Genomic DNA, 144179 nt, shown 5'->3' with positions numbered 1-144179 from the left:
GTGCCATCAATTCAATCCGCTATTTAATGGTTCCAATTTAGTCTGTAAATGCTCACTAAACTAATTTCACTGGGTGCAGCAATCTGAAAAGCTATCATATCTCTAATCTCCTCCTATATATTCATAAGGAAAAGGGAATTTAGTCAATTCCAAGGTGTGGAGATGATCTGTTAGTGCAGTGTAAATGTTTAGAACGTGGCAATTGAGTTCATTTATAAGGATATGAAAAGTTTTATTGGCAGGGTCAGTGGAGTGGAACTGTTGGATAATAGGCAGTTACCGAGAAGTGTTTGAAGGCTATGAAGCATAGAGATGTAGGGAATAAAATGCCGGGACATACCGTAATCGGAAGCTAAACTGAAATTCTGAAACGGCACGGCTGTTAGATTCCCACTGATAAAAGGTTCAGTGGCAGAGGCCATTGCTATTCAACCATCTATTTATTTTCCTCTGTGCAAGCTCTTCAATTTTGGCCAAAAGTGGGAAGCAGTGAGCCGCATATGCCAATGTGGTGTGAGATGGTGATGTGGATGCAATGGGCTCTATTTTTCCATCAGAGCGTTTCCCAAACCCAATCATCATCGGATATGGCTCCGCTTCGCAAAGAGAACAGGATGTTAATATGACTATTCTCTCAATAAAGGGAAAATACACAGTATAGTCTTTTAAAGATGAGTTCATTCAATTCACAACATCAGTGTGACCCCAATACTTCCTTCCCTTCTTCTGTCATTTCCCTTCTTTTTAGCCCCCATCTCCCCATTTATTCTCCCTCTTGGCCTTACATGGACAAATACACACAAGCATATATTTATCCCTATACCTCTTCCTCTCTCCAACCTCTGCCTCCTTTTCTCCAAGGCCTTTTGCTACATCTTTGCCAGAATTGCTTTTTTTTCTTTGTTTTTGCAGGGTACATGCATTTAAGGTCAACAGCCACACAGTTTTTTTAAAAATTCAGACTCCTTTGCTGCATGTAACCTGGATAGATTTCAGCAGGGACGTCTCTGATCACATCTCGTCACTATGGAGAGATCCCATCCGCAACCCCCCAGAGTGTCACGCTTTGCGCTGTAGCAAAGACCATTCCCTCCCCGCTGCTGTTTGTTTACGAGCTGCCGTTTAGACGTCCATTTGGGCTATTTTAGCCGTAATGTGTGTTAGCCTAAATAGATGGAATCAGGGTCACAGAATTTGTCTGTTATCCAAATCAAGGCCTGAGATGAGATGTTTGACTTCGCCAAAAAAAAAGAGATGATGATTCTTTTTTTTCTATCATAAATGTTTATAAAGTGGTGAAGACATGTTGAGTGATGTCTCAGTGGACGTGCACAGCACAGCTAACGTTGGCAATTAGTCCAGAGGAGAGTATTCCACTTTGGGATACACCGACGTGAGAGATGCTGGTGTCAGAGCGTCATGATTAGTTTACTGTGATATTCCTTTTGGGGATGGGAGCCCTACATGCATGCGTGTTCCCACGAGGACGAAATGTAAATATACTAGATATATTGTTAGAGACAACACTTCAACCTATAGCTACAGCAAGGCCGTACATGAAATATTGATGAAAAGCTTCATCGTCTCACTTCATAATTCATTCCTTTCTTGCGTAACAGCAGCAGCAGATGATGGGTCAACAAATATTCTTTTTAAGATAAATACATTTACAAAGTAGAGTATTTTTTAAGTTTAATCCTGCACAACATCTTGCAGCATGCCTTTGGTAATTTCACTGAGGTGCAAAAATCATTTCTTTATTCATAAATTAAAATTGGAATTTAATAGGCTCTTCTTTCTTTTTTGGAGGGACTTGATTAAAATATCCATTATGAGATCAGCTCTTTAGTTTCTGTGTTGTGGATTACTTTTATCTCGGCAGACATAAATTATGGAACTCTGCTCTCTGAGGTAATTGCCTAAAATATATTCATTGTCCCATTCTTTTCAGCCATATCCCTGCAACATTCCTCCCATAGCGTTGATCTCAACCCAGATTTTCTTCATTTTCTCATGATTTTAACACACATCAAGACTGAATATCCACCATTAAACTTTTATTTTTAATTTCTATTTCTCTCGCTGGGGCAGTTGGCTGCTCGGATATTTGTCCAGCATGATTTGCACAGGTTTGTGTGAGCCAGTGTAACTTGGAAAGTGGCCTACAGTTTGTTGATGAGAGCGATGGCACCGTGACCTGAATTAGAGGGCAGCCGTTGCCAAATAAGGATGCTGCGACAGAGGCAGGGAAAATACCTTTAATCCCTGACAAACAAGCATCTTTGGCTGCGAGTGGTTTTGCGTGTTTGGCGGTGAAGCCATGTGAGGGCCAGGGTTAAACGGAGGCCTCCGAGTAGCCGGGGGAGCCCAGCTCAACACAGATAAGGGTGATCATGCTGAAAATGACTCATAGGTAAGACCCCTATCTCTGGATACCCAGCTAGAACAAGCATTATCAAGCGTCGTCCTGATCTGGATCTTAAAGACCAAACTGCATGAATTCCCTCAGCAGAGAGGTTATACAGTGCAGCGATGGATGCTTTGCTGCTTTAGAGATGGAGGGCTTATACCTTTAGCCAGATGGACCCTAGAGTTGCCAGGAAAGGTCATCTTCAACTTACAGATCCAACTCAAATATCTATTTATTTTCTCAAAATTCTCCAAAGAGGGATTTGGCACCAAAATTCCCTGGTTGGCCAGGAATTTTGATTTAGCATTTTCACCAATCTGGCACATATGATAAGGTTTTTGCAACATGATAATGCCATGTTTGTTTTTGCCAAAAAGCAAATAGATAAAAAAAAAAAAAAATAGGGAGCAATGTTATTTTTGAGCCCCTTCTCCTGTAATTTCATTTAAAAGATGGAAGGTGCTGATTTGAAGGCTTTTTGCTTTCCATTATATCCTCCTGCTTTACTTCGAAACACATTGTACATCAAAGCAGCCGGCTCAGGTCATCTGAGTGTGCGGTGCTTAAGTGCACAAACCTCATTTTCGAATTTATTTCAATAGTGGAGAGGAGATAACAGTGTTTCGGCGATTCAAGAGTATTCCCTTTCAAATCACATCATCCAAGTCCCAACACACTTGACTCTGGATTAGAAGAACCAGATTAAAAACCTCAATTTAATTAGAGTGAATGGATAGATCTACCACTTGAAAGAGCAATAAGTAAGGTCCCACTTATAGAGAGATATCTGGCTGGCCCACTGAGGTCTATACACCCCAGGTAAAATTGAAGATGTAATCTTTCCAGTGCAAGAATAAACTCCTCTGGCTGCCAGCCGGGGATACACAGAGCCTCATGATGTGCCCCGCTTTCCAATCACAGGCTGAAGCCTTGTAGCCTTAATGTAGATCAATTATAGGGCAGAAGAGTCACTGTCACATATGATTCACAATATCAATTTCATGCTCTTGGAAACTGTTTGGCAAGTGTTCCCTCTTTTTACATCTGCTAACCAATCGGAAGGCAACATGTCAACGTGAAAGTCAATTTAATGGTGTGACAGTTAACCAGTGAGTGCAATGTAGAGGAGATTTTCCCAACAGTCTCTGTCTGTCATGGCCTGATATTTATTTATTTGCTGCATAGCCCCGCACAAATAAAATGTCACATCTCATTTACACATCCCACCCTTTTGTGATGCAAAGATTCGCTTTAAATGCTAACTGTGGGGAGCGCTCGCGCTGATTAAAGACCCCTTGAAGCGTGCTCAAATAATACACTGGGTGTTTAGAGAGGGACAGCGGAGACGTTGCAGCGGTGAACATCCCCAAATCTCCTGTTCTGAATGGATTTCAATAAATAAGTAACCAATCACTCACGGCTCATACTGACTCGATGCTGGTTTTGACGGCTAGAAAATGTAAAGTTCATCGCTTAGAGGAATAGTTCAACTTTCGGGAAATTTGCTTATTTGCTTTCTGGCGGAGAGTAAGATGAGACGATGGATACCGCTCTCATGTCTGTCTGTTAATCATAAGACTATACAGCCAGCAGCCATTTAGCTTAACATAGCTTAGCACAAAGACTGGAAACAGGAGGGAACAGATAACAGGAATCAAAATCACCTGCCAGCACATGAAGCTCACCATTTAACAGGTTATATCTTGTTTTTTTAATCCATACACAAACCAAAAGTGTAAAATCAATATTGCCATTTTATTGGGGGGGGGATGTAGCAGGTTGCTCCCAGAAAATAACTGCTCCCAGTTAAGAAACAGTCCGGCACATAAAACGCCAAAATGCTGTTTACACTTTGGTTTTTGTACAGATTAAACAAACAAGATGGAAGAGTGTTAGTTAGTGAGCTTTACAGGTGCTGGTAGGTAGATTTTTTTATTTATTTTTTTACTTTTGGACAAAGCCAGGCTAGTTTCCAGTATTTATGCTAAACTAAGCTTCATATCTAAAGTTGAGATTAAATGAAAAAGGCCTTTTTTAGATCACAACCCCGGTCATATTGTGATCCTATTTTACAGTATGCAAAAAAACAAACACAAAATCAGTTTCTTTGTATTTTAATATCAAAATCCAATCGTCTTTTCTTCCTGTAAAACAATATGACGCATGCTTACGTAAGCTAGTACTAACCAGTTTCAATCAATATCAATATCATGACATCCATCCATCAATCAATCTGCAACTTTTAGCGACAAGGGCGGTGTGTGGTGTGGAGAATCCGTACATGGATGTATTAAGAGAACTGGATACAGCGTTGGAGGCGGAGCCCCGTTCATTCCTATGAAAGTTGCCCAGTGGCACATGAAGCAAAAATGGCTCGACTTCCGACTGGAAAAGTACCCAGATCTTCCGATCTTCCGCATCCTTTGGGCCCATAGAGCAGGCTCTGTAGCGTCCGCTCGGTCACATGGCTTGGTCACGGGGTCACAGCTGTCACGCTGTCGTTACAGTTTGTTAACTCCGCCTCCCAGCCCTCGCACCAGCCTCGGTCTGGGTCTCATTAACATGAACGGAGGAAGGGAAATAACTCTGGATTCGGCTATTAGTGCATTTTACAACTTTAGGGACCTAATGATTTGAATAAGGGCTATTCAAGTGCTCATACTCATACATAAGTTGATTCACCTAAAAAAAAATTATCCGCAGAGTTACATCACGTGACAGACACAGAAGTTGTAGTACCACCGTTTGGCCACTACAACAATTGGCATCAACGACTAGCGCTCTTCCTGGGGGCTTGGCTCCGTATCACGCTACATTATAAGCCTGCCAACTTTGTCAAATGCGAAGGATTAGATTTAAATCCCTCTCCTAACTGTACACCCCTCAAATATTCTGTTTCACTGGGGAATACGTCACAGTACAGAAGCTAAAGACTTTCTGTGTCACTGAGACTTAACCAGACAGATGTGAGAATGGTAATGTCGAACTATTCCTTTAACTGAGGTTTGAGCATTCTGGGTTTAAAGAACAAAAAGGGGGGAGAAACAGAAATCCGGGTCGTTTTACTTACAAATGTATGAAATGATAACAGTTTGCCTATCAAACATATCATGTATTATCTCAGGAGGCCCGCTGAGCAACAAGAGGATGTAACAGTATTCCTCGGCGTTCACTGTCCTCACAGATTCACATAGACAACAGAGGCCGCTGATTTCTATGTGCTCGTACGAGGCCAAGCGGTGGAGCTCTCAAGAAAAGGACAAGATGCTCTCCTCATCCTTGGAGGCACAGGTTTTTGAAAATAAACATGCAGCGGTGCCAAAGCCATTTCACATTCTGAAAAGGCGACAGTCCACTAATCTATGAATAGGGCGCCTAGGAACCCCGGTGACAAATGTTATCTCGGCGTGGCATAGAGGGTTCAAACCCATTCAGCCCCCGACTCACAGGCCACTGCTAAGATTATGTCACCATAATCCCCAAGCAGGCTTTTTGTTGCCGAGATGGGCAGGTGATTCTATGTGTGAGCAAAACAGCACTGCAAGGGCAGCAAGGAGAAATTATTATTTATTCTTGGCATGACAATAGAGGTTTGGACAGTCAGAGTGTTGTCATATTGTATGTACACATTTGAGGTTTGGGGAGATGTAATTCCAAAGGTATAAAAATACTGTAGAGGATGGATTATGTTTTCATACTTTTACCTTTATCAGTTCCTGGGAAGAGGAAACAATCGTTTTTTGGGGGTTCATTGATAAAGTCTGTGTCTCCTTTTTCCTATCGGTGAGCAAACATTTTAGAGTGTGGTGCACGTTTGGACGTAAACAAGCAAATGGAGACGCGGGGGAGTGGGAAGAGGTCAGCGTAAACCATAAATACTGCTTTTCCGATCCAATGGGAACACAACTTTGTGTAAAAAGCTTGTTTTAATTGATTGCTATAGAACTATTGATAACCTTAAAAGCAGCTGGGTGTTATAATAGCCTCTCTTCTCACCCTCAGGAGACATACAGTAAAGGAAATTCCCCAGTTCACTCGCACCTACTAGATACAGGCGATTTCACCAGCCTTATATGATTTAATTGGGTTTGTATTGCCTTTAATTTAAATGATGATGCAGCCTTGGATGAGGTCACTCACAGGGTTGTGAATCGGTGCAAAGTAATTGAAGTTCCCTCATTTGGAGGAGGTTTGGGGAATTAATCGCTGGACGCTCAAGGACACAGAACCAAGATGTCCAGAAATAAGACAGGATTAATTGAAAATCTTAATTACTTTCTAAGGGCATAAACATCTCAATATCAATTAAAATGTGTTTCCACTGCACTTAGAGGATATGAGGTGCAGCAGTTAATTAGATGTGGAGACTGACGGGTGAGCTCACCGGTTTTCAATATAAGCCCTTCAATTGAACTGCTATGATTTAAGGGCATAAATAATGCATGTGAGGCTTTACTTTCACACTTTTTTTGAGCATTTTCTTTTTTTACCTGTTATGTGAAAATGTTCAGAGTCACTAATTCAAAGTTGAACAAAGTTGAAGGTTAGATAGATAATATAAAGCACGGCGTATTCGGGTTATAATTCGAGTTTCTTAAATTATAGAGTGCATATTAAGCAGAGTTATATGACTGGGGCCAACAGGGAAATAATATCCTCCAGCCGCTTCGCTAGTGCTGTGCGGTTGACTGAGCAGATAAAAGCTTCTGTAGAAATGGCTATTGGATGAGGAAATGTTTTGGAGGTGTAACAGTGATTGTTATTCAAGGGACACCCTTCCACCACAGCCGGCAGTGTGGCCTTGAGGCCTGTCTGTCATCTCACTGAATTTCACACTTCCTATTTTTTCCTCGTATTTATTCATTTATCTATCATTCTTCTTAATTCCAGTTTATCTTTTGGGAATTGTTCAAGGCCCTTTGTTTCACTGGATGTTATTCCCCCCCTCCTCTTCCTCCTCCTCCTCCTCCTCCTCCTCCAGTAGCCACTGCTTTTCTGCTTCAGCTGAGAAAAGGGACCAGTCATGAGCCATTTAACCATGGGAAAGCAGGAGGGCCCCTCTAAACTGGTATTTCTGAACCAATCTAGGTAGTGTATTCGAATTGCAGAGTAACAAATGGACAGTGGAAGGGGTTTGTAATGGTGATTAGAGTCTGAAATTGGTTCAGATTTACAGTGTCAGTCAGAGATGGAGAGAGAGGAATAAGCAGTCTAAGCGGTCTAATGGATCCATCAGCTTGCTTCGGCTGCTCAGTGGGCCGAGTGGGGTCACCAGCCATCCGCAGGCACCACAAAAGCACTTCAATTTTGTTAGGAAATGTATCAATTTAACTGACTCGAGCGGCACACTGAAAACCTAATGAATCTGGACTCAATTTTCCAGCACACTGCCTCTATGAACCGGAGGAAACAATGTTGGTGGTGAAGGGGTGAAGTCGGGCCATCGCGATTGGCTGGCTCTGACTTCCCAGCCCTCGGCGCGACCAGTCAGGAAAACAGGGGCAGGCCTCCGTTTATCTAGCGATAGTGGCAGCGCCGACTGCTGTCACTCATCTAACAATCACGTCATTAAAGGTAAATTGGCTTCTATTTCAGCGGGATGATAATGCTAATTGAGTGGCAAAACATAATACCAGGAACTGTTGTGTGCCGTTAAGGGGAGGAGGGGGACAGATTAAATGGCCATACAATAGTGGGCGTCAGGCATGGCAGATGTTGCTTTGTGCTGAGGACTGCATTGACATATCTCTTGCTTGTCAGGCCTGGGCTTTAGAAGAGACTTACAGGACAGGGGACCAGATGGTCTCATACAGAGGCTGAATAAAGCAGTTAAACAACGGCACAGTTTAAAGACAACTCAGCTACAAGAAATGTGCTAGTTGGTAAATAAAAAAAAGAGCGGGACCCGCCTAATCGATCCAACTACCACGAGCCAGACCTGAGTGCCTGCTAATGAAGGGACTCTGGTCCGTGGTTAGGTGTTTATTTAGCAGCCGGGCCCTGAGTGGAGCTGTCAGACAGCTTTATCCTATTGGCTGCAGAACGACAAAATCAGGGGCCAGCTCATAGCAGAGGTCAAGGAATATCATTAAACGGCTTGTATTCTCTCCACGGGAGTTTATTCCTTTGATAATCTAATGTTGCATAAGTAGATTAACTAATTCAACTGACACTCATTTGGAGGATTACGTCGACACTTTTTTTTTTTTTTTAATGATATGGCACACCTTGGCTGTGTGTCAAGTGCATCTGCAGTTTGTAATGTGTAGAACTGGGCACGTCTATGCGCTAATACTTACAGAGCATAATATAATGCTCGCTGTCAGGGTGTTATGGAGTTGAGAGGCTGCCCCTCCACTTGACCTCACCATTATGGTGAGCACTGATCTCATTTGACAAGGCTGGCTGGAGCAGCCCTCAATGTCTGACAAGTCTTTGGAGAAAATCCTCCTCAATGCAGTATTAATATTAAATGGAATGAGAGTGGAGGTCCAGTTATAATCAGTGAGCATCACATCCACAGTGTGGTGTTGTAGACTATGGCCCTTTCTTTTGCACGCTGAAGGAAGGAAATAAACGTGTTATAATTAGGGCTGTCAAAGTTAACGCGATAATAATAACACATTAACGCAAATTTGTTTTAACGCCACTAGTTTCTTTAATGCATTAACGCAACTTGCGATTTTTAGGTTGTAGTGGGCTCAGTTTTTAAAGCTAGAGTGAAGAAACTGGGATCATATGAAAGTAGAAAACCTAAAGAATCAATTGGTACCAACGTACAAATGTTATACTAATTAGTCGGGAAGGAGGTTAAATTACGCTCCAAACTTGCGCTAAATTTTGGCGAGGAAAAACTGGCACGGCCATTTTCAAAGGGGCCCCTTGACCTCTGACCTCAAGATATGTGAATGAAAATGGGTTCTATGCGTACCCACGAGTCTCCCCTTTACAGACATGCCCACTTTATGATAATCACATGCAGTTTGGGGCAAGTTATAGTCAAGTCAGCACACTGACACACTGACAGCTGTTGTTGCCTGTTGGGCTTCAGTTTGCCATGTTATGATTTGAGCATTATTTTTATGCTAAATGCAGTACCTGTGAGGGTTTCTGGACAATATTTGACATTGTTTAGTTGTTAATTGATTTACAATAATAAATATAAACATACATTTGCTTAAAGCAAGCATATTTGCCCACTCCTATGTTGATAAGAGTATTAAATACTTGACAAATCTCTCTGTAAGGTACATTTTGAACAGATACAAATTGTGCGATGAATTTGCGATTAATCGCGATTAACTATGGACAATCATGCGATTAATCAAGATTAAATATTTTAACCGATTAACAGCCCTAATTAGAATTTTTTACAATCCAACTGAGGGGAAACTGCATGTTCCTGACTCATACGTACAGCAAAGAATGTCTTGATAAATATAATACAACACTGACTATATTGACTAAGATGTCTGCAGCAAAGAAGAAAGATCCTCTATAAATTGTGACACACGCAGAAGCCCCTGTGCAAGTCAAGGTGATTTATCTTTGAATCTTCTATGACAGTATATTATTCAGTCAATGTTTCCCTTGTTGTATTTGACTGACTATTATTTATAAGACTGTTACCTCCCAAATCGAACTGAGATTGCTACAAAAAAAAAATCCTGGTTTGGACTATAGCAATCTGTTTTGATAAAAGGGACAGATAGATTACTCATGATCTTACCAAAGTGTGATGTGGGATTTCTGGATATTTCGCTGTCTTTTCTGTTTTTCCTCAATGAGAGCAGAACCGCAGCTTTGTTTATTTCAGCAGGAACAAACATAAACAAGCAGATAGATTTGTGTTGAAGCCCCACGGAGAAGAGAAGTTAGAGATGCTATTTTACAGGTTCGCGGTGACTATTTTATTTTTTTCTCTCCTGTCCATCCCCTAGGTGTTTGACTGTGAGACATTTAATCGAGGGACTAGCAGTTTCATATCAGTAACAAAAATCAAATAATGCAGGATGATTTACTCCCCCTAGCAACTAGGGAGCATACTCTTAGCAACCAGCCAAGCCCCGGGCTTCGGTGTAATCAGCTTGAAAATATTTCAATTATTGTGTTGATTTTAGTGGATTTGAGAGGCGGCTGGTGTGCGCCTTAGTACATTCAGCCCATAACCTGCAGAGGAAGGCATTGATTTAAACAGGTGTCAGAAAGGAAATGTAGAGGCAATTTAAATGGGAATAGGATAGCAAAGTCATTGAGCATTGTTCAGTGCATGTGTGACATCCACCCGATGCTGCCAAATCAATGCAGCTCAGCTGAACTAAAACATCTACCTGGAGGAATCATCTATCTGCCATGGGCCACTGGAGCAAAAGGATTGCTTCTCTTTTCCTGCGTCGCCTCTTTTGTTTGTACAAAATAAAATGAGACTCTTTAGCACATTCAACTGATTGGAGACTAATTGATTGTGCCACTATAACGGTTCCAATAGACAGAGTGTAAAACCTTGTTATCCCTGTTACTATCATTCAGTACAACCTGTAAGATGAAGGGTAGCAGGCCGTCCACACGTCAGGCTTTTCAATGGGAAAATAATATAAAATTATCATGTAGAGTTAGAATTTACTATTTAGGACACACTTTCCTGGCGGATATAACTTTTTTCTCCCAGGTGCTTCAATGTTGGGCGACTGCCTGCCTAATTTTTAATTACTGTATGTATTGGGTCATTTGATAATAATGATAATCTCTGGGATGTGATGAATTCAATGTGAATAAGCCCTCAAATGTACTTATTAGGACAACTATTACAATATGCATCGGTGGAAAGTAACTAATTATTTCTACTCAAGTACAGTACTGTCCTTCAGTTCACATTTGAGGTGCTTGTGCTTTACTTGAGTATTTCTATTTTATGCTACTTTATACTTCTACTCCACTACATTTCAGAGGCAAATATTGTACTTTTATTATTGCTGCTTATATATGCTTTTGCAGGTCAAGATTTTAGACACAAAACGTTATCACAACGTAACAAATGAATTCAAAATGAAGTACTAAATAATCAAATTCATGTTCAACGTAATGCACTGTGTTCCACTTTTATGTATTACATCCAGTGGGCAACCTCCAATTCTTAAAAGTGAAGCCGATGCTGAAGTGCCTTAAACTTGCATTCTCTCTAACAGCCAGCAGGGGGCGACTCCTCTGGTTGCAAAAAGAAGTCAGATTGTATAGAAGTCTATGAGAAAATGAGCCTACTACTCACTTGATTTATTACCTCAGTAAACATTGTAAACATGAGTTTATGGTCTAAATCTCTAGTTTCCAGTCTTCTTCAATACAGCATGATGTTCATTTAGTAAATTATGGTCCCATTTAGAGTCAAATAGACAATGAAGCAGGGTATGCTTCAGGGCGTGGCTACCTTGTGATTGACAGGTCGCTACCAATACGTTGTCCACGTGTTCGTCCACCTGGGAGTTGTCCACGTGTTCGTCTTACAACTTTAACCCTTTCACAGTGTGTTTTCAGTTCATGGAAGTTAATTGTAACATTTTGGTTGCCTAAAAATGTCTTATTCAGCGTTCGGTTGTACTTAGCTCCACCCTCTACTGTCACTTCTGGTTGCAAAAACCAAGATGGCGAGGGCCAAAAGGCCGAACCTGAGGCAGTCCAGAAACCAATGGGTGACGTCACGGTGACTATATGTCAACTTCTTATAACAGTCTATGATTACATCAGACAAATCTCCACTCATCAAGATCTAAAAAGTTTAAAAACGTCACTAACGAGAACCTAGAGAGATCAAACTGTCTTTTAACTCCAATTGGCTGGATGAATCAAAGGCTAATCATTTCTTTAAAGTGATTTTACTCATATCACAGAGTGAAGAGTTGTTTGGTTTGTATTTATTTTGTGTCAAAGTTAAACACCATTAAGTATTATTATGTCAAGAACTTTATTACTTTTCACGTCCATGTTGCTCTCTGTAGCTGCCGTGATATTTTAATCTTTGAGGGGGCTTTATTTAAATAATAACTTGTTCTGGTTTCTTATAGTGACACCATACCGTACAGCAATTAAATGTGTTGCACTTGTTTTGTGTTGCCACTGAGTTTTACTGCTTGACTCGAGCCTCATGTCGATAACAAAGCACCCACTGTTATAATGTGGGCATGATGTGTAGGTGTTATGTGTTATGTGAGCGTGTGTGCTTTTAGTTCTGCTCATTGGGAAACACAGATTTACTACTGTGGCTCAAGGTTCAACATTTATTGAAAATGCAGAAAATGTAAAAGCACGTTGATGATGTTTCAGTCCACAACATACAAAATTCTCAAATCAAAGGATAATACATTTCGTCTTTGTGGTTGTATTGTTTCAGTAAATCATGATCCAGAATTCAAATCCATGATATCCTCCTACAATTATGTCACACACATTTTTCATTAATTTGGTACTGGTTTTGTAGGTGGAAAAGAGACTTAGCCATTGTCCGTTTGGCTAGTCCTAATCAGAGTTAATGAGAGTGGACAAATATGCTTGCTTTATGCAAATGTATGTATATATTTATTATTGTAAATCAATTAACAACACAAAACAATGACAAATATTGTCCAGAAACCCTCACAGGTACTGCATTTAGCATAACAAATATGCTCAAATCATAACATGGCAAACTGCAGCCCAACAGGCAACAACAGCTGTCAGTGTGTCAGTGTGCTGACTTGACTATGACTTGCCCCAAACTGCATGTGATTATCATAAAGTGGGCATGTCTTTAAAGGGGAGACTCGTGGGTACCCATAGAACCCATTTTCATTCGCATATCTTGAGGTCAGAGGTCAAGGGACCCCTTTGAAAATGGCCATATTAGTTTTTCCTCGCCAAAATTTAGTGTAAGTTTGGAGCATTATTTAGCGTTCTTCCTGACAAGCCAACATGACACCAATATATTCCTGGGTTTTCTAGTTTCCTATAATACCAGTATCTTCACTCTAGCTTTAAAACTGCCATTACAACCTTTAAATCACAAGTTACATTAATGCGTTAAAGAAATTAGCAGTGTTAAAACGAATTTGCGTTAACGCATTATTATTGCGTTAACTTTGACAGCCCTAGTAAAATACCCAGTTTCTTTTATAGATTCAATGTTATGACATGATAGAAATAAAAACAAATGAGGTTCAATTATTCCACAAGTTCTCAGAGCATAGTCTCTGTTTCTCTTTCTGGTGAAATTTAGTCATGTGGTGGGGCCAAAAGCAGTGGGGGGCAGGAAATAGCATGGGTAGTGTGGGTTGTAAACATAAACTATAGGAGGTAACATGGTTAGCATGCTAACAACAGCAGTCGTCCATCAAGTTGTAAATGCCTCTTTCACTGTCGTTGCACTAACTTCAGACAATATTTCCTGAATAAGAGGTCAAAAGTGAATATGTCTCAACCTGCTCAACAAATATTGGCCTGGACTACACAACAAAATTAAATAGTTAAGATTGTATGACTAAATAATGGGCACAAATGTCTTGGTAAAATGAGAATATTTCTCTTTTTTTGAAGTGAAAATAACAGCCTAATGCCAAGAAAGCTATTAAATTATATGCCTAATGATTTTCAGCTTAACTGCAACTGGCAGCTGATAATAAAGCTCAGCTGGTGTAGCCAACTGGCATAGTGTAGTGTAGATATAAGGTATTGGATTGGTTACACATTAAAATATACATGGTCACAACTCTCCTCCATCACTTGATTGAGAGCTCCTTCAGCCTCTCTGTGGGGAGGCTCCGCTCTAGGCGGCTATTTCACTGGTGTTGAAAGTATCTTAATTTGGGGCACAGGTAGTGGGTCTCATGAAAATGCACTGAGTATTCTTAATAGGACCCCGAGGTGGAGGGTGGACATCTTGTCAGAGGAGGGAGAATTTCTAGTAGCACCCCTGCTTGTAAACTCTGTAAGCTTTTTTGCCTTCATTCATCTGAAAAAAAAAATCCATTATCAGCCACAGCATGTCAGAGGAAGAAAAGACTACAATTAGAGGTTATAGTCTATGGCAACCCTGTACAGCTGGCACCATAGGGGGCTACTACTACTAATACTTCCATCCATCCTTCCATGTATCCTCATACAACGGTTCGTATGATACGAAAAGTTATAGAGACAGACGGCTATTTACACTCACAGTTGATTTAGAGTCGCAAGTTAACCTAACCTGCATGGTTTTGTACCGTGGCAGTAAACCGGAGCATCCAGAGAAAACCAGTATGCACACAAAGGGGAATATGCAAACTTAACGAGACGAGAGGGTGGAGCGAAATACAACCGAACGCTGAATAAAACATTTTTAGGCGACCAAAAATGTTATAATTAACTTTCATGAACTGAAAACACACTGTGAAAGGGTTAAAATTCTACGTTGAAAACACAAACAACTCCCAGACCGGAAAATGTTGCGGTAGCGACCTACAAGTTAGCCACGCCCTAAATCATCCCCTGCTTTATGTCTATTTGTCTCTAAATGGGACCATAATTTACTAAATGAACATCATGCTGTATTGAAGAAATCTTGAAACTAGTGATTGAGACCATAAACTCACGTTTACGATGTTTACTGAGGTAATTCATCAAGTGAGAAGTAGGGTCATTTCCTCATTGACTTCTATACAATCAGACTTCTTTTTGCAACCAGAGGAGTCGCCCCCTGCTGGCTGTTAGAAAGAATGCAACTTTAAGGCACTTCAGCATTGGCTTCACTTTTCAGACCCGGAGGTAGCCCACTGGTTCGAACCTTCTTGCTGTGAGGTGACAGTGGTTCTTTTTCACAAAAATCTTTGCAACTAAAAATATAACAGTCAAAGTTGTCTTGTAGAAGGCTGGATTGGTCTTTTCTTTGACTATTGTACAATGTTTGTAACTTCTCTTGCCAACTATGAAGCTCTTTCTCTACTGATTCCATGCAAATTATTATTGTTACAGCAAACATCAGAAGCTTTATTTCCTGTGTGGTTCAGACTGGCCAAATTATAGATTTACATTTGGAAAAAGAATATACCTTTCTCATGAAGAGGTTTTCCGTAAGAGCTTTTGTTTGTTGATTTAAAAACTGACTGCACCACAGAAATAGACATAGACGGAGCTGCTTCTGCCTGTAAGCAATTGGCTACCTGCTGAGTATAATAGATACCACATGGAGACATACCAGTGCCATGTTGTTGATGTTTTTTTTCCAACTATGTAGTTTCTATAGACATTCATCCTGAGGTCTTTACTCAGACCAGAACATAAAACTCAAAAAAATGTCAAGTTAGAAAGGTGCTAATGTGTGTGATCACATTAATCATCTGACAGGATCTCACTTTCAGTGGTTAGTCCATTATGATTCACACTGATGTGAGGTCTAGATGTCAGGTGTCATAATTTAATTGTGTTTTCTATTTCTCAGAGATACTTTAGGGACCGGAAAGAGTAATGTAGCAGAGTCCACCTCTGCTCTCTCTCTTTCCCTCTCTCTTCCTTCCTCTCTCTTCTTAATTGGAGACACTGGGGGTTCACATCACTTTTCACTTTAATCTTGACCTTAGAAGATAAACCACTGATAAAGATGAGAATCATTATCTGCCCAGAGAATTCAAGGAATAATTTCCTCATCTCATGTTCTATTCATTAATGGGAAAGCACTTTTGTAGTGGAGGATATCTTGAATTTGCAGACACGCTGTAGGATCTATGACAGAAGAGTCAATTATAGTTTTTTTAAAAAAGGCTGCTTTTAACGATACTTGGAAATAAGATTGGCCAAGTGATTAATAGTTGTTTAGAAGAGACTCAGCAGGTATGTAGCCTAAAACAATATTGAAAATATCTTGAAACATGAAACACAAGACTTCTTTGAGAACTCAGATGATGAATATGTCAAATTATGAATTATTTCTCAGTAAGGTGACCGACTAACAACAAACAATGACATTTTATCAATAGATTCTGCTAGTTTATGCTCTGAGGAGGAACAAAAGATCAACAATGATCTCAACCTTTAGTTAAAGATGTTCCAATACCATTTTTTCCTTCCCGATACCGATTCCAATACCTGAACTTATAGTATCGGCCGATTTCAAGTACCGATCCAATGCCAGCGTGATAAAAATATATTATTATTATTATTATTATTATTATTATTATTATCATTATTATTATTATTATTATTTAACAGCTGTTTACTGCACTACTACATTTTCCTCACTCTGACGACCGTTACACTCTCCACTAGCACTGCACTGTTGTTGTTCGCTATCGCCACGTGACAGACTACCTGCAATCAGTTCTTCTTCGCTGCTCTAAAACAGTAGTTTCCAGTGGCAACCATGATACATCCAGGGCGACAGCAAGAAGAATTGATTTCTGGTTAAACAAATAGATTTTTTTCTGGGTTAATAAATTATGGTATTGGATCGGTGCATAGACTGGCGTACTTGCCGATACCTGATCCTGAATTTTGGGCAGTATCGGTATAACAACTCTACCTTTAATTGGCCGTATAATAAGCCCTGCCCCCCTTAGTTACTGTTGCTACACCTTTCAGTTTAATAGGTCCTTGATTTCAGACGGAGGAAGACAAAAGCAGGTGTCTCATTTCTAGTCGGATTTGGTCAGCTGAAATGACAACTGTGTGGCTCGCAGACTTTAACAGCTGTAAGTAGCTAATTAGGCCAACGTTGGCTTTATGAGTCAGTTGAAGAAGCTGTCTCCTGGTCACTTTTTAATGCTTCAAGCTGACTTGTTTTAAAACTAGAACCCTGTATTCCAGTCTAATTTTAAAGACCATTCCTAAAAAGCATTTTCAAACTCTACTCGGGCTTAGCATCAATCTGCCTGTCTGAAGGAAAACTAGTGCTGGAGAGGCCACTGACTGCCTTCCATCAAGGACAAAGTCACCTCTCTCCGGAGGAGAAACCAGTCCTCTGAGGCACACTGAGTCTGCTGCCAGAACTAGGTCAACTCACCTCTTTGCTGGAAGTTATACTATTATTTCCTTAATGTCATCGCTCTCCCAGTGTGTGACTTTCCTCGTGATTGACTTGTTTGGTGCATTCTCCAGCCGCTGCTGACGGCGAAACCACCAACACACATTTATTTGTGGCACGGTCAGAAAAGTGATTCAACAGCTGTACTGTTGTGACAGACAGACAGATTAAACTACACGTTCGCTTTTGCACACAAACATTAAGTGTCTGCGTATGTAGTCACTGCTGTTTCACCCAGTGAGGAAAAACATTTAATGTACCCACGAGGATCATATCACACGTTTGTGAATACAGAGAAATGATCAGGCTACATAATTGATGACTGAGCATGTTAGTAGCAACAAAATGATGGCCGCTTATTAGGTCTCACGATAAACTGTCAACATTTCACATGCAACTAATTAAAGGGGTGGTCAGGTCACACTGAAAGAGTTTTTGGTTGCTGTAATCATTCCTCCTGTCCATAGTGGCTGTGAAGTCCTTTTACCAATGCAATTTCAATTTAAGAGATGGAGGATAAAATCCACAGTCGTCTTTCTGTGCATAAATACATTCTAAAATTCAGGTAATATGAGGCTTCTTAGATGTTTAGCACAGAAGTCCCTCTTTATGTTACCATCCCAGAATCAGCATCGTGAGAAAAACAGAGACAGACTTTTACACTGAAAAGACTGCAACTTTGGAAGATACCAACTTGATTTGTCTAACTGAGACTGCTGAAGTCTTTGAGTGGTCGGAAGACTAGAAAAGCGCTATATAAATGCAAGTCCATTTACCATTTACCATTTAATCATCTTGTTTTAGAGGTCAATTTGGCAGATCACTTAACTTTAAAATCACTTTTGTAAGTATTCGCATCACCAGTATTGACAGGAGGAACAATTACAGTGACCAATAATGCTTTCAGTGCACATATCATATAGAACTGGTTTAAGATACTTGAAAAAAATGTGAACCTATCTATCATGAAAAACTCTTTTTCAGTGCTTGTGCTCATACATTTGGGTATCTGCAGTGCCTGCCAGTTTTTTGTTGGCTGTCTAGATCGGAAAATATGTGATTCAACAAGCCATTCAGATTTGGCTCCCCTTCCTATGTCACATGCAGGCTCATTAGAATATATCACTCACAGCTTGAGAACTACCTTTACAAAGGTACACCATATTTTCTCACAAGCCAATCAGAACAGACTGGGTTTTTTTACTGGAGGGGCTCTTAAAGAGACAGGCACTAAAACGGAGCGTTTCAGCCAGAGGGTGAATACAGGTATATTCAGACAGACATTATGAGAAAAGTAATGTGTTTTTTGAACATTAAAGCATTTAAACACGTTGTAGTAGAAACCCAAAATAAAAGTATGAACCTGGAAATGAGCATGAAATGTCCCCTTTAAGTGGTGGCTTTGTTTACAGGTCTTCTCTCTGAACCTCCTTAAACCTCAGAATAAAATTTTGTCACACTTTGCTTTTATTTGAGCCCGTCTAAAATCACATTCACTTTCCTTGTCATGTCAAATACCAGTTGTCAAGAGTCTTCCTTTGTTGTACGTGACATGTGCCAACTCGTGTTGTACAGATTAGAGAACTGTACAAGGCATGTCAATTTCATTGATATCTCCTAAAATCACAAATTTGCCTCAAACAGCTCAACAACCTGTACAGTATACAACACCCTCTATCCTTAGGGTCGACACCCGCTTAGAAAAACTGAATCCATTAATTTCAGTAGATAGAGAACATCTAGACTTACAGTTATTGTCCCTCCATCGAGGAGGATGAAAGTGTGCTGGCTGGGATACAATGAGGTCTCTTAAAGGAACATTTACCCTCTAATGACAGAATGACAGAGTGGACATTTCTTGTTAAGAATTACTAATTACTCACACTTAGCATTGAATGAAATTCATCCTCTGGCTCGTCTCGTTACATTAATATATCCGGAAATATATCACCGGATAGGTGTTGGACTAATGGTGTTGAAGGATGTTTTATTACCATGACTTGTTAATTCCATAAACCGCTCAAACATCACATGTGATGATCATTTCATTGTCAGGAATGTTGTCATTAATAGACACTGTCAATATACAGTTAGGGCTGCACAATTAATGATAATTTGAAGGAAATCGTAATATGGCCTAGCGCAATTTTCAAATCGCAGTATTTGTTAAAAGTGAAATATGCGTCAAAATACCATTTCAAATTAAATATTGTGGTGCTGCAGAAATGTCCTGACCTAAACATCATATTCTACAGACTTCACATAATCATCTTTATATGTTTTTCAATGAAAATGAGAATAATTGTGTAAAAATGATCATTCCCTTTTTTATCGCAAATCATATCGTTATTGCAATATCAGTCAAAATTATTGCAATTAGATATTTTTTTCAAAATCTTTCAGCCTTATATACAGTTACAACTTGTTTTAAAAGCACAGGTCTAATGCTATGTATGTATTCTTGCATGTATGTTTTCATTTTTCCTATATATATTTTTCCTATATGATGTTTGAAGCTCACAGTAAACCTATTTTTGGCCCTTGTTTGTTGTGCATGTAGAGAAGACCAGATACCGTACAGTATAGATACTACTGTATGTCTTTGAAGAGAGGGAGAAGGTGGATGTACTGTACGCATTTCTCTAAACTGCCTATACATCCAGCTTAAGGAGCTGTGGGTGGTGCTTTAATTATATTGTCCCTTTCTTAATCACTTATTTTGAAAGCCCTGTCTCCTCGTCGATAGCAGAGAAATTAATGTTATGTCTTAAAATGTTCTTTCCTCAGGTTCTCCTCAAGCTGTCAATAACGAGTTGGGAAGGAGGGATCCTCGGCCATCCACGGCGCCGCTGATGGATATGCTCACACCTCCGAGAGGTAAACAGCATTGATTCTGTCCCACTATCACCTCTAATTTGCTTCCAGCCTCTGCACAATAAGCTCCTTTATGACTAATCACACCTATTTACAGGACTGATACAAGGTTTTTTTATTTTTTTATTTTCAGAAGTGTGCCTGAAGCTCTCAGACACACTGTGTCAGTATTGAAATGTTTCTGGGCTGTCACATCTCGCCACTTCCTTAGCCCTAATGTGATCGATTGGACTGGCTACAGAGCCATAACATGCTCCTCTACAGAGCACTTTTATAGTAACATTTCAGGCCCAGTTGAACCCTGCTTCCCCTGGGCCATTAAATGAAAAACTGGACCTCAAGTGGATCTCGGAGTCTGGTCCATCCCTGAGCTTACAGGCGCGTTAATGACAGAAATTGTACATGTCAGTACTACCAGAGAGCCCAAGGATTAAATAATGTGCATGTAATAGTGAGATCTGAGGTCTTGGCCTTGATGTGCTAAGAACATTTGCAATACCACTTTAATGACGAAAGGAAGGAGCCGGGTCTGAGACTCTTGCCTTAGAGGACATGTCAGGCCTTTCATGAGAAACGTTTTAATTGCGACCAGAAATGTCTATTAGGGAAGTCTCCCTTAGGCTCACAATGTATCCATTATAGAGGTCATACTGTTGGGTTGAAATACATCATTCCAAAAGATATATGTCGAAATGCATTATCATTAATATATTTATCATTATTATAGTAAGTATTCTTAAGTTGTAAAATGCATCACTTAGTTAAAATGCATGTTATTATTACTGTTAAATCTACTACTTTTTGACATTATTTAGCTGTAAATTAATATATATATTATATTATATATATATTAACACAATCAATTTTGGAGGTTGTAGCAGGCTCTGTTTTAAAGCAAGAGTGAAGATACTGGTATCATATGAAACTAAAGACCTACAGAATCCATTGGTGCCAACCATGTCATACTAGCTTGCAGCGAAGGAGGCTAAATAACGCTCCAAACGTACGCTAAATTTTGGCGAGGAAAAACTGGTATGGCCTTATTCAAAGGGGTCCCTTGACCTCTGACCTCAAGATATGTGAATAAAAATGTCGTTGCCTGTTGGACTTGCGTTTGCCATGTTATGATTTGAGCATATTTGTTATGCTAAATGCAGTACCTGTGAGGATTTCTGGACAATATTTGTCATTGTTTTGTGTTGTTATTTGATTTACAATAATAAATATATACATATGTTTGCATAAAGCAAGCTTATTTGCCCACTACCATGTTGATAAGAATATGAAATACTTGACAAATTCCCCTTAAGGTACATTTTGAACAGATAAAACAATGTGTGAAAAATTTGCGATTAATCATTTTAATTTAATTCGATTGACATCCCTACTACTTACTAATACATTTATTGACTGTTTCTCGTCATTTACACAGCGTCATATCCATTATGCTTATCTGTTAAATGTAGTGTTAAATGTCTTTATCTGACAGTAGTAAGCATGCGACGATATAAAGATTTCATGTCACAATTATCCTGGCGAAAATAACTGCTATTCATGATAAATAGATAAAAATAGCAACAGTGTGTGAGACTGTTCAGGATACAGATACAGGAATTATCATGCAAGACAACATGATGATTCCTGTATTTCTTTTTAAATCAGGCTGTAATTTTTACTTCTCTACCATGATAGCGAGCTAGACAGCTTTTTCAAGCCACTCGTGAGGATATTCACGATTATCCCACGATAAAGGAAATTCACTACAATCAACATATTGTGTGACTTTAATTGCGATCTGCGATAAAATCCCATCCCTATACGGTCACTGACGTTCTCAGTCGCGACAAACTTGTGCTCAAATCCATAAAAATAAAAGACAGATGGTGTTGTTTGTTACCCCTGCATGTGAAATTTCTCAATATATTTAATATTATAAACACTGAACAGTAAAACAAATGTCAGTAAATTCCATGAATTCAATTCGAATTCCCGCTTAGATCTTGTTATTATACCCATTTATGTGGACCGACTGGAACACACGAGATGGCGTTACCCCCCAAAAGTGGGAGCAGATGGCCCATGGGGGCATGTTTGCCAGATTTAAGACTTATAAAGAACTGACACACACAAATAAATTTGGACAGTGTAGCTTTAACATCTGAGAACACTATTTAACTCATCCCATCTCAGGAAGTTTTCACACTTCACACTTCATTAACCTCTAGGGCACCGATTCCCTGGGAAGTCATGGAGAGAAAATGCTTGTCTTTTTCATACAAATCACCAGCAAGCGGTAAGCCCCCAATGACAGCATTTACATGCACACAGTATTCCAGATAATAGATGATATTCCGGTTAAGGTGCGATTCAGTAAATGCCGTTTATATGCACCTTCGCGTCTCGATCACAAATATCCATGTATATGTGCATAAACAGAATATTCCAAACACTATTGTGAAAACCACGCCTGCACTAATCGCAAAAAACAACAATAATTGGGATAAAATGAAGTTTACTTGTCTCAGTATCCCAGATTAAATTGACATATTATGCCAGCTACCAAAGCAAGTGTTTACATACAGAGTAGTCTGCTTGGATCCCAGTTAAATGTATCTTCATTTAAGCCTAGATGTACATACAGAATTTCCAGATTTTTGCAATGTAGACGCAGCTTTTAGACATCAAACAACAACAATGAATGTAGGTGTTGTTACTGTATACAAATATTTAGAGGTTCACATGTTCCAACCTGTGCACAATGCTTGAATATCCCAATTAATGCCATGAATCCTTGTCTAAAAGTATGTCAGTTTTCATAAGTAAAATATATTTACTCAAAACACATTGCACGTCTTCTATGTTTTTCACCATACACGTAAAAAATACTATACCTATACTGATAATATTAATTGTAAGTGGCTTTAGAGTTTGTTGTTTCCCCTGTGCATTGAAAAATAAAGTTGAATAGCTTTTTATGAGGTGATAATTAAAAGGCTCGATGAGAGATGGAGGCGTGGAAGGTTCAGATATTTAATAAAGACAAATAACCAAAGGATATGGTGTTAATTGCAGGGTTAATTTTTGTGATGTTGATTCATTAGCGGTCAAAATAATAAATAAATAATTAAAATGATTAAAAATAACCACATCTAATTGATTTACAAACAAAATTCCAGGCACAATAAACTGTAGGCGTGTAAGAAAATATTGATACACTTGTGTATTGCAATATTATGTTTTACTGTATAGATTCTCAAAAACACTATAGATTTTTAATTAATAGAAGAAGACTTTTTTAACTCAGATTTTATGCATATGGTGATGTGTTCTTTATACTGACAGTTTTTCTAAAATTAGATTTGAAATTAATCGCAATATATTACCCTGCTTACAGTATCGTTATTGAATCATAACCTCTGTATATATATATATATAGGTGAAAGGTGGAGATGTTAGTGAAAATAGCTAATAAGCCTAAAAAATGTATGGCGAGCATTTCTCTTTGTAAAAGGCACACTGTTTCTTGTATTAACACCAAATGGTAGCACTGGACGTTCTGTGGCATCACCCAAAGAATTTAGCAAATTCATTTTCTTAGAGTTTCCCCAAACCCGTAGTCTGTTCACTGGATATAAATTGCAAACTACAGATGAGTCCAATATGAACATATTTCTTTGCGATAGTGGGCTACTCCCTTGTCAAAGGACAACCCTCCAAACATCTCAGCCGGTGAGAGTGTTTCATTTGCTGTTGGACTAAACTCTGTTTTTATCACCATAGAACTAGAAGTGACAAATATGCAAACAAAACAAGCACAACGACGCCTTACGTTCAGTGTTTGTCTGAGGCAGACAAAACAATGAATTCGCTTTTTATATCTATTTGCTGTGGTTACTAACAAGTAACCACAGTCTAGTGTGGTCTAGTCTAGTTTCTAGGTTACTATTGCTGTGCATACACAGAAGAGTTGATTAGCCAACCACAATGGCGTTCTTAACTCTGATGGCAGGCTGAGCTGGTACATTTTGCAATGAGACAGTGTGAGCCGTCACATACACACACACAAGCAAGACAAAACAATCACAATCAAACTGAATGCACTTTTCTGGGTAACAACTTGCTAAACTTTGACCAACTGTGTAGACACTTCAAAGCGCTCCTTTTCTAAACTTTTCTGCCCAACTGTAGTCAATAAGATGGTCTCTGAGACGCCTAATTCAACCATCTGCTGCCAGTCTTCTGAGAAGTCCACATGGGACTTTGCTCTGGAGCTGTGTCCTCTTCTTCCTCGGATCACAGCGATGTCCTGCCTTGGATGATGCTTCTGCAGGCCTCCGGGACGCGGTTATTGAACAAAAAGATAGTTTTGCTCTCCGAAGCTTTCAGGCAACAGCTGAGGATGTTCTCCAGGGTTCCTCTTCTGAGCTACAGTACATACTGTACACCCTGGTGTTGGATTCACATTGATCCGAGCAAGAACGATTCAAAGAAATTACAGGCTTATTGAACTATGAAATCCTATACTGGGACCTCAAGCACCGAGGTTACCTGGCTGCACTAATTTGCTACGAGCAGCAACTAGTTCCTGCTTGGACTGAAGCATGGCCTGAGCAGAAAAGCACTTCTCTCTGCAGGAACCAGGGTATTGCTTGTATATGGTAGATTTACACAAGCTGAATGTGAAAACAGGATTAGTCAGAGTATCCTATAAATACTAAATGCAACTAAAGCAGGTATCTACTTTCCTTGGACGGATACAGTTAAAAACCAAACTGCTGTGCCCAAATAACAAATTCTGAAAGATCAGAGCATTAATCTACAGGCAACTCTAAAATTAGACAACAAATGCTAATTTACCACTTTTCAGCATGAATACAAAGGCTTTGCTTTACATTACACCTTTTTGCAGACCCCTAATCAGCTCAATGGTCTCTGTGCCATCCTTGTGCACTAAAGTTGTATCGTATCGTATCGTATCGTATCGTAAAGAGGAAGTCTGTTCAGCTATACAGACAATATTTTTCCTCATGCAACAGGTCATTGGGATCAGAAGGAAAGGCAGGTTCTTCTCTATCTGCATTATGTGTTATGGAGGTGACCACTAACCCTTTTTGGAGGTTGCAAAGTATTTGGTTCCGCAATGGTTCTTTCATGAACCCAGTGGTGAACTGCAACCCGTTTCCTGGTCTTCTTTCTTACTTACTAACCTCTTGTGATATTCTGCACTCTAAGTGTTGGGAAGGTTCCGTTTCATAGTGAAATTAAGGTCTTCTTATGTTCCCGTGACTTTTTCTCCTGCCTCCTTGAACTGCTGTTTCAAGAGCCTATAAGCTCCGGCCTCAGCTGGTTAATCATCGCCGCTGGTCATCACGTACCAAACTGAACCTTTTAGAAGCAAGGCCAATTGCTGTTATTGCCTAGAGTTTTCTGTCAGTGTCACCCTTCCCTCTTGGATCAATGATGGTCGTCACGTTCTCCTTAAACTAAAGCCACTCTCAACTGACACCAACTCCACCTACATCTTGTACTCTGGGTCTGTTGAGTATGTGCTCACCATGATTTGGTCTTATGTGATTCATCCACTAGCTCTTAAGCATTTCATGCAGGCCTTGTGGCAGTTTATTACCAGCCATGTGGGTTGTTTTCTGTAGATTTGCAATCCTGTCTCTGTTCAGGATCTCTTGTTGGGTCTCTGTGAATTATAGAGTACGCTCTAGACGTGCCTTATAGGAAAAGTGTCTTGAGATAACTTCTGTTATGATTTGACACTATATAGAAATAAATTGAATTGAATGGTCCCATCTCAGCATTTAACCATGACCACATTGTCTAACCTTAACTAAGTGCTTTTAGTTGCTCAAACTCAGAAATACCTTAATCATGTTTTAGCTGCCATGAGCCCATATTGTAGGACAAAGAAAGACAATGAGTGGATATTTTAAGTCACTATTTTAGCATGAATGCTCATTTATAATATGATCAATACGAACATTTGTCTAATTTGTTGATTTAAAGAAAGCATTTTCTTTCCATCTTCAAGCATATTTCGGCAATGCCAAATAGTTGCATGTTAACATTAAAGTCGAGATTAAATAAAAAATGTATTTTTTAACCATTTTAGATGACCTCTACAGTCATATTGTGCACTTATTTAACAATATATGGCAAAAAAATTACAAAAGAAAAAACGATTTCTTCGTATTTTTATATCAAAACCGAATCATCTTTTCTTCCTGTAAAACAAAATATGACAGTAGCAATAAGTAAGATAGTACCAACCAATTTCAACCAATAATATCATGACATCCATCCATCAATAAATCATACATTGCGCTACATTATAAGCCTGACCACTTTTTAGCGGTCCAGTAAAATACGAAGGATTTGATTTAAATCCCTCTTGTAACTGTACACTGCTAAAATCTTGTTTCACTGGGGAATACGTCACAGTACAGAAGCTAAGGATGCTCTAACATCCGTTTCACTGGGACTTCAAGAGAAAGGTTGCTCTAATCATCCACCGGTGGTGTTGTTGAAATAGTTCATACTGTAACATACTTTGGATTGTGTTGCATTTTGACATTCTAATGTAAAAAGAAGCTAGACTATATAGTGTGTGCCATTAAATAAAAAAATGTATTTTGAAGATTCCACATACATACTGTAACATGGCCAACAGTCTGCCAATCAGCCTGCATGTGTTCGAGATTGGAGCCAAATGGAGACCAAGGATTTTATTTTAAATTGTTTAAACCATATTTTTTTCATAAATAGAATCACCAGAGAAGGTGATAATTGGTATTTATAGATATATCGCCCTATTGCCTTACAGCATGTTGTATTTTGGAACAGTATCAATGTGTTTATACATTAATGCAAAACATTATTATTCACATAACTGATGGGTTAACAGTATCATGAAGTGAGTTATCATGTAGACTATAATCTAATTATAAGATAATGCTTATTATGCACTAATCTGTTTGATAAAAATTAGCAGCCTAGTTAGTTAGTGAGAGTTATAGTGTGTAACATTAAGGGGGAACTATTGGCTGAAATGGAATTTAATATTAATACGTATGTATTCTTTAATGTATAATCACCTGATAATAAGAAGTGTTGTGTTTTCGTTACCTTAGAATGAGCCGTTTATATCTACATAGGGAGCGGGTCCTCTTCACGGAGCCGGCCGCCATGTTTCTACAGTAACGGACAAACCAAACGCTGGCTCTAGATAGGGGCATTCGCGTTTTGGCATCGGCCACTGTAGTTCTCCTACACACTTGGCACACAGGACAACTTTCAGTTGGTTGCAATCTGCAACCTAACCACTAGATGCCGCAAATCCTACACACGGCACCTTTAAATACTTGGGTTACCTTGGCCCGTTTGCTGCTTCGTCTTTGTGTGGAGGTTGTCTAGAAGATCTTTGATTTATAGCCTCAGCTAAAGCATACCACCTCATGTAAAAAACAAAAACAAAAACAAAAAACTGATATGAACTAAACTGAACTGAACTATACCGTTAATGTTCTACCTACACTCTACAAGGTATACCAACTGTTTAAAGGCTATACCAGAACAAGGGCGTCTAGACTCACCACACAGAGAAATACATTCAAAACTGAGTTTGTTTGGTTTATTTTAGATATTTGATGTCAAACTCACCTACAGTAGGAGTCGGGTCGGTATACAAGCCTCTTAAATTTCACCAAATTTGCTGGCAACGACAATCTGAGACGTGTGGCGTCAAAGTGTTTCTCAAAAATTTGTGATTACTGAAGTACTTTTATATGGTCTTCCCAGGGTATGTCGTCATTTTGGATGCTGTGGTAGAACGTCAACATTTTGATACATGGCGAGTTAAACGTGGAAGCTGTCAGGTTTATGTATTAAAGACAATGAGGTGTCAGGAAGCAGTTGCTCATTTGATTTGACACGTATGTCCAAGCATGTCTGCCAGTAGCCTTACAAGAAGACCCTCTTATCCTTAAACTACCAAGACACTTTTTAACACATTATTTGCTTTTTCTACGATATATTTTTTTTGTTCTATGAATTGTAAGTTTGTGGCACAATATAGGACACTTTATATAACGAGGCCAGGCAGATGGTAACAGGTGTGACCATTCTGAGAAAGACTCCAGTCACCTCTCACATTATCATACAAGGATGCAAGTGCTCTTATTGTGAAGAGGAGTCTAATATCTAATCCTTCCCTACAGCTATTCCAAGACAATATGGAGCCGGCATAATGCAGAAATACGCAATATTTAATGAGAAATGCATTTCTTTTTAAAAAGGAAGAGGGAAATGGTGCGTTATTGCACTTCAGAAAACTGACTGCACCGTCTCTGTCTTCTGCATTGTGTTACTTTCAAAGTAAAAAGACGATTAGAGTTGGTTGATTGGTCACCGAGGGACATATTAATTGGTATTATTTTCATGTGTTGTTATAGCAGTAGTTCTCAAACTTTTACATTACAGTTTACAGTCTGGGAAACACAAAATATATATATATATATTTATCTAAAAAGGAAAATTGTATGAATAAAAGATGATGAGTGTCAGCCCCTCAAGTGGGTTTAAAAGATAAACGTTTGTCCTTTTGCAAATATTTATCTTTATAACTCATTACCAGGTTTTCTATTTGGTCTTTTAAAGGTCACATTTCTCAAACCACAAGGGAATGCAATGTTCTGTATGGTTTTCTAACAATTCAGCCGTCATGTTGTGGAAATGCACTTGTTTGTGTCATATTTGTTTAGTACTTTTTTGAGGAAGGTAATATTGAATACCTTATTTACCAGAAAGCTAACATCTATATTATCATGACAATTGTCACATCATGTCACTATATCACCATCTCTTCATCCTTAGCTCAATGCAGATCAATATTCTATAATAAATAATGAAAAAGCACATTTTCTTCTGTTCATTTTTTTCCATTTTTGGTTGAATTTTTCAGTGTTCTCGAATTGTTTTCAGAAATCTTGGAGAATTACACAAAGATCATGGAAACTTAAAGCAAAATAAAAACACCACAGGAGTTATGATGTTTTACCATGACATCAACACATCTGCTACAACATAAAGTTGTAATATTTGTATCCTCTTTTTATCCAAATTTTTTTTAGTAAGCTTTCCAGATTGGGTGATAACTTTGGCATAAAATGCACTGGATAAAATTAGTAAAAATATATTTAATACTTTGGGAGTAGTGGGAAAATCATCAACCTCAAAAGGGGCATTTTTTTTTTACAGGAAAAAAAAAAAGTCAAAGTCAAAGTGTAGATGGTCTTCAATTAATCTTATTTAGCAAAGACTGCAATTTTAATGAATCTTTAAATTCACCTAAATTTGAGTTTTTTCGCGTTAACAGCACACAGAAACCTGAGCAGCCAGTGTTCAAGTGTCATTAACTAAATTTTGATTAGAGGGATTTTTCGCAAAAAATACTCCAAGATAATTACAATTATTTTAAGGATCGTCCAGAAATCAATGCAGATGGTAATGTCAGGCTTATCCCAGGTATGCGCAGGAAAGATAAGAGTGATTAAACCCACCGGCGCATTAATGAGTATGTAGATGTAAAATAATCCTTAAAAGGCATGGCGAGGGTTGCTGCAGGAGAAGCCAAATGTCAAGTGGCATTTTATTTTATGGAGGGATCCTTTTTTTTTTTAAAAAGGGACACGGTTCTTTCTTATCCAAACTGAGCCCTCAGAGCCTCCAAGATCTCATACAGAGACACAAAGAGCACAAGAGTAGCCTGAGACACACACACAGAGAGAACACAGGTTGGCCATTTGAGTTGATTTGAGCATGAAACTTGTAAAAATCCTTCCCTGACACAGCTATTTGAAAAATGCATTCATTTGAAATGAATAAAGCAACAACTTAAAATGATACTCAAGGAGAAAACATTATTTCTTCAGAAAACTGACTCTGTCTTCTGCATTGTGTTACTTTCAAAGTAAAAAGACAATTAGAGTTGATTGATTGGTCACTGAGGGACATATTAATTTGTATTATTTCCATGTGTTGTTATAGCAGTATAGTTCGCAAACTTTTACATTACAGTTTACAGTCTGGGAAACACAAAATATATATATATATTTTTTTTTAAATGGAAAATTGTGTGAGAATAAGATGATGAGTGTCAGCCCCTCAAGTGAGTTTAAAAGATAAACATTTGTCCTTTTATTATTATAAAAATGATTTATTATTTTGGGTTGTTTTTTTAAGGTGTTAGGGCTATACATTTTTTTTAAAAGAAAAAAATCTGAAATTCAGATTAATACCATTTCTGCAATGACAGAAAATAGCACAATTTTACATTTATTTCTGTCATCCTGCGCAGTAAAAGGAGAGCTATTTATGTCTAGTTTAGTTGGCTATAATAATATGGGGGGAAATAAACCCAATCTAATGTGTGTGATGGAAAACATTTGGTTAGTCATTTGGCTTTGGAAATGAGAGGCTTATTTCTGAAGACGCTGATGATTTAAAGGCTGCAGCTCGAATGCTGCAAATGAGACCCTTTAATATCATGGCCATAATTAATTGCGCAAATTTGTTTCTATTAAATAAAACTAACACATACTGAGAAAACTCTATTAGCCTTAATTAAGCTTGATATCCTAATTTAGGGGGAAATGTGTGGTTGAAAACAAGCAGGTTTTTGGTTAGATTTTTTTCTCTGTCTTTCTCTGATAGTGGAGGAAAAAGCCTACCAGCTTTTCTGCCTTTGGGCTGCTTTTCCTCTCCTTTGAGAGTTGGAAATGAGAAATGGAAATGGAAATACCAGGAGGTGCTAAATTAGCTGCCTGATCTGCACTTATTGCCGCATATACAGGCCCCTATTACTTTGCCAATCTGTGCACCTCTTTTTAGCATTCCGGGCATGCAGAAAGCTTCGAGATAGCAGATTTATCAAATGGGGAAAATGAATGCATGATGATCAGTTAAATTGAAAATCAGCGTCTGCATGACAGCCCGACCTGACACCTCCGTAATTAGAAAGAAAAATGATGGCGTCCGATGCATAATAGAGCAAAAACAATTTACACTCTCCCACATAATGATCCAGGCGTTCAAATTGAAAATTTCTCCGGGTATAAATTGAATTCATAAAGTATGATTCATGGACGACACATCTCCTGGAGGCTGCCTGGGCATATCGATTGATAGTTTGTCTTGAATCGTGCAGCGTGCAGCTCTCAAGGCAAGAAAAAGCTTAACTACTTAAGCAAATCGCTAATTTCACCTTAAGGCCACCAATGTGCAGCCAGCGATACTCCTATTCAGTGCGCTAATGAATTATGGATGAACTGGGCATACGTCCCAAATAGCCTAAAAGAGTAGCATTGGAAAAATACACACCGAATAAATCTTATAGGGGTTATTTCAAATCGGCCCCATGTTATCCCACAATTTAGTTTAGTTTTTTTTTTTTTACAGAATTAAAAATGGATTTATCAATTTCCAGCTTGAATTGTGTCACAATATTCCTAAATTAATAGTGGAATTATAATAAGATAATATTGCAAAAGTTCAGCTAATATGAGATTTTTAAAAAATATTCTTGTAAACTCAACTGACTGGAATATTATGGAAAAGTTAAAGTGGTGCCATGGAGGATGAAATAAATAAATTAATACACATTTTAAAAACAGCATAAAGCAGCCCCATGTTATCCCACAATTTAGTTTAGTTTCTATGTTTTTTTTACAGAATTAAAAATGGATTTATCAATTTCCAGCTTGAATTGTGTCACAATATTCCTAATTAATAGCGGAATTATAATAAAATGTAAAATAATATTGCAAAAGTTCAGTTAATATGAGATTTTTAAAAAATCATGTAAACCCACTGACTGGAATATTATTTAGTTTAGTTTCTATGTTTTTTTACAGAATTAAAAAGAGCTATGGATTTACCAATTTCCAGCTTGAATTATGTCACAATATTCCTAGTTAATAGTGGAATTATATTAAGATAACATTGCAAAAAAGTTCAGTTAATATGAGATTTTAAAAAAGATGCATGTAAACTCAACTGACTGGAATATTATGGAAAAGTTAGAGTGGTGCCATGGATGGAGGATGAAATAAATAAATAAATGAATAGACATTTTAAAAGCAGTATAAAGCAGCATGCAGACAGAGGATCCACCTCTAACCCTCAGCAGCCTCTGCAGGCCTAATCTCCTGCATGTTTTCTGTGTGTGTGCCATGTTGGCTGTGTCTGCCCCTGCACCCCCCACCACCACCAACCTAATAAGACATTGCTTCCTAGAGCAAACAGCTGCATGGGTTTGAAAATTTATGTAAATATTTTGAAAGGGACACTGGCTCAGAAATTCATTTGCGCCGGCTCAGACGTAAAGCTCACCCCTCTCTGATTATTTTCAATTTATTTGCAAATCAAGACCCAAAGAGAACACTAAAGGGCTTGTGGATTTTTAACAAGGACGCTATAGCTTTTTTTTTATTTTAAGATTTGTTTTATGTTATTACACTGCACACACAGCAGCCTTGACATTTTTTTCCTTTTGGGTCGACGTGATATTGTGGTCAACACAGCTAATATTGCAAAAAGGGAGCAGATGTCCCAGATCCCTGCATGGCTTTCCCCTAGGGACCACCAACCCTATTAGAACAAATGTGTTCTGCTATTGTAAATAGGCACGTTTTGCCTCAGCCCGTCCTATTACAGCCGACGCATGATCAATAGGCTGATAACACAGAAACATCAATGTAAAGCGACAGAACAATGAGGGATATCATCGAACATCTATCTTAATATAGCCCTGCTACAAGGGGGCCCCTGACAAAGTGGAGAGAGAGAGGAGAGAGAGATGGGGGGATGAAGAAGGAAGGAAGAAAAAAAAAAAAAAAAAGCTCATGAAAATGCCTCCCCACGAATCCCCATCTCCTATCCAATATGCACAAACACACACACTCCCAGCTGCCGGGGCTATTATTTTCCTATTTCAATTTGACACCCAGGCCTTTTCATGCTAATTCTATTATTCTTGGAAGTTTATGTGATTTCATATCACTAGAAATCGGTAATGTATTATAACCCCCTTTGAGCTAAAATAAACTGAATCCCCCTTGCAGTAGCCACCGGGAAAATAATTACTTTCATATCAAAACTCTGCAGGAGTCGAGCGGGTCCTTTTTCGCCTCAGGCTCGTAACCTCATTTCAGTGGGGGCTTATAGATGAATAAATTTGTTAAGGCAATATACAAAGTACAACATGAGATTTCTTAAGAAAAGCCCTTCCTTCCTACTGTAGGCTACTGTATAGTCCATGTGCTGCTATTTAAGGTCTCACACGGTTTCGAGGTGCTTGTATACAATAGATTTATTTAAGAAAAAACCTTACATATATAAATAGTATAATACCTTTTTTTTTTACAGCTCTTGAGGATCTTTGTTGGTCTTTTTTTTTTTGACAAGTTATCACACATTAAAGAATATCTAGAGACTTCCTGACTCACACACACACATACATACACACTCGCAGAGAGGGAGAGAGAGAGAGAGAGAAGAAGAAGAGAGAGAGAGATAGAGAACACACCATTGTCAAAATATCAGCAAAAGTGGGTAAAACCTATGATGCAAAGATGTCTGGTTAAGCTTTGGCCTATAATGAAAAGGTGTCGTTTAGAGGCTATATCACTATTTTTTTTTTTTTTCACCCCCAATGATTTTATTCCATGTCGACATCTTCTTTTTTAGAGTCTGTTGTCTTTGTTTGTGCTGGACTGTCACTGAGGACACACTCAGGGTGCTGCTCCTTGATCTCTAAATGCTCTTTTTTTCTGTCTGCATCGACTGCAGGCTTATTATTAATGAGTTGTGGACTGTGTTCGTGCATGGCGAAAGTCGTCGAATCGCTGCAAATAACAGAGGTCTGAGTTTTGCCAGTGGGAAAGGCAGTGGTGTGTGGTGAAAGCGTCTTGTCCTCTGACCCCACCTGTCCTTTATTTAGAGGTGCGTCTGCAGAGTCCGGCGAGCAGCAGCAGCGGACAGTGGTATGGTTTCTCTCTGACGCTGGTGCGTCACTGTCACAGCTCGCTACTGGTGTTGTTGTTGTTGTTGTCGTTTTCAGAGCAGTTTGAGGAACAATGAATCCAAGTGGCTGTGTGATGGGATAGAGCAGGAAGTGTCCTTTACCAATTAAAGGCCGTGAGGACTGTAAGGCCGCCGGGTTGCGTCTCGGTCTGGAGTCAGAAAGGAGGCTTTCGACGCTAAAAGGGTTCAGTTTCTGCACGCTGGACGCACTACTGCTGCTGCTGCTGCTGTTGTTGTTGTTGTTGATGTTGCTGCTGGAGCATAACAGGCTTGAGTCCAGCTCGGATCCAGCACCAGCAGCATCCCGGTCCAAGTGTCTTTGGTTCTGGTGGGTCTGGTGGAGAGGTGTTTGGTCGCAGCTCGATTGGTTGTCATAAGGCGGACCAGTGTGGTCACTGTCGGTCACGTGCGACAAGCCGCTGTCGCTGTCTGATCCCGGGGTGTGAAATAAATCCCCGGCAGCGAGCCTGTTCTGGGACTTGAGCAAGCGTCGCTCCTGCTTCCGTTTCTTCTTCTCCATCCGGTCCAGCTCTCTGCGGGCGATCTCCTCCGGGTCCATGGGCTCCCCGCTGCAGGTGGTCGGGTGGGCGTTGTGAGCAGGTCGACCTGGACCTTTCTTTGTGTTCTCCTTTTTCCTCCATTTGGCTCTGCGGTTCTGAAACCATACCTGCAGAGAAAACACGTGTACAATGTTCTGTCACTGCACAAGGGGACATTATTTAGATAGAAAAAGGGGTCAGTGTTTTAACAATATGGGAATTAAACAAATAGTGAAGTTACACCTGGTTGTTTTATATGCAGGCCTTTAATTATAATGCTCATTATAACAGTCTTTTACTCATGGATTTTATCTTGGTCTCTGTCTGTGGATATGTGTGAGATTTTGTTGTCTGCTCTGTTGACCTGTTTTTATTCTGCCTTTATGTCTGTAAAGCACTTTGATCAGCTCATGTTGTTTTAAATGTGCTATATAAATAAATTTGACTTGACTAATTAGGCCTTTGATTTAATTTTTTTTTTTTAAATATCTGTGAAGAGAAGGTTAAACAAATTGGGATGAAGCTTAACAAACTTTATTTAAAGTATAGGTCAGATTTACAGGTCTTAATTATTGTTTATATATATAAATTCTGCAATTAAACTTTTCAAATTGATATTTTCATCAACAAATATATTCTTCTAAAATAAAAATAAATCATGTCGGTATATTCACTCGTGCAATTAAACTAATTGAGGTCAGTATATACACTGAATATTTTGTTTTTAAATTTTTGTTAAACAAAGATTATCAATATATTTGATAAATATATTAAAAAATAATGTTGTTAATAAAAAAGACAAAATATCAGCCGGCAGTAAAGGCTTCATTATTTTTCAAAATAAAAGCTGTAATTAAAATTGATTTATTGGACTAACATAAGCCATGAAAGGTCAAACAGCACACATCCATCTAGTGGTGTCCCTTTAATTATTTTAAAAAAAAATTATTACAAGGTGTATGCTATGACCCAAAATTAACCTTAATCTGAAGATTATTTTTTTCAGCAGTTTGGACCATGAAATTGAAACACTGAGCCTTTGTCATGAATTAATTAATAAAACAAAGGAATAAAAGACACAAGCTTTAAAATGATATATGACGGAATAAAAATAAATATTTACCTGAACTCTTGATTCTATCAAGTCCAATCGAAGAGCCAGAGCCTCCCTCATGAACACGTCTGGATAGTGGCTCTCATTAAAAGCCTTTTCTAATTCCTCCAGCTGCCAACCAGTGAAATTTGTGCGAGTTCTCCGTCTCTTGCAACCAGGACTATCTTTGTCTGGGTCCCCCGAGTCTGACAGCAAGAATGAGAAGAAACGTAAACAAACAATATAATCCTATAATATATATATATTTTTTAATTACTACATTTCAACACAATTCTAACAAGACTGCTTTCATGCATCTACAAGAAAATTCTGCAAACTTTACAGCTGATGATAGATAGATAGAAAGCTTTATTGTCATCGTATTAAATACAACGAGATTCACAGTTGCCACTTCTGGTCAGTGCTTTAAAACAAATACTTAACGAGACTAAACGAGGCAGATAAAACATATATAACAGTTAAAAACACACACACACACAGTTATAATAAGACAAATGAAATAGGTAAAGTAGATGTAATAAATAAATATAAACAGAAGTGTTACACTAGAAGTATAAAATATAAAAATAGATGTAATGTAAACAGAGGTAATTGCACTTGTAAAATAGGTAGAGTAGATGTAATAAATAAAATGTAAACAAAGAAGGTGATTGCATTTGTGTATAATAAACACATGCAGATCAAAAAATCTGTCGCCTTTTTTTCTGAATGAAGAGGGAAAACCCTTCAGATGTTAACCACATGCATTTCCATGCTCTAGTATTTCCTGACTGACATGGAACATTGTTTTTTGCTTTGCATCTTCAGCTTTTCGGAAATGGAAAATGAAGTGGGAGGATGTGTGTGTGTGTGGCTCAGCTTGTATACACCACCAAGAGGAGAACTTGTATCTCAATATCCCTGTCTTTGTGTATGTTTCTGTCTCAGTGCAAGCAGCCGACCTATAGAGTCGAATATTTTTTTTTAAATTACCACATTTCAACACATTCCTAACAAGACTGCTTTCATGCATTTACAAGAAAATTCTGCAAACTTTACAGCTGGAGAAGGTGATTGCATTTGTGTATAATAAACACATGCAGATCAAAAAATCTGTTTTTCTGAATGAAGAGGAAAAACCCTTCAGATGTTAACACACATGCTTGTCCATGCTCTAGTATTGTTCTAGTGCTGTTCATAATAAAACAGCAATGACTGAAAACCAAATTTCAAAATAAATTTGATAATATTCTCTATTTTTGATTATCAATAAATCCCCCAAATCCCAATAAATCCAGAACATTAATACCAGATAGGTACAAGGAACATTGTTTTTTGGGTGCATCTTCAGCTTTTTGGAGATGGGAATGAAGTGGGAGGATGTGTGTGTGATGCTCGGCTTGTACACCACCAAGAGGAGAACTTGCATTGCAATATCCTGTCTTTGTGTCTGTTTTTGTCTCTGTGCATGCAGCTGACCTATAGAGAAGAGCTTGTTGTGTGTATATAATGATATAATGTGTCTTACCTGACAGTTTGTACTGCTGATTATCTCCATTCATCCCGCAGCCCGAAGACAAGAGGTTGTTGGAGCTGCCCACTGAAGCCGTGCAGGAACCATTGAGTAATCCGTCTATTGAGAAGGGAACAACCGCGGACGCAGATTGAAGTTGATGCCCGGCTAATTCGTAAACGTGATGGTGGCTCAGATGGTACGGGAAGCCCACCATCCCGCCGAGAGAGCCTCCGAACTGGGCGTGAGGTGCATCCAGTATCCTGCTGTCCATCATCCCGCCAGGCAAAAAAAGAGGGAAAAAACGACGTCTGGATGGGGAATTTTTAAAAAGCATGCAGTGAGTGTGGCCAACGAGTAGGGGACATGATGTGAAGGGAGGGATGAGCTGTACTTTATCCACATGAACCCTCCCAATAATTAGCCCATCAGGCTCTGGGAATAAGAGACCCAATGAGAGGCGGTAATGGGCTGTGACGTCAGAGGCGCGCTCTTCTGCAAACGCTCCCCCTGTATCGATTGCTAATTAAAGCTGACATCCACCTCAATAAACAATATCAGAGCTGTCACAACAAGACAGGAGGGCTTTGATAAGAACTACATCGCAACTAACACGGGGGACCCACCACCACCACCGGGAGGAAGAAGGCTCAGAGCATCCCGGGTAGGAGGCGCTACAGGCGGATAGGTTGGGCCAAGAGGAGCCCGGAGCTTTTTGACGCGCGGTGGAGGTGGAGGCGCTGCAAATAGATGAATATTATGACCAGAGTACACACACGCAAAAAAATATAATGTTTTAACAAAGTTAAAGCTGTTTGTTCGCATTATTTTGTATCTTTTTTTTTTTTTTTGTAAATCTTTCTTGGGAAGTATAGCAGAAAAAGTGATTAAAAATGAGGAAAAATATATAATATTTTAACAGAGTTAAAGCCGTTTATTAGCATTATTTTATATCTTTTTTTTTGTATAGGCAAATCTTTTGGAGAGGTAGCAGAAAAAGTGATTAAAATGAGGAAAACTACAATAATAACTCATAATATAGACCAGAGTACACACACAAAAATATCATATTTTAACAAAGTTAAAGCCATAGCTGTTTATTAGCATTATTTTGAATCTTTTTTTTTGTATGGGTAAATCTGAGGAAAATGAGGAAAACTACAATAATAACTCATAATATAATGTATTCAAATATTAATTTCTCCTGTAATTGAACTGTGGCCCCTGAGTTAAGATAACCCCCCCTCTCCCCCATGTTATTTATGGATCATCATTTAAATACATTAAACCTTTACAATCAAGTCCACGTGGTAAAACAAAACAGGGTGATTGTTGAAATATGGGTGTGTTTAAAAGGCACAAAGCGAAAGTGAAACTATAATATTTTACTGTTACAAGGCGAAAGCTTCAGTTACTACCAACAAAATATATGACCAAATAAAGGAACTACTAAAAGAATATAATAACAAAACAGCAACTAAATACTCCTATATATGCATCATCTACAACATTTCCTGTCAGGAAACTAAATTGCAAAGCTCCTCCACTTGTGTGCAACCCCCCTGCACTCAGTATGTGACCAGCCTAAATCCTATATCTGCTCATTAGGTTTTTTCAAATAATTAATTCGACTTTATTTATCCCAAGTCTGGCGCTGTCATAATGTTAATCAGAGTTGAAATTTCGCACCCCACTCATTCCCTGACCCCTTGGCACCCGGATTGGCATGTTGTAATAACCTGAATCTCTCAACAGAAGCTGCGATAATTGTTACCCTATTAGCATGCAAATTGTTTAATTAATATTATTATGAGGAAGTATATAATCCGCTCGTCACTTGACCCCCAAGCCCAAATAACAACCCCTCTGTATTGCAGTGTGTGTAGCCTTACATTTTAATGAACTCCTCAGAAATGATCTCGCCTATTTATCCATCTTGCCTTTCGTCTTCTGAAGCTCTTTTGTATTTTAACTTTAATTTTAACGCACACGGACAAGATCTTATGAATAATTCCTTCCCCATTCATTTCTTTCTTTCTTTTTTTTTGAACATCTAAAAATTCAATAATTGCTTTTCGTTCATTTCCAAGCATATATATGTGCTGTCCCCCAACACACACATACACACGCAGAGAGAGGGGCTCAATGAAAGGCAGCCCTTGACACAGTCTCCAGAGACATTGCATTTAAATCCGTTTTTCTACAACCGGGTGACATTGTCAGATTCTAGCTTTAATTAACCCGATAATAAGGCGAACAAGGCCAGCATTCAGCCGCACTGTTGCTCTGCCTTGTTACCTTTTTTATAACTGGCCCTTTTGGCAGCTGTTCACATGGAAAAATAATAATAAATATGTGGTTTTTTTTTTTTTATCCCCCCTCATTGAGAGTTTTGAGTCGTCTGTTTTCAGCTGGACACATCGTCTTTATTGCATTTATGTATTGTTGATGTGAATCAATAAGAGCACAGGAGGCCTATAGACTAATTGATTCAACTTTCCATCCAAAGAGATGAATTCCAGGAGGGCTGAGAGAGATCATGACAGATAGCATATATACCTCAGCACTGATCAGGGGTTTCACTTAAATATATTATTTTATTTTACAAGGAAAATGGGTGAGCATAGGCTAAAATGTGCATTTATGTGGATTTCTAAAGAATATTGTGGAGAATTTGCCCTTTCTAAGAACAATTGGTAGTACTTACTTTTTAAGATGTCTACCCCAACTGCCCCACAATCCCAATGTTTAGGTTAGATGATTTGACTTCAATTGTTTGCCACCATTTTTGCATTTATAGTCAGTGTTTTTAAATATTGTGTTTTATTTTAGAATAGTCAGAATCAGAATTAGAATCGTGTTTATTGCCAGGTGTAAGAGGTATACACTAGGAATTTGCTTTGGTTTTATTGTGATAATAGTCATAATGTATTTGCCAAACAGTGCTTTTTCAACTACTGAAATACTGTAGCTTCATATTCGTGTTGATTTGTTATCAACATCATTGATTATGCAATGCAATCCTCGTACTTTTGGATATTAATATCCACTATTTATGGGATTTACAGAGAATATTGTAGACAACTTGCCCTTTCTCAAACAACAAAACACTGCTTTTTTCCTGCTATTTGATATTTCACTGCATGTGTCACCTCTATGCCTATAACCCCTTCACCTTAAGCACCTTTTATAAGATAAAACAGCATTGCTGCCATTAGAGATTACACTTTCTCAAGAGTGACTGGAAGATAGTATGACCAGTAACACACCCTGAAGCCTGGAGAGTGTATTATATCTATGATGAGATGATGCTTTTAGCCACTTTACACTCGGAGCCAGACGCACGTTATTGTTTTCTGCTATTGTTGCTTCATGCCAGATGTTTATTTTATCATTTAGGAGTGTTAAATGTTGTTAGAATCACTTAAGGGTTGCTCTTAAATCCACTACTGATGAATGAGGTGAAGAAAAACAGCAGTGGCACTGACGGAGTGCATGGGAAAGTCACACACCAACTCTCCATACTCACTCATTCACTTACTTAGACTCGAATCAAGAGTTCAAAAGTCCAAATGTACAGCCTATAATTCACACACGTTTTCTTTGCACCCCTCAAAGTGTCTTTTTGAGGCTAAACAAATAGAAGTCAACCACCTCTTGTTGCACTTTATCTTTTCCTCCCTAAATACGACTCTTTACTGACAACTTTACATGTTGTTTGAGTCTCCTAAGAGGATTTTGGAGCTCACCTGACTCTAGATAACCAGATAAGTGAAACTCATAGGCGTGCCAACTTAATATAGGTGTTCTAATGATAGCCTACACCCCAACCCCCCCCCCCTTCCAAAAACAGACACAGGTCTTATCAAGACGCCCATCCAACAATGATGCTTACTTTAGCAGCACAGAATCAAATTCATTTTTAATTAGGCAGGCAAATTAATAGGCAGCAGTTTAGGAGTTTAATTACTCAATTAACTTCACGCACGTTAATTTTTAACTATCTAAATTAGGTTGCACATTATTCGATTTGATGATAATTATAGAATTAAATCTAAATTAATTGTTTTGGATGATTTGGATGAACTAGATGCAATTCCAATTAAACAGTAAGGGAGGAAAAAAAGAAGAAGCTGGATGCCATTTTAAGCTCGCAAATCCTTTGATTCGATTTTAAGCAAGAAACTCTGCCTGGAAATTTTTCCTCTGATCCTACAAATTCTCTCTCCCTCTAATCCCACAATTAAAAGTTTCCTCCCATCTAATTATCTGTAATTGTGCCGCTGTCAAAGTAGAATGGAGAAGTGAAAGCGATTGATTTGGACTTTTAATTCAGTTCATTTCTGATAGAAGAGAAAGTAATTCCCTTCAAATTACCTCATTCAATCCTGACACCCTAATGCCCTTCAAAATCTTTTTTTACTCCCCAGCATTTATATATTAAAAATGAAGCTAGAATGACTAGTGCCTCCTAATAATAATAACCAAACTTCCATTAGAATAATAATTTCATTTCAATTAAAACTGACTTATCACCTTTGCTAAAACGTGCTTAATATGCCGAAAATTATCAATGCTTGAAGGAGCCCAAACTGGGGAGTCTAATTGTAATCAGCAAATCAGAGGTGCTTGTCGCTGCCGTGCCTTTGCAGAGAGGCAGTCTCGGAAATAGAACTAATTTACTCAACTCCCCCGGGAAATCCGCTCAACAGATTAACATTTTCAAAATATAGTAATGATATAATTTGAGAAATGGTGACGCCAATTTGTGAGGAGCCTTTGTGCAGGATAATTTGCATTTTTTTCCTCCTTCGCCACCGCCTGCATTTTGCCCCTGTTAATTACAGCTCTGCAGATGAAGGGTGTGCTGTTTGACTCAGTGCTTATTATTCAACTTCAATATAATAATTCAACTCTACAGGAATATAAAAAAGTGTAGCCTATCCCAATTTTAAGCCATCCTCCATATAATCCCAAATGGTTTTGGATGGGTGAAAATGTGTGCATATAGGTATATAGTCTGCCTGTCACTGTGGGTGTCTGTTATTATTACAACTCATATAGCTGCTGTGCATGACTCTGTGTGTGTGTTTATAACAAAAAACACTTGCAAATGATGGGTTTGTTTGATTTTAAGCACCGTGGACAGCATCAAACACCCAAAAACTTACAGTCTCCTGAGAGAGATGTGTAATAAACAAACTTCCCTACATCTACACAATGCATTATGCAGGTGTATTAAACTGTGATGCGTCTGCACTGAGCAAATGCGTTCACAAGACTTACATCGCTAAACTTTGGCGACTAATCCAAGTACAAAAACTGAGGATAAAGTTGAGGCCAGGCCTGAGAAATGAAGCTATTTATTATTATCCTCAAACTAGTTGCTGCAAGGGCTTGTGTAGTTTATTCTGACTGCAGCCAAATTGGAAGTGATGGCAGGATAGCTAGCAGTCCCTCGCCGTTTCCTCACATTACAAAGAGATCTGGTAGAAACTGAGCGGTGACTGTACTCTGCAGCCCGGCCATCTGCTGCTGCACAGAAAATACCAAACACCCCAGAGATATTTACTGTAGAAATACACTGCAGCAAAAACAAGACAACATGTTCTGACACAAAAAGACAGATTGAAGCTTAATGTGAACTTTTGAGACGCGTGCTGAACAAACTTACGAGGCTTATCTTTTACCACTGCTATTGCTGTGCTTTCCCACAGAAGATATGTTGCAGAAAGATGTACATTTTGGACATGGTTGTTGTCAGATCATGTGGTCCACAACATACAGCCACTTTATGGTTACATTCTGCAGGAACACAACTACTCTGATTCATCCGGCATTTTGTTAGGAATCAGTCACTCACACCTTATACATATGGCCGCACTAGTGTACCTACAGACCTTTGGGCCTCCTTGACCTCCTCATCCAACCAGAATCTCAAAAGACCTGCTTCAGTGTGCATAAAAAGACCTGTTGTGCCCTCTAGTGGCTGTTTGCTTTCCATTGTTTATTCTATATGGTGTGCCACAAACATGAGTGTTGACCTACACATATAGACACAAAATATAACAAACAAATGTCTCGAGAGGTTTACATCAGGACCAATAATATGTGGCAAGGTGAGGACAAGCGACACGTTTTTGTGTCTGAAACATCCAGTTTGTCAAAGTGTTTTTTAACAAGAGCTGACCTCTGACCTCTAGATTTCCCCACAGCAATCAATGAAGTGTTATTAGGGCAGTATTTTTTCACTAAACAAGATAGTCAAGATGCATTGTCTAAAAACAAGTCCTTATATCTCACTGAATGTTACTTGTTTGGGGTGTTATATTAAGTGTTAGGAGAGATATTTTGACTGCTGATTAGACAGATATACTTGGTAAGATTATGGTCTGCATTGAAGGTTATTCATTTTTAAATATTTCCTTCCTTGTTTGAGTGACTGGAAACATATTTTAAACGTGTTTTTATCAACAAATTCCTTTCTCAGGTAAAGAACACAAGTTGATGAACAGTTGAAAATGAGCCTTTTGGTTAACACATTTACAGTGATGCTGTTCAATGTGCTTTAATGTACTCTCGACATTATTCAACTGCACTGCTGAGAGATTCCGTAATCCTTTAATATGACTGATAATCTGTAATTGCACATTTAACAGCAACTGCAGAAGAGGTGCGGGTCTGCAGCGTGTGTGGAAGGCCAGGTGTTTTCAGAGCGGTGCCATCTGGACTCGGCGTTAGCAGCTTAGGAGGCAGGTGTTGCGGAACAGGAAAGAAATGTATGCTCTCTGTAACTGCCTCTGTCTGCTGCTGCTGATGCACTCTTACATTAGCCTATATATGTTCTATTAATGTCATTTAAATCAGTTACTTTATTGATCCCTTTGTGATAATTTGGCTCCTGAGGATCTGAAATATGCATGAGAGTAATGGCAACACTGAAACAATCATGACTATGCTCCTTAAATATTCATCCTATATACTAACATATTTGAATTAATGCAATATTCATTCAATCTATAGAGACTTTTTATCAATTATTATGTACCGAAGAACATTTAAATACAATAAATAGACTGTCGTTGAAAAGAGAACTTCCATCTCAGACAAGATTTCCACCATGTGGTGACAATATACAGACAAAAACACACTGTGTCTCTATTCATGGTTCCTCCTCAGCTCAGTGGCTTGTAGAGGAATCCTGCTGCCATCAACTGGTAAAACTTGCAAAGACACCACTCAGCCTGGATGCATTAAACCTAGAAGTCCTCTGCTCTGATAAATTCACACTTTAAGCCATCAGTTTGCAAGAGATTTAACCTGCACGCCATCTAAAACAATGTTGGGGTAGATTTCACTCCATTACACTCACTCATCTGACAGAGCAGCCCAAACTCAAACTCAAAAAGATCCGTTCTCTGTAAATTGTCAAAAGATTGGATGATTGGACTTGACTTTAAAAAAAAATCGATGTCAAAATGTGATACTGGAATTATAAGGCTCTATCTCACTTTTTAATAACGCTGAGTTACACACATTTTCATGAATGCTGAATATGACTTTAGGCTTTTTTCAAAGACTCTTTTTGGGGTTTAATATTTAAAAAGATAGAAAAGCACATTATTATTTTTTTTTTATCTGGCTCGCCAAATCTTCAATGATCAGTTTATCAGAGCTGCTGTCGGCCCGCTGGAGAGAACCTTATATTATGACTCCTATTAAGTCTAAATCAACCCTCAACTGGTGTGCATATTTCAGATATTATATTATTGATGCCCTGAGGGGATATTCACTCGTTACAGCGGTACAAGAAAAAGTCTGAAGAGGAAACAGATATAACTATTTACAAAATTGAATACAGCAAAATAAGAAAATGACAGCCATAGACATTATATTCATTAAAAAGTACAGAGTCAAGTATTGAAACTCTGCAGACCTCATTGAGGGGTAGAATTCATTAAGAGTCATACTGTAATAGTTTTCAAACTTTTTCCTCAGGGAACCCTTTTTTTATCAATGAGTAATCTGAAGACCCCTGATTAAGTGACATATTTTATGGATATTTCACATTATATTCAATACATAACAAGAACGGTACAGAACAACTGATAAATTGTACAATTTACCCAAGTAGTGAACGCAATAACTGCAGGAATTTTGTGTAAAACGAGCAATTTGGATGAATTTTGAGCAGATTATTTCTCGTGAATATTGCATCTGAGATGAATTTCCCTGTTATTTTTAAGAACTTTTAATATAGATCCCTGTATGATGTATTTCTGTAGAAATTTTAACAATCATACACACTTAATAGGTTTCTTTTTTTTTGACAAATTCAATGTTTTCTTCTCCCTGATGCTTGGCCATTGCTCTACTAGCTCTTTGGTTGTTTTAACTGCATACTTTTATTGTTTGGTTTGTATCTTAAATAATTATCCAAAGTTTAAAAATAAAATGTTCTTTTAGTTTTCTTCACAGAAATGAATGAAATGCTGAGATATAGGCTAACTGTTTATAGTTTTTAAAAAGTTGTCTTACACCCCTTAAAATCAAGAAGGCCTCTCGACCCCCCGTTAAACTTTGGCGACCCCTAGTGGCGGTCAGGAACCAGTGCTGTAGTACGTATCATAATATAAGTATAGTTATTGTTAAAGTTATATTGATATGAGTGAATACAAAATATTTGAAATATACAGTATTATGAATATATAGCAGAATATGTAAAACATTGCATACACGACAAAATATAAAATATAGTAGATTAATATGTTTTCTGTAATCCAGGAAATAAGGTGCAGTGATAACTCCCCCATATCTGCTACCTAATGTTGAACTGGGAACCACTCATGCAACTGTATCATGGGAGAGATTCTCGAAAGCTCTGGAGGTGTAAAATAGTTAGAAGATCTCACAAAGTTTAAAATCAAATCTGTTATGCCTGCAAGGCCAAAAAGAGTTCCCACGGCAGCTAACAATGTAGTTATGGAGCACTCCGGACATCTGGTATCTAAACCAGTGGTGTAAAGTAACTACATACATTAACTCAAGTACTGAACTTAAGTTTCATTATCACTTTCTGCTACTTTCTACTTCTACACCACTACATCTCAGAGGGAAACGTTGTACTTTTTACTGCACTACATGTATCTGACAGCTTTAGTTACTTTACAGATTCAGATTATCCATATAATATATAAACTGGAAAAAGAAAGTTCAGAAACTTGTGTTTGGTCAATTATTTCTCTGTTGTTACAATGCTAATGGTCATTGTATTTTACATCGTTGGAAAGCCTGTTTATTTACCTTCACAATGATGTCCAACTTGTAAGGATCATGCATTTGTGGGATGAGCAGCAAAGCTGATTATGTGGGTAGCGCCCAAGAAAAATTTGCCAAAACGCTCTGCCAATGGTAAACAGTGTATTCTCATAAGGCGACCAGGAAGCCTGCAATGTCTGCCCTTCACCGTCAGGCCCGTTTGCGCTGGTGTCGACAACACCGACAATGGAACCTGAACATGTGGGGGAATGTCATGTACAGTGATGAGTCCAGGTTCTGTCTGTGAAAGTTGGATGGCAGGGTCAAAGTATGGAGACGATGCGGAGAACGCTTTGCTGATTGTTGCACCGATGGAGTAACAGCTTTTGGTGGGGGCAGTGTCATGGTGTGGGGCGGTCCAATGATGTAAAATACAATGCCAATTAGCATTGATACAACAGAGAAATAATCCACCAAACACAAGTTTCAGAACTTTCTTTTTCCAGTATAATTAATCAACTAATAAATGATGATGTATTATTGTAGATTAAACTACTCAGCAGTATATAAAGTAATTGAAATGAGCTCCACCTTCAGCTACAACATAAAAGTGATGGACACATTAATGCATCAATAATTCTGATATAATAATATAATAGGCTATGTATTATTCTGCATAATGAGTACTTTTAATTTTGGTAGTATATTTTGATGATAATGCATTTACGTAAGTACGATTTTGAATGCAGGACTTTTACTTGTAACAGTGCATTTCTACACTGTGGTATTGCTATTTTTACTGAAGTAAAAGATGCGAGTACTTCTTTTAACTCTGATCTAAACTGGGCGTTATGGCTTAGGGAGGACATTTTCTGGAAGTCTAATACTTTCCTCAATCTATCACCTTTATGATGATGGACAGCTCATAACAAACAGATTAAAAACAACAATAAAACAAAGTCAAATTCTCGTGTCTCCCACAATGCAACACTCACACACAGAGTCCAGTGAGCAAATTTACTTCCGAAAACATATAAACCAGCAGGAGCCCACTGGCCTTCTATTAAAACAGCCAGCTCAGCAGTTAAACTACCGTCTTGCTGCCCACTTTAGGGAAACGCTCAGGTAAACATGTCTTCACACAAACACCACGTCTCCTGGCCCTCACCTACAGCGCTCATCCCGCTGCAGCACTCACTGACGTCATGAAGGGGTCTGGATTTTCCATCATATTTTTTTGGAAAACCCTAAAGTAGTATGAAATGTGTATTTGGGGAATCTCATAAGTTTCCAAATGGCTCCACTTCACCACCGCAGCTGTGCAGCAGAAATCCCAGCGTGGGTGGGCACCGAAAAAACAAGGTGTAAGAGCCATGTTGTATTATGTACAGTTTTTTTTTGCATTTGATTCTCATAGCAAAATTACATTGTGTTATTCATGTTTGATATGAATTAGAATTAAGGTAATTAGTCACGTTGTAGAATGGGCTTTGATCCATTTTGACCTGCTATTGGACAATTTGGATGTGTCCCTTTAAGTGTGATTAGTGTGAGTTAGGCTTCAATGGAGCAGAATGAGGAGCAACGATTTTTCTGACCACAGATTGTAGTCTGTATTTCAGTTATTTCCAGCGGAATTGGTCCAAGATTGCATATGGATATATTTTTGTTTATTTTTATTTTCGTGGAATGGTAAATGGTAAATGGACTTGCATTTATATAGCGCTTTTCTAGTCTTCCGACCACTCAAAGCTCTTTACACTACATGTCAGCATTCACCCATTCACACACACATTCATACACTTATGGCAGAGGCTTCTAAGGTGCCAACTTTGCCCATCAGGATCTAATGTAAATACTCATTCACACACCGATGACTATGCCTTCGGAAGCAATTTGGGGTTAAATGTCTTGCTCAAGGACACATCGACCTGACCAAGGAGAGTGAGTGGCTGCAGAAGGCAAGTGGAAGTTGGACATGGTAGTCTACGTGAGTCAGAAACGTTTGCATTCTGCTAGAAGTGGCTGGCGAGGATGGTTTATAGCAAGCTACCACTACATCAGTTGAGCCGTCCAACACCAAACATCTACTTAGTAGGTCCTGAAATGCATATGTTAACCAAAATAGGCCATTATACAACTATAGTTGCCTGATTGCACCACAGTGTAATCATACAAGCCTTAAACGTCATCATCAGAGGTAATGTTACAGGCAACTGACATGTATATATGCATACTGTATATATCACCTACGTCGTGTACATAAAGCAACCTGTTACATTAATCATTCAATATTTATTTCAGCATCTTCTTTCTTTCCTCTTGCTGCATTTCTATTTCCATATGTACAATGAGAGCAACATAACCCGAGTCAAATTCCTGTTATGTGTATATAGGTCTACTTACACCTGGCCAATCAAGCTGATTCTGATCCAACAAGACAAACATTAACAGCATGACATAGCCTGGCATGGCGGCCACATATACACACACACACACACACAGCTGGCAGCAGAAACATCAGCATAAAAATCCAATTGTACCCGAACCAAACTAGTGTATAGGGAGACCGGGGTTGGTTGGCACACAGCTATGTTCCAGTCCTTTGAAGGTCACAGAAACAAAAATGGAAAATCAAAATGTTTTCCTACTTGACCTGCACTCATCTACTAAAACATCTGGAAGGCACTAACTTTTTTGGTGAGGGTAACATTTCAGCTTTATATTATCGAAAGTTAAAAAAAAAGTGGTATATTTTATTAAATATTATAAAACTGTGTTAAATAGATATATTGGAAATATGTTACTTCTAGTTAATAGACAAAGGAATCAGCTACATTTTAATACAATATTTTAAAGTCTGTGATGAGTGATGATAGCTGGCTGACATAATTTCATCACAAAAGTCGCATCAAATGTGAGCGGGGCTGTTTGGCACTATTCAATGTAACTGTTAATGTATATTTTGTTGGAGTATTTTGAGAGATTAAAGACTATTTTGAAAGATGAAAAATAATGTTTATATCGTTTGTAGGGCTGTCAATTGATTAAAATATTTAATCCTGATTAATCGCAAATTAATCTTTGTCAACTGTTCATAAATGTACCTTAAAGGGAGATTTGTCAAGTATTTAATACTCTTATCGACATGGGAGTGGACAAATATGCTGCTTTATACAAATGTATGTATATATTTATTATTGGAAATCAATTAACAACAAAACAATGACAAATATTGTCCAGAAACCCTCACAGGTACTGCATTTAGCATAAAAAAATATGCTCAAATCATAACATGGCAAACTCAGCCCAACAGGCAACAACAGCTGTCAGTGTGTCAGTGTGCTGACTTGACTATGACTTGCCCCAAACTACATGTGATTATCATAAAGTGGGCATGTCTGTAAAGGGGAGACTCGTGGGTACCCATAGAACCATTTACATTCACATATCTTGAGGTCAGAGGTCAAGGGACCCCTTTGAAAATGGCCATGACAATTTTTCCTCGCCAACAATTAGTGCAAGTTTGGAGCGTTATTTAGCCTCCTTCGAGACAAGCTAGTTTTAGGTAGATTTCTTAGGTTTTTTTAGCTAATTTTCTTAGTTTTTTTAGTTTCAGATGACTTGCTAAAACCATTGCATTAACGCGTTATTATCGTATTAACTTTGACAGACCTAATCGTTTGTTAATTATTATTATTATTTTGAATGGTCAATGGCAAAATAAATTAGACACTCCTACTGATGAATTGCTTAAAATGTTTTTAAAAATGGGCAGCTATTCTATTAAATGTTCATGTTTTCTGGTTCTAGTTTGAATTAAATGTTCAAGTTGTTTCTATTGGTTGCTTCATTTTCTTTGCAACTACAGCATTTCAACATTGTGCAAACCAACCCTGTGATTTGGGCTGTTTGGCAAAAAATGCACAACACGACTTTAAATCACTAATCATCTCATTTTAGAAAACGTGTAAAACATTTCTATTTGCTGCTGGTAAGAATATTCGAACATAACTTATACCAGAGTAATATTGCAGAAAGTGAAAAGTCTGTTAACAAACCCTGGTCTCCCCTATACCCAACAAACAACGACACAGAAATAGGTAACTAGTCCAAATTGTAAATGAGCTTACTGTTGATGGTGACAGCAGGAGACGACGGGGTTGAACGTCTCTTTCAAAGGAGAGCAGGGACAAAGATGATGCCCTGATGACAGTTTTGATCCGACTTGTAGGTAGGATTACGAGGGGACACATTGTTATTACTTGGCAGTAGTTGAGGAGAAACTGGCACAAGAGTTGGTCTTTGGTGGAAATCATCTCTTCCTCCTGCTCCTCAAGCTTCTGTTCCTCAACGCATAGGTGTTTCGGTTTAACTTGTGACCGTGCTATCTGGTGACTTTCACCCGAGTGCATCCTAGTAACTATTATGTAACTGGTTAATGTGCACAGAGGAATGTTAATTTAAAATGTATGAAGTACAGTTCAAAGCTTTCTGTTCGTGTTCTCACTACGAGACACCTGTATCCACTGAGAGAGGAGGGGCTGCTCGCAATCTGCCATTTGCTAAACGCACTGCCACTCAATAAATCTGACCAATCAGGTAGAACTAAACAAAAGTAGGCCCACCTATAGCTACAGTCCTGCACCTCAGCAATGCTTCACCCAGCCATTGATTTACATCTGCAAAGGTGAATTCATTATTGAATTAATTAATGTAAGTCAAATCTTATTTTAAATTAAATGACTATTCAATGTGAATGTGACCTTTTTTTACTTGATGGTAAAGGATTTATTAAACAATATGTATTTAAAGGTCCCATATTATGCTCATTTTCAGGTTCATACTTATATTTTGTGTTTCTACTAGAACATGTTTACATGCTGTAATTTTTATTTTCCTCATACTGTCGGCCTGAATATGCCTGTATTCATGCTCTGTCTGAAACGCTCCGTTTTAGCGCATTTTGACGAAATTGCAACAGAATTGTGTTGCTAGGCAACAGCTTGGGTCCATGTTTACTTCCTGTCAGCTGATGACATTCACATACACTGCAACCAGGAAATAAACTGGGACACATTTAGAATGTTTACATTTAAAATTGTGTCAAGGGTCTAAATATTGTATATTCGTGACATCACGAATGGGCAAAATCCTGACAGCTTGTTTCAAATGCAGAGTTTCTTAATACTGGCTGTGTGTATTTCCCTGGGGATTGAGTGTTTGGATACTTTCACAGTATTTATATAGGACTTAAGCCTGCTTTATAATAAAAAAAACACGAAAATCTCACTTTTTTTAATAATATGGGACCTTTAAAATATACTTTTCAGGTTCAGGAGTATTTGTAACAGGGTTGTACCAAGCATAGCACGCAACAAATAAAAACATCTCATAAAAAGTATACCTTTGATGCCTGAGCTGGACGAATCAAATTATTTGATGGTTTATTAGCTGTTTTGTAACAGAAAATGATAAATTAAACGTGCACCTTTTCAAAAGTACTGATGCCTAAATTGTCCTCCAGTTCTGGAATGACCCACAAACATTTTGCCAATGAAGGCCTCACCAAAGGGAGATATTAATGAATATTCTACTTCAAAAAATATGTTACAAACACTGATATGTGCAAACCAAAAGATAGAAATGTGAGCCAAACCAATAATACTCTTCTTACTAAAAGACAAGTGTCACCTTAACTAAACCCTTTACACCTCTGTACGTAGATTTATTAGGCTACTTCTCATCATACACCCTAACATTATCCATTTGAAATACTGCCTTCCACAAATTTATATTTACATGAATAATTTTACATTTATGTATGTTAATGATAGTAATGTTATGCCTTTGATTCTCATTTTGCTTTTACTTATGCACTTTTACTTTTTATATATACATTTTTAATGAGCATTGCTGAAGGGAGCCCAATATTTTCATTGCCAATGACTGCTCGCTGTAATTGTTGTGCATCTGATGAATAAAGAAAATTGAGTATTTTGTCTGTAACCAAATAACTTGGGATTGTAGACTCCAACTGTGACCATTGCAGACAATGTAAATATGTTGTCATATTAAGAGGGTCTGTTCATTTTTTGTGATTGCTTCAGTTTGGTCACTTTATTTAGAAAGTATTCCTCGGTATGCCATGATGTGTGCATTGATGCTGCTTTGACTAATTTAATATGTTGCAGTTTCCAACTTCGACCACTGGAGGGCAGCAACACATTATTCTACATACATATCCTGTAGGAGCTTTCAAAATAATAATACAAAAAAAAGCTGTATTTTCCAGTCTGTGATGTAAATGTAACTTTACAACAAAATATAACGAAGACAGAGGAGGGAGGTAATGATAGAGGGTTGTTGGGGGCAAATTTGGCAAATCAGCCACACATTGTTGTTTGTGCTCATCAGAAAATCACAGTAACAAAAGCCGATTGTCCACCAGTGGTGGAAGAAGTACTCACTCAGACACTTTACTTAAGTAAAAATAGAAATCAGTCTAAAAATACTCCATAACAAGTAAAAGTCCCTAATTAAAAATGTTACTTAATTAATATATAAATACTGTTAAACTATCAAAACACTGAATCCATGGAGAAACACACACAGCCCGTGTTCAGAAATTGTGCGTTTGAAACAAGCTGTTAGGATCTATGTCCATTTGTGATGTCACAAATATACAATATTTAGATCATTTCACAGTTTTAAACATAAACATTCTAAATGTGTCCCAGTTTATTTCCTGTTGCAGTGGATGTGAATGACATCAGCTGACAGGAAGTAAACATGGACCCAAGCTGTTGCCTAGCAACGCAATTCCGTTGAAATGCGCTAAAACGGAGCGTTTCGGACAGAGCGTGAAGACAGGTATATTCAGACAGACAGGATGAGGAAAATAATGTGTTTTTTTAACATTAAAGTATGTAAACATGTTCTAGTAGAAACCCAAAATACAAACATGAACCTGAAAATGAGCACAATATGGGACCTTTAAGTAAAAGTACAGAAGTATTATCAGCAAAATGTAGCCCTACTTTATTTATCAAAAGTAAAATATGCAGGATGGATTCTTTCACAGTGTTATATTATTATAGAATATTATATTATTCTGTTTTTATCACTAACAAATACATATGTTGTAGTTCCTCAACTTGGAGACAATTTCCTACTTTGTATTCTATACTGGGTAGATTTGAAGTATAGTACTGCATCATATCATATAAGATTATCATTATGTAAAAAGAAACTACAAGTGTCAATTAAATGTAGTGGAGTAAAAAGTACAATAGTTGCCTCTGAGATGCAGTGGAGTAGAAGTAAGTACCATAAAAATGGAAATATTCAAGTAAAGTACAAGTATGTCAAAATTGTACTGTACAGTATACCTGCGTAAATGTGCTTAGTCACTTTCCACCTCTTACATGAATGTGTAGAGATGGAAAAAAAAGGTCTAGATCTTTCCAGACTTCACCTGTCATTTCTACTGATTTCTACTACTGACCGCACCTGAGGTGACTTAGTGTTTTCCTGACGTCACGATACGTCATTCTTGTGTTGTCATTATATTATTCTGTTTTTTTTATCACTAACAAATACATGAAAGAGCATTTTAATATTATAGTTCCTCAACTTGGAGACAATTTCCTACTTTGTATACTACTGGGTAGATTTGAAGTGTTGTACTGCATCATATCATATAAGATTATCATTATGTAAAAATAAACTATAAGTAAAAAATGGAAATACTCAGGTAAAGTACAAGTATGTCAAAATTGTACTTGTACAGTACTTGAGTAAATGTGCTTAATCACTTTCCACCTCTGAAATGAATGTGTAGAGATGGAAAAGGTCTAGATCTTTCCAGACTTCACATGTCATTTCTACCGACTTCTACTACTGACCACACCTGAGGTGACGTAGTGTTTTCCTGACGTTACGTTACGTCATTCTCGAGGGCGGAGCCTGCATGATATTCCTTTATTAGTCCTGCATTGTGGAAATTTGAAGTGTACAGCAGCAAAGGGGATAGTGCAAAAAACAAGATGCATCAGCTAACACAGTAAAAACGAGCTAAACAAAGTGTAACAAGATATGAACCATTTAAATAGAAGGAAGTATCAAAAATAGGAGCAGTATATACAGGATTGACAATAAACAGACTATTAACAAAATTGCACAAGTGGAAAATTATATTGCACAGTGAGAATGAATGAATGAATGAATGAATGAAATTCCACCTGAAAATATCAGGTTATTGTCAGTTTTTTGGTTTGTAAGTAAACAACAAGTATTTCAAAATTGTACTTGTACAATATACTTGAGTAAATGTGCTTAGTCACTTTCCACCTCTGACATGAATGTGTAGAGGGTCTAGATCTTTCCAGACTTCACCTGTCATTTCTACCAACTTCTACTACTGACCACACCTGAGGTGACGTAGTGTTTTCCTGACGTAACATTACGTCATCCTCGTGGGCGGAGCCTGCATGACACATCAAAACAGACAGCTCAGCGGTAAACAGGCTGTTCGGTGCTCAGGGATCGATGGTTACACGGCTGTCAAAAAGGCACAATAACATCGGAATTAACCAGGATTTATTACAGATAACATCGCTTGCCTCCTGCTGTTAACACAACACACCGAAAACACAACGGGGTTTGGTGAGTTTGGTGAAATCAAACGAGAGTTTAGCTGTCAGATTGAAGGACCGTTAGCTATCTTAGTCAGCTAAAAGTACAGATTGATTATAACGTGTAAAAACATCTGTGTGTTATCTAGATAATGATGTTTACTGTGTTGACTCTGGGGGTTTAGAGAGGGAGAAAGTGAAGCATTGTGTTTGTCTTCATCCACTTCAATACAAGACAACATGATTTACTGCTTAACACTCAAGCTATCTGCTAGCATATGTGGTTAATAAACAAGTATTACTGATGATTACTTATAAACATGTCATGATTTGGTCCCAGTAGTCATTTCTGTTTACCTTTACCCTAGTTAGGATGGAGATATTTTCAGCTTCAGCTGGTTATGTAACCAACCTAATCGTATAAGTTAGTCTGGCCTAGTTAGCTAGGAAGTTAGCAATCCTCTTTGTAATATAATTTCACTGTTTTCTTTCTTTCTGGGCCAAGATAACTTCTGAAAGCAGCAAAACCAGCCTCACTTCTAAAGTCAAATAAAGAAATAGTGTTGCTAACAGTATAAAATAAGCCATCTAGACATTCATGAGTAACTCACGAATGACTAAGCTAATTTCAGCTATCGTTTCCTAGCAGAGCTTTTCAGTACTATACACACACACACACACACACACACTGAGAACTTGATCACTCACAGTTTTGTTTTAACACAGTAAACATGTTTAACCCTTTTCCTCCTCCAGGTTGTTGAGATTTCACCACTGTCTGCTGTCGAGATAACTGTGTGATGGAGTTTCCACATTTGGGGGAGCACTGCTCTGAGAAGACCTGCAAACGTTTAGGTGAGTGCTGTTTGGGAGGAAAGATTACAATGTTTGTTTATTAAAGGTCCCATATTATAAGAAAGTGAGATTTCCATGTTTTTTTATTATTATAAAGCAGGCTAAAGTCCTATATAAATACTGTGAAAGTATCGAAACACTCAATCCACAGGGAAATACACACAGCCCATATTCAGAAACTCTGCATTTGAAACAAGCTGTCAGGATTTCTGCCCATTCGTGATGTCACGAATAAACAATATTTAGACCCTTAATAATAATAATAATAATAATAATAATAGCTTGGATTTATATAGCGCCTTTCATGAAACCCAAGGACGCTTAACAAAGACATAAATAAACAGAACAAATGTAACATAACAGTAGCTAGAGGCCATAGGCCTTGGTGAAGAGGTGGGTTTTGAGGAGTCTTTTGAAGGTGTCCAGAGATGGTGCGTTGCGGAGCTCTATGGGGAGAGAGTTCCAAAGTGTGGGGGCTGTCACACTGAAAGCCCTGTCCCCAAAAGTTCGCATTTTTGTGTAGGGGATGGAGAGCTGACCCGTGCCTGAGGATCTGAGGTTCCGGGGCTGTGTGTATGGGTGGAGGAGGTCAGATAAATACTGAGGAGCCAGGGCATTGAGGGATTTGTAGGTGAGGAGGAGGATTTTGTAGGTGATGACCCTTGACACAATTTTAAAAATAAACATTCTAAATGTGTCCCAGTTTATGGGTAGTACATATGGACAGTACATATGGTCCAAGCTGTTGCCTAGCAACGCAATTCTGTTGCAATTCCGTCAAAATGCGCTAAAACGGAGCGTTTCAGACAGAGGGTAAATACAGGCATATTCAGGCCGACAGTATGAGGAAAATAAAGGTTTTTTTGAACATTGCAGCATGTAAACATGTTCTAGTAGAAACACAAAATACAAGTAGGAACCTGAAAATGAGCATAATATGGGACCTTTAAATCCTGCCAAGTTTGATTTGAACGTGGAATTTAAAAAAAAACCTTACTTCACATTACAGATTTTCTTCCTATGAGATGTGACGCCTGTCAAGAGATTTTCTGCAAGGACCACATATCCTATGCAACTCACAAATGCATGTCGTCCTACAAAAAGGTAACTTTTTTACAATGTTACATTTAAAGGCTACAAAATTAACAGGCCATTTCTTTAGGTTGTTTTTATGAAGGAATATACAGTATGTATGTCCAATTAAAATCACACTTTCATTAAAGCAGCAGTAGGCGAGATTGGAGCAAATATGATTTTAAAAAATGAGACAGGTAATCTGAAAAAAAATCTGCAAGATTTCACAGACCGGAGGAAAACAACCAATCGGAGCCGAGCTGGAGTCTTGCCATGTCTGAGCAGCTGTCAATCACTCGCAAACTCCGATCAAACGGTCAAACTAGGCAGCGCTGATCAAATATGAATCAATATGCTTTTACTGTAATGCCTATTTCTCGCAGAAAATGTGTTTTCAGAAACATCTTGTAGTGCACTGTTTAGCTGTAAAATGAGAGTTTGGCTGCCAGGTCACAGCCATGTTGAGAACAGTTGAGGAAATACCAAGCACCGCCCACCAGCCGGAGCACAGCCAATAGGAACGCACTGTCTCTGAAATTACCTGTGATTGGCCAAAATCTCCTGTTACAGGCTAGATGTTTTAAAGCCTGAAAACAGCCATGAGGAGGTGCAGAAGTCTACAAATATGCTGAAAGGTTATTATGGAGTTTTTGCACAATGATGTCGAACATATACGGCCTTTGTAAAATAAAATGTAACAAATAAATACATGGATATAAATTGACTGAATTGATATTTGTTATTAAAATGATAAATTGTACACCAGCAACTTGGTAAAAACATCTTTAAAATGATCAGGAATTACAATTCAAGTGTAAACGCTTTTAATGCAGCAACAAATTACTCAAAATTTAAAAAGGAATTCAAATTCCAGTATGTAATGTATATCGTATATAAACATGGAATTAAATTGAATAGATTGGCCCCATTGTCACCGATACCCGATCCCACTCTTTGAGTCAGTATCGGCCCTATATCCGATCCGGTATTGGTGCATCCCTACTATCTGGTGATAATATTTGGGTGCATTACACAAATAAATAAACCTACTGCATTCACCAATTTAACCCATTGCACATTTTGATATATCCTGCTTCTCTTTCCTGATTTTGAGTTACTTTAAACTGTGAACAGTCAGAGTTTACAGCAGTAGTGATGGTAATATATTCACCTTTTGAGCATCTGTGAACCTCTGTTTGTTAAATGTATTTAATTTGTTTTCTCTAGGACATCCAGGTCCCAGTATGTCCTTTGTGCAACATCCCCATTCCCATAAAGAGAGGAGAGATGCCCGACATTAAAGTTGGGGAACACATTGATCGGGATTGCAAATCGGACCCTGCGCAGAGAAAGAGAAAGGTTAATATAAAACTGAGGCGTTTCACCTTACAATGAGTTATAATCTAAAAACAATAATAAGACTATTTTCCTTTCAGATTTTCACAAACAAATGTTCTAAAGGAGGCTGCAAGCAGAAGGAAATGATGCGAGTGACCTGTGACCAGTGTCATTTAAATTACTGTCTTAAACACCGGCACCCACTAGACCATGAATGTAAGACTGATGGGAAACCCGTGTCCAAAGCAGGGTGGGTACAGTCACACTACATCTTCAGATCCGTTCATCTGAATATTGCACTAAGAATTGCTGACTTAATTTTTTATTTATTGTCGTAGACATTCTGCTTTAATGAGGACCCAAGGTGCTTCCTCCACCTCCACTTCCACCTCTGGCTCTAGTTCTTCCGGTTCAGGAAACTATAGACCGGCTTCTAATGCTGTCCCTGCAAACAACAGAGGCCACAGCGCTGGGTAAACACTTTCACTTAGTGTTGATTTTTAAATGAGTCAGAAGAAGGTCAGCCTAATCACTTTTGAAATAGATGCCTAAAATAATACTTGACTTTTGTCCTGTTTTTGTTTTTTTCTCAGCCCTGCCCAGCTACCCAGGATTCCTACTTCCGTTTCAGCACAGAATGTAATTCCACCATCAGCATCTTTTCAGGCCGGCATGGTATGAACATTGTTTACATGACATCACCTGATTTCAATAATTCCCAAATGCAAGGAAAATGTGAACATGAGTGTGCTGCTCTGGTGCTGTCATTGCAGACGGAGGAGCAGGCTTTACAAAGAGCTCTGGAGATGTCCCTGGCTGATTCGAGGGAGACGGTTCAGCCGGCCCTCACGTGAGTACACTTTAGACTTTATTGTCCCACAAGAGAGAATTCTTTTCTACAGCACTGTACTTGTCAGATACCAATACGTACAACAGCACACAGTGACAGTGACAGCAACAGCAACAGCAATACAACAATGACACAACAGAAAGTGATGGACAGCAGTACACACTCAGGCCTATTGAGCGACGCCTGTTGTTTAAGGCGGCTATGACTGCCGGTATCAGGCTTCTCCCAAAGCGAGCCCTATTGCACCTCAGTGTTCTGTACCAGTGCCCGGAGCGGGGCATTATGGTAAGGTGGTGAATGAGTGGGTGTGTGATGTCCTGTGCTATTGAGATTGCAATGGCTTTGTTCATCAAAACATAGACGCATCCTATTATCAGCTCGACATCACTCCTAACACGGCGTGCTGCTGTTCAGTGGAATGTGTTTTTCTCACTGACCTTCAGTTTAAAACAGTGGAGCGGTATTACAGATTACAGCAGGAGTGTAACTATTGTTGAATTAATCAGATATAATAAAACAAAAAAATGTAAATCAGATTTTATTGTCACACATTGTGACACAGCACACCACTTTATCTACGTAACATAGATAGTTTCTTAATAAGGTTACAAGGTGTAGCATAAGTAGATAAACATTAAAACATCAACCAAGTAAATACGTAAATAAAACATAAGATAAAATACCAATAAAATCACACAATATGAAAATAAAATATAGCAAGCACATGAAAAGATCAGCTAACGTTTTTGTATTATTATTAAAAAAGTAGGTTTTCAAAAGGGATGTAGAAGAAGTCAGTCTTGCTCTCAAATTCACTGTCAATACAGCAGAAGAGCTTCGTGTCTTTTGTATCTAAACAAAAGTTAAATTGAATTTCTTTTATTTGCACAACAGTAACTCATGAGAACCCTCCACTAACTGTGATTCTCCTTTTGTTTGTGCCTCAGCCCTCAGGAGCAGGAGGATCTGGCTCTGGCTCAGGCTCTCGCTGCCAGTGAAGAAGAATACAGACGTCAGCAGCAGAGACAACAGGTACCCGGAAAGCTTAGGCGTCCGTAGCATGCTTACAGGAACACATGTAGGTACACTGTTGTCATGGCAATCCATCCTCTTTGAACTTCCTGTACTGACAGAAGAAAAACAAATTTTGCCTTTTCATACATTTTTAATTAGTATATGAAATATGTGGGGATAAATTAGTCTGTTTCTAACTGTATTTTCTCTCTTTGTTTAGGGGCGAGAGTCCAAAACCTCCAACTGCAGCCTCTCTTAATCTCGGACCACCACTTAGACTTCAAAAGCTGTGCTAACTATCTACTAGAACCTGCACATCTGGGCTATCAATATCCGGGATCAATGATTGTTAAATGAAGAAAATCCTCTTGGAAGTTGCTGAGATATTACCGCCTTCTACAATATATAAGCACATAACTTTCCCAGCAGGATCTGTCATTTTTACTAATGCTTTGCTCTGTATATATTTTCTATGCTGATCATGATGAAACCATTATATTACCATATATATATGAATATTGAATAAATTATTTCAAAGATGCATGCAGATGTGAAATCGCTCAATTGATTCAGATTTGAAGACGCACTTAACACTGAGACTCCAAAGACAGTTATTAAGGCAAATCAGCAAGTCCATCAGAGTTGTGAAGTGGAACAATCAAATAATGTAATCAGCTCTACAGCAAGGAGGGTTTGTTTACAGCATCGGTGTGGGTGATGACCACATGAAGCTGAAAGTGAGAATACTGAACTGTTATGGTTTCCACATGTTGACCACTTGAGTTTATTTATGCTTTGCCCTCAGGCCGTCATCAGGTAAACCTCATTGTAAATAAAGACCATACAAGTGATCAACATGTACAGGGTTTTACAGGAGTTTTTGATCTTAAATACATTCTACTGTTCAAGAACTTTGTAACAATTGGTTCCCAAACTTCAAATTCAGGTTTCATATCAGAACTGCTGTGGATTAAGACAGTGGTTCACAAACTTTTTCACGTCAAGGACCCCTAAACTTAAACAAATTAAACCATGAACCCCCATTTGATAAGATTTTGTCCCAGGGTCCCCCATCTGATAGGATTTTTGCTTTTTTGATGTTTTATTACAGAAAGTGTATGAAACCCATGACCAAAATTGACATCCATTACAATACATACTTACTAATGGAATTATTGTGAAATTAAACGATTCCCCTTTTTGCTGGGGACCCCCTTGAATCCCTTCAAGGATCCCTGGGGGTCCCCGGACCCCACTTTGGGAACCACTGGATTAAAACACAATACTCTTGACAGTTTAAAACGGATTTCTGTATTTTCACATGAGAGGGAGCAACTTTGACAGTTTTAGGCAGATAAATAGGATTTTCTAATTTAATTTTTATGCTCCAATGTGGATTATTATTTACAAACGACGGTTAGATGAAGTTAGTTCACTACATATTTACAGATTATTAATATTTTTACAAGTTTGCTCTTTCTTGCGACTGAAGCTTAAACAATTTAACCGATTAGTCGGTTAAATTCTGCAACAACTTTGGTAATCAATTTACTCATTTAAGTCATTTATCAACCAACATTGTTTGGTTCAGACTTCTGAAATTTGAAGATCTGCCACTTTTGCTCTGTTTTATAGAATTGTAAATAGAATATTTTTGAGTATTGGACGGACAACACAAGCAATTTGAATATTTATTATGGGAACATTTGTGTATATTTTCTTAATTGAAAATGTACTTGTTTCAGTGTGTGAGTCATTCAGGGTTTGTACAGCAGAGGGCAGCAATACTTCATATTTCATCTTTCATAACAGGCTTGATGTTTTACTTCACAGCTGTTTGTTTGCTGTTATTTTTCCACTTACTGTTCTTACAGAGATTAAACATGTCATGTAAAAATCAGGTGACTGGTCCTTTTTTTACAATATTTTTGCCTTTGCTTCCGTTTACATGATGAGGAGACACATCATCGAGGTCTTTGATGTCACCAACAAAGCCAGCAGTTGAAATGCTGCGTTGGAAAGCAGCCTAAAAACGGTCCCAAGCCATTTACATAATAATATTTAATAAGCACGGCTGAACCGACCTCTTCAACCTGCTGCAGTTTGCATGAGTCACAAAATACCCAATTACCATTATGAGATGCCAGTGATGCAGCTATCTCTGTGATAACTATTATAAACACACTTAGTCAGAATATATCTATAAGTATTCACCGCTGACATTGTGAAGTGACATTTGGTTCTTTAATATTCTGTAAAAGTATTCAAAGCAAGCCTTTATATTGAACAAAATTATGCATGACTTGATCAATTGCAGCATCTTGCTGCATAAATTTGCATTTTCATGAGGAAAGTCATTTTCTTCAAAGTGCTGTGAGTACTAAAAGTTCTACATTGGATTAGGAGCTCTTATTTATATTCGTTATGTACAAAGAAGACACATATTTAAACCCAATCTGCTCATGTTTATCACTGGTTCTGGGAGATGTTGATTAACATTCCCTTTTAGCTGATACTATTTATTTTTTTTTCATATTTCATTACAATTACTTCCAATTTTCACCAGTGGAGGTCAACATACTGCACAGTAATACAAACATCTGAAAACACTACTTAATAATAACTCAGGAGAGGCTCTAAGTATCAGTCACTAAAGAGAAGAGCACCAATTACTTCAAGTTAAATGTAGAAATCGGATGTTTAAACAACACACTGGTGAAGATGCAGCCTTTTTTATCGTCTTTTGTATTGTTTTATTGCTGTTTTCTTTTTATTTGTATTTATTTAATTTATGTTTTTTTATTGTTTTATCTATTGTATTGTTTTATCTGTGTTTAAAAGTTACCTTAGTTTAGTCTTTTGGCTTTCTGTTATCTTGCCTTGTATCCTGTTTTGCTTTACTTTGTCTGTCAAAGCACTTTGTAAACTCTGTTTTTAAAAGCTACAATATATACAAGTTATTATTATTGTTATTTTTTTGTGAAAACAGGTTTCACAATTGTATAAAAAAGGAAGAAATCTGCCTCCTTCAATATTACAAATGTGTTAGAAATGCAGAGAAAGACTGATTCTGCTCAAAGCTGGCTGGTTATTGTGACATTACCAAAGTTATTCCAGTGGATTATTACAATAGTGCGTTATATAAAGCACGCAGAGCTCTCACATTAGTCCAAGTACTTGATATTGAGCCATTATTGCCAGAAAAGCAGACCGATCCAGCTCTGAGACTGAGTGAAACTCTAAGTGAAAAGGGTTTATAGAGACTGAAGATCAAAATAGAGCACAACACTTAAAAATAGAAATCCTTGCTGTGATTGTTGAAAGGTCATTTCTCTGGGTGAAGAAAACATTGTGCCTCAGACACGTTTTAAGACCAGTGCTTTTCGCCCGTGTTGCCTCTTGTCTCTGAGGATTTCAGAGGTGGTGACGATGAAGCTCGGTGAGGCATAAACTTGATGCACCTGATCCCTGCTGGGACACAACAGCATCCACTCAACCAGCCAAACGAGTATCTTGTTAATCTCATCGATGAATGCGTACATGATCTCCTTTGAGTCATTTGGATTTGTTTCAAGGCTTTCTGACTGACTGCTGCTTTGTCAAACCAGGAGGATTTTGTTTCTATTTATGAGCTGCGATGATTCACTTCTGTGGGGACAAAAAGGAACGTGGCCATGGTGAATGTCTTCACAGTAGTTCCACATTATGACCTTGTGTCGGGTGTGTTTTGATAGAAGAGTCGAAATTCTTCTGTCAACAAATAACTGAGTGGTTCTTGTTCTCATAAATATCAGTTTGCAAAAGCAAAGGTTTGTAATTTTATTAAAGTGGAAAGGATTTTATTAGCATATTGAAAATAAGCCAATAAAACACTGAACACTGTATTGTTCAATGTTTTTATTTATTACACACACGTCCTTGCTTTATACTAGAGACATAACAATCTCAGACCAGATTGTGACTCAGAATTTACTTAATTTAAATATATTATAATTAGAGATGCAATGATTATTCAATTAGTTGTCAACCATTAAATTAATCGCCAACTAGTTTGATAATCAATTAATCAGTTTGAGTATTTTCTTTAAGAAAAAAAAAGTCAAAATTCTCTGACTCCAGCTTCTTAAATGTGAATATTTCTGGTTTCTTTACTCCTCTATGTCAGTAAACTGAATATATTTGAGTTGAGGACAAAACAAGACATTTGAGGACATCATCTTGGGCTCTGGGAAACACTGATTGACATTTTTCATAATTTTAGAGACCAAACAACTAATTGATTAATAGAGAAAATACTCAAAAGATTAATCAACAATGAAAATAATCGTTAGTTGCAGCCCTATATCACAAAGTAATATCAGTTTATAAAAGCTCATATTATGTAGAGTTTGAGGTAGGGCTGCATGATTATGGACAAAATGGTAATCACGATTATATTGATAAATATTGAGATCACGATTATTCATTGATTTTAGCTACAAAATATTTTTATTGCATTTTAACATTTAAAAAATCTTCCATGTTGTGCTACATTCCTGCTAATGTACAAATTAGGGCTGCACAATGTTGGAAAGAACTGACAATTTTTTTCTTCTTTGATATATATTACCATATGAAAATATACAGGAATATTCACCCTAAATATTGTAGCTACATTTTAAAGTTAAATGCATCAATCTGGTGCACTTTGAGAGCCAAATTAAGAGGCTAGATCTATGAAGAACTTGGTGCTCTTGTAAACAATTCAATCATAAAGACACATTGGTTGTATAGATATGAATGGTGATGACACGGGAAAAAAGTCACACCGACAAAGGATGGTGAACGAGACAGGCTCTGTGTTTCAAGACGGGTCGGGTGGGTTGCCTACATCGTCGTTGACCTCTGGCACATTTAGGCCAGTTGATATGCAGGAGAGTCTTTCTATGAGCGATGCACGCATTTTAAACATCAATATCGCAGTCGATCATGTTCATTTAATTGTGGGAAGTCAAAATTGAGATTAATATTCGATTAATTGTGCAGCCCTAGTTTAAAGGTTCATTAGTTTTCCACGTTTCTGTAAAAACTGTGATTGTTCAGATGTCTGAGGTGGAGATGTGATAGATAGATAGATAGATAGCTAGATATAGTAACTTTATTGATCCCGAGGGAAATTCACGTTTCCCAGCTGGAGATTTATGACCTGGAGGGCTGTGGAGGAAAAGCACAGAGCTCTAACAGGCTCCAACTTCCTGGTTATCACAAAAGTCATTTCACATCACAGCAGGAGAACAGCAGAGTAGACCAACATCGTGCCCTGGTTGTGTTGCTGCTGATGGAAAAGTTGGATGTGGTCTAACAGCATCAGAAACAACTAAAAGTCACATTTTCACAAGCTGTTTTTTTTTTTTTTTACAGAATTGATTGCTATGGTAACAATGGTGGTCACTTTAGCTGACGTTATGGTGAGTGAATATGGAGAAACTCATCAGCTAAAAACATGTATCATCTTGACTTGACATGTCCAACTGGTTCACCAGCAGCACCAGCATCAGAGCTGGTCTGGCACTAATAGGCCATAAACCCCACACAGCTGACACCATTGGCTCCACCGTACTTATTACTTGGCACTGCTGGTTAGTCATTATTTTCCCACTAAACTCTAGCTGCAGTACAGAAGAAAACACTGCTGTGTTATCAGCAGCACACAGAAAACAATTATTTTATTGTGCATGCAGTTCATACCACATGCTGTACTGTGCATAGTGAATTTAAAATATTTACTGCTCCTATTCTTAGACCAATAGTGTCGTTTATGTCTTTGGATATTATTATGGATGAAAATCTGATAAAATCACAGCGGAAAAAGATATTAATTAGAGCCATTTAAAACACAGGAAGCCAGAGGCTGACAGTAAGAGCTCTTAAAACTCAGTGGGTATGATTTTATTCAAAGTATTAAGTATACTTGACACTCATTGGGGTGTGAAAGTGGGACAGACTGGAGTGTAACGCTGTTTTTTATTCTCAATGTCATTGAACAGATGAGTGGTGTACAAGTACGAAGCGGGTCAGAGTATGGGACACAGTGAAAACTCATTGTACGCTGAAATACATACACACACACACACACTGGAGTACATGGTGCTCAAGTAAATGGGCCATGAGATTGGACTGATTGATGTAATATACATTTTCACAAAGTGAGTAGAGGTGTACAGATGAGTAAAGGGAGCTGAGGTCACTCTCAGAACTCCACAACTCATGCCAGTTTGAACGCAATGAAGATTGATTGATGCAAACTATTGATACATAAAAATGATGCGTTCCCCAAACTGATGTTGGTGGAAATAAATACAGTGAACAGACCAGTCAGCAACCACTTGCATCAAACAACTCACTGCTAACACAGCTCTAACAACTACCAACCATAGACTGTATATAAAAAGTGGACGTAGTCACCGTGATGTCACCCATTGGTTTGAGGACTGCCGTTTTGAAGCCTCGGCATTTTGGCCGTCGACATCTTGGTTATTTGCAACCAGAAATTACACGAAAGGGTGGAGCTAAGTACAACTGAACGCTGAATAACACATTTTTAGGCCACCAAAATATTAATATTACCTTTCATGAACTGAAAACAGAGACAACTCCAAGACCGGACTGGTAGCGACCTGTCAATCACAAGGTAGCCACGCCCTAAAGCATCCCCTGCTTTATGGTCTATTTGACTCTAAATGGGATCATAATTTACTAAATGAACATCATGCTGTATTGAAGAAGACTTGAAACTAGCGATTGAGACCATAAACTCATGTTTACAATGTTCACTGAGGTAATAAATCAAGTGAGAAGTAGGGTCATTTTCTTATTATAGACATGGGCGTCATAGAATGCGTTACCATATTGTGAAATGAGGAAGTCAAAAGGTTTAATTTATAAAAGGAATTGTATTAAAGTGACATACAATATGCAATATACAGCCAAATATGAAGACACAACACCGTTCAAACTATTTTGTCATTCAGGGTTGTATCAGTTAAGATTAAGTTAAGATTCTAATGTTCAAAGTTGAGCTAATTTGTCAAAAGGTAATTTTCTTCTCCAGTTGGGTGATACAACGTTCCTGGTTATGTCAAGCCTGAGGATGTGGATGAACATCAGGAGAAGACTGAAACTCTGTTATGGCATCTCTGAGTGCTGCCTATTTTTCCCCACTTCAGCTTCCATTAATCAAATTGTCATTCTTTAGTACTCTGGCTCCGTGCTGCTGCTTGTAATTATCTCTGCTCCTCATTTCTCACCAGATTCATACTTCAACAAGCCCAAGGACACAGGGGAGCATCTGCACTGCTTGAACTAAATGCTAACATCAGCATGCGCACATGCACACCATGGCAACGCTGACATGTTGATGTTTAGCAGCTATACTGTGCATTCCAATACCCATACTATTTAGTATGCCAGAAAATATATTTAGTATGTCCCAATACATATGTCAAATGCCAAAAATACCAGGTTGTCCATTTTGTAGTATGCCAACTAGCATGCTTTTCTGGCTATTCTGACCCACAATCTTCAACAAAGTAGTTGCCTTAAATCCCAACTGTATGCGTACATGCATGCAACGTATACCTATTTTGTAAGGGCAGCTGCAGTACGTACTAAAAGTAAAAAGAAAAAATATGCGATATGGAACGTAGCCATATTTACCACGATCGTCCTCCTAGTTTACTGTGTAGCATGCTTCCTCATCCTCATCTGCAACCGCTTATCCCGTTAGGGGTCGCGGGGGGGCTGGAGCCGATCCCAGCCGACATTGGGCGAAGGCGGGGTACACCCTGGACAGGTCGCCAGTCCATCACAGGGCTGACACATAGAGACAGACAACCATTCACACTCACATTCACACCTACGGGCAATTTAGAGTCCACAATTAACCTAACCTGCATGTCTTTGGACTGTGGGAGGAAACCGGAGTACCCGGAGAAAACCCACGCTAACACGGGGAGAACATGCAAACTCCACACAGAAGGGTCCCAAGCCGGATTCGAACCTGCAACCCTCTAGCTGTGAGGCGCCAGTGCTAACCACTGCACCACCGTGCAGCCCTGTAGCATGCTTACATTTGCTAATTAGCTCTAAATACAAAGTACGACTGAAGCTGATGGAAATGTCATTAGCTTAGGCCCGAAACCAAAATACATTTTTGACCTGCGCTAGATGAAAAGGGATTAAATCCCGAGGGGAAAATCCATGGTAATCCATCCAATAGTTGTACAGACATTTCACTCAATATCACAAATGTCAACCTCATGTTGGCGCTACAAAAAGTCAGGGGATCACCAAAGGATACATCCTCTGGGAGCCATGAATGTACACATTACAAAATGTCATAGCGATGCATTCAGTAGTGGTTGATATATGGACCTACATCACCCCTAAAACGAGTTTTCTACAAAAACCTTCTACCCATTTTATGCACTAAGTTATATCAAACTAAAGTATTTTTTTTCCTTTCATGATGCGGCATTAGTCTGGCAGTCAGACAAGAAGAACTTACAGGCTGTTATCAAGTGTTTTGCGAAGGTCCATGGAAAAACATCCTGTTAAATTATTCATCAATAAATCATCACAACCATCAAGTAAAGTGAACAAAATGAGCTTTCTAGAAATCTGGAGAAGAGACCGTTTCAGTGAGAGACTTCTGTTCAGGAACTGACTGTTTATAGAATATTTTGGCAGAAAAGTCTGTTTGATGAATCCGGGCAACGACAAGGATTCTGCTGAGAGAGCGAACCCCGACAGACTTATATGATTCATAATAACTTATAAACACAAATACGGACACGCTGACCGGTCACATGACTATTAGAGCAGTAAGATGACCAGCTGCTCCTGGTGCTGTGTGGGTAGGGAGCTGTAGAAAACAAGTCTAATTCCCTCTCATCTCTGGCAGTCCTTCATGCTGTACATTATTAAACACACATACATTATATATACACATTATAAAACTGGTCAGGTATTTGCTCACATGTAGGCGCAAGGTGATCACATACAGCAGAAGTCAATCCACACAATGCAACATATTCCCACTCCTGGTGTGGACAGGAAGTTAAGACAAAATAACACACTTCCTTTATAGACTAGAGCTGCAACTAATGATTATTTACATTGTTGATTAATCTGTCAATTATTTTCTCAATTATTTGATTAGTTGTTTGGTCTATAAAATATTTTAAAAAATGGTGCACCATGCACACCTGAGTGAACGTGATTGGACGTTACCAGCACTGTGAATGAGCCAATCCCCGTGAAGCATTGCAAACAGCTGATGCCACCCAGCCAATAGAAGCGCGACTTCACCATATGCCTTTTCATTGCTGTTCTGTTGCTAGGGCAACCGCTTTGGTCCAAGTTTACTTCCTGTCAGCTACTGTATTAACAGACATTGGAACCGGAAATACAAAGTTATATATACATATATATATATATATCAATTATATATATAATTGACAATGTAGAATATGACAATGAAATATTTCACATACAAATGTTGTACACCTGTTGCATGTATGTATCATTGTATGTTTTGTTCAAATGATTCTTGCTTGCATCCATAATTAATAATAATAGTAATAATAGCAATTACACACATGAACATTTAATTTTAGCAAGCAGCATTTATTCAGTCAGTCTGGTTTTAATAATTAATCAGAATATTGTTTTCAATCATACAGCTGAGGCTGTGGTGTGCTGGGTTGGAGCATTTCCCATTTGTGAATATAGACAGTATCATAAAGCATTATAGGTACATTGTGTTCTTATGTCTGAGTCCAAGGGCAGATTTCAATGGTTTCAGAGCTGTTTGTGGGTTCACGATGTTCTCAGCAGCCGCAGATGTCTGAAAAAGCTACCAGGGAAAGCAGCTCTGAGATGAGAAGTTATGATTTATACAACAAAAAGTAAAATGTTTTCAATATTGTATCCATATAACAGTATTTTAGCACTCACATGGCCTCTTCTCCAATGATGAAGGTGGTTGTCTGCTTTGAATCCAAGCTAATTGTGATTCTCCTTACTTTCCTTATTGTTCTTGTTTCTTCCAGTCATGCTGAAGCAATCATTTTTCCATGGCAATGTGAGTGGTCCATTTTGATGATGTTTTGTTTGAAGTGGTGTTTCTGTGGCTAATGAATGCTTCCTTGATTCACTGAAGGATTCTCCATGAAGCCACGCAGTCTTCGTTCAATATCAGTGTGATATTTTCGATTGGGGTCAAAACAAACACTTTCATACCTGAAGTGACAGCAGGCTTAACCCACGACCGTCTGTTTTCTAATAAAGGCCTTTTGAAAAAGCACTGCTAACAAACCCTAGTCCTGGCTTTATATCACACTAAGTCTGGATCACACATAGAGTGGACTTGAATTTGGAGCTGGATGCTTGAACTAATAACAGTAATCGTGTTTGCAGTATGAAGAAAAACGCTCGTATTGGAAGTGGACAGTGCTGGAAATTACTGTTTTATTGCAGCAAGAGGAGATAATGCTCTGTAATACAGTTTGTACACTCACCAATAATCCTATAATCTAATGGCCAACGCTGTCCGTAGATCAGGTCGATGGTGGATTTTCTCCTGCTTCACTGCTCAGTCTGATCACCATGGAGTGAGGACAATGTCACTAATACCATCTGATACCTCTAAACTGTCAGTTTTCAGAAAAGCGGCACTGCCAAAATTCTGAAAAGTTGAAATATTGTCAACGTCAGGCTCCTTCACAAAAAAGCAAAACACTCTTTGAAGAAGATGTCTGCTCTGCTCAGCCTCACATGCTTCTGTATTTTGTAACTGGCACAGTGAAAAACAACCCCAGTGGAATCACACCCCAAATCTGTCGTCCTCAACATTAAGTGCACACACGACATCATCTGCATTGGTTTCCATGGCAACCAGGGGATAATGATATACAGTATGTAGCTGAGCTCTGGACTGACCCATGGTGGTATTTTGCATTGCAATATTTCTGTCTGCAATCAAAGCTGATTTTGCTGCTGTGATGAGTCTGCTGATGAGGCTAAATTAGTGCTTGCTTTGGATTTCGTTTCTCCTCTGACTCATAGTTCCAGAGCTCACTGCAAAGCTGTCTGTGTTTGTGCACCTGTGCCTACTGATGAGAGATTTGCTCCAATACTATGTTCATTTAACAATATACTGAAAACCATCCATTTTGGTTTAGCTTTCACATAAACAGGTAATCTAATCCATAAACTTTGCGATTATAACAAGACTAAAATATACCAAAGTTGTTACAATTCATCCTTGGGCATGAATGTCTGTACCAATTCTCATGGCAATGCATCCAATAGTTCTTTAAACATCTGACTCTAAACCACAAATATGAAACTCATGGTGGAGGAAAAGTCAAGGCTTCACCGAAGTTATTAGGATTCATCCAACATGGCAACATGAACGTCTCCATCCAGTGGTTGTTGAGATGTTTTACTCTGGACCAAAGCTGTGAACAAACCAAACGTCAGATATGATCTTTCACGAGGCAAAATGAGCCTTACTATTTATGAGACAATCTGTAGCATGTCTATCTGAAACAATATTTCATCCACATCTAATGCATCCACTTCTAGAGGGCTAGTAAAACAATGATCTGTTGTGAACCATTGATATCTGACTGTAGTCAGTCACTGAATATTTCCTTTCACATTCAGCTAGTATGTAAGCATCTTTCTTTCCATTCTCGTATTCCTCCCAAAGTCATCTCTTTTCATGAATAAGTACTTCAGCATCAGCTTGTTCCGTCTTTTCAGTGTAACGTCACCTACTTTGTGTAGGATGAGTAATGATTCAACCAACGCATGCAGCCTTGAAGGCTTCCCACATCATTTGAATGGCGGCGCAAGAATACAGTAAGAGCTTCAACTTTTCATTGAAAGTGACGCATTTGCTGAAATGATAAAGTTTGGAATCATGCAGCAGGACTAAGAGTATTTAGGAAAGAAACAAAGGCACCCAATAGCCTAAATACCAGTCTGACTCAGAGTGGTGCATACACAAGGTAAAGTCCTCAGATCTGTGCTGGCATGGCTGTGGATGAATCGGTCAATATTTCTTTTCCCAGTGGCAAAGTGGCACACTCCCCCGCATACTGAACACACTAACTGCCTGTTCTGCTCTGTGTGTATAATAATAATTGTTGTTTTATCCATACTGGCAGCAAAGAGAGAGACTGGTTAATTTAAAGACGCACAATCCGAGACTATGACATGACATGTTACTCAGCCAGTGGTGGAAAGTAACTAGGTACTCAGTTACTGTACTTAAAGGACTCAATGATAACATTTTTATGTCGACAAATATATATATATAAAAAAAAAAAAATACATCCACAGAGCTTTTAGAAAGGTTCCGAATTGCTTTGCCTAAAAAAAATATTATGATTGTGAATTAATCATTTTTAAAAATTTGGCGGGTCCAAAATAAATATTTGTTTATCTATTTGGAAGACGTTTGGTTCCCACTTCTAAGAAGACTTCTAACAAGGTGTGACATCTAGTGGCTGAAAGTTATCAATGTTATCAATAGCACCTTTAAGTACAGTTTTGAGGTACTTGTACTTGTACTTGTACTTTACTTTCTTTCTTTTTCTACTTTTAATCCACTACACTTCAGAGAGAAATATGGTGCTTTTGAATCCTCTACATCTATTTGACAGCTAAAGTTAGTTCATTTTCAGATTACAATTTTACATAAACAAATAGACGACCATATAAAATATATGCATAGTTAAAGATTAAACCAGAGGATCTCACCCTTTTAATCATCCTACTTCTGTGCTTTTACTTTGAATGCAGGACCCCTTTTGTAATTGGATATTTCTAAATTGTTGTATTTTACTTTGTAAAAGATCTGAGTACTTCTTCCACCGCTGGACTGATTGATCCATCAGCACAGCGCAGGCACTCGAGTCTGAGCACAACAGGTTCCAGCTCATGTAAACGCTCCAGTGATCACGAGCCAAGGTGTATGAGGTGTATAACACTTCACACCACTCATTTCCTCTGAGGCTGTAGCTGTGATTAGTTTTGTGCACTGAGAGGGGACCAATGAAGCAAGCTCCAGATGCGGCATATAAATCTCATTCACAATGTAATTGATCTCTACTGTAAAAACGTCAATATTGAAAGTTCGGCAGAGGTCTAATTAATAAGTTTGTCCAGGGTAATTGAGTTGAGAACATCTTGAAGTTAATGATTCCATCAGTAGTTTTGTCACACTTTTATTACAGCAGCTATTTGATTGCTTGTCGACACTGAGGCTGTTATTCACACAGGCTACAATGGTTACATTTCACTCTGCTTTTATCAGCTCAGAAACAGTGTCACCTCATGTCACTGCAGAATATTCTGCATTTTCTGAGAGCGCATCTCTGCAACAATGAATCCATATTAGATATAATGAATGGAATATTTGTAAAACAGAAGCATGGAGTTATGCTGTCTTGTCATTAATGTTAATTGGATGTTAAGTGGAGACAAACAGCTGATGACTGTTGCCATATGCCTGAATTCATTAGGGGAGCCCGATTTGATCCGCTTTATTATCGTTGTCAAACAGTAAAAGAATGGCTCTTCTCTTACAATCGTACCGTTGAACTCTACAGATAAATCTTTCAGGTTTAAGTTAGCAGAGGATATGTCTTTGATTCTGTTGCCCTGAAGCTGTCTTTTAATAATTCACCAATGCATTGCATTTCTATGCAGACTACTCTGTAAAATGTCATGCTACTCCTGGTGTTCTGGGTGGAAATCAATCCTGTGTTCTCGCCATCCTTTCAATCTGTGGTTGCCATGGAAACGCTCACATGAAACAACACCCAGAGGTATTTCTGAATGTTAATTTTCCTTATACACCGAGGCCAGAATCCATCATCGTCCAAACTAACCGGCCGAATTCATCGCCTTCCATTTTAAAGGAGGGTGGTCCCGTTACATAAGGAGGCAGTGGAAAGATAGATTTTTATCTCAACTCGAATCAACCTGGTAACTTTGTTAAATCAGTGTTAGCCGTCAATACGTGGATGTACTCTGAGGAGAAGAACAGTGAGATGAATTTCAGATTAGCCATGTCATTGTCAAATGTAGAAGCAGGGCAGAGATATTGAAAAACCTGTAAGTGCAATAATAAATGGCATAGTGACAGCAATATAAATCATAATAATGCAAAGTAATGGATGCTTTTGTTTCCCATGGGTTGTTTCTCAGAGTGGACATGATGCTCCATCCTGCTGTTCTGTCTGACCCGGTGTCGTGCCGTTGGTTGATTGATGATGGCTGACAGCAGACGCAGACAGCGTGTCAAAGCTTGTGTGTCGGGAGACAGAAGAGCCAGGAACCAGTCAGACTGAAGGTTGGGAGGTTGCATTTGAATCAGGATTCAGGATCCTGAGCCAACTCCCGAGACACGTCGGACCCTGCGGATTTGGCAAGATATGTTCTATTCACACTGGCTGTGATGTTTGACTGACTCATCTGGGTTTGCAATTGAACCAGTGAGTAAATAAATGAGGGGGAAGTCAGTACTCACCATAACAAGAGCTTGGCTCTGTCTACTTCTCTCCATATGGATCCCTTATTAGAGGTGTTGATGTTGTGCGCACACTCGATAGTTTGATGGATGGGTGGGCGGGTGGAGGTGCAATGATTGGGTTAAAAAGAGCAGCAGAAAGCATGAGGAGCACACACACACACATGTGGACATTACATTCTGAATATACCATTATTAAAATATGAAGCTAAATGCAAATGTGTCAGGAGTCAGATAAATAAACATTACAATATGTATTATACTGTTCAAAATCAGTGAGCAACTCCAGTTCTGAGAAGTGAAGCCAATGTGGAAGTGCCTTAAACTTGTATTTGCAACTTGCAAAAAGAAGTCTGATTGTATAGAAGTCTATGAGAATATGACCCTACTTCTCACTTCATTTATTACCTCAGTAAACATTATGAACATGAGTTTATGGTCTCAATCGCTAGTTTCAAGTCTTCTTCAATACAGCATGATGTTCATTTAGTAGATTATGGTCTCATTTAGAGTCAAATAGACCATAAAGCAGGGTTATGTATTAGGGCGTGGCTACCACGTGATTGACAGGTCGCTACCACAGCGTTGTCCGGTCTGGGAGTTGTCCGTGTTTTCGTATTACAAATTTAACCCTTTCACATTGTGTATTTAGTTCATGAAAGTTAATTCTAACCTTTTTGGTCTGCTGTACTTAGCTCCACCGTCTCGTGTCACGTCTGGTTGCAAATAACCAAGATGGCAACGGACAAAAATCAAGATGGTGATGGCCAAACACCAAGATGGCAACAGCCAAAATGCAGAATTTGAGGCTTCAAAACAGCAGACCACAAATCGATGGGTGACGTCACGGTGACTATGTCCAAGTCTTGTAAATATACGTATATATATATATATATACAGTATATATACAGTCTATGTTTAAAAGAACAATTTTAGTGTGTTATTAAGAAGCTTTTTCTTTTTTCTTTGTATTTCTCTGTTGCATGAGTCATTCTTGTCCTGCGTTTACTCTTGAATTGATAAAAAGTCAGCTTGACCCTTCACTCATTCTTGTGACCTTTCCATTTACCTCTGGCATACTGTGATCTGTATTCTGTGTTTTTTTTTTTTATCATTTCTTTCTTTGTTTGCTTCTTTACTTGGATTTCCATGAGGTACTGAAGCATAATTCTTCCTGGGGTCCATATAGAAATATCCTCATTACAGAGGATGCTTTTTCAATAATAGTTTAAAACAGGAAACATTGTTCTTGAATTCCATTCATACGTTGCTCAATAATCAGTACTAAAAGTTATATTATTGTGCAACATATAAGGGTCTTTGTGATTACGATATTTCTGATAAAAGCAAGTAATCAATACAGTAATCAGCTTTTAAACAAGCTAGGAGAGACTTTCATGCACGTATTTCATGATAACCTTTCCTGTAAGCTGAGACAGTCCAATTCTTAGCCTGTATTAATGTATCTAAACCCTCCACAGCTGTTAAGCACTGAAATCCCTGGACTAATAATCATGCATGTATTATTGTTTAGCTTGAGGATGTATTGACACTATGATCATGAATAAAGATGCACCTAAACATCGCCTACAGCACAAGATTTGTTACCTGAACCGCATTTACTGTTGACATCTCGCATGTAAACTAGTTTTAATACATACATCAAATTCCTGAAGTGATTAATCTGATCCTAAAAGTTACACATAAATTAAAGTTCCAACAATGTTCACACAGACAGTATTATTTTTCCTTCCTGAGTGTTTTGGCTAAATTGAATTGTGCTCTCTCTCTCAGCAGACAATGGTTTCACTCTTTCTACATAACAAGCCATGGTAAGGATGAATGTAAATGCAAAGGTCACTGCCTCATTTGATTTGGGTGCACGTGCGGCAATCAATGTTGCTTTAGGCTTATTTGTCAGGGAACCTCCTGATTATGCACTGATAGATTGCCGGGTGCTGCAGCCTCCCTCCATACCTTTGCTCTGCAAGCTTTTTCTGCAGTGAGGAGTGAACATTAAAGTGAATGTGGAGGAGGAGTCCTCGCTAGGGGGAGAGAGGGGTGGGGGGTGGATGAGAGGAGGAGGGGAGGCGGAGAAAGAGTAAGATACCAGCAACACAGGCAGATAGCGATGAACACTGGAAGAACAGAGGTAAAGAGTATGAGCATCTCTCACAGAGCAGGTCTGCTGGGAGTCTTAATCTGAGAGGAAGCTTTGGATGCCGTCCACCCATCATCACCAGCCTGGTAGGTTTATCATACTGCATCTGCCTGAGCTGCATGCTGATTTTGCTGTTGCTTGTGTGGAATAGAAATGTTGAGAATAACATTTGCAATTCAAATTGTTTTCCCACCAAATCTGGTTTAAGCTGTGCTACATCCCCATCATCACCCTCCTCCTCCTCCACCTCTCTGGCTACGCTGTTTTCATTACCTATTGTTTCATTTCCAAAAACTCTAATTATACCCTCATAACCGTCACACTGAGCTCAGCCAAAATCTTCAAATTCCACAAGCTGTCAGGTCCCACTCGCTCTATCAACAGCTCATAAAGCTCCTGTACTGTCTGTCTATCCCTCTTTGCTCTGATTCCCCCTGAGACTCTTGCACATGTTCTGGCTGGAGTCGTAGCCCTGATATCCCACTGCAGTCAGAAATTCAATAATAGTCCAGATTGTCTTCCCTAGTGGGAAAAAAACGAGTCAGCCTCACCATGAAAGAGGCTGCTGAAGTCAGGTATTGACACACAAAGATGTGGGGGAAATTTCTCTGCAGCAGCACAACCAACCACCCGAGTGTCATTTATTTGCCATTGACTGTGCTCACTGTTCATTTTTCCCTCAGTCACGATTGCGCTTATGCAGACAGAGAGGCAGCAGTTTATGCACAAAGGATGTTGAAAGTTTAATCATGTTTAATAATTCATTTTAGGCTGGTTATTGCTGAGATTTGAGGAAGGGAAGTATGGAAGCCTGAGGATGACTTAAAATACTGTCACATCAGTTTTAATGGTCTATATTTAGAGTTTTTATTTCCTGTGATTTTGCTTTACTGTCGTGAAAAAATAACATGATTGATTTCTTCATCATTTCTGGCAAGACGACTCCTGAAATGAAAATCAAATCTGTCCATCTGGAAGTTGCCATCTGAGCTTCTCAGTGCTGCTATGTCAATTCAGCTCTGTGAGTTTTATAAATGATTGCATTTATACTGCCACAGATATGTGATGGGGGATTAATTAATCATGCTGCATGTCTTTCACATAATACGCGTGTCTGTCAGGATAATAAACAACCTTCATTCATGCTTCTGCAGTTCATTCAGATCAAGCTACATTCTCGCTTTAGGGTGATTCCATGAAAAATAATCAAATTTTATTGTGATGTTGTAGTCTGAGCCTGCTGCTCAATTTGGAGCCACGGAAAGGCTCTGGCAAAAGAGCAATTTCTAACTGAAGGCCATCATTTGAAGGTGATGTAACATGGAGTTCTTTCGACGCAAGAGACTGTCCATTTACAGTAGCCATCAGCGGTCAATGAACAAGTGTTGCTTGGAAGTCTGAATGGCAAGAAAAATTAGATTCTCCTAATTTTTTTCTCAGAAATCAGCATGAAGAGCTGATTAAAATGCACACCAGCTGCCCACCATTACCTCCGAAGCTACTGAATGACAGTCAGCATTGTTATTTCAGGTGTGTAGGAGATTGCTCTTCACAACCTCAAGAGCTTACCGGTTCATATTCGAATAATAGTCTTTTAAAAGGTGGGCAAAAGCAGTAGTAATGTGAGATGAGGAAGTTTACAAATATATATTCTTAATGTCCAATCCAATTGATCAACCCTGTCTCCTAGGAATTGTGTTTATATACTACTAAATGGTCTTGTCATGCCCTAATTCAGATTTGGTTCATTCCCATAGATGTCAATCAATTCTTAAAGGGCGGGTCCATCTATGTTCTTTTCTGGGATTTTCAAATGGAGACAGCCTTTAGCAAAAAGCAGTGACATATGTTACCAAATTAAGCTAATCATGAAGCTAATCAGTCAATTAAGGTTATGAATAATGTGAACGCTAGCACCAGCTGAGTCAAAGTTAGCTGGGCTAAGTTTGGAATTAACTGAAAGGGTTAGTTCAGATTTTTTTTAACTTGCGTTGTATGTATACCCGCGTGTTCTGCTAGGTAAAATGACTGTTTTTGTGAATGGAGTCTGGTGGCTTTGAAGAGAGCTATATGACGGCTTCAGTTCCCAACTGGAAAAGGCTGTCTGATGGCGAAATAAGGTGGCTGTGGATGTTAGCAGCAGAAAAACGTAATTTAGCCACCTAAAAGAAGTCATTATTAGTTTAAGTGTACGCTATATTTAGACTATTTCCACCACTTTACCTCGCCATCAGGAAGCCATTTCCGACTGGGAACTGAAACCGTTATATGGTTGTCTTCAAAGCCACCAGACTCCATTGATAAAAGCCGTAAGTTTACCTCGCAGAACACAGAGAGTTGCTGGTCTACCGCTGCATTGGTTAGTTTGTTTGTGTTATTGTGTGACTTTCAGATCTGAATTGACGTGGTGTCCACAACAGTACATTGCTTAGCTTCCATGCTGGTACTCCTGTCTGCTTCTCCTAACTGGGAGCATGCTGACAGCCATCTAAGTTACTGAATGTAACGCTACTAGACTGACTATAAGGATTTATATATGTAGCAGCGTCATCTGTCAGGTCATGTGGGGAAAAGTTTTTAGAAGGGCTCGGTAGAATAGCATTTTGACGCTAAACATTCATAATTCTACCAAAATGTGAATGTTCAGATTTGAATACATAAGGAACACCAATGGGAAGCCACAAAAACCTCAAAAAATATAAAATAATGGACCTGCCCTTTAACAACACACTGATGCCACTACTGAACAATACGGACTATAACCAAACACACTGGTTTTATATTCTCAGCTGCTCATATTTCGTCCGTAATTTTCATCCAGAATGAAACTCTTTCATGGGATTAAATGTGAGATTCTCTTCACTGTGGCTCATCAACTTCACCATCGAGTGCACCTCTTTACTTTCAAGCCTCAATTTTGAAGCACTCGCCAGCCCTGAGAGTGCACACTGACGTCACTGGAGCCACCCCTTGCAACACGAAACTGCAACACGTCAGAAGCTCTAATGTGATGTTGTTACTGGTCAGAAATTGAGAGGGATAAATGCTCACTGTGGATGATGTGTTTTTGGCTGAGATGGACTCCTGCTCTTCTTCTTTTCAGAGACTGAATCGAATCGAACAGGCGGCAGCACTCAGACAGCTCTGGGTTTGAGACACAATTCCTTGGATTAGAGAGGAGAAGAGGGGAATCGCTGGCTGTAAGTGGCTCCGTCCACTTACCTGAAAACCTTCTAGCTCATATTTGAAGACAGCAAATCTCTCCAGTGTATTATTAAATCTTCACTTTAAAGGTGAACCTCTTTTCTCAAACCTTAAAAAACCCCAGAAAGAAATGGTGTAATATATAGTGTGAATTAAGCATTACCATTTAAATTAAGCTAGTTACATCTCCATTTAAATTAAACCACATCGCAACCTTACTTGTAATTAAGCTGTGAAAATATTCCCTAGACTCATCTGACAATACGTCACTATCCAATTAAAAACAGCCTCTCATTCTTGTCTTATTAATATGTGTGACATGTCTCTACTGGGGATTAAGAAATCTTCTGTTGCATGCAGGCTTGTCAACTTTTTTAGCATAATTTTAAAAGTTGCAAACACTAACTCATTAAACCCCCCTCTGAGTGAGCTCCTTTATCATTTTTAACCACCAGTGCATGAGCCCAGAAGACATAGTAAAACAATCAAAAGCTCTAGGATAGTGATTCTAATTTGCTTCTCTCTATTTCAGACTTCAGATTTCAGAAATGGCTGACTTTGAGGATTTCAGCAGACCAGGAGGGCAGGCCAATGTATCTGAGAGCTACCAGCTGAACCCGACCAGCGTGATCGTGTCCGTGGTCTTCTCCCTCATCTTCCTGCTGGGCACCATCGGCAACAGCCTGGTGCTCGCCGTGCTTCTGCGGAGCGGCCAGGTGGGATACAACACGACCAATCTGTTCATACTCAACCTGAGCGTGGCCGACTTCTTCTTCATCATCTTCTGCGTCCCTTTCCAAGCCACCATCTACTCTCTGGAGGGCTGGGTGTTTGGCTCCTTCATGTGCAAAGTCGTCCACTTCCTCATCAACCTCACCATGTACGCCAGCAGCTTCACACTGGCTGCCGTCTCTGTTGACAGGTATGTTCATTATTATCTATCAATCCCAGAAGAGAACATTTTTAATTTTGCACATGAACACACTACAGCATATTATATAACACAAATACTTACTGAAAAATCCACCTAACTACCAGGCTCATATGTGACATTTGAAACATCCATAACACTTTTCAAATTACCTTGAAATTATTGTTAACACAAAAGAGAACAGAGGGGATTGTTAGTGTTGGTAGCGCTGCATTTCCCATAAAGCACTTTGCTTCCTCTCACAAAAGGTTGTTGTTATAGGGCTGCAACTACAGTAATGATTATTTCCATTGTCAATCAATCTGTCAAACAGTTTTGCAATTAGCCAATTCATTGTTTAGTCTGTTAAATTACACACAAAATCACAAGTTCGCAAAGCCCAAGGTGACATCTTCAAATTGCTGGTTTTGTTCAACCAACTGTCAAAAACCCAAATGTATTCAATTAACAATGATATAAAACAGCAAATATTCACGTTGGAGGAGCTGGAACCAGAGGATGTTTAACATTTTCACTTGGGAAATGAAAATGAAAAATCATTATTCGAGTCAGCAGTAGTTGTGACTCATCTTCTTGTATCTCTCTCGCTTTACTTCATCAGATATGTACAGCATGTGTTAAGCGTCATGAGGGGAAATTACTTATAGCAGTCATTTAAGGTCTCAAATCACTAGTTCCTGCACTCATATACGCATTTTCTTCCCTATAATTGAAGATGCTAAATTCGAAGTTTAGAGCATGATTGATGGGATAGCTCCACACGGCTCTCAACATGGAGATGGCTGAGCCAACACTGTCTCATTCCCAACTCGTTAAATACCGTCGATTGGGCAGCGCCCCACGACATTGGAAACCGACGAAGTGACAGTATGTGACGAATCGGACTTTCAACTAACTCCAATGTAAACCCACCCGCGGCGTTATTCGGCGGTCGGAGCAAGTGACTTGGTATTAATGGAGCGAGAGTCAGCTCAGGGCGGGTGGGAGCGGTGTGGATGGGTCAAACAAACACAGGACTTTCAACCAGGAGACCGGTGTTTGTGTGTGTCCCGTGTGAAACTAAAAGTAACGTTGACTTATTTTGTCATGTCTGTTGTTAGTCATGTGACTATGGTATCGTCAGTCACGTGAGTCACGTGAGTCAAGTCAATTTTATTTATATAGCCCAAAATGACAAATCACACATTTGCCTCAGGGGGCTTTACAATCTGTACAGGATACGACATCCTCTGTCCTTTACAGTGCGACCCTCTCACCGGATAAGGAACCCCCCCCCCAAAAAAAACCTTTTAACAGGGAAAAAAGAAAAATGGAAGAAACCTCAGGAAGAGCAACAGAGGAGGGATCCCCCGTCCAGGGTGGACATACGTGAAATAGATGTCGTGTGTACAGACTAACAACATAATCAAATACAACATAGACAATCCATATGCCTAAATTAATACATATAATGAGAACATATGTGAGAAGGTAGATCCAGGAAGATGTCATGTCAAGCAGCTCCGTGGCGTCGACTAAATAAATAGAGCCAGAGCAACACGACCTCCTCCCCACGCCAAACAGATAGAGCCAGAGCAACACAACTTCCTCTCCACGCCAAATAGATAGAGCCAGAGCAACACGACCTCCTCTCCACGCCAAATAGATAGAGCCAGAGCAACACGACCTCCTCTCCACGGCAAATAGATAGAGCCAGAGCAACATGACCTCCTCCCCACGCCAAATAGATAGAGCCAGAGCAACACGACCTCCTCTCCACGGCAAATAGATAGAGCCAGAGCAACATGACTTCTTCTCCACGCCAAATAGATAGAGCCAGAGCAACACAACCTCTTCTCCGCGCCAAATAGATAGAGCCAGAGCAACACGACCTCCTCTCCACGCCAAATAGATAGAGCCAGAGCAACACGACCTCCTCTCCACGCCAGATAGAGTCATTAGTCACGTGAGTCGTTAGTCACTGAAGCTAACGTCAACCACGACCGTTTCCTCACTCTACCTAAGTGGTTGTGTTGTCTAAACCTAAACATCCTGTGAAAACGAAAGTTTATTTTGAATGGACACTGTGCATGTAATGAGCGTATCTTGACACACCGTCCCTGGTCCGTCCAAAAGTAACGCAAGAGGGATACACTGTGCGTCGGTCACCGATGCTGAGGGGCACCGATCAAGCAGCGATATTTGACAAGTTGGGAGTGAAAATGTGTTGGCTGAGCCGACGGCTAGCAGCTAACGGTGCTAACCACAGCAACCGTGCTGCCAGAGCTAACAGTGTCTGTTAGTTTCTGCACCACTCTATTAGTATGAACAGATTTTATAAGACAACAAAGGGCATCAAGCCTAAAAAAATCATTAAGGTAGGCTGTAAGGAGGCTTTCGTTCAAGTCCACACTTTTTCTGTTCATGCTAGGAATAATTTTAGATGCATTTAATTCATCCCAAATGTTATTTTTCTCATTTGAAGGTAAAAAAACAACTCCGGGAACATCAACAAGACCGCGGAGGTACACATTAATGGAATTAGTCAAAGACCCCATAAGACCTTACAGAGACACTGCATCTGTAATTGACCATCTTATGAGAGAATCATGCATTATCCCCGGCTGAAAATTACATCCCTCACAGAGTAAGAGCAAAGCCTTCATTATAGTTGTTGGGTAACACTGTCAGCTCAGTCAATATGGACAGAGTCGGATGAGCAGCTGCCCTCTGTAGCAGATGCCCTCTGCTCACACCGACTCTGTTTACACTTTAGAGGATTCAATAGATTTTTGAGCCAGACGTTTCCTCCCCGGTCTGGAAAAGAGCAGGCACATCCGAGTCGAGATGTTAATGGATTTCCGCTGTTTTCCTCCTCAGTTCCTGTGTAGCAAGTAAAGAAAAGGCAGCAGCTTACAATTACACTTTAGACCAGGAATCCCCAGCAGGAATTAAATCACAGTTCAGCCTGAATGAACACGCTCAGTCTTCTAAAGGAAAGTATTTGCTGCTGCAGTGAGCCGCCCACAGGCAGATCATACGTATACTGAGATTTTATGCCAGAGCAATATCCCATTTGAAAATGATTCAATATAGAACAAAACATTATTGCTTCTAATCAGGGAGTTAATTTGCACAAATACTTGAACTATGGTAACAGTACATACAGGGCACAAGATAACAATGCAGAGCTATTTACTCCAAACGTACGTCTGCGGCGGCTGCAATTCATGACTGTGTTTGGGCAAAAATCCAATATGTTCAGTTTTACATTTGTGAAGAAAATACTGAAACAACATCTGGATTGAGCCAGTAGTACATTTTGAAATTCAACCATGGCTCCATTTCACAGAAAACGTGGTGATTTTGTATCGTAACAGATTGTTTCTTATCTGCTTTTCTACATTTTAATTGGTCTCAGATTCAGCAAAACATTAAATATCCTCTCAGAAGCACGGAAACCAAAGCATGAACAGATGCTCATTAGCTCATGCTTTCTCATAAATTGGACAATTTTAGCCAAGCATACAGGGTCTGACTCTGAGTACTCACAGTTATTCAAGACACTGAGCCTCCATATGTGACAAGTAGGTTCAAGCTGCTGTTTTTTCTCCCTTTCATGTCGAACGTGAAGTGTCTTTGGCCCCATTTCAGTGAGGTTTCAAAGGCCAGAGAGGCTGTTGCCTCTGCTTCTGGAGAGCTGGCTGAAGTGTCCAGTAAATGCAGATGGGGAGGACGTGGATTTGCCGCTTTACCCAGAATCCCTGCCTCTGGGAAAAGAAGCTGCAAATACTCCCAGCATGTGGAATGTGGCAAATACATCTTTACATAGATGAACAAACCAGGTGATGGTGAAGCATAACTTCAGCAATAATAAGTGAAAAGCAGTGTTGTGACAGATTATTGAAAGAGATCTCTGCCATAAAACATCAGGCTCTTTCTTCATGATATACCAGGTGATGTGCGGTGGGATTTGCGCCTTTATCGCCTACCTGCTCAGCAACATCAAACGCACAGCACGAGGCACATGATGTTCTGTGCTATGCATGGTTTTACCAAGCGATGCATAGCACAATCACATCCTATTGAACATTCTACAAAAACCTTTCTGCATATATAACAGCCAGTTTGACATATTTCCCAAAGGTGTTTTCTATTCAATAAAACCCACAAACAGCGTGTGGTGTGAATGATTATCATCCAACAAAGAAGCCTCAGTGTGAGCCACGCTGCTCGTAACACTGAGTGTGGAGGTGGCAGCATCCTTGGTGGATTTTCCCTTCGCATAATAAACCTATTAGTGAAATAAACCAAAATCAGTCTTCACTCAGGCAATGCTTTCTGGATTTGATTTAAAGGAGCAGTGTGTAGGATTTAGTGGCATCTAGCGGTGATGTTGCAGATAGCAACCAACTGAATATCCCTCCGCTCACTCCTCCCTTTACAAGTGTGTCGGAGAACCTAAGTGAATGTCTCTCTAGTGTTTGGTTTGTCCGATCTGGGCTACTGTAGAAACATGGCGGTGCAACGTGGCGGACTTCTCGAAGAGGACCCGATGCATATGTAGATATGAAAGGTTCATTCTAAGCTATTGAAAACACAACGATTGTAAGGTGCATATACACTAATTCAAACCTTATAATGAATATAGTGTTCCGTTTCTGCCAATAAATCTGATTTGAGTTTCTTGAGTCTTTAAAGGGAAAATTCGCCACCTTGTATGTGGATGTCCAATCAGGGTTGCTGGTAAATGTAGTCCACTGAAGAAATAAATCCCCCAGTGTGTGCTATATTGACCGAGAAAGCTGATTTCTCCTGCTCGCAGAGCCGTGCCAGCTGTGCCTAAATGTACCAGGATGCATTGCGCGCGGGTGGCGAGTTTGCAATAAGCTCTCTTTTCTGAGTACTAAACAAAATATATCACAAAATATCAAAAAGGAAATATTCTTACACCCCAACAAAAATAATATAATCGTACACCTTCTGAATTCAAGTTTCTCTCTTACACCGAACTAAGACAGGATTACAGTAATTGCCTTGTTTACTCATCTTAAAACACACTTCATTCAAACGGGACAGTAACAAATTAATACTCACCAAACACATCTTCGTCACATTCTTCTTCTTCCAACAATCAGCAGCTCTGGTTTGGTCAAAATAAATCCTTAATCCACAGAGTAAGATGTGAAAATATGCCAGCTCTCCACACTGTTTTCCCCCACAGTATCTCTCTGCTGTGCGGCGGCCCGTGGAGCAGCTACCCCGCTCTCATTCCTTCTTCGGAGGCAGACCATTAAATTAGCAAAATTCAATGACAAAATGGTTCCAAAATTGGATCCTGCAGAAGGTCTCCAGCACACCTCTGTCCCAGTGAGGAGGAAAACTTTCATGCATAGTAACGTACACACAGTTCGTTCTCTCTGGGTTGTCGTCGCCGACAGCATCCAACAACAACTGCCCACGCTGACATTCATTAGGCCTACAGCACAAAGTGTGTATTTAGATGTTTATTACTATTATTTGTTTAGGCAGCACACGCTCTTTTGGTTAGTATCATTTCTGTTAATTGGCACAGGGGTGTGGTTTCACTTATTTTACCTGTTCACTTGGACTGCAGGATTTCACAAAAGAGGGTGAGTTAGGCTTGGACATTTTTCTGTTGACCGTCAGGTCCTACTTTAGTTTATCCATAACAGTTGTTGCTTGTCATTCTTTTCATTTAATAAACAAACACATCTGGATTAAAGTATGGATTTGTTTTACGCGTCAAAGTGAAGAGCTTCGTACTTAGCCTCTTAGCAGCTTTTTGATTGCAGTCGCTACAATAATATCCCTAATGGTACATGTCCACAGGCTCCGTCCTTTCCACGCTTCCCATTCATTGTCTATGTAAGCAGCCGGCAATGCATTCTGGTAGCGTGGCGGTGCGATTCGAGAGACGGACTGTCATGTTGCCGGCTCCTCATTTGCATAAAGTTGAGGTCTAAGCTACTTTATGCAAATTAGGGGCATCCGATGCGACTCGCCGCCACTGGAAACTCTCGAGAAACTTTTAAACTAAGTGTTGTCGATCCAAAATAAAGACAGATTCATCAACTGCATGATTTATTTCTCGCATAAAATGTGAAAATTTTTTGTGAAATAAGAGAAGAAAGTTTCCAATTGTTTCTGGTTTGAAAGCTGGGAGCAGCAGCCCACGAGGGAAAGCGTTTGTCCAATCAGGTGCCTTGTGTCTAGTGGCAGCCCATCAAGCGTCCAATGCTGAGAAGCGAGGCGATCCCTCGCGATAAAAAAAAGCCTGATCTGCGATTCCTTTTAAAGGAAATTTTGTGGCCACAATATCATTTATTGGATACTGAACTAAACTAGTTCACTTTATAGCTTCTGTCATAATATTTACAATGTTATGCAAATACAGATTTTAGTTACCTTTAATATGAAGCTCTAATTATGAAGAATTACACTCTTTCAGCCTATAATTATCACATTGCACCACTCTGGCTCAGCATGTGCACTAATTATCATGTTCCTGTGGTTTGGATCAAATATCAATGTGTTATTTTTCCTCTTTGTAGGTATCTGGCCATTCGTTACCCGCTGCGCTCCAGAGAGCTACGGACCCCGTGTAATGCAGTGGTTGCCATGGTGATCATCTGGGGTCTTTCTCTGGTCTTTGCGGGTCCTTATCTCAGCTACTACGACCTGATCGATTACGCCAACAGCACCGTGTGCATCCCGGGCTGGGAGGAGCAGAACCGGAAGGTGCTGGACACGTGCACCTTCATGTTCGGCTACGTCATCCCCGTGCTGATCGTGAGCCTCTCGTACACTCGAACCATCAAGTACCTGTGGACGGCCGTCGACCCGTTGGACGGCATGTCAGAATCCAAGAGGGCCAAACGCAAAGTCACCAAAATGATCATCATCGTCACCGTGCTGTTCTGCATCTGCTGGCTGCCGTACCACGTGGTGATCTTGTGCTACCTGTACGGAGACTTCCCGTTCAATCAGACCACGTACGCCTTCAGGCTGCTCTCTCACTGCATGGCCTACGCCAACTCTTGCGTCAACCCCATCGTCTACGCTCTGGTGTCCAAGCACTTCCGCAAAGGCTTCAAGAAAGTGTTCAGCTGCATCCTCAGTAAAAATGGGAGAAATAAGGTCCATGTGGTCCATGTAGCCAACACTGTGCCCGGGTTTGAAGCAGGCTCCACGGAGGTGTCGCATATGATCGAGGAGAACATACGACAGAATGAATGTGAGATGATTAACAGGCCGATCGGAGAGCCAAGAGAAGCCACAGTGACTCTGAATTTGCCTTTTCAGCGGCAGACTTGACAAGTGATTCAGCCTCGATGACGGGCTCATTACAGACTGCCTTATGTGAAAGACATGCAGCTAATATTTTAAAGAAATGTGTTAACATGTGTCATCATGACATTCACAGTGTTGGTGGCAAACAGGAGAGAAGATGTGTTAAGGTGTAAACAGTGAATCCACAACGGAAATTGTGTTTGTTTCATCATTTTTATTAAATAGTAACTCCCATAATGTTCCACTAACAGATACACTCAGTCAGAAAGGTTTGCTAGTATTTACTAAAAGTGAAAAGTTCTCAGTATTTCCTGTTTCCACCAATTGCCTTAACCATGGCCTGCACTTTAGTATTTATATAGGATCAGTGTGTAGGATTTAGTGGCATCTAGCGGTGAGGTTGCAGATTGCAACTAATTACCTCCGCTAATTCTGGATTCAGCTATTATTCATTTGACAACTTTTAGGACATAGTAATTTAAATGAGGGCTATTTAAGTGTTCATACTGGAAAATTGATTTATCTAAAAAAAAAAATCTTCTGATTTACAGACATCTCTTTATACATTCATTGGCCACAGACTCATTGGCGCTTTCAGTCCAAAATGGCAGCAGCGCTACCACTGCGCCATCTAGCGGAGTTTCATCTCTTTGCTTCTATACGCTTTGGTAGATATGAAGGGCTCATTCTAAAGGCCTCTACACACCGGGGACACTTCTTTCAATACATTTTTACAAACTGTAATTTGAGTCATGAGTACTCTCACACAGAACGCAAATATTATGCAGAAAAAAAAGTGACACTTTTTTTTCCGGAGAGCCAAGAGAAGCCACAGTGACTCTGAATTTGCCCTTTCAGCGGCAGACTTGCCAAGTGACTCAGCCTTGATGACGGGCTCATTACAGACTGCCTTATGTGAAAGACATTGCAGCTAATATTTTAAAGAAATGTGTTAACATGTGTCAACATGACATTCACAGTGTTGATGGTAAAAAGGAGAGAAGATAAAAGGAGTGTTAAGGTGTAAACAGTGAGTCCACAACGAAAATTGTGTTTGTTTCATCATTTTCATTAAACAGTAAGTGACCCAAGTGAAGGAGTTCAAGTACCTCGGAGTCTTGTTCGCGAGTGAAGGGACTATAGAGCGTGAGATTGGTCGGAGAATTGGAGCAGCGGGGGCGGTATTGCATTCGCTTTACCGCACCGTTGTGACGAAAAGAGAGCTGAGCCGGAAGGCAAAGCTTTCGATCTACCGGTCAATCTTCGTTCCTACTCTCACCTATGGTCATGAGGGTTGGGTCATGACCGAAAGAACGAGATCGCGGGTACAAGCGGCTGAAATGGGTTTCCTCAGGAGGGTGGCTGGCGTCTCCCTTAGAAATAGGGTGAGAAGCCGCTGCTCCTTTGCGTCGAAAGGAGCCAGTTGAGGTGGTTCGGGCATCTAGTAAGGATGCCCCCTGGGCGCCTCCCCTTGGAGGTGTTCCAGGCACGACCAGCTGGGAGGAGACCACGGGGAAGACCCAGGACTAGGTGGAGAGATTATATCTCTACTCTGGCCTGGGAACGCCTCGGGATCCCCCAGTCAGAGCTGGTTAATGTGGCCCGGGAAAGGGAAGTTTGGGGTCCCCTGCTGGAGCTGTTGCCCCCGCGACCCGATCCCGGATAAGCGGTTGAAGATGGATGGATGGATGGAGTAACTCCCATAATGAAAAAAAAAAAAAAAAAGCGACACTTTTTTTTTGGAATGAGGTCGCTTTTTCTGAGCTTTCTCACCGTGAATAAAGGCATCAACCAATCACGTTGTGCAGGACGGGTTGAGTTGCACCTTTCACAATAAAAGCGCCAGACATATAATAATCGCAGGCGAGTATTTCGCTTTTTCATGTCGTTTATTCGTCAAGCCCTCGATGTGTAAACGCCTTAAGGTAACGAAAACACAAGGATTCTTAGTTTCAGGTGATTAAACACTAATGAAAACATAGTTATGAATAAAAAAATGTCTGCCAATAGATCCACCGAAATCCTACACACTGGGCCTTTAAGTTTTTTCAGTATTTGATAATTATTCCAGCACCTTTTAAGAGCAGCACAGAATGTGTCCCATAATGTTACAGTATGTTTCACCTTTTCAAATGGTCTCAAAAATGTTCAAAGTCGTGTTGACTGTGGGGGTTAGGAGTGGCTCTTCATTTGACTTCAAACAACATTTGCTGCAGATTCAGGGTCATTGTCCTGCTCATAAAGTAAAATCATAAAGCCAGTCATCACACCACTGCAGTAGTTCCAACACCACACTCGACTGTAGCTTTTATGTTCTGTTACGGTAATCTCTGACGTGATCTTTTCCTCACATAAACTCAACCGCAACTGTAATCTGAGGACGTTATTTGGTTTGTTTGTTTTTTGTATCTTGCATGCAGATGCTGTTCTGTCTTGTCAAGATATTACTGGTTTGATTTAATTATATATGTTATGACACAAAAAAACTTTCAGATTGCGTGCAAACATGATATTCAGTTATATTTCAATTTCATACAAGCATTTACAATCTCAATTTTTTGTTGAAATATGCCTACATTCTGGCGTAAGAAGAAGTTTCCATTTAGTAAAAAGTTTATTTGATAAATATTAAACGGTTCTTGGTAGAAGACTTGAGTCTTTTTTTGGAAAAACTGGGCACGTTTTCTTGCTTTACTTGTGTTTTGCAATGATTGTATCCATGGCATGTTTCTCTATGGTGTAAAAATATTATATATTTAACTGAATATGTTTATCAATGAGTGCACTTAAGCAGTTAAGAGTTGTGTATTTTAAAAGGTGTGTATTTTTGTGTATTTAAAAGCTGTGAAATGATTCTAATCATTGACATTGTTTGTTTTGTTTCAAATGACAGCAGATCTTCAGTATCTCTCTGTTTCTCTGTAAGCTTGTGTCCTACCTCAGAAGTGTGAAAAGAAAACCTTCTCGTCTTTTAGCTGTGTTCTGCTCAGATTGTGTAAGATGCAATTTTTCTCTTGCGAGTTTCATTTCCAGACAGAACGTCCTCCTTTGCACTGAACAATTCCCCTCCAGTTTGTTTTCAGTGATTCTGCCTGTTGCATCATACGGTGTATAAAGTATCTCTCTATTTGTTCGGTTTCACCATGTCGACTTTTCAAACGTATAACAGCCTGTAGATTTTATGAAATAGATATTTATCAAAATGTTTTAGAACACAATGTAATATAGGCTACACTTAAATTACCAAATGAAATATTTTCTGCTGTGAGATTTTAGTGACGGTTTTATTCTATTCAAAGTGTGCATAAACTGAGTGAATGGAAATAAACCAAATAATATTATAAAAAATGAAATACATAAACTGCTTCAAAAACTGTCTCTTTGACATCCACCTATCTATCTATCTATCTATCTATCTATCTATCTATCTATCTATCTATCTATCTATCTATCTATCTATCTATCTATCTATCTATCTATCTATCTATCTATTCATCCATCCATCCATGGATCATTACAAATAAAAAATAAAATTATATTAATTTGTGGTGTACAGGAATTGCGAACAGGAATGTAGTGAATGCATATGTGTAATGAGATGTCATATATATGTGAAGAGGTGTAAACAGTAAAGGTAGAGTGACAGTATAAAGGTAAAAGGTAAAGGAGACTCTACATAATAAATAGGTGGTGTATCTCATGTGATTTTGGGGGGCTTGCAGGGAGTGATGAGGTCCAAGCACAGAAACCACATATGTAAAAATCTATGTGGAAAAAGTCAGGAAAATATAGAGTGCTCCGGGGATGACATATTATCTCCACAAATGAACACCACTTTTATGATTTTTGAAGTGTAAATGCAATCGGCAGAAGTAAAAAGCTAACGTTAGGCTTTAAACGAACTACTCCGCGAACGCATGAGCACACAAACACAACGACGCTGTAAAGGTGGACGAGTGGACGTGATGATGTTTGGTAGTCTCATTTAGCCACTTTTTTTAAAACATGAAAAAGCTTCAGAATGAGTGGGGCATTTATTATAACAAAACGTTAAAATCTCTTCAGCTTGTGTTAACCACAGACCTTATTTCAGGCATCTAACTAAAAACAGTTAAAAAAACCCATTGACTTCCAGACGAGGGAAGTGGAGGTGTTAAAATGCTAACTCCTTTCCGGGTTTTAGGACTCATTCCTGCACCACTCTATAGTCTATGGTCCAATCCCAATGTCCCGCCTAAGGCCTTAAGCCCTGAACCCTCAGTGACTTGACTGACATCACCTGGTACGTGTTTGAGTGCGAGAGGCTTCGAGGGCTTGAAATAGCATAAATATGATTGGGACGGCACTTTGCGGCGACACATCCCGTTACCTTGACAACGGCAATTGTGGGTTTATATTTAACGTGTTTTTTACTGCCTGATTTTAACGTCTTCCAGGCTCTTGCCTTACGAGACGAGAGGTAACTGTCAAAAAAATCCAATTTACTTGTTTTGTCAAACTTCATTAAGCAAAATTAAAAGAACTGGTTGGTGATAAACCAGGCGTGTAATATATAGCCTATCCATCTTAAAACCTTAATGTTAATGTTTCTGTGTAACTTTAAATATGCCTGGCTGAACATCCATGTGCCGTCCTCCCTGTTTATCGTTTTTTTCTTCCCCTGGTAACCGTGGTAACCCTGTATTTAACATCACAATGCTATGGATTATGGATATTTCCCTCAAGCAAAATGTACAGAAATGTAGACTAATGGAAAGTGTTCATAAAGGGCTCAAAATATCTGCGAGAGAGCCGTCAATGACTTGATGATTTGACATTGGGATTGGGCCTGAATCTGTTCTGGGAAAACAGGAAATATCAGGAAATATCATGTTGCTTCCCCTGCCTATTGCTGCTTTATGCTTTAAGCCACTGTTTGATGCTGCAGCAAAATATGATACTAACAAGCAGAGCAGAGCAGAGCAGATCCCCAAGAGATCCAAGAGATGGTGAGAGCAGAGCTGCAGGCATCACCGGGCATCACGCTAAACTTAAAAGACGACACTAATGAATAAATTAAGATTGTGTGAACCCCACTAAATTCACATTATATAATGGTGTTCTTCTACTAAGTTGTACTTTTTCTATTGGATTTCTGTGTGCACAGCAGGGCAAAACAAGAGGGAAATGATCAATAAGCTGTGATGTACAATAACCATGTTACATACAGTTCATACACGAGCTTTGGTTGCAGACACGTGCTGGATGACCTGAGAGATCTGACAGGGTCATAACCGATAAGCACGTCAGAGGTGTACCGTGGACCGTTACCATAAAGACATCTATTATAAGATGTGGCTGCCTTTAGTCCTCAATGGAAGACCAGAGAAAGAGACGCTGCAATAACGAATAACGCACCACGAACAAGTGTTACTCATCACTGTGTCAAACACATTGCCATCAATGTGTCCACTGGCATGTGGAGACGAGAGTGTGACACTGGAATAATTATAGGGTCTTTTTTTAGCGGTTAATACATCATTGCATTTCATACTTTCACATTTTCCCTCTTTTATGAGCAGCCTGTTGTCCCGCTCTGCTGTCTAGAAGTGTCTAGAGAAGCAGTGTTCTGATGTGTATAGTTGTGAGAGGAGATGAACTGTGGATTTCCGTGAATCATCATTTTCATTCAGCAACTGACGCCAAAGCTACTGACTTATTTATTTATTATTTCTATTTCATTTATTATTTCTATGTTGTGTCTTTCTTCTTCTCATGTCTTTCTTTTGTCTTTTATTTTGAGGTAGTCTGTGATGTTCAACTGAGATTATGTAACCAGCAAGAAAATATAAAAATAAGACTGCTGCTTTCACAATAAAGCAACAGAACAACACATTCTTATGTACAGGTACAGTACAGGTTTTTCTCTTGCAATCATGAAATAACAGCAGATGAAATAAAATGATCCGCACTAAAAACATCTCCATTATCAGAGAAGTTGGATGTGCTGCCGCTGAGGGAACAACGCTATTACTAAAACGCACATTTTGCACTCAGATGAATCAAAGTGGGGTCAGAGTGAGTGTTCTTTTCATCAATGCTTTATGTGATGTAGCTGGGGAAATTAAGCCTGTTAGGCTGGAGGTGGTTGTAGAAAATATTTACCTAACTCTCAACCTTGAGAGTCTTTGTCGGTGCTGCGGTTGCTCTGGAAACCACGGCGCAATTAACCTTAGAGATTGTTTAAGGGTATAGTCATGTTTTCACAATTTTGAAACTGCAGTTTTTCATCGGTTTTGCTGAAAAAGGTTCAAAATCCATCTATGAAAGGACTTGTTTAATAAGTAGAAGTTTTGTAGATGTTGTTACGATCTGTGATTAGATTGGTGCCACGCAGACACAAACAGCAAACAGCTCAAGATGCGAGCTCTTCAGGTTTTACTATTTGATAAACAATTCTACCTCCAATGTGCCAAAGGGAAATGAGATTTCTATGTTTGGTTAAAGTCGGCTGATTGTTCTACCTAATGTGAATCCTTCGTTACTGAAATAGGCTGCAACTACAAAAGTGCATTTAGGCTATCAGTGGTGAGCATTTGATGAAACAGAGTGAAGCTACAGCAGCACAAGGAAAAGCTAATAATCTGAGCTCATAAAGAGAAGGAGAGAAACGTTGGAGGAGGCAATCACTGCTCTCCAAGGATGGCTGGAGATGCTATTGAAGCTGTAGATGGAAGTGATGGGTTTATAAGACAGATGGTGGAGTTACACTTGGTGCATTGATGTTCTCTATAGGTTTAAAAAAGAAAACACATTTTTTTTTCTTGGTACGACTATCTACACAACATGAAACATTTGAGTTTTCTTCATATCCCCACAGACCCCAGAGGTCTACTTCTTGTCATATCTCACAGGTGCTTTATATCATCCCAATTTTTCATAACTTTGTCAATCAATTTGTTCCTAATTACTTCATGTGTTCTGTTTCCCTTTTAATTAGTGCTTTTAAGAAAGACCAGTGTATTGGGGTCCTGGGAGACATCCAGTCAAAAGCACCCAATTACAGCCTACGCAGTTAAAATATTTAAAGGGACTATTTGTAACTTTCAGAAATGCTTGTTAACAGAGACACCTGTGGCCGTTAAGTCAACGAAAGTCAGCGACGGGCACGCGCTTGTGCTCGCTCTACATAGACATGAACGAGCATCGCTGAAAACAGTGAGGCGACACACGTCAGCTAAAACCACAATATCACTCTATATTTCACCTGCTTGGCAGTAATGTTAGCTGACCAGACGAAGGTCTCTCCATGAATCAATGCTGATCCTACTGTTGGCTTTTCCTGCCTCAGCTGAAGCAGGAAGAGAAACGTTCTCCCGAATGCGCCCGGAGGGAGTCACCGGCACCCGGTCGAAGACGATAACGTAACTCGCTGCGAAGCCCCTTCACTTCACAAGACACGGGAAACCTCTGTTGGTCTGGAGGAGCTGCAGCATTTATTTCTGCACAAAGGTCTACTGTACATTCACTAGATATTCTCAGAGCTAAACTAACTCTTCTGCAGTGTGTAGTGAGCGCGCGTTCACGTCTAGAGGTGGAGCGAGACAGCGAGAACGCGCGCGGTGTGTGTTAGTGAAGGCAAGCAGATAGCGGAGTGCGGACTTCAGCCACACGCGAGCGTGCATATGCGAGCGCGCATGTGTCCCGACCTGGTACATTTATACGCTTAAAAAGTTGCAAACAGTCCCTTTAAAATAGAAGAAATAAATTGGGTAAAACTTCATTTTACAGGTACGCAAATTTCCTGGTGATTAGGTGATAATTAGCAAGTAACCTATTTGAAATTTCTTTGGAATTACTGCCAGATTACTCCAACATTTACCTCAAAATTTATCAAAAAATTACTTTATTATAAACATGATTTAATAATGATATGCTAAAATAGCATATAATGGTTAAAACAGGGCCCTTAGGTTTGAGAAGCGGCTGTGCGCTGCTCTTCATCGGAGCTGGAAAACCAAAACTAATATAAAAACACTTCTGATCAGGCACAGATCTCACCATTGTGTGACTTATTGTCTAAACAAATGTAACCTGGTAGCTAATGTCATGATTCAGGGATTCTTTTAAGAAATTTCAGCTAGCGGAATATAATTATTAAATAATGTTTATAATTAAGTAATTTTTTACTTCCTAATTTAAAGTATGATTCACTATCAGGGAGGTAGGGGTGCTCTGTCATTGTGAAAGAGACAGACACAGGTTACCTCATGTGCTGTGTCTATTTTCGTTTTACACAATATGCAAATTAACTTTCCTAATAATAATTATCTGTTCTTTTTCTTCAGAAGACATTAATTACACAACTAATAATTTTTTCAGAAGAAATAAATTAACATTTTTTCTAGGATTACAGTAGTTCATTCATGGGGTCCCCAGTTGGTAGTCCTTGTATGTTTAATAGGTTGGTAGGATGAGGGTTAATCAAAAAGTTAAATTACCAAAGTTACAGACATCAAGTACACACATTTACTCACTGTATGTGCAATTTGACGATGCTGCCAGAGGAATAAAGAGCTAAAATTACTATAATCATCATAATTACGTAGCTGTTTAATTGTGAGTTCATCTTGACATTTTGTGCAGTGAAACGTGTTTAAAATAGGACACTATCATCATGTGATACAACAGGAAACTGACCTGATCTCCTACTCAAAAACTCTTACATTTCTGTGTGTGGATCAGCCTCTTGTGTGCTTTATTGCATAAAACCAGTATATCCATTTCAGACCTTTATATCCAACCTGACTCCTCAGTCGATTGAGGTTACGAACTCGTGCCTCTGTGACTCAAAGGAGGACGTGAGTGAAATGAATGGCGGTCAGCGTGTTGCAGAGATCTCATCCACAGTAGCAAAAAGAAACAACAGGTAGCAGGATGTAGCCGAACAGCATCTTTGAGAGGTGTGAAATAACTGCGTCAAAACACCTGCAGTGCAGCTGTGTTCACTACACACACACACACAGACACACACACAGCTGTTAAAGATTTAAATTTAGCTTGAAAACCTAACTAATGGTTATTTCTTTGATTTAACTCCACAAGCTGCTTAAAGGGAATGACTAAACAGTGTGCCCATATCACCAAAAGAGGCTGGTTAATCAATCTAGTTCTGCAAATAACAACTTATTTTCATTATCGATTAATCTGTTGATTATTTTCTTGATTAATCGATTAGTTGTTTGGTCTATAAAATGTCATAAAATGGTGAAAAAATGTTGATCAGTGTTTCCCAAAGCCCAAGATGACGTCCTCAAATGTCTCGTTTTGTCCACAACTCAAAGACATTCAGTTTACTGTCATAGAGGAGGAAAGAAATAAGCTTGAATTAGAGAATTTGGACTTTTTTTTCTTAAAAAAAATTACTCAAACCGATTAATCGATTATCAAAACAGTTGATTTAATAGTTGACAACTAACCGATTAATCGTTGCAGCTCCTAATCGATCATTAGTCCAATATGAGCCTGTGGGTTGAGCGCTCTACTAACACAACACGGCAGCATCAGCCTTATTTGCTCTAAACACCCTGCTCATCTAAACAGCTCTCCCTGAGTATGAAACATTGATTGTCTTTGAGTCAATGAAAAAAAAAGCAGGACAATTCCTCCAGGGTAATCTGCAGGAAATTGATTATCATTTATCTAATATATAAATCAATATGTAAACAGACGGAGGAAGAGAGAGAGCAGTGTTCGTGTTTTGCTGGTTATTCAGCAGGATTTCACAGTTAAACAGTTCTCTTCAAACACGATTTAGTTCTGTTTCTACATTCAGAAAACACATTGATCCACAATTCATTCTCAGTGTATCATCCGATATGCTTGTCCAAACGGTTTTGGTGGAAGAATCTCTGAGATAAACACAGCATATCAAATATTACCAGCGAAATAAGAGCACCCCCTTCAGTCGGTGACGTGACACTGCCGTTAAACTCAAAACAGATGCTGTGGCATTCTGGGATTTCAGCGTGTCGGGGGAACCTTTAAGTTATGCTCCAATGCCAACATGCTGATCTACGCTTGCTTGCGTGCAGCAAATGACAACGAAAGTCAATAACACTCAAGTGCTGGTTTATTGCATGTATTTATTGTCCAGGTACCTTTAAATGGTAACCATGCTAGTTAGTGAACAAAAACAGGTCCAGGGTTCTGGATGTGCTGACTGGGCTGCTGGTTGATGACAGATTTAACTTGTACATATTTACATAGAAAAGGTGGAATAGTGACGGACATTAAACAAGAAAGACAAAATAAGAATAAAAAAAAAAAAGTCTAAACAAAAACAATGTAAGAAAATCCCCGGTATTTATGTCCCACACTGCAGACATCATTAGCATAGTAATAAAGGCACTCTGATGTTTATTATATACATTGATCTTAAATAAGGGAACTTTTGGGGCTTTCACAGTAAGAATCATAAACAGATTTGATACTCTATATTTCAAAAGAAATAAACAATGAAAATACTTTTAGTATTTAACTTGACCATGTGCTCAATAATGTATAATTTAACAGACACTGGAGGCAGTAAATATATTAAACTGATTTAAGTTAAGAATCTAAAAAAAAAAAAAAAAAAAAAAGCAAACAGCATTTCAAGAAAGGAGATATTCCTCATTCTGGGTTTCTATGCAACAGCACATACGATACACTCTGGCTTCAAGGTCCACTTATCTTTCTGCCTATTATTCCATAACAAAAGGCTTTTATTATAGCACATTCCTCACTATGGACTCCAGCACAATGCAGAGGTGCAGAATAAAAAACACGGTGGCCTTGAATCTTAATGTCACGTTGCTTCCCCCAGCATGATTTTTACTTTCATTTCAGTTTGTGTTATTCCTGTGCAAAAGTTTCATTCACACCGCCAAATAGAGGGGATGGGAAATACAAATTGTCTTTCAGCGTCGCGATAATAAGAAGGTCTACATGTCCTGAAAGCTCCATATGAATGTGATGCTGATGATCATAACACGATGCGCATCAGAAAAACTGCAATCACATTGCAAAGAACATTCTGGTCTTTCACGCAAGAGCTTCAATGATTTAATATAAAAGAATGAATAACAAGGATAGCGAATAATAAGTGCAGTCAGAAAATGAAGGGGAATCAGTGGAATTAAAGAGCGTGCTTACACTATCTACTACTTTTTTTTCTCTTTGGTGTAACGTGATCTATCAAAAGTAGATCATTTGCTCTAAACAATTCCTTCCTTCCAGGCACAAGATGCAGCTGTGATAAGCTAGAGAAGGCTACAGATCAGAGCTCTTAACCGATTGATCAACTAAGCAAGTGATTCAAAGTGTAAGATGGTAAGTTGGGGATCGCAGGTGTGAACATGTACGGACCTCGAAGCTGGAGAAAATAAACTTGATGTAAACATAATAAACGCAACATTTCTGTGACTGTTAGCCCTCCTCTACTCTGACGGTAAAATAGAGCACTTACAGAGTGTTTAAATATGCCTTTATGTGACCTTCACTGCACAAACATCAACGTACGATAGTATTCTGATGACATTCACTGGCCTTCTCATTCAAATGCGGTTATATAACTTCTGTTGAACAGGTTCAAGCAGCCTCTCTGCACTGCGAGCATGACCTCGAGTGTGCAGGTCTGCAGATAAACAACGGCAACCTCTAAAGCTGAAGGTAGCACTTGACTTTAGAAACTGAAACCAAAACAGCATCTTTCAGTGTTTAACTGGAAATAATACAAAGAATATCAAGCCAACTAGCCTCCTAAGAATAACTGTTTTTAAAATATTCATTCATTGAAGTCGAATTACTCATCCACAGTCAGGATTCATCATCAGAATTGTAAAACATAAGGTTTTACAACCTGATTGTGTCTAATTGTTTTGAAATGTTCCTATATTATCTCTTTAAGTTGAATTTTGAAGTTCAAAGTTTAAGTTAATGAATATAAATGTAGTTTTTGGATTGGGGGAACCAACTTGCATAGATATTCACCTTGTGCTTTCCAATCATAATTTGTCTTTCCAATTTTTTTTTTTACAGTACTATTGCATCTATTGTGTTATTTTCAACTGGGTTGGGTAAAAACAATGCAGCAGAAGACTGTACATAAACATAGCCACTGGCTACATTCACATGCAGTATACACCAAATAACCAGCAAAATGAAACAACCTGCACAATATACAGTAATGCAACTAGGCATGGGCAGATTTAATGGCACGATTATCCTGGCTAGAATAACTGCAATTCATGATCCTGATAATCATCAAAATAATGGAATCACTTTACCTTACATTTGACATTATTTTTATTGCATCACAGAAGGGACAATTCTTTATTTAGTGAACATCCTTTTTCGTGAAACAATCTTAAATAAGGTCATCATAACTCATAAGGTATCCCTGCTTAAATAAAGGATACCATTTTTTTTAAATAGCAATAGAGTCTGTTCTTTCTTACATGATAATTCTGGTATTTTTTTTAAATCAGTCTCTATTTTTCACTTCTCTACCATGATAGTGATTTTTAAAGTCACTCGTGAGGATATTCACGATAGTGGAAATTCCCCATGATGAATTTATTTTGAGTGTTTTTATCGCAATTTGTGATCAAATCTTATATTGTTCCATGCCTAAATGCAGCCTAATAAAACAGCCCTTCAACAAATAATAATGTTGTGTGTTTCTTATATCCATAACAACACCATCACAAAATTTGAGCCTCAAAAAAGACCAAAAATCCTTTCCTGCAGTGTCAAAAATTACCATAATCTTAAATTAAAAGTACCATTTTAAGACACTGGGCTGTTGTGCTGGATTACAGTAGACTGTACAGGGGTTTCCATTTTTCTGGTCACTCATGTTTGATGCTTTAGAGATTCATGTTACGCTGAGACATAGTCAGTGGCATATAATCCAATGAAAGTGCAGCCTGATTGAATACCACAAAATAAAAGTACTGGTAAGTGAAGTATTAAAAGCACTAAGAAGAGCACAAACATTAGAGTCCAGAGGGCTCTTATACAGTGAATAAAACAAACAAAAATCAGCCCTAAAAAGGATTTTGATCGTCTTCAACAGGAACGATGCTCCTGCTTCGATAGGATTGAAAATGAGCATTTTTAAATACTTAAATAGATATAAAATTTTGTTATCTTTTAAAACAAACTGTACACATCTGTTACCAATACATATAAAAAAGACAAGTGTGGTTACTTTAGAAAGGACACCCTCTGATACATCATATCAAAAATATGTAGCTTTAGTAGCACTTTTGTTCCTTCATTTATCTAGTAAACATTACAATGCTACATTACACTCCCAAGAAGTGAATGAGGTCTTTTTTCTTCTAGTCCAACGTCTCTGCAGTGGTGCTACCGAGTCACAAGTCGTCCATTGTGACCACTGCTTGATCTTCAATTCTAGATCCACTTCTACTGTATCACTTTCTTCTCCGCTCTCAATCCTAAAACACTTCCTCTTCACCATCCAGTCGCTCCATCACACGCTGCCTTCCTCTTCCAACGTGACCTTCAATCGATTTTTTCCACTTTCCCGATAATCTTCTCCTCAAAGATGGGCAAGATAGCGTCATCTTCACGTACCTCTTCAAACACCACCCCGCAGTCAAACTCGTCGCTTACCTTCTTGAAATAATATCTAAAAAAGAAGGCGAGGAAAAAAGTCAGCTTCTCCGGGTTAAAAGTTGTGACCTTTACTGACACTGGGCCTTATTCACCAACCGCTCTTAACAAGAAATGTATTCTTAAAAGCCACTTACGCAGTGACTCTGACCTTCACACAATATTTTCTCAGTTGGGATTCGTTCTTAGGTAAGAGAACAGAATCTGTCCACACTCAAGAGCACACATTTACGCACATTTGAGTGCGGACATATTTGTGCAACATAAGTGATTATTGCGTTTTCTTCAATTCTACAGTTGCATAAAATAGGATTTAAATTATCATATTATTATTTATATGGTATTCTGTCGTCCACTTCCTGCAGAAGTACCTCCGCTTCAGAACCATTCAGTTTCTTTTAAGTTTAGAGTCCGGTAATCCACCCTCTTCAGACTTTTGTTTGGGCGTTTCAATTTCTGCGTGTGCACACGGCCCTGCAGTCTCATGCCGTTTTATGTTGATTAGCAGAGCGTTTACGTGCTAATTAGGATCAACTGCTTTCAACTTACGAGGACAATCGGATTCATCATTATAAGAACACAGGCATACGAACAACTCTGCGGTTTAAGAACACGTCGTGAATCCGACGTAGACTTTTCTTAGGACCTTTCTCAAGAACAAACTTAGGAAGATATTGATGGATGAGGCCCGATGTGCCCATTAGTGGTTTTATACTTCAGTTTGAGATGATCAAGTTTAAAGATTTGAGATTCACTTGGCAAAATAAGCATATCATTTTTAATCAGCACATCATGCTATAATTCATCATGCCCCTATAATTTGTCAAAAATGTGGCGTTCAGTGTCTCGTTCACAGACACTTCGACATGCAGAAAGAATGACCCGGGATCAAACCGCCAACCTTGTGATTAAAGATAGTAATGAACTATGGCCCTTCAGAGTTAGAAATTCAATTGCATCTACATAAAGATGATCACAAATGTGTTGCAATCCTTTTAATAAAAATGCTAAATCTTAATGCAATCCTGCTTACTGATTAGTAAAGAATACATTTGGTTGTGATACATCTCTCAGGTTCTGTGCATAGACGTCAAACAGCTCCGTAAATCTCACCTGTAATTTCCTTTCTTTGTTAGCAGCTCTTTGAACTGGCCCAGTGTGACGACCCTCCCTCTGACAGACGTCCTGTACGGTATCAGCTCCTCACAGAAGTAATACGCCACAGTGATATTTTCACACGGCTGCTTTTTAGTGGCTTTGTGTCTGCAAATGGAAAAGACAGAAACCTATTAAGAAAATGTGGAGCGTTCCCCATTATTAAAGTCCACGCTTCAAAGTTATGAAGAATAATTTTCACAAATGGAAAAAGGACCCCAGCTTGGAAAATTGTCTTTTAAAAATGGGTCATGATTCTGAACTTAATAAAAAAAAAAAATAATTCCTGACATTAACAAGCAGCTGTCTCTACTGACAGTAAGTCCTGCACTTTGTGAAAGGTTTTTACATAACCCCCTAAAAAATAATGAGGAACTCAAAATCAATCTCTCTAATCAATATGTGCAATTACAGATACTGAAGAGCGAAGAGAGAAACAATCAAGCATCCTCTTTCTGGTTCACATGCTGACTGACTGCTAACCGGTGAGGAAAAAGCAGCGTCTTTCAATAATCACTTCTGCAGGAAGCAACACTGAGGCTCTCCAAGGACAGCTTGTATAGATAGAAAACAACAATAACATGGTAAACACGGAAAATAACAAGCACAGTTTCAACAGGATGTACGGGTAAAAACTACACAGATGAAGTGGAGCTAGAGCAGAAAACAAACCACAATAGACAATTTCTGCTATTTTTTGTACTTTGGAAGAAAATAGATCATGATAAAAATTGTTGACAGCAAAGTCTGTTATCGATAGACATGTCAAACCGGAGAATGGGTGTTATGCTTCCGCAAAAGTCATCAACTTTAACGTTATGTGAGCGCAGTGCAGAGCGGCGACCGGGAGCTAGCCAATGGGGCACGCTCACTAATGCGTGGGCGGCCCGCCTATGTCAACAAAGCATGGAGAAGCTCTGATTACAACACACACGGAGGGAGAGACTTCATTCTCTGCTCAGGTAGACATTACTCCTCTATATCTTTACATACAAACAGTTGTTGTTGTGCTATATTAATGCTCTGGATAATCGTATACAGAACCTTTAATTTAGCCTTTAAGATGCTTGCAGCTGGGCATAAGTCTGCTGATGACACATGGCAGTTTAAGTTGAAGTAAATGGGTGTACTCTGCTATTCATGACTTCCTCTGAGTGGGAGAATAATGATGATCTTACCAGCAGCCTTTGGGTGTGCCAGGGTGCACTATGAGATAATGTTATCCTTCGGGATCTCAAATGCTTTTAGCCTCACATCTTTTGTACGAACTTGAACAACCACATAACTGCATCTGTTTTTGCCACTGGAAAGTATTAGCAGTGACATTACTAGTTATACAACAAGCAAGTCGGAGAGTGATGTACTGGCATCTGTGTTGCTGCTCTTGCTATTTAAATTCTATACTTTTATATTCTCTTCTTGTGACTCGAAACACCACCAGAACAAACATCCTCCAGTTATATCTTTCAGACATTTTGGAGCTAGGACACTGGAGGTACTGAAGGGTTCAGTCCGTCGCGATCCAGGCACACACCGAGTCCTGAACCCCAGTCCTCACAGGTCTGACCGGAGGCTGTGCCACGTACTCTGTCTTTCATCTGCCTCTTAAGACAGTTCCCTCCATCTGTTAAGAACCCATCTGAGAGAGCAGTTACACATCAAACAGAAACATGTTTCTGACAAAACATCAAAAAGCAGACTCTCTCCCCAAGAACACAGAAATGAGTCACTTCCTCTGCAAATCCATGAGGAAATAAGCAGCAAGGGATTTGATATGTTTTCTACCATCAAGTCTGATCCTAGTTATTTATGACAGGGTGGAGAAATAATTGAGTTTACAGCACGGACACTGAAAATAGTCTTTTCTCACTGGCTTGCCAGGTGCCTGTTAAAATCATAGATGGCTCCGATCAACAGTTTAACCACTGCTCTAAATAAATATACAAAATAATCAAAACTTGACATGACACCACATTGAAACAAACTCAAGGACAGAGTGTGGGACACTACATAATGACACAACACACAGAGGAAGGGATTAGGAAAAGGAATGGATCGTTACTGATGTTTAAATGAACAAAAACACACAGTTCTGGGTGACTTAACTGCCAGTAAAGAGAATAGGGAGTGAAGTGGGTTGCTGTGATCTATATGGGAAAAGTTACTGGACATACTCGGGCTGGGAGAGCTCGCTGTCAGAGACGGCGGGCACCATGCTGAGCGGAGGGAACAGTGCCGGCCTGACTGCGGTGCGACCCCTCTGGATCACCTCCATCACATACCTGAGGGACCGAACAACCCTAGTAGTTAGACACAGACTGGAGGACACAAGCTAGAGAACAAAAGGGTAACTGTTTCATTTTGACTCAAGAAAAAAAAAGGCTTCTTCCCCTCTTCTTCAAGTTAAAGCTGAAGTAGACGAGATTGAAGCAAATATGATTAAAAAAAAATATTTTTATAAAGCGGTCGCTATATCCTGACAGTAGTACATGAAACAGGTAACCTGAAAAAAATCCTGTGCCTCTGTGTCCTCCGGTGCTCCTAACGGCATCTGCAAGATTTCACAGACTGGAGGAAAACAAGCAGTAAGAGCTGATCTGAGGTCTGCTGTCCAGCTGCTGTCTATGAGAGCCGGCTATCAATCACTCGCAAACTCCGACCAAACGGTCAAACTAGGCAGCGCTGCTCAAATAGGAATCAATATTATGTTACGTTAATGCCTATTTCTCTCCTCAAATGTTTTCAGAATCATCTTGTAGTGCACAGTTTAGCTGTCAAATTAGAAAGTTTGTGTGAATTACAATATGCTGAAAGGTTATTATGTTTTTTTTTTGCCCAATGACGCCAAAAACATACTGCCACTTTAAATAGATTTTGTTGAAAAACGGCACTGACTAGCTGGACAGATAACCGTGGTGATGGGACATGTCCGTCCACTCACCTTTGCTTGGGTTGGACAGTCCCAGACTTAATCTTCTCCTCCTCAAGCCGCCGGCGCACCTCCTCCAGCTGGATGAGGGGGCTGGGAGCTGGATTTGGGGGCATGGTGGGATCCTGGATGAAAGGGTGAGACGGCTGCACGTTGTTCCGCAGCTGGGCCTCGTGGCCTGTGGTCCTCTTGGACCCAGTGGTGCTCCTAAAATGTCAAGTCATGACTTTATGAATACCAACAATCAAACTAAACAAAGAGTATTCAAAGAGAGTGCCTTTTTCCTCTTTGTTAGTCAGTGCTTACTCTTAAAGGGCAATACACTGACTATAAGGCTGTACATGTAGCAGCATCATCATGCAGAAACCTAAGTCAGATCAGGTGGGAAAAATGCTTTTAGAAGGGCTTGGAAAAATAGCATTTTGACTCTAAAACATACTCTCACCAAAATTTGAATGTTCGGATTTGAATACATAAGGAACACTACTGTGAAGCTATAAAATGATATAAAACCTCAAATTAAAATAATAATAATAATGGACCCGCCCTTTAACAACTCTTAACAAGAGTTAACTGTCATCACTGACCCGTATGGGCTCCTCTTATGTTGAACCATTTCTTTCTGTCCTTCCATCAGCCACAAAAGGATCTTCTGGTTTTTCTCCATCTCCTCTGCAGGCGCCGGCATGTCATAAGGCCGCACTTCCTCACCTTTCTTGAACGCCCTTTTACACTGTGTGCCACCTTTGCTACTGTATGATGGAAGAAAACAAGTGGTAAGCAAAAAAAGCATTTTGGGTGCATTTATGAGAAAGAGGAAACTAATGCGTACCTATACCCTGTGTGCTCCATGGGGTTGGATCCCATGCCATCTGCGTAGCTGCGAGACTTTGATCCATAATGACTCGTCTCCGCGCTCCAAGGTAAGCTGCCGTGCGCACGCATGGCCGCCTCAGCCTCCGCCTGCTCTTTGGGCTTCCCGACGCCTGCGTGGTGGATGTGGTGCATGTGTTTGTGGTGGTACAAGTGGTTGCCGTCTCCTTTGAGGCCGTGCCTGGACGGATGTTTAGCCTGCGCCATTCCAAGTCCCGTCCCTTTGCCCCCTGGGACGCCACCATCTGGTGAGCGCGACTTGGGAGAGTGACGGCCCGTGCCCGGCGACTGGCAGCCGGGAGTCTTCATGACCCGCTGGACGTGGTCGTCCAGGATGCTCTCGGGGTTCTCCTCGTGAGCGTCTCTCAGAGGAGGACCACTGTAGGTGTTGTCAGCATAGCGTGAGTTGTAATGCTGCTGATAAGCACCAGGGGGGAACCTGTGACTGGATAACGCTGCTGCGGTGGACACAACTTCATCGCCTTCTTCTTCCTTTAGAACAAAAACACACACACACACACACACACACACACACACACACACACAAAGCAAAACATCATTTAGAGGACAAAATGTAATCTGGGATAACAATCTGGAGAAAAAAAATCTAGGTTATAAAGAGTGGGTATGAATGAATATCTGAAGTATATTACGTCCAACACTTTGATAAAACAAAGCCATATAAAACATACAGTATCTATATACATTTTATTTTTTTTAACAACACATTTGACACAACTGAGGACTTTTTATCACAAGTGTGCACATGTTGTACTTATTTCAACCTGCAGATGGCAGATTTTCACCACATGCTATTATGTGTCTTCTCATTCTTACTGCAGAGGTTTGGAGACAAACCAAGAAAAACAAACAGTATCGGTCAGATTCGAGGGTGCTATGCGTGTACGCAGCACATTTCTGTTGTTTAATGTGAAGGACGAGTGCAACCGACACAGCTTCCGCTGAGTGACTGGGACAAAATCTCGCTCTGACAGAATCTGCTCCAGGGGGAATTATGGGGTGGGGTGCTGCAGGCATTCACAATAGCTTTTGATAAGCAGGCAGGCAGTGTAGGGAGTGGAGGATATGCAGCGATGAAATGAAACACAGCAGTGGATGGAGTATGCAGTCATCCGAAACTGGTAATGGTCAGGTTGTAATCCTTATAGCACTAGGAGGACCTCACGCTACCATTAATGCAAACATGTTAAATAAATTAAATCCTAAACCCAATATTTTCCTACTGGAGTTGCACATTTGACACATAATTAATTGTATCGCTAAATATTTTATATTTATATATAAATTACATATATTTTAACATAACACACAAAATGAATAACAAAATCGGCAAAAAGTGGAAATTCTACTCAGCAGTTTTCCACATCAAGATTTGAACCATCAGAAAAAAAGATAAGAGAACAAACTGTACAATAATTTGCGCAATAATTCAACTGTGCAATACCCGGTCAATAATACTGCATTTATACTGTACATTCAAGAAATACCCTTATAATTCTTATTTATACCATTCTTGCATTTATATTTAGCACACTTAATAGATCCCACTTCTCAGCATTTTGTATTTACTTATTTGCACTGTGGTTATTTGTTATATATTGCATGTCTTAATGCAAATATTTGTTCAAATTTCATATTTCTTATATTCTCATTACTTATTTTTTAATTGTATTACTTATATTTCTTTACATATAATGTGTTTATAGTGTAGCATTATGTATAATATTGAAGCATTATGCACATCATTTACATGTTACTTACTCCTTTATTTCTATTTTCTTACATGTCTTTATGTTTAGATAAGAGCAACTGTAACGTCCCAATTTCCCCTCGGGGATCAATTAAGTATTTCTGATTCTGATTCTGAGGAGGACAACACTAAGTAGGTGCTTCACTTTATGTCAGTTATGTTGATAATTAAATAAACCTTCACTTGTGAACATGCCAAACCATCTGAGTTTACTATTGTCCTGGGTTCACCATCCATTTGCAATAACTGTTGTAAAGAAAACATAAAAGGGTGTCTTATCTCATCCTGCGCCTACATAAACACAGCTTCCCTATACTCTTTAATTCAGCAATATTGTAAAGGATGCCGTATGCAGCCAAACATTTCCTGGCATGATTTTAATAATTGATGCGTCTTTGTATCTCTGCACCAGATCCAGATCTCCGTGTTAGCTGAGCCCACTGGAAGTTATTCATGGAACCATGACGTCTTCATATGAGCACGTTTTTCCCACCGGCTCCCTCTTTTCCATTTGGAAATGAAAAATCCTTGGCAAACAACGGCAGATATTTGACATTCTACAAGTTAGCTCAGGTGGCGGATGGGGATTTACTGATAACAGTCTACAGTTGCTCAATTATACAATAACATGCCTCTCCTTGTAAGGACTGATAGTGTACATGGTTGCATGCTCTGCTATCTTGTTAAAGGGTAACTGTGGTATTTTTCAACCTGGACCGTATTTTCCCATGTCTTTGTGTCTAACTGACTAATAGGGTCAACAATTTCTGAAACTGGTCCAGTATTGAGGGAGAGCGCTGCAGACTTCAGCTGCTCACGGGCTACAACATGGTGTTATTGGGGCAAGCTGGCACCATCATTTACGTCCACTAAAAGTGCTTGTTTTTGCCATGCCAGGCTCTGATTGTTATTAAAAGTGTCTGACAACATTATGGAAAGAGTCTCACTCAAGAAGAAGTCTCATTGTGAAATCTGGCGAGGTGGCGTTTTACCGGAAGACAGCGGTGGAATAGTGGAATACATCCACGGTGCAGAGTTTGTTGTGTTGGAGTACAGAAAGCGTAGCTTAGTGAGATCTAAAATATTTTCAATGTCATGGCTGAATATTTAGATGATTTCCACAATGTGGATGAGGTCTTTGAATTCGATGGCTGCACATACAGTATTTCTTTGAGCCAGAGTATACGGATATTCAGATTTCACAACAAGACTTCTCCTTGAGACACAATAAAAAACAGACCGGATCAAGTGAAAGGTCAATTACAAAAACAATCTGAGCCTGGCAGCAGCAAAAACAAGCACTTTTAGTGATGTAACGTTACATAGATGCTGCTCACTTGCCCTCGCAGCTTGTTTCAGGACCAATTTCAAAAATAGTTGTCCCAATTCGTCACTAAGACACAAAAACATAGGAAAATAGGGTCCAGGTAAAAAAAATACCGAAGTTACCCTTTAACACCAAATAAAAATCCAATTCAGACAAGCGATGACCATCATGCTCACATGAGCCTTTTTGCCATTGAATTATTTTCATGAACAGCATGCTGCTGTGAATTATCATGTGCATAGCTTAGCCACATGGTCCATTGTTCAAAAAAACATTACGTTAAGTGAAGCCATAATTTCATTCTTAGCAGACTGTGTGACAGAGCTGCGGCAATAAGTTACTCACATCCTCGTGAAATCATGTGGACCTTTTCCTCACAGCCATTAAATGATAAAATCCATTTTTAACCATTATGTTTCATGCATTATAATCATATCATTTTTGATACCCCTGATATTATGGCTAAAAGACTTTTCTAGATGCTCATTTGAGTATCACTTGATGGAGGCAGTCATTTCATGCTTGCCTCCGGGTTTAATAAAGCAAACCTTGAGCTATGCGATGGCAGCTTCTCTCCTTTCAGAGCCAAACCACATAGATTGTCTGTCTTGAGACTTAGTACTTGGGTGTGTGTACTGAGAGAGATTTCATTTGTGGTAGCAGCAACCATTTCATCACCGTTCAAGTGACATCAAACGGGCGGCACGCTGTTCCAGGCTTAAAAGTGGCCGAGTGTGCAGGTGCTCCATCTGATTCATCGACAAAGCCAGATCGCTGACAGGCCAAGCATGGAACTCTCCAAGTGATTCATATTGTTTTTTTATTCCCCATTCAAAAAGCTGGCCTCATTAATTTCATTAAGGCCAGACGGATTTAAGTCTCCTTTGTTACGGAAAACTTTAAGCCCAACGGCCAGACACACATCTCGTTGCCTGGCTCAGAAATGGGCTTTGGTGGTATCAGACACACATTACTGATACTGATACTACTGGTCTGCTTTTCAATACACTACCTATGGTCATCATTTATTTCTTCTATTTAAGTAAATTATTCAGGTGAAAAAAAGAGATTTGTTGAACATGTTCACTCAAAAAAAAGCTTAACCAAGCATTTGCAAATTCTATAGCAGGATTTAAATTTAATATTCAATATAAATGTTGCCAATATAATACAAACTGCTCTAGAGCAGCAGTTGATTAATCCATTAATTGATTAGATGGTTGATAGAAAATTCATCTGCAACTATTTTGATAATCGATTCAGTCACTCTTCAAGCAAAATGCCACAAATTCACTGATTCAAGTTTGTCAAGTGTGCTTTTTTCTTTGTTACATATGATAGTAAACTGAATATCTTTAGGTTTTTGTACTGTTAGTAATAAGGAATGTGAAGATACCATGGGTTCTGGGAATTAGAATAAGCATTTTTCGCTATTTTCTGACATTTTGACGATAACATCTAGAAAATAATTGGGAGACTAAATTGACAAATCTAATAAATTAGAAATACCGTCAGTCACGTTGCAGTTTGCATCCATGTCTGTCCAAAATGTCACCACTTCATTATTCTATTCTATTAGACATTTGTGTGAAATTGTCATAATTAGCATATTAATTCTTGAGTTGTGGCAAAAACATATTTTGGTGGGGTCACAGTGACCTTGACTTTTGACCACCAAACCCATCCTTGAGTCCAAGTGGACATTTATGCCAAATTTGAAGACATTTGGTTAAGGCATTCCTGAGATATCGCGTTCGCGAGAATGGGACGTGGACGGACAACCCAAAAACATTTTGCCTCTGGCCATGGCTGTCTCCAGCGCAGAGGCATAAAAATAACCGTGATGGATCCATACTTCAATTTTCTTTTCCATTTGGCCAATATTATTATTCAGTCGGTGTCACCAGAAGCCAACATGGCCTCATATGACTTGAAGGTGTAACTTTACTGAGTAAAAGCAGCTCAGAATCACTAGAATGTTCCTTTTCCTTCCTTGGACTGACTCCGTTAAATTTAGTTAGAGGTCATTTAGTGTACAGACAGAGCTCTCCAGTGTGAACCACTGCAGCAACTCCTACGCGTTAAACCAAATTAACAAAACAGTGGACGTGCTTGTGCTTTTAACAGAAGACACTGGTTTAGAAAATAAAGTGGACATACCAATCGTACTCTCTTCAGTCGCTCCTCTAGCTTCTCCTGAGCCTCCCTCTCTCTCAGTACGCCCTCCAGTCTGCTGATCAGCTCTGCAGCAAATCTTTCCGGCTCCACGTGTATATCCTTTGGAATCCGGTTTGTGCGCTGGGGGAAGAAACGTCAAACTGTGAGGCACTCTCTGTCACCGCGGCATCACTGTCAACACCGTACGAGCAGTTTCACCACCTTTACATCCCGTCAGTGACCATATGAAGAGACCGTAGATTGTATATAAAGATGGACGACATGACAGCTCCCTAAAAGTGAAGCCAAAATCGATCGCTCCCTGGTGGCTGGCTGCAGTATAGGTCATTAATCCCGACTCCTCCGTGTTAGTGTGATGGGACAAACTAAAAAGTCAAAGTACACATCAAATAAATTTCCCCAAAGATGGTTTCTGTCATTTTAGGCAGTTCTTATCACGCTGATGTATGTTCAAGTGTTAATTTTTCTGATACGTTTGGTTTCAATTAGTTATTTGATGCTATAAAAAGGGGGTGTGACTTCATGATTGACAGCTGTGATGGACATCTGAGTGAAGTAGCCGCAGCCGGAGGCTTGGAAATTGTACGAGAGAGGAGATGTAACTTTAACTTCCCATACCCGTGATTGTCTGTTTCAAACATAGACTGTATATACAGATCTTTTTAGTTTTATGGTTCAACATCTACACTGACAGCGCAATGTGTCGGACCGTCACGTGTACTCATATCAGTGTCAGCAGACACACTGATAATGTTTCTGAATCATAAATCACAAGTCTGTGTAATAGAACATGTGTCAATTTGGTCATGAATGTATTTCTAGAATATTATGCGGGTGTGTGTGCTGGACCTCGATACTGCGGTTCCAGTCCTCCGGATATTTTGCCTTCACTTTTGTACAGTGGGATGAAGTGGAGACGTGTCGTCCATCTTTATATAACAAACTGTATATATAAACATAAGCAGGAAACATTCAAGTAGACAGTGTCAAGTGTTAAACATCAGAAAGGATAATATATTTAAATTTCAATGAACCTGCACCGAGACTTTACCACTGGATACTGCTGAAGCTGATCCTTTCTGATATAGTGTATGGAGAATGTATGATTAACCCTTGTTATAAATTCTATCAGGGCTCAGCTACATACCAATGCCTCCTGTGTGATTTTGAAATAAAGGTTGGAGCAACATTTCCCATTAAAAACACATCTCCTTGCAAGATTTAATAACAACTTAACTATATGCATTTGATAAGAATGTCTACAGCAAAAATAATTCAACCTAGATTTGATACCAACCTTTTTGTTTTACTTTACATTTCAAAAGAATTTGGGGAACATAAACTAGGGAGGATAACGACTGTAGTGTAATTTTAAATGATACACGAAACATCCTTAATGAGGACATGAGTGACATTTATTTCCTCACTGAATAGCACGAGTTATTGCACAGCAATCATGACAATTCAAAGCTGTTAAATCCTGATTTGGAACCAGTTTATGCAAAAAAAAAGGTTGGAAAACAAGGTGACATTTAAAAAGAAAAAGAAAAAAAAAAGACCTACAAGCCCTGTCAATCTTCTTATTGCAAATGAAGTGAAATGAATGAAGTCATTACTAATTTGTTGGGGCAGGGAAACGTGAGAGTTGTGCTTCGGGGATTTGTGCTGTGCTATACAGTCGATCCATGCATCCTAATGGGATGCTATGAGGGGAGTTTTAATTTGACTCTTTACTCCGAGGCCTAATTAGGGCCGGGGTTTTCCTACCAAGAGACAGCGCGAGCTGCAGAGGGAGGCATCAGGCTGTCACAGGGGAGGCTTCATGTCTGCTAGGCTTCACTGCTCACAGCTTAGGAAAGCATCAAGCTACATTTAGACAGCCTCCTCTTTCACCATCAGCTATTCTTACACTCCATCACAGGCCCTGCGACACAGCACGGCTTAAATATGCACATCTCCAACGGTGCAGCGGGGAGAAATAAGGCAGAGATAGACAGTTAAAGAGAGGTGTAGAGGCGGAAAGTGAGAGAAGCCATGAATAACTCACTGGAATATGAGGTAGTGGCACTCGCCCATTTGCTTTGGCACTTTCGTGCATCTCCCGGCGATGCTGTTTACGGTATCTGTAGGGTGGAACCCCATCTCTGGAATTAACAACAAAGACATTTTCATAAAACATCCTCATGAATAAACAACACAGGCAAGCTTTGAAGTTGAAATCTTTCTATCGCATTTTTTTCGCCTAAACCGAACACCTTGTAAGTCTTGATTAATCAGTACGGCAGGACAAGCTCATTCTCACAGGCTTATTGTGTCCCTCCTCCCGCACCACAAGTGGTCTGGCAGATTACAGTTACATGTTAACACATCCATCAGTCTGTAATTCCATGTGGTATTGGTCATGCTGGGTTTCACGCTCTCCTGTGCTGGAAGCTCTGGACCAATTAGCTGATAACTGCCTCTAATCCATTCAGCTTCAAACACATTTTTGTCCAGTTGTGCAAGCTTTGAAGTTTCTTTGGCATGACTCCCCAGCGCCATCTTTGCACCGAGAAAAAACATTATTTTTTTAAATCGTCTTTCGCCAAGCACATGCCTGGTCTGCACACTCGACTGAAATATAAGTCCTGCTAGCAAGTGATCCCAGATGGTACAAAACATCTCCTTTGGTCTCGTGCTTGTGCCCAAAGAACGTTACCTGTGCAAGGAGACAAATTCTGCTTTGTTCAACCCTGAATTAAGAACTGTGGCTATAAAGATCATTTAAAACTGGTTTGTGTGTCACATTTGCAAAAGAGGTCAGTAGGTTAGTATTTTCATTTCTATCAGAGGTGGTTTTATGTCTGCTAAGAGTGAGTTTTTAGGATTCCTAATTAGCATTAGAGATCAATTCTAAGAGCTTTTTGGCTAATGAGCAGATGGGGCCTTAAGTTCAAGCACAGGCAAGAAGTGCAATTCTGAAACCAATTAAACCCTCTGTCTCTGAGCAATGCTGACTTATCTGACATGCCTTCCTTTGTAATAACAATTGGGAATACTGTAGTACTGTGTAGTATTGGGTTCTGTCTTTTTTGGGCTCTATCATTTTGATAATAGAAATCTTGTGTTCAAGCCAATATTGCAGCCTGGCGTAGTCTTTATGACCTGGTAAAACAACTTTTAAGCATGAAATGTGTGTGTATGAGATAATAAAATACATACACACTGCTGTCGGTGAGGGAGGTGGTGTCTGCGTCGCTGGACATACTCTGCTGCTCACTATCGTTGGCGCTGGTAGCAGGACCCAGAGCAAAACCAGTGTTGATATAGTACGGGTTGATGGGCTCCCGACATGGTGAATGCCTGGAAGAAATGAAGAAATACAGGAAGGAAATGCTGAGAAGATTTACAGGAACAGATCATAACGTGATAGACATGCTCGTTAAAAAGCATTTGTAAACAAAGACGGTACACGGTTTGTCTGCTATAGAACACTAAGGTTCAGTTCAGCACTATACCAGAAGATTATTCACTATGTGTGTGATTTAAGAAGAACAGCCAAATGACTTCCATGTCTGCTCTTTTGGTTTGGTTAGAAGCTATGAGAGAGCTGATACTCCAGAATGGATGAATTCTATGCAACACACATTAAAGCCATTAAAACTACAGTATGCCACATAGTATGCTTAGTTAAGAAACATGATCTCATATATCAGATTTTTATAAACTAACAAATATCAATATCAGCCTGAAAAATGGGATTTTTCCATTGTGTTTTTGGATTATTACAGAAACTAAGGTCTGCGGCAAACAAAGGTTTATGATAGACATTTTGCTTTGCAAGATAATCTTCACAAATTAACCCCACTTTTATGGTTTTTGAAGCACAAATGCAATCCCCAGAAGCACAAAGCCAACGTTAGGCTTGAGTAGGCATGAGTATGAACACAACGAGGCTGTAAAGGCTGACTACGTTTGGCGTGATGATGTTTAATGTCTCCGACAACCCCTGTAGTCTCATTTATATACTTGTTAGCAACCGCCTTTTTTAAGACACGTAAAAGCCTCAAAATTCGCAAGTGGGATGTTTACAGACGTATTTTATGTCGTAGATCAAAACGTTAAAATCTCACAGACCTTATTTCAAGCATTTAACTGTAAAACCCATTAAAAAAATCCATGGGAAGTGCTTAAATGTTAACTCATATCGGGGATTAGGACTCATTCCTGCAGCACTCTATCACCCATCCTCTAATACTCCCGTCAACCTTTCGGGCTCTGCCACTTCCCTGCAACTCCTCTTGCTTTTGTTTAATCCAAACAAACTTACAGCCAGAGAAAGTATACTGGCGTTTGCTAGCAACACCATATTTGATTTGTATTTCAACAGCCTTTGTGAACACACCAGATTCAATACCTGAGTATTGAACGGTGGAGTTTAACCGCAGGTCTTATTCTGAGGCGTCTACAGATATATGGGAAAAGCTTCATTTGTCAACCTTCTACATTCTCAGCCATTGACTTTCCTGAACACGCTTCTTGCAGGGCTTTGTACAAATGAATTAAAGATGTTAGGCATCATCTCTTTTTATTCAAATTGGAATTCCCTGAAGCTTTCTCCCTGTTTGGAATGCAGAAGCACCCAGAGTTCAAAATGAAACCTTTGTGACCGACTGATTTTCATTAGCATCTACATTCAGCCGCAGCGAATAATTACAGTGCCAGGTTGGTGAGGCGCTGCTGGGACAAATAAAAAGTGTACGGAAAATGAGTTTTGAAGTCGGGATTATATGTGGAAACATTTCTGATGATGAGAAATGAAAGGAAATGACAAAGGGAAAGACGCAGACATTAATTCAGACAGTCAAGATGATTCCTTGAGCAAAACGGTTCTGCAACACTGCTCACCGTTTCCATTTCGGAAATATTTATGTCTCATAACCACAAATAAATGATAACAAACAATGCAGTACAGTTTCAATCACTGGAAAACGGTTCAGTGCTGTAACATGTTTACTAATCCTTATTTTTGCATATCACACTTGGTAACATCAAAAACAATATAGTGCATATATTTCTTAATACAAAACAGCAATAACAGAAACACAAATACCAGGTTTCCCATCAGCCTCAACACATTTTTATTGAATTAATTAACTGTTTAAGAAATTGCTGTGTTTTGACAAACATGTTTTCTATGAGCATTTTTGAAAGGTGCTGGCAATGGTGTCCTCAGCTGCCCTCAGTGTAATCAAAACTTCCACATGCCATTCCCTTCTCTCTCCCTCTGTCCTGCCTGTCTCACTCGCATGTCAACTGTCAAACACATGCAAAGGCCAAAGGAAGGTTTCTCTAAAAAAATTGGCATTAATAGCAGTAACACAATCCATATTGTTATTCCATATCTGTCTCAACTTCATTCCAGCATGCAGACTGTAAGGACCCTCAAAAGGAAAACAACAACTTCCATTAATATTGCAAAGATGATGAAAACTTGCCTTTGAAGTGCACAACTTACTCGAACGAGAGCAAAACTGAGCTGTTCACATTTCAAAAATCTCCCCCCAAACATTAATGAATGTATAGGTCATTCTCTTTCAAGTCATTGGATTCCTAAAAGCTGATCTGAAGGACTATTTAATGTGTCTTTTGTTGCCTGTCTCTGAAGAGATCATCAGACACAACTGATGCAAAATTGAGTTTCACAAAGACCCAACGGGTGCTGCCTAAAAGGCTTTTTAAAAATGAAGTGGGTCTTTCTGTAATTCCAGCCAAATGCTTAATTGCTGAAATAATGATGTGAAAATACGCCCCAAACTGTGTTTTCACTCTCTAATTAAAACGCTTATATTTTTTGAGGAGATTTCAAGCAAACATTGATCTCCAACAAAAAATTGCCTTTGGATATGTTTTCCAAAGAAAAAAAAATCAAACACAAACTAGCATTTGGTTCATCATGTGTTTTGCAGATATCAACCAGAAAAGCTGCATGCCAAGAGCTGAAGAGCGTAAAGAGTAGAGCGTAGAAAGAAAAGAAGAAGGTCGCAGAAGTCTGCTACAGTATGTCTGATATTAGTTCAGTCCTAACCGGCCAAACTGTAATCAGGATTTGCTCTGTCTCCACTGCCTGTCCTGCTCTGTGTCCAGTGTTTTAGTCACAAAGAGGGTCTTATCTTTGTCCGTCTGTCAGCTGATCCCTCCTCATAACACTGGTGCTGTAGCAGTAGAGGTCAAATATGGGAAAGTTTCTGTAGCATCTCACAGTGACGTCATTTACAATAGCAGCACACACGTTAGCATCCCCCTTTTGAGTTTGCAACAGTGACAGTACATATTGTTCCCTTCCGATCTTTTAACGACGACACCTAACACGTTGTTATTGGATGTTTTTGATGGCCTTAATCCTGAGTTGCAGATGTAACCGCATTACGTAATAAGCTTTAAATCAGCAGTGACATTAGTTGTGGTAGCGAGCAATGAGTTGTGTTTTCATTTGATCTTTCATTGTCACACTTTCATTTGCAAAAGACACTTCAATCGAAAGCATGTAACTAATGCGAAGCCACTTTTAATTTGTATAACATGATTAAATTTTTTTATGCCGGAGGATCACACGTATGTAGTGAAGAGTGAACGAGCATCCGCAGTCAGATTATTCAGAGAGTCAATCAGTGTATCTTCTCTCTGTCGTTCTACCAGCTGCTGTGTATTAATCCGGGCTGACAACATACGGATTAAGCCCAATTTTAGCCCCGGATTGGTCACCCCCCAACTAATTTTAGAATCGGGCTGAATTTCTGCCAGATCAGTTGTCATCTGACGTGCAGTTTGAGGGGGGGTCACACACCTGATTAATTTCCCTGAGCGGAGGGATTCGTGGCATGTCAGAAATGTTGGTTGGTTGTCTGATTTACCGCGTGGCTGCTGTCAAAAGATCCATTATGAACTGTAGTGAGCTTGCTTTAATGTTATCAAAGTAGTATTCTACATGTTGTGGATAAATCTGTAGTCTTGAGGCTGCTGTGATATAAAACTGAACTTCCCTGCAGAACAGACATCACATTGTCTGCATCTTCTTCTTACTTTCCTCTCATAGTAGAATTGCACAAAGTAATGCTGCCTCTCTCTCTTATTAATAAACTTTATTGAAATTGTCACTGGACAAGACTGACCAGGGGGTTCTGTGTTTACATTCAGTGTTGGTAGCAACGTCATGGCCGGTCAATAGATCTGTAGAGTGTGAGCATAAAAGTTGTAGATTGTGGTCACGCAGAAAGGCAGATTAAAACGCGTGGTGTGAGTTAACAAAACAAACAAGATCGATAAAAACGCACAGTGTCTGCTCAGCTTTAGACCGGTTCAAAGCAAATGCCCTTAACAGTCCAAACAGCTATCCATACAGCAACCTTTGTCTACAAAAGTCAGAACAAACAAAAATCAGCAACAACCTGCTTCATTCATACGGGTGTTACGACGGATTTGTTATATATTAAAGTGTCATGACAGTGAGTCAGCATGCACAATACCAGGATCCTGAAACTGAAGCATCATTAATGTGATTATTTACACATGTGCTTCTCCTCCTGTGGCATCATGTCAAAACATCTTCTGTGATCATTACATTCAAATGAAAAAATAAAGAAACAAAGCAGGTGTTTTTTGCTCTTAACTAACCGTCCTATGCATTAAACTAGTAGAGACATTCACATGTGATGTACGTGCCGGATGCACTGAGTACCCGAGAGTAAGAAGCACATGTTCAGGCCAGACTCATTTGTCAGTGTATACTATGTGAGAATTATGCAAAGCACCGACGTTAGGTTAAAAAGAAGACTAACTGGATCTGCAAGAATCACAAATAGCCACAAAATGCAAATAAATCAGTTATGAAAGAAGAAGAAGAAGAAGAAACAGAAAAGGAGCGGGGTAGACGCTGGTCATTCTGTTTTGCATTTATGCCAAAAAAACAACTCAACATTGAATTTGAATCTGAGTACAGCCCTCTAATTATGCGTCTTCGTGCATCAAACTGACTAAAGGCTAATGTTTCTCAGGAGTGTTGTCAAAAATATCGAAGTATCGATATTGAATATTTAAAACGGTTTCAATACTCATTTTCTGCAGTATCGATACACGGGTACCAGCTGGCTTTCTGCTCTCTCTTCTCTCTGACATGTAGTTGACACACACTTCCCACTCTTTTAATAAAAATATAAAAATTGCATTCCCTCAGTGTTGTGTCCATTATTCCCTGTGGTATCGAAAATTGATATTTTTCAAGGTATTGTATCAAAATTATGAATAACAATATCGCGACAACACCATTTCTCAGTATCAGCAGACCATCAGCAGATTTGGCATTGCACAGATTATAACATCTGGGTGAATCTACTTTGACGTCACACACGGAGAATGAAAAGCATTTCAAACCTGAGAGGTAATTATTTCATTGCTGCTGCTGCTGCACACAACCACACCGTTTGCACTGCAGCAAAAAAGGTCACTAGAAATCACAAACTTTCTTTCTACCCGTTTGTATTGATAGGTTGAGTTATTTGCTAAACTGAACCAGTTGAGTGCTCTACTTCAATTTAGGAAAAATAAAACTTTACTTTTGTATCGATTCTGATACAAAAAGTGTATGAAACATATCGCGTCACTATCTTTAAGGAGCACATAGTCTTTGATTTCAAGTAGTGCAATGGGAAGTTCACAGCAAATGCATATTAATGGAAATGGATAATATCAAAAAGAGGGTGTACTCAATGTTAAACTACAATGTTTCACTGTAATTGACACGATTGTCATCTGAGTTACTATCATTTTTGTGGATGAAGAACCAGAGGAACAGCTCTCAAATCAAATCAATATTCATGGCTGGGACTAGACGACATTATCATCGACAAGTTTGGGATCTCTAGTTAATTGTTATGGAAAAAAGAAATAAATGCATATTTAAAATTCAGACGAATAAGAGGAAGAGAGGAGCTAAGATTACAGTTTCCAGGGTGAGGCATTTCAGAAAGATCCTCCCTAAACAAAATCATGTTTAACTATTTCCCTACAAAACCCTGCCCAATGGTAAAAACATGATTCCCCTAGTACCTCCACAAGAACAAAACAAGAGCACTACTTCAATCTTCTAACACCAAGTTAACTTCTGCAGCCTCTGACATCTCACCAGCGGTGTAAATCTTCCTCTCCTCTCAGCTGTCTCCTCCTGTGCTACTCAGACTCTGTTTTTCATCTCAAACTTCAAGCAGCGTTCATGGTATTGTGGGGTTTCAGGTTTATTTCTAATTCAGCAGTTTGCAGAGAAAAAGCTGTGCGGGTTAGAGCTTGAAGTGAAGCTCTCTAGATTGCTGGGGAGGATTTACCTGTACTCGTGACCGTCCTGGAACCTCGCGCTGCTGGCAACGCGCTGTGGTGCCGTCTCCATCAGCAGCTTCTGAGTGAGCCGGTTGCTCGGCGTGGGGTCGCACTCGGGCTGCTCCTCCGGCTCCTGGTCGCATCTCCATTCCTCGTCTTCGTTTAAAGTCTCTAAATAACCCGACAGCCCCTTTCCATTCCCAGAAACGGAGCTCTGATCGCTGTACAGCTTCGGGCTCTCTCCTCCCGTTCGCGTATATTCCAAATAGATGTCAGACTTAAGAAATAAGGGGTACGTGTTTTCCTCCATCATCGTCTGGATCTCAGTCTGAGCCTGGTCAAACATCGCGGGATCAATGTGAAGCCTCATGACGCAGTCTTTGATGAAGGACTTCGTAGCTGGTTTAATCTGTCGCGAAACAATCCCATTGGTGTCCAGGATGTATTTCTTATAGATAGCTTTCGCCAGTTTGACCTTCTTCTCCTCGTTGCCCTCGTTAGCTTCAAGTTTGAAGCCACTGCATAAAAACCAGAAGTCCAACATGTCCGCACACTCCTCCTGCTTGAGGAACGTCCTAAACAGATGGATGCCATCTTGGTCATCCAGGAGGGAGTGAAGGGATTCTGCCCACTTTAAGTAGGGTGGTGTAGGGGAGGCACTTCCCTCCGGCTCGTAACCCAGGTCCAGGTCAGGCCGCCTGGGCGTAGCCACAGACGCCTCACACTTGAGGCTCTCGCTCTTTGAGGAGAAGCCGAGGTTGCCGTACTGGCGTCCGTCGCTGCACACCAGCTCGCCTTCTTCCCCCGGGACTGGCGGTCTAGGAGCATCCTCGGTGAAGCTGCCTCCCAGGTCTGCTATGTAGTCCCTTTTGTCGCTTATGCTCATAGTCCCAGCATCCATAAACCACATCCCTGTAGAGCCCACACTGCACAACTACTAGATCCAGACCTCTACTTATGCCACTGCAAAAAAACTCCTGCAAGGAGGGAAAATACACAATGAGACGCAGCCTTAACACATCATTGAAAGGTAGAGCAGCTTTGACAGGGCACTACTATACGAAGATATTCTAATACTCATTCTCAGATTAATGGTAAAATACCCTATGCAGCAATTTATGGAAGTACAAGTGAACTCATATTAGCAGATCTAGTGCTGAGAAAAGGTTGATTGATTATTATGTGTCATAACGCCTGGTTAGAAGAGGACTAATACCTCTTAGGGAATTTCTAGAATGTTGCACAGTTTGCATTTTTTATCAGATTTTCATGAAAAACTCACCATGTGGACGGTTTCTAGCTGAACATTAAAATTAATGCAAATTCTGCTACAGTAAAGCTGTCAAACCAGAGATTAACTAGTTACTAGTTCACCTTTAAATGCAGCATGTTCTGCACGGTGATGTCATCTATTTACACTTTATTATGAGGAATTCATTATTGCATTTTTCAGCACCTACAGTGTGAAATTACATTTGAATTAGGGAATGCAAGTAATACACTGAAATAGAAATTCATGCACTTGATCTGTGACCACACATTCTGCACCACATGTGCAAACCTAAGCAGAAACCGAAAGCTGAAGTCATCTGGCTTATAATGTGGTTTGATAGCCTATAAAGTGGTTTGATAGTCTATTTGAGTCACATTCAGAGTTATGTGGGAGTGTTGTGGTAATCCAAGCCAAGAGTCGTGGCTTCAGCGCTGTCTGGTGCTGAAAGGCAGCTATCCATTATAGGAAGTATGAATATGGTGTAGTGTTAATGCAGTAATATCATGCAATGTCATTACTTTACACAGCTACTCCAGTAACATCCAAATTAGTATTATCATCACAATGATAAATTCACTTACAGTATGAACTCAATAATGAAGCCTATATTGTAGGGCTGCACGATTATGGCTAAAATGATAATCACGATTATTTTGACCAATATTGATATCACAATTATTTATCACGATTTTAGTGACAACATATTTTTATTGCACTTTCACATTAAAATAAACAGAGCACTGTTTTCACTTTCATGCTGTGCTACATTCCTGCTAAGGTAAAAATTAGGGTTGCAAGAGTGTTGGAAAAAACTGACATTGCATATTTTTTTCTGCTATATGTAATGCAATATGAAAAAATACAGGATTATTCACCATACCCTTTTGCTAGCTACATTTTAAAGTTAAATGTTTCACTCTGGTGCACTTCGAGAGCAAAATAAGCAACAATAAAAGCAAGATAAACAATTGTATGTTATTAATTTAATCATAAACACATTGGTTGTATAGATAATATCTATACCCAAAAGTGAAGTCAAAACATCTCGATCACCAGCTGGTGGCTGGCTGTGAGTTTAGGAAGCTACTGATTTGATATACAGCAGTGTTTTCTATGAGCAGAAAGCGCATTTTAAACGTCAATATTGCAGGTGATCATGTTCATTTACTGTAATTGTGGGAAACCAAAATTGTGATTCTATTTAATCGTGCAGCCCTACTATACTGTTAGGTGATATGAGCAGTGCTGCATATGATACTTTATTGATTATATCATCCTATTCTCTTCGTATTTCATTCCCTGCTATCATAGCGCAGGTCAGCTGCAGAGCAGCGTATGATTTCAGGGATTGGATGTCTTGTTCAAGGACACGTCCTGTCCTGGCCCCTCATGTATTGTCCCTGAGCTGTCTTGCTGAGCAAAGACACAGTAGCGCCTATACACCTCTAAAGACTGCACATATACAGCTCATGATTAAGCTTCCCGGATACAGTGTCAGAAACCATTTTAGTGCCGATTCCCTAATGTAGCCACAGAAAAAAAAAAAAAAAATCACTCATCCCTGCAGCAAGACAATATTTCTTGACAGATGAGGGCCAGTGACCAGTAATGGCTCTGACCAATCAAAAAACCCTATTTATAGCTCGGTGTTAATAATGGTTTGGGGATTAAAAATAAATCTTTAAAAAAAGTAGATTTAAAAAAAATAAAAACGTCTGACAGCTGGGTTTTTACTCTAGCTGTGATTTCAGAAGAACAATTTTTTTAATGGTTGCCATAACGTTTCCCCTTTAGGGCACACCCACTCTCTTGTCTTTTCAATCCAGATACAAATCATTTTTCATAAAAGACAAAATTGGCAACTATAGTGCCTTAAAATCTCTGCACAATCCTGAAGTGTGAGCAGCACGTGTGCACTGTGCTTATAAGGCCAGGTGTGCAAGACTGAAAATGAGGCTGTTTCAATACAAGCATGGTTAGGAATAACAATCTTGTGGTCAATAATAGCAGTCACCTTGCTATACCTGTATATGTAATGATGCGTCGGCACTATAAGACGCGCATTAATATTGACATTTAACAGTTCTGCGGTCACAAGTGTGTGGCCTTGTCTTTTCCAAAACAGATACAAATCATTTACCTGATTAAAGACACAAATTGCCAACTATAGTGCCTTAAAATCTCTGCACAATCCTGAAGTGTGAGCAGCACGTGTGCACTGTGCTTTAAGGCCAGGTGTGCTGGACTGAAAATGATGCTGTTTTAATACAAGCATGGTTATTACACACTATCTGTTTACATCATGTTTATAGCTTATTTTGTATATTGTATATTGGTAGAAATTCAATTTTTTTATTGTTATTTTATTCTAACGTTTTTTTCTATTCTTTTGTTATTATACTGTTTACTGGCACCAACAAATCCAAAGCAAATTCCTAGTGTATACCTCTTACACCTGGCAATAAACACGATTCTGATTCTGATTTTGATTCTGATTATTAATAATCTTGTGGCCAATATAATGAGGCTGTTTTAATACAAGCATGGTTATTATTAATAATCTTGTGGCCAATATAATGAGGCTGTTTTAATACAAGCATGGTTATTATTAATAATCTTGTGGCCAATATAATGAGGCTGTTTTAATACAAGCATGGTTATTACACACTATCTGTTTATATCATGTTTATAGCTTATTTTGTATATTGTATATTGGTAGAAATTAAATTTTTTGATTGTTATTTTATTCTAACGTTTTTATTTATTCTTTTGTTATTATACTGTTTAACTTGCACCAACAAATCCAAAGCAAATTCCTAGTGTATACCTCTTACACCTCGCAATAAACACGATTCTGATTCTGATTCTAATTCTAATTCTGATTCTAATTCTAATTCTTAATAATCTTGTGGCCAATATAATGAGGATGTTTTAATACAAGCATGGTTATTATTAATAATCTTGTGGTCAACAGCAGTCACCTTGCTCTACCTGTATATATGATGCGTCGGCACTATAGAGGTGTTCAGTATAAGACGCGCATTAACATTGTCATTTAACGGTGCTGCGGTCACAGGTGTGTGTATGGCCTGACAGTGAATATTCATACGCAGATTCTAGGAAATGTCCTGTTTTTTCCCTGAAAATGTGTATCTCCCTTTTTGAAGTGAGCCTCTCATCACATTCATGTCTTGGCCTCTCCAGAATGAGCAGAAACAGCAGCAGGCTGGTTGGGGGAGGGGAGCCAGAAACAAACTCCCATGTACACACACACACACACACGCATACACACACACATAGCCAGGCCTTTCAGCAAGCCCACCGACAAGTGCACAACTTTGTCCCACTATTCACCTATTAATATCTGCACTGTCTCTCCGCTAGCAGCTGCGAAACTAAAGGAACAAACAGGGCGACCGCAGACATTCAGAGGACACACACACACAGAGGGAATCCCAACAACACCAATATCCGAAGAGATTTACAACCAGAGCAGCAGCACCAGCAAAGCGATGGCACATTTATCTCCACGACTATATACCGCAATCTCTCTGAGCTGAGCTGAGCTGAGCTGAAGGAGGAGGAGGAGGAAAAAGTGACATATTATACTTAACCGGTGAAAATCTTCTTGCTGCTCTCGAGTGCATCGGCTGTTTGGAGCAGCACAAGTCGCCGCCGACATAGTGTCATAGTTTTTAATGCGAATTTTGCAAAAGAGTTTTAAAAATAACAAAGAAAACAGTCCGCTCTCCAGCTCTCCATGACTGTCTCTCTCTCACTGTCTGTCTGTGGCGGAGCTGAGAAGCTCTCTCTCTCTCTCTCACACAGCAGATGATACACAGCGCCTCGTCCGTTCACTACACACATTACCACTGGTTAGCTGCCATACATGTGCTAGTCTTTTTTGTCTCTCCCTCTCTTTCTCTCAATAATCAAAATGAATATCTTGAAAAAAGAGGCTATAGAATTTCCTTTCTTGCTTTTTTAGCTTCCACTGAAATAGGGCTTAATAGAAGGGAAGCTATAACCTGATATATTCAGAACAATTGTGCATTTTACTAATGTAGGTTTATATGTTACTAAAAAAGATATAGATATTGGGGGTGCTGCAAATTTGGCCCCAGAGGGCCATGGCAGCACATTTTGCCCCCAGTGACCCGCCTCCTTGGTTGTTGTATCATGCCATATACAGGCCACTTTGTTTTAAAGGTCCCATATCATGCTGATTTTCCGGTTCATACTTTTATTTTGTGTTTCTACAAGAACATGGTTACATACTGTAATGTTAAAAAAAAATATATATTTTCCTCATACTGTCGGCCTGAATATGCCTGTATTTACCCTCCGTCTGAAACGCTCTGTTTTAGTGCATTTTGACAGAATTGCGACGGAATTGCAACAGAATTGCGTTGCTAGGCAACAGCTTGGGTCCATGTGTACTTCCCTGTCAGCTGATGACATTCACATACACTGCAACCAGGAATACACTGGGACACATTTAGAATGTTTACATTTAAAATTATGTCAAGGGTCTAAATATTGTATATTCGTGACATCACGAATGGGAAGACAGCTTGTTTCAAATGCAGAGTTTCTTAATACTGGCTGTGTGTATTTCCCTGGGGATTGAGTGTTTCGATACTTTCACAGTATTTATATAGGACTTAAGCCTGCTTTATAATAAAAAAAAACATGAAAATCTCACTTTGTTATAATATTGGACTTTAAAAAAAAAAAAAAAGTGCTATTGCATATCAAGAAAATAAATAAAACAAAAAAATCGAATCCTATTGGAGTTGGCACATTGCCATGGTGTATTAGTGTGTCTCTTTGATCCTGTGAGCTAGTCTGACAGTAGACTGATCTAATGGTGCCTTAAAATGGAATTTGTGTTTACGACATGGTAAGTCATGTACACGAGTCGTGAACTCGGAAATTTCAGAAACGTTCAACTTCCGAGGTCGTGAATACGACATGAGGGGGGCGTTCATATGGGCCCAACTCGTAAACACGGTAATCACGACCACCATTTGAAGGCACCATTAGTTTCCTTTTAAAGTTCAACCAAGTCGACTTGTTCACAGGTTAGAGACCAGACAAATATCAGCTCCCTTGATCAGGTATGAAGGCCACTGCAAAAGTAAAACATTGTTGTATGAACCCGAAGTGCCTACCCAAACTAAAAAGTTCTCATGCGACCTGGGACTAGAGGTTACCGGCAATCCTGAACTTTGTCCAGCGATATCTCTGGCAATTGTACAGCTACTAAAAAGAGAAATGCACCGATGGAAAGCTGAACATCTTGCCGTCTTAAAGGTGTATTGGTTGTCATTCTGTCATGAAGACAAGGGGTTGACGTTTGACCCTTGAGTGACCATGCTCCTTTTATTTGGTTTTCACGTTTTTCTCAGGTTAAAAGCTTTAAAAAGCACCCTTAAAAAATAAAGAGGGAAAAAAACATGTCTTTGATCTTCTGGCATCTGATGCAATCAGCTTGAACACACTTTGGAAATCATCAAGAGTCAAAAAAATCTGTTCTCTGCAACAGTTAGGAGTATTAAGTATCTATTTGAGAGGCCAAATTTGCAGCACCCCAATATCTATATCTTTTCATAACATATAAACCTACATCTGTTGCTTTTATCGCAGAATACACAATTGTTATGCTCAACTGCCCCGCTATAAAACATATTTGATATCTTACAATCAAAAATAGGAAAGAGTATATATTGGCTGATGTTTAGGAAAATAAATCAATGCATATTAATCTCAATACCATTAGCATTCAACATGGATCACAAGTAAGTAAGTATTGTGCCTATATTGTTTATATGCTGTATATAAATGATGAAGATGTTTATAATAATGCAAATTACATTATGGATCATGTCAGATCGACAGCCCACATAACAAATGTGCACTCCAACGATTTAGTATTGCACTTGCAGGACAACACTGATACAGCAGAGGCAGAGTTGTCCTCATTTTTAATCCCTAGTATGGGTCAAGCTCCAAAAATGCTGGATCCTACATTTCCCACAATGCAACTCGGCACCTTTCATCAGATAAAAACATGATATCATCACTTCAGAAAGCTCCCTCTAGCTACTGAAGACATTGTAAATCTGTCAACAGGCTGAGGTGACGGGTAAACTGAGCTTAATGTATAAAATCATTAAAGGTCCTTCCTGTCATGGCTTCTAGTGCAATGTTTATGACAGAAGGTGCACGTTTGCGTGTTGCAAATACAAAACAGTTTCAAACTGCAAAGTGTCTGTTTGCAGGTTTCCGTTTCTACCGAAGACTGCACCAGACGATTTAACTGGTTAGTTTACATGGACTACATGGGCAAGTTTTACCTTTCCTGTTAGGTGGTGCATTCACTTATGAATTTTACTACAAGGAAGTTTCACAGCTGACAAAGCGGTAAATACCAGCGGTAAACTTAGTGAAACTCCATGATACCTGATGTTATGATATTTTACTTCAACATATAATGCACATCATGCACAGCCAGCCACAAATCTAACTACTTGTCTCTACCACAACATGCACAATGACAAAGTATTTAAAGGTACAGTGTGTAGGATTTGCAAAACCGTGGTAACACCGTTCACCTCGCTCAGAGGCCATCCATACCATAATAACACTACTTTAGGAGGAACGGAAGTCTGGCGTCGGCTGGCGGTACAACGGTTTGGCACTCTGTAGCTCACGTTACTGCAGTTTCACAAGTGTGTCGGAGAATTACGGTGGCCTTCAGGTAGCATAAATATGCAAAAGGTTCGCCCTAGAGCCAGTGTTCGGTTTGTCCGTTCTGGGCTACTGTAGAAACATACACAAACACATGGGATGCATTCAGTGTAACAATAATATTCAATGGCTTGCAACATTCCTCTGTTTGAATAATATGTTTCCTAGCTCCTAATGTTGCCCAAAGTCTTGCAGCAGCCTTGGAGATATACTGTATATTTATTCATGTGTTTATGAATAAAAGCAATACATCTATAGGTGAAAACCAAACTAAGCAGTGGCATACCTCTTTTGTATAAACACTGTGGTGTTACAAAGAGCCATCAACATACCACTTTGCACCATTAGACACAATGTTAATCTTTTTTTTACTGTTTTGGCAGAGCATATGTCACATACGTCACACAGAATTGCAATAATATGCCTTTATATATGTTGTAAACACCTAGTGCTGATGCTTTGAAACAGACATTCAATGCAATAATGTTTTCACTCAACAAAACATTTTAGCAACACTGTTAGATACACTTGATTGTGTCATTATTACTTATGATTTACAGTACAAAGACTAAACGCAGCAATAAAGCCAGCCATCATGCCAGGCAATCATTGAGCAGTCACGCGGTTTCACTGAGTCTAAGATGAAAGGCTGATGGGACACCATAAAAACATGAACACATTTGATTCTGTAATTTCATCAAACCATTTGGGAGCAGGAGAAAGAGCAGGAATATATATTTCACACCCTGTCTCATCATATCACCTGAATTGCCTGCTCAAACCTAGAAACCTGTTAAAGTGTGCAGAGTACACAGCGCTTACAATATTTAAGCCAGCAAGATAAAAACATGAAACAGACTCAACACACTTCAGCTTCCTGCAGGCAAAATTGATTTTGGGCAGCAACTATTTAAGCATCCTGAAACTCAAAACACTCCATTATTTTCTCTGACCATCCACTGTATTTCTAATGTTATTTTCAACTGTTCTTACAATATCAGATTCCTTCCACTAGAAAATCTTAACACTATTTCAGAACCTCAGAATGAAGATATGACGGCCCTCTAAAACAACCCACATAAAGATGATGATAATAGAGAAAATGCTGATTTACATGCAAATCAACATGTTTTTACCTTGACTTTGATTGTCTTCCGCACACGTCCTCCGGCAGTACGTCCATTTAATGAGGATTCCATCGCATGATTATTTAACACATGTGGCTGCGGTGACGGTAGAGTCCCTCTCATCGCTGTGACAAGAGAAGGCCTGGCCAAAGCAGAATGACGCCATGATAGTTTGTCTTTGCCATCCATTTGTTCCTGAAGAAGAAGAAGAAGAAGAAGAAGTGTTAAGTCTGCAGTATACACAGCAAAAAACATAGAATATTCGAGGAACTACTGTATGATTTTACTGTATCCTTTATCTGAGGATGAAGTTGTACTATAATCCCAGTAACAACGGGCAAGCTCCCAAAACCTTATATGCCATAAACTGATAAGGCAGCATGGTGTTTTCCCAAAAGGGGCTTTTTGAACATAATGATTTACTGGATTGAAAATGTTTCCTTTACTCTACTCTTCCTTGTTTATATCCTTTTTGCAACAGCATGTGACACCGTTACTGATGAAACACACACAAATCTAGACAATCAGAAATCAAACCCAGGATGATGTTATTGCATGACAGTATATTTCCTGTTTAACAACACAGAGGGCAGACTAAGAGAGGAGGTAAATCACATATCAAGTTAAGGTTTACTCAGCACCCCCTCTTCTTTTCTGCTAGCTAGAGCTATGCTAAATTATCAGCAGCCCTTTTTTAAACATCAAACCGGTGGTCAGAACCTGGCGTGATCAAATGCAGAGCATTACTGATGAAGAGAAATAAGAGAAAGGAAGGGAACATGTGATTGAGTACTGCAGACAGCTGGCGTGGGTTTTCAGATCAGTCACTCTGCCAGCAGTGACAGTTATCAGTTAATCAAAAGAAGAAGAGGAGGACCATGAAAACTACAAGACACTGACTGCACATCAGTGAACCCTGATCACAAGCAGTGTCCGATTTTGGCAAGAATTCTCACACTCAGAGGTTACATCATTAGTGATATTTTAAAATATGTATATACATCAAATTGTGCTTTTTTTAAGTACTCCATACCCACTCGTATGTTATCTTTCTGCTTTTTTCTGTGGCCTATAGGACATCTACTGAACTCTGATGGATGCAACACTTTGAACTGCTATTCATTTGCTGCTCCCACTTCTTCGTTTTGTTTCAAAACTGGACCATAATGACCGACACATTTTTCCTTTTCTAATTTAAAGATTATGGTCATTGGCCGTCTCTGATGAACAGTTAACATCAGTTAACTGACACTATATATTTGATATTTTATTGTTTAAATATACACTGTTTTGTAACATATACATACCATTGTCAAATAGGCCAATACATCTAAGTTGCAGTGCAAGTGCAGTGAGTATACTGTAAACTGACATGTATACATGCATATACTGTACATATCCACCTATGTCATGTATATAAAGCAACCTGTTACATTAGTCAATCAATATTTATTCCAGCATATTTACAATCTGCACCATTACACTACTGTATTATTGTTTACAATTTACAGAAATGGTATGACTTAGACATTGTATGTTGTTCCTTGTTGTATTGTTTATACTTTTTATAATATGTATTTACCTTATATAATAAGTTATGTACATAATCGCTACAGTGTGAATGTTTATGTTTACTCTTGTTCAGGTTTGTTGTCCCTGTACCTGTCCAATAAAGCTGATTCTGATTCATTTGGGCTTTTTCCTCATTACCCATTGAGGTAATGCTAGTATCCATACAGGTCCCTGGCCATGTCAAACCAAGGCTATAGTGGGTCCTGTACATGGCATACATTTCACATCACTGATCTACTAGGTTTATCTAAATAACTTTTTCAGTGAGTACACAGACTTGAATTACAATAACAGCTTTGACAGTGCATTAAGCTATTCTATTAAGGTTTATACATACCACTTAGATATATATTTTTCCCCTGTTGTTTTACAGTGTCAAATGATAATGCATTTTGCATCCAATTTAAAAACTACATTCACAAACATTTTTACAGTAAACTGGAAAGACTTGAATAACACGAGAGGTCGTGTGACCAGAAGGATCGTAAATTGAATCCCTTAATAACAGCTGGGTGTGGAGGGTGAATGAAAAAATACTGTTCCCTTCCTCAGCAACTAACAAGAAGCCCTGAAGCAAGCGGCCCAGTGGAGCTGCTCAGCAGACAGAGGAACAATAGAAGACACTGTGACTGTATGAACCAGACCTGCTTATTTATGAAATCAGCTAATATGTAAAAGTAGTATTTTGTGTGAGAATTGTTGGTAGTTGTTAAAAGCCTTCAATGAGAGTTATTTGTTATTGTTTTTATGTGTTCACTGATCAGTGATATTAAATTCTGATTACAGAAAAAAAATGCTAATTCTGTAGCTTGTCAAAAGATCATAATAATGTCTCCTAAAGAAAGATGAGAAGAAATGTGTGAATGATTTCAGTTTCTTATTAGGAATAGGAATAGGAAATACTAAAATACTTTTGAATGCTCAAACATCCTGCTGCAGTTAAGTGTTACCAGAGGACGACTTCATGTTTCCCAATTCAGTCCTTTCACTTGTCTTTTGTTCCACCTGTCAGTGTGGATTTAGACTAGTCCCTAGTAGGCCTTGGCTAAAATAGGCTTATCTCTGTTGAAGACTCTCGGATGAACAAAAGCCCATTAAGACGTGTAAATGAATGCCCCCATTCTGAGTGCACATAATAGAGATTTCTAGTTTTCAAATTGTCTGTCTTCAAAGAATTCAATAAAAGTTAAGATGAACAAAAGAAACAACAAACAAGACGAGACAAAAATGGAAACATACACAGGACTTATAGACTAAACTGAGACACTCGAAACCGTTGATATGATTAACCAAGTTATTACAGATAAGAGGGTTTTAATAAAAATATGTCAGGCGTATTAACGTTATTCAATGTCTGCTTTAAGTTCTGAAATGAAAGAGTAATATCAAAAGACTGTCAGAAAATGTATTCTGGAGTCCTGCTGATGTCCTTTGTCCTGGCTGAATATATCATGACTAACAAGCCTTGGAGTGGATTAGGCACAGAGGATTGAGCAATTTCCAGACTTGAGTTTATTTTGCTGGATATTATAGCTCACAGAGCACCACATTCCCACAAGAAGGGGGAAATAAATCGTATTAAAAAGGCCCATATTTCTTACGGTGATATAATACAAAGACATACATCCGTAACCATGTACCAAATGGCGAAAGTACATTGTCAGACATCTGCTGGCTTGAAAAAAAATCCAAATTAATTTAAGCGTTCAGTCTATCGGGGTCTTCAGTAGTCTGGTCATGGGATGCACATTCACTGGTCAAATCAAATGATGTGCTTCGGTTTTGATGAGAGGGAGGACACAGCCGAACCAGTATGGCACTGACATGAAAAACGATGACAGACATAATAGAACGATAAACAACACAATGGAAAGTTACTGCTAACCGTACTTTTCATCCTCAGAGAGATTCAAAAGCAGACATCATACCTGCTGGTTTACCTCACTGTGTGCTTCTTGGTTCTGTTGTGTTGAATCGCAGACTACTCCCACCGCTTTTCTATGGATCGAGTATAGTCCTTCGTAGTCTGCAGTAAAGACTGCCGCCATCTTTAATCACAACAGAGTCCATCTGTCGATGGTTCTTCCCTTTCTACCCTCTCTTTCTCTGTTCCAGTCTCTCTGTTCCAGCCCTCTCTGTTTGTTGTGGGGGGTTCTTATTTTCCATCCAACATCAAACCACCATATCGACAGGCTCATGGGCCGCCCAGTAGGGGGGCAGCTTGAACACGCTGCATTGGCTCTTGTTCTTTTCCAAGCCGCAGATTAACTGACCACATTTATTTTTTCTCAGAAGGATACAGATAGCCTGCAAAAAAAATTATTTCAGCTCTCGGGCCTTTGATTTCAACAAGCCTGGTCTCAAAGCTCCTCTATGATTGTCCCTGAACGCATCTTTTCCTCAGATGTTCTGATTGATGGCATTTGGAGCTCTCTTTGATTGAGGCCACATCTGTACTTTCAAATGTGTGCATTCATTTACAACAGATTCTGATAATTTAAACCAAAACACTGTTTTGCAATTTTCCCCCCCATTTCCAGCTGTTCCATCATATGTAACGTAAAAAACGACATCTTCCTTTTAAGCAAAGCACAGCTGGAATTCTTTGATCTCACCAAACTAAATGTGACCTGAGCAGCCTCGGACTACATTTAGAAGTATAAGCAGACAGTTTGCCTGCATTCATCCAACTAATGCATTTCATTTAAAGTGACACTTCCTTTTTGCTCCTCCTGGACCCCTTTTTTTTGCGTTCAAAGCCTGAATGCAAAGGCGTATCTTGTTTACTGTCACTGTTTTGTTCAGCTAAACTCTTTCAATGAACAATAAGAGGAGTTGAATTTCAAAATGGTAGATGCTCTCACCTTCCTCTCCTGCTGTGTGGCTCGTCGGATCTTGTTTCTGTGGTCCGCCATGACTGGGCGCAGTCCCCTGCCTGCCACTCTGCAATACTTTCTCACACTCATGAACCTTTTTCTGATTCTTACTAGTGTGTTGCTGAAAGATGAGCATCTTTACTTTATATTGCAGCTTCAGCCGTGCGACCCTATTGGAGGAAACAAGGACCAGATGATTGTCTGCACAATCGTATTGTAGCTATGGTAACAGACCCAACAGGCATGAGTGATGTGCACCTAATTGCTCCGTACACATTAAGCAACAGAAAAAAAGAGAAACATAAATTTAGCAGTATTGAGTCAAATCTAATTGGTATATTAGACATCACACAGCCTCAAAGGCTTTTCAATGAACTGCATCATAAAGTGATATTTTATTAAACTTACATCTATCTGCTGTATGAAGTTGTGAAAACAGCCCAGTGAATGAGGAGATGAATGCAAAGAAAGGAGGGGGGAATATGGATGAAAAGAAATTTTGGAGAGAGGGGGAGAGATGATATTGCTTTTGTTATGTAGCTTTATCAGCTGCTTACCTTTCAACTGGATTTCACACTTGCATGTCTGGTTGTAGCCTGGGTCAGATCCAGCATACCCTTCTCACAATGACCAATTTTCTCCTCACACTGCACCGGCGAAGACCTGCGGTGTTCGGCTGCCATTTGCATTTGTCTGGAACGTGATGCATTTAAACACATTTTTATTTCCACAGTTTAACTTGTCAGCGCTCTGTGCAAACATGCAAGTGAGTTAATATAAAAAAAGAGTATTTTGACAAAATAAAACAAGTTGCAAAAGACTAGCAGGATTGAGATCATAAGGCATTTAACACATTACAAGATAAACAGCAAGATGTCAAAGAGATGAGCTCTTCAAATGTTTTTCTAACCTGGATGATCTGAAAAAACCAAGGATGCCTCAAATATGTTATTCAGATGAATAACAGGAACACATTTATGCTCTACAGTATCATAACAAACAAGCCTAATTCTAGCCATTTCTTTAAAATACAGAATATATACTGTTCATAAATCCTTGATTTTAGTTAAAATGTTGGGCTTAGCAGTCAACTGTATACAGAAAATGAGCTATACAGTTAACCACTAGTTATATAGCATGTTAGAAAAACTTTACACCGAACAGAATCCCAGTCTATTTAAATAAATAATAGTTCCCATTAGTGAGTTTAAGATAGTGTGTTATTCTTTTGCCTCAGGGTGGTCCAAGAAAATGTACAGTTGTACAGTATCTTTTAGAAACAACACAGTCTCTTAACTTTCTAAAATAGTCAACACAAAAGCTGAATTTGCTATAACCATAGTTTTTTATGGTTGTCTGCTGTAAGGCTGTTAAAGGGAAGGTGGTTAATTGTAACATTCCTGTAACAGCTGCGTTATTGATGTTACTCAGCTACAAGTAAAATGCTAACTAATCTGTATCAAAATATATGGAAACCACCATACTCAACCGTATATCTTTAGAAACTATTAAAAGGCAAATGATATTTCGACATTTTGGGAAATACAGGTATGCAAACTGATAGCTAACGTTCACTATCATGTTTGTATGGTTAATCTGAAGCTACCTCCAGCAGCTAGCCAGGTTAGTTAGCTTAGTGCAACGAACGGAAACAGGTGAGAAATGCCCAGCCAACATTGTTATGTGGGGTCCATGTGGGTTGTAAATGGGCTGAAAAATGGGCCCTATATGGGATTGTCCGCGGGTTCCATAATGACCCAATGTCAATTGCCCACATGGATTCCATGCAGGATTACAATGGGTGTTATGTGGGCCCCAACTGGGCAACATACCCAAGATCCATCTTGGTCCCAGCTTTAAGTTCTATGTGGGTACTACATGGGGACTCCATGGGCTGAAATATGGGTTGTAAGTGGGTTTGTCCACAGTTTCTATGTTGGCCCCATGCACTAATTTCCCAGTTGTGACCCAACTAGGACCCACACATGTAGCCCACATTGGGAGCCCATGTAGGACGAACTTAGTTGACCCAAGTGGGCGCCATTTGTGTTGCCCATTCTGAGCCCATGCACTAATTTCCCATTAGTGACCCAACTAGGACCCACATAACCATATTGGATGGGCGGTTACCTGGCTGGCTATATCCAAAGGTAACAACATCTGCTTACCAGCACCTCTAAAGCTCACTAATTAACATGTTGTGTCTAGTTTATTTAATCTGTACAAAAACCAAAGTGTAAAAAACGGCAATTCACAGGGTTTACTGGGGGATTATGTGCTGAATTTCTTGGCCAAAATCCGTTGCCAGGTAACCAGCGGAAACGGGTCACTCCATTAAATTAGCCGATTTGAAACTAGAACTATTAAAGTGTGACGTTTCAGTTCCATCGGCTGATGATATCGTGTTATGAGCTATGAAACACATACAGCTGTGGTCATTTCCTTAACAGCTGCCATTGAATATTTGTGATGTATTCCATAATGTTTTTGCATGTTTAACACTCAATAATCAGCGGTGGAAAGTAACTAATTACAATTACTCAAGTACTGTACTTAAGTACAATTCCGAGGTTGAGTATTTCCATTTTCTGTCACTTTAAACTCCACTACATCTCAGTGGTAAATATTGTATTTTTCTCTCCTCTACATTTGTTTGAAAACTTTAGTTACTTTGCAGGTACAGATAATAATATTAAAGGTCCCATATCGTGCTCATTTTCAGTTTCATACTTGTATTTTGTGTTTCTACTAGAACATGTTTACATGCTGTAATGTTAAAAAAACAACATTATTTTCCTCATACTGTCGGCCTGAATATATCTGAATTTACCCTCTGTCTGAAACGCTCCGTTTTAGTGCATTTCAATGGAATTGCAACGGAATTGCGTTGCTAGGCAACAGTTTGGATCCATGTTTACTTCCTGTCAGCTGATGTTATTTACATACACTGCAACAGGAAATAAACTGGGACACATTTAGAATATTTACGTTTAAAACCGTGTAATGGTCTAAATATTGTATATTTGTGACATCACAAATGGACAGAATTCCTAACGGCTTGTTTCAAACGCGCAATTTCTGAATACGGGCTGTGTGTGTTTTGATAGTTTAACAGTATTTATATAGCACTTAAACCTGCTTTATATTATAAAAGACATGAAAATCTCACTTTTTACAATATGGGACCTTTAAATGTAATCAACTAATATATTATAAGTTAAAATAAAACTTTATTGATCCCCGTTGGAAATTCGCAAGCTTCCCAGCAGTATATATGGTAAAACATAAGACCCACATTTACAAGTTGCAACATTAAAGTAATGTACACATTAATGCATCAATAATTATTATTCAGTAATATTTTAAATGTTATTCTAATATAGGTCATTCTGCATAATGAGTACTTTTACCTTTTGTACTGTAAGTATATTTTAATGCTAATACTTTTGTACTTTTACTTAAGGTTTTGAATGAAGGACGTTTACTTGTAACAGGGTATTTTTATACTGTAGTATTACTACTTTTACTCAAGTAAAAGATCTGAGTACTTCTTTCACCACTGTCAATAATCATATCAACTCAAGGTGACAACGCTAACATGCTTAAGAGAAATATAAAGCAGCCAGAGGAGGCTTGCTAGATTAGTGCAGCATATCATTTTGCTGGTCAGTTCAGAATTCAGACATATAAAATGTAGCCTACATGAGTCTCACTCTTGTTTACATGAGAAAGGAGAAAAACTCTGTACAGAAAAAAAAGAATAAATATTCTCACACACTCAGGGCACAGGGGTATTCCTGCACAAGCACAGCAAAATAAGATGTTTTTCAAAGCGATAGAGTGATAAATAATTAAATAGATTGCTACAGTAATACTTCTTATTCTCTCAGGGAGTGAGATGCTTGGTGTTCGCCTCATGAACAAAAAAATGCCCCAGATCCATGTGATCTCTGACTGGAACATATTGTATCTCTCAGGTTGTGATGTTAAAGGGAAGAGCTGCTAAAAATAATCAATTCCATGTGATATTATAAAATAAGCTATAAGCACCTCCAGCAATTTAAAATCACTCAGATTTAACCTGTTTTTATCATCGATGGTACTGAAACTTGCTTTTAAGACAGTTACATTTTGCCTGATAAAGCTTCATCTTAAAGGCACGAAGGGCATAAATTACAGAGAAAAAATAAATATTCATTCCCGAGAAGGATTACAGCTCAACATTCAGCATTCACACTTGGGGACTTGGAGATGTAGCATGTATCTGCAAATTATCATCGCTGACTTGTGGGTGCAATATGTTATCTTAAAAAATAAAAGTTTCAAACAGATGAACAATAAAGCATGACTGGACTTTCAGAGAAACTGTCACATTTCAAGGTGCTCTGATTTAAATCCACCTATGTGGTTTATTGAAGAGAAGCCCCCTCTTTTGGTCTGTGTGCTGACGTCTTGCTGTAAGCAGGTCAAGGTGAACACTCCACATCTGTGATTCTCACTGCTAACTCATTCCCAATGGAAATGAGTCTTATTCATTTTTCAAACAGCCTCTAGGATATCTGATCCAAAAAAAAAAAAAAAAAAAACAGCCCCTCAGGCGAGCATTCATCTTTGATGTTTTGAAAAGAAAGACAGTGAAAAGCTGCAGTCTGGCTTCATGCATATTGTATTGCTTAGAGAAGAATTACAAGTAGTCTACTGGTTCTCATAGTTATTAGCTATGCAAGCTCAATCTCTGTCTGTTCAGAACTATCTTGCCGGCACAGATTGCATTTAGTTTTTGGAAATTAAATGTCCCACAGAAGATTCCTGGGGAATATTGTGACCTCCTGACCTTTTCTCTATAGCACCACTGTTAGGGCCAACATTTCCCCTTGACCAAATGGTATTTATTGTTTTGTGATTGTCTTCACACATTATTGAGGTATCTAAAAACTGATGGTCATATCACTTCAGTGGCTAAATCCTCTGACCTTTTGTTCCACTATACCAGCCTTGTAGACATAAGGCATGTTGAATTGTAATAGGCAGATTGTCATGAATTCAAACTCCGAAGAAGATAAATCCAGTCTTGAAACTCACTTTTATAGAATGGCTTTTCCAATCAGCTGAATTTTAGTCTTTTGTATGCTTGTGTGCTGATGTGTATGTATGTGCATATGTAATTGTATGAATATGTATATGCTTGTTTCTTTATTTTCCCATTCTATTGTTTTTTTATCTAATTATTTATGTTTCATTGTATTCTGCTGTCATGTGAATTTCCTTGGAAAGCACTTTGTGCTTTGGGCTTGAAAATGGCTCTACAAATAAAAGTATTATTGTTATTATTATTATGAATTCTCGACCAAATTCTCAACAATGCACATTTTCTGTTTTGTAACATGTGCAGCATCTAAGATTTAAAGAATAGCACACTGGTATTCTGTCATTCCCATCCTACATTTTTGTATTGTGGGTGTATAGGCCTAATCATTAGGCTGCAGCCTGTAGGCAGCTTTACCTACACTGGTTAGTTTTCCATTAAGCAAAATGTGCAAATTGTCTTTAGCCACGTTAACACTTCTATCAGTTAATGTTTACAAAAGCATAACGAGTAAAGACTGTAAACTCTCACCTTCTTTGTGCTTCTTTGTTGTAAACACTGGAGGTAAAAAAGCAGAAAGAGCTCTGCTAAAGGAGACATGCTGTTCACACATGGAGGATAACAGCCTCCTCTTGTGGCTGAATCACAGCAATACATTAAAACGTGTCTCAGTAGCTCGTGTGGTTCATTTGCATGCAGGAAGAAGGAAGGAAGGCGAGCCTCGGTATGCAAACGACAACATCTAGTGGACTCTTTATCTGTGATATGATCTACAGAAGACACCTACAAAATTGATCTACATAATAGATCAGGACGCTGATCACAGCGCAGGCGCGGTGGCCAAGTGGTAAGGCGTCGGTCTCGTAAACCGAAGATCGCGGGTTCGAACCCCGTCCGTGCCTTTTAAATTCAGGATACAGTGTATAAACTCTATACTGTTGTGCGGTGTAATAAATGGTACATCCTAACAACTCTGCTGAATTCAAACACATTGAGTCTGTGCTCACTAACAAAGACTCAGATAACACAAATGTGTACCATATCATATTTTTTTTTCATATTTTCTATTGTGAATATTTCTATTTCATACCATGTTTCTTGACTTTGTGTTTATTGTTATGCAACAAATCACCAAGACAAACTCCCTGTATGTGCAACTCGACTTGGCAATAGAACAGTTTATGACTCTGATTCATGAACTTATAGATTTAGCACTAAATACCTGAAAGAAAAACATTGCCTACATATTCCTCTGGGTAGATTCAGTTTCCTTTAATCAGATTATTTTGATTCATGTTTTACCTGATAGGCTATGTACATTTTCTGTAGTCTCTAGTCACTCAACCATTCATGTCAATAACAAATAAATGTACAGTAAGAAAAGTCAGCTGTGGTGCAACAGCAGCTCCACAGGAGGCACTGTTGGGCTCACCCACTCAGGATGAGCCTGATGCACAGGAAGACCAAGTGCAGTCATTTAATTAACATAAAATGAGACTTATTCTTAACTGAACTGAGAACTGAATTTCAGCCATGCCAGGTAGATTATGTAAATATAGTTTTAAATAATTGTCACCCATTTCGAACACGTTTCTAACCCTCCATTTTCTATCCCTCATACCCATTTCCTCATTTTGTGGTTGTTAGCACTTGTAAATATGTGTCATAAGTTCCAAGAAAATATATTTTTAAAAACATTTTCTATTGAAACAACCATTTAGGAGAAGTTTTGGATAGGTTTGGCACACAAAAGGACACATAACTTTGTAAAGCCTTAGTACTTTTACATGTGACGAGAAGAGTCTGCACCAGTCGGAGCTTCATTTAATTTCATTTGCCCAGCCTGCAACAATCAACAGTTTCTGTGTGCATTTTTCAGAATGTCATCAAATTCAGTAATGTTTTTGCACAATATCCCATCAAGCCTCCTCTGAAAATATGTTTTCACATCACATTATGTTTTCACTATAATCATGCATACTCATCTGACACTAATCAGACTAGTACAGTTTCCTGGGTAACGCTCTATGTTGCAGCATCAGTGATTCATATCTGTATCATCACGTTCCATCTGTTGAAGTGAACCTTTGTAAACTGATGCTTCATGATAGGAAGGAAACAACTGGAAGCTGCTGCGGTGGTTTTTTAGAGAAAGCTTAGTCAGCAAACATACACAGCACATCAGTGGATGATGTCCAACCTCCAAACTACCATCACCGGTGAGATGAAATGCTGCATTTAGCACACAAAATCAGTACCTTGGTCATTGAAAATAAGATCCAGATGGCAAAATTGCTGCTTCTGAAGCTTATTCATCATGATGGTGCAAAGTGCTGTTGTCCTTTATGACACTGTCAGCAGCTCTAGATATGTAAACAAACTTTTTTATGTACGCGCAAGAAAATGACTCATACCTGCATCGTACAGTCAATGCCATTGTGATTGACATCTTACTAATTAAGCTCATGCTGCAGTGCCAGCCGTTCATTTCCATGGTAACCTGTGTGATTTATTGTGAATAGTATTGACAACAATAAAGCACTGAGAATAATATGAGTTAGTTTTTTCTTCCCTAGGTGGATTTGCTGCCATTAAGCTTTTCATAAATGACTTGAGACATAGTGAGAGGAGAAGGTCAAGGTCAAATATTTAAAATCAATCAGCCTTATAACTGATATTATTCAGTTAGAGTTGGACAAACAGATCTAGAGACAGTTTAAATTAGAGAAGAACGTCATCTCAAAAGAATGTTTTACCATAAAAGTATACGTACGTAAGCATATGACACATTAGTGGAAATGAGTGTGTCTCAGAACATTTCCTCCAACAGGATGAGGAAAGCAATTATCAGGACCTTCCTAAATATTTCAGCCTTTCACGGCCACTATTTAAACTCCATATATAGCAACGGAATAAGTGTCTGCATTCCTTGTGTTTTAATGATCAAACTTTTACTGCCTTTTTGCTGTTTTTGTGGCTCAGGTGTGGTGCATCTATCTCGTCTATCTTACTCCTCCAGGCTGGTTAAAAAGAGAAGAATAAGAGCTTGAACTTCCAATTAGGAAACAACACAATGCAGGAAATGTGCAGTCCTAAGCAAAACAACATATGCCTCAAAGCTGGAGCTAATTGGCCAGATGGGGTCACTACAAGCAAAAGTTTAAACTTCTTCACCTTTTAGTCTTCATTCTCTAAATGTTTCACACAAATGTTTGAGCATATTTCCAAAGTTTCTCATCCTTTTCTGGCTGCTTCCTTTTTTGAACAACTCATAAAATACTGTAAATTCAGCTCCCTGGTGAGATCAGGTAATGATAGATGATGCCCACATCATTCTGGATAAAACAACTGAAGTACAGCATTAAGCATTAAGTACAGGCTTAGATATTTCAAATTGCCATTTAAATGAGCTGCTGAACAGATTTTTTGCAGCAAATTTTTTACCCTTCCTAAACTTTGCCATTGATGATTTATTATTATATTGATTGATTAATCATAGTATACTTGTAAACAAT

The 144179-nt window shown here is 39.0% G+C and overlaps 4 protein-coding genes, 1 long non-coding RNA gene and 1 other non-coding gene across 12 annotated transcripts; 4 read left to right on the top strand and 2 right to left on the bottom strand.

Annotated features, from left to right (window-relative positions):
- Nucleotides 1–33652: 33652 nt before the first annotated feature.
- Nucleotides 33653–51003, bottom strand: uncx (UNC homeobox). 2 transcript variants are annotated; one of them, XM_074656049.1, is made up of 4 exons: nucleotides 50928–51003; nucleotides 37552–37656; nucleotides 36054–36229; nucleotides 33653–35058 (listed from the first exon to the last, which is right to left on the bottom strand). In XM_074656049.1, exons 2-4 carry the CDS (start codon nucleotides 37583–37585, stop codon nucleotides 34027–34029), a joined length of 1242 nt encoding a protein of 413 aa, XP_074512150.1. In that variant the 5' UTR covers nucleotides 37586–37656; nucleotides 50928–51003; the 3' UTR covers nucleotides 33653–34026. The 2 variants fall into 2 exon arrangements, with proteins under 2 accessions (XP_074512150.1, XP_074512149.1); XM_074656048.1 differs by lacking the exon at nucleotides 50928–51003 and having other exon boundaries at nucleotides 37552–38295.
- Nucleotides 51004–55265: 4262 nt separating this feature from the next.
- On the top strand, nucleotides 55266–61102 carry zfand2a (zinc finger, AN1-type domain 2A). 2 transcript variants are annotated; one of them, XM_074656052.1, is made up of 10 exons: nucleotides 55266–55461; nucleotides 56187–56285; nucleotides 57295–57389; nucleotides 58587–58718; nucleotides 58796–58947; nucleotides 59036–59170; nucleotides 59291–59372; nucleotides 59471–59547; nucleotides 60495–60579; nucleotides 60782–61102. In XM_074656052.1, the coding sequence occupies exons 2-10, from the start codon at nucleotides 56231–56233 to the stop codon at nucleotides 60818–60820; spliced, it is 852 nt and encodes a 283-aa protein (XP_074512153.1). In that variant the 5' UTR covers nucleotides 55266–55461; nucleotides 56187–56230; the 3' UTR covers nucleotides 60821–61102. The 2 variants fall into 2 exon arrangements, with proteins under 2 accessions (XP_074512153.1, XP_074512154.1); XM_074656053.1 differs by having other exon boundaries at nucleotides 60495–60625.
- A 13396-nt stretch (nucleotides 61103–74498) lies between these two features.
- Nucleotides 74499–75155, top strand: LOC141781632 (uncharacterized). Its single transcript, XR_012596906.1, has 2 exons — nucleotides 74499–74730; nucleotides 74824–75155. It is a non-coding gene; the product is annotated as an uncharacterized LOC141781632 (long non-coding RNA).
- A 5903-nt stretch (nucleotides 75156–81058) lies between these two features.
- galr2b (galanin receptor 2b) lies at nucleotides 81059–92002 on the top strand. Its single transcript, XM_074656051.1, has 2 exons — nucleotides 81059–81432; nucleotides 87996–92002. The coding sequence occupies exons 1-2, from the start codon at nucleotides 81059–81061 to the stop codon at nucleotides 88756–88758; spliced, it is 1137 nt and encodes a 378-aa protein (XP_074512152.1). The 3' UTR covers nucleotides 88759–92002.
- A 7601-nt stretch (nucleotides 92003–99603) lies between these two features.
- On the bottom strand, nucleotides 99604–141405 carry axin1 (axin 1). 5 transcript variants are annotated; one of them, XM_074656034.1, is made up of 15 exons: nucleotides 141196–141404; nucleotides 136136–136271; nucleotides 135567–135748; nucleotides 134631–134750; nucleotides 131140–131325; nucleotides 121986–122954; nucleotides 115831–115971; nucleotides 114677–114773; nucleotides 112612–112749; nucleotides 107313–107845; nucleotides 107068–107232; nucleotides 106493–106687; nucleotides 105726–105833; nucleotides 103510–103659; nucleotides 99604–102412 (listed from the first exon to the last, which is right to left on the bottom strand). In XM_074656034.1, the coding sequence occupies exons 6-15, from the start codon at nucleotides 122885–122887 to the stop codon at nucleotides 102286–102288; spliced, it is 2556 nt and encodes an 851-aa protein (XP_074512135.1). In that variant the 5' UTR covers nucleotides 122888–122954; nucleotides 131140–131325; nucleotides 134631–134750; nucleotides 135567–135748; nucleotides 136136–136271; nucleotides 141196–141404; the 3' UTR covers nucleotides 99604–102285. The 5 variants fall into 5 exon arrangements, with proteins under 5 accessions (XP_074512135.1, XP_074512136.1, XP_074512134.1 ...); XM_074656035.1 differs by having other exon boundaries at nucleotides 134643–134750; XM_074656033.1 differs by lacking the exon at nucleotides 134631–134750.
- An 89-nt stretch (nucleotides 141406–141494) lies between these two features.
- trnat-cgu (transfer RNA threonine (anticodon CGU)) lies at nucleotides 141495–141566 on the top strand. Its single transcript has one exon. It is a non-coding gene; the product is annotated as a tRNA-Thr (tRNA).
- The last annotated feature ends 2613 nt before the right edge of the window (nucleotides 141567–144179 follow it).

The sequence above is a fragment of the Sebastes fasciatus genome, chromosome 13 (genome assembly GCF_043250625.1).
Source record: "Sebastes fasciatus isolate fSebFas1 chromosome 13, fSebFas1.pri, whole genome shotgun sequence".
Taxonomy (NCBI): Eukaryota; Metazoa; Chordata; class Actinopteri; order Perciformes; family Sebastidae; genus Sebastes; species Sebastes fasciatus.
The sequence above is the reverse complement of the archived record's forward strand: the minus strand, read 5'-3'. Positions and strand labels throughout refer to the sequence as shown.

Excerpts from the sequence above, each read along its gene's own strand:
- uncx (XM_074656048.1), bottom strand. The coding sequence starts at position 37,873 with ATGCTTTTTAAAAATTCCCCATCCAGACGTCGTTTTTTCCCTCTTTTT. Across the intron at positions 36,230-37,551 it reads TCAGCAGTACAAACTGTCAG|ACTCGGGGGACCCAGACAAA; the intron begins GTAAGACACATT and ends TCTTGCTGTCAG. Across the intron at positions 35,059-36,053 it reads TGATAGAATCAAGAGTTCAG|GTATGGTTTCAGAACCGCAG; the intron begins GTAAATATTTAT and ends TTTTCTCTGCAG.
- zfand2a (XM_074656052.1), top strand. The coding sequence starts at position 56,231 with ATGGAGTTTCCACATTTGGGGGAGCACTGCTCTGAGAAGACCTGCAAA. Across the intron at positions 59,171-59,290 it reads AACAGAGGCCACAGCGCTGG|CCCTGCCCAGCTACCCAGGA; the intron begins GTAAACACTTTC and ends TTTTTTTCTCAG. Across the intron at positions 59,373-59,470 it reads CATCTTTTCAGGCCGGCATG|ACGGAGGAGCAGGCTTTACA; the intron begins GTATGAACATTG and ends CTGTCATTGCAG.
- galr2b (XM_074656051.1), top strand. The coding sequence starts at position 81,059 with ATGGCTGACTTTGAGGATTTCAGCAGACCAGGAGGGCAGGCCAATGTA. Across the intron at positions 81,433-87,995 it reads GCTGCCGTCTCTGTTGACAG|GTATCTGGCCATTCGTTACC; the intron begins GTATGTTCATTA and ends TCCTCTTTGTAG.
- axin1 (XM_074656034.1), bottom strand. The coding sequence starts at position 122,887 with ATGTGGTTTATGGATGCTGGGACTATGAGCATAAGCGACAAAAGGGAC. Across the intron at positions 107,233-107,312 it reads ATGGAGCACACAGGGTATAG|TAGCAAAGGTGGCACACAGT; the intron begins GTACGCATTAGT and ends TCCATCATACAG. Across the intron at positions 103,660-105,725 it reads AGCGAGCTCTCCCAGCCCGA|ACACAAAGCCACTAAAAAGC; the intron begins GTATGTCCAGTA and ends TTCCATTTGCAG.